Genomic DNA, 112,814 nt, shown 5'->3' on the forward strand with positions numbered 1-112,814 from the left:
CGACGCCTTGATTCCAGACGCAAGAGAAACATAAATCAAGTCCTGTGCAAATAAAACTGCCTCACAGAACTTTGATGAGCATTTTGAGCCGCGTAAAAGCCATTTCCGATAGTTATCTTCAGAGAGGATATGAAACTCTCATCTCCTCCACCCACCTCCTCCTCCGCCTCCTCCTCTTTGCACCGCAGCGTTTTCAGTCATCTATCTGACGCCTGGCAAGTAAAAGAAAAAATGTAAAAGCGCACACAAAGACAGAGAGAACAATGGATGTCTAGAGACGTCACCGCTGGACCTGTCATTAAGGGAGAATGAAAGATCACTAATGGCTTCTGCAATTAGGGACGGTTTGCCAGCCTAGTCGGTGCTCCACCGTGACTGGAGCAGATCGGAGAGGTCGCTTCACAACTATTATTCGTCTCCCTCTGGTTTTTCTTTTTTCGAAATGAAAATCGTTAAATATTTTATTAATGACTTCACAAATGATAAGAAGCCCTCATCTGACGTGCTGTCGCTGTTAATCGCCTTGACATGACCTCAGCGCTGTGCGCCGCTCATTACTTTTAATCTACAGTGTCTTTTTAATTCATCACGCCCCCGCACCTCAAGTCATACAAACACACACGCACACACACACACACACACACACACACACGCACACACACACACACACACACACACACACACACACACACACACACACACACACACACACACACACACACACACACACACACACACACACACACACACACACTATAAACGCTCACAGATAAACACTAAATAAGCCTACAGACAAGACACATGCAACAGAAGTTCACTTGCATGTTCAGCATTAACACGCAACACCACACATTGTTGAGATACACCTACGCAGCATTAGCAAATGGTGTCTTAATTCAACTCGGCAATGACGTATAGGTCATAGAGCTAGATGTTTGAAGATAAAATGTAATAATATTCATAATTCATCATAATCATAAATTAACCCTGCTGTGGGAGTCAGAATGCAGTCAGCTCTCCAAGGATAAGTCTTGACATGGATCTTCGCAAACAAGCTGTAGTGGGTAGCACTGTGAATCTAGCTTAACCCTGACCAACTAAACACTTTTTTAACATGCTAATGTAATATTCTTGAATATATTGAATTGTTGGTTTGGTGGTTTAATGTTCAGCGTCAAACTACCTTAATCAGCCAATCAGAATGTCTCACAATGATCCGCATTCCAAGATTCCGGTCTGAATGACATCCAGGAAGAGGGAAAAAGATGGAGGGAACGATAAATCTGAAAAAGAATGTGAGAGAAACTATGGAGAATGACAACATTAAGATATTGTGAGTGAAAAATTATGGAGCAATCCAGAAAATCTAAAGAGGGGAAGGGGGAAAAGACTGGGAGGATGAGAACATCTAAAAGAGAGTGAGAGAAAAATATGGAAATTGAGAAAACCTTAAGAGAAAACTATGGAGGGTACTACAACTTTGAAAGAGGAGAGACATCAAAAATGGAATGAAGAGGAAATCAAGAAAAGAGAATGAAAGAAAAGCTGGAGGATGAGGAAATGGAGACAAAGAAAAATGAGATAATTAGAAAATAGAGTGAAACAATGGGATAGAGGAACTAAATAGATTCAGTGAGAAAAAAAAACATAGTGTGAATAAAATCAAAGAAATAAAGTAAACCTGAATTAAATGTATTTTTAACAGGAAATATAATGCTGTTTAAATCTTTCAGAACTCATGTTCTCAACTTATCTGCCAATGGTGTTGAGGTTTTGGCCTCCTTTAAAACCAAGAGCCTTGTTGTAAATATTAACATTTTCTGCCAGAAGATGGTGCTGTTCTCAAAGTAATTCTTATTTGGTGTAGTTTTTAATTTCTGACGGGTTAACTGAATTGCTGCAACTTTATTCTTCATATTTGAGTTAATTATCGTTTTCAATTTGTCCATTAGAAATTATGAACAGAGAACTGATGACCAGAACATGTCTAATGTTTATGAACTGCCAACACTAATAAGGTTCAAAGCATGAAGGAATATTTATTTTCATAAATTCGTCGTTGCCAGTCGTAATATTTTCTCTGCAGTTCTTTTTTGTAATTCTCTCGTGCGTTTTAAGGAAAAACGGCGTAGGCATACAAACAAATGATCACAACAAACATATTCAGTTAAATCATTTCCAGAATGTATACACAATGAATTTACAAAGTGCTTATTTTTTTATACATAGAGAAATAGGACATTGAAAACATCCTAAAAAATTAGCTTGGCCCATTTTAACAGAAAAATAAATCCCTTAAATGAACCTCCCAATCCATCAGTAGGCCTATATTGGAACAGAACACATATATGGAACAGAACACATCCATTATAATTTTTTGTTGTTTTAACAGTTTTAACTTCACCGCAGACAAAAGGGACATTTCCTCTATGCTGAGTTCATTTATTAAATCGTGTAGATCCTTATTTAACGGACAATACAAAACGGAATATAACAGAAGAACCCTTGTCTCTCCCTTTTCCAGAATCTTCGAGACGTCTCTGGGCGGAAGACATAGGAGGTCAAAGAAACCTGGTCACATGATGCAGATGACCCACATTCCACCCTTCATCACAGGAGGTCCTCACTCATTCATCTAAACATCTCACATTCTAGCAAAAAATGAAAAAGTTGAATATTTACAGTTGTGGATGCCGGCGGCCATCTTGTGATGCGTTAACGCAGCCACAGCCAGTTAGCTAGAATGCTACCAGGCCGCCGCCGTAGTCAGACATACAGGACATATATGTGCCACTTCCCTTGAGGTTTCTGGGCGGCGTCTAGTCTAGTGGTAGCTGAACCCTGACGACGGCTCCCCGGCAGCGCCTGCAGCGCCCCTCCCGCCGCCGCCGCCGCCGTCGAGCCCCATCGAGCGGCGGTAGGCGGCCGACAGCCTGTAGAGGAGTGCGGGGGAGGGGCTTGTCTGGGCGTCGGCCTTCTGGGTCATGAGCATCTCAAAGAGGGTGCTGACCTCCGACAGCAGGGCCCCGCCCAGGGGGCCGTCCTTCTCCGGCGTCTTGCCGAAGGTGGAGAAGGAGGAGGCGGGGTCGAGCCCGCCCGGGGGCGTGTCAGGGGAGTCCGGGGCCGGCGGGGCGCCGGGGACGAACATGTTGTCATGGTAATCGGCAGAGAGGGGGAGCGAGAGGCGGGCCACCCAGGCAGGGTCCAGGTCAGCGAAGATGTCGTCTGGAGAGAGACAGAGACGAGGTCGAGGGATTTAGGCCCAATCCCATTTCTACCCCTTACCCCTTCCCCTTACCCCTTCAAAACAAGGGGGAGGGGGAAGGGGTAGAAATGGGATTGGGCCATAAACTCACAATAAGGAAGGAGAGAGCGATTGATTGAGGAAGAGAGCGAGAGACAAATTGTGAGAGAGAGACATTTGATTTTTACTCAAAATGAAAGAGGAAGTAGAGAGAGACGGACTAAGAGGATAGAGGTGAAGGAAAGGTGTGTCCGGGGGGTAGGAGGATGGAGGAGAAGCTGATAAAGAGAGAGAGACGAGACAGAGAGCGAGGGATGACACAGCAGAGGACCAGATGGTACGTGTACGTGGGCACTTGTAGCTGTGTGTTTATACGCCAACACTCACGTTGCACACACACGGTGGAGGTATTCCCGTCACCTTGCACGCGCGCAGGCAAACACACGCACAAACATATTCATGCACACCGGAACAAACACAACAATCTCTCGCGCATCCGTATGCAGGTAAACATGCTGATATGATCAAGTTGTGTACAGGAACAGGGATTCATCTCAATCTCCCTTCCCCTCCACCCCCCAACCGCTTCAACACTGGCAGAACAAGGTCAAGGCCCCGCTGAGAGCCGGCGATCATGGGGCTCTTTGGCGGGGAGCCAGACAGGAAGAGGAAACAGCAGAGGGACCTTTATCGGGCTGCCCCTGTCAACAAGTCCTTCCTCGTCTTCCCACTGTTTCCAGGAGCCGGGCGCGGAGGAGAGCGCTCGCCGCACGTGCACACCTGCCAGACCACGTGCACGCCCCGCCACACCACGTGCACACCCGCCACACCACGTGCACACACACCACACGTCGACTGTCTGCGACAGCCCCGCTCCGAGCACCGCCACAAACATCCCAGGCATTTCAGAACCTCAAAGACAGCCAGATGGATTTCAGAGTAGTGAAGAGGCAATGGACATAAAGTGAAAAGATGAACGCTTTAAGACTGAACAGAAATACGCACTCATCTTCTTCCAGAATTATCCGAAGGGCAAGAACAAGTATAATAATTCTGTCCCGGAGAACAGTGAAAGTTCAAATATGCGTAAAAAATACAACGTTTAACCATTAATTAAAAAGAGACCTTCGAGCCTTCAAAGAGCAGATTAGGTTTATGGCTAACGAAGGCCTACCTGTAGACCCTACCCTACCCTAGGCCTACCCTAACCCTAACCCTAACCCTGAACATTGGGGTATGAACCAAGAACATTAGACTGGCCGTCATACAAATCCCAACCACTAGGTCAACATCCCCCATCATGAATACGAAACAAAAAGAGAGTTTGATGCCTTTTGTTCATCGATAAGCAGCCTCTTTTGCGTTATAGGTGCCTGGGCCGGGGTTGAGAGCCAGCCAGATACGCCAGATGTGCGGTATCTCCCTGGAGGAGGGGCGCTGTGAGTGTTGTGGCGCTGCCAGCGTGTTTCTCCTCTCTGTGTCTCAGAGGTCTAAAGTGATTAGAGGGCGGCTCTCAGAGCTCCGGAGTCAAGCTCATCAGGCAGCCTTTCATCTCAACACGGCCACACAAAGCGCATTACAGCCTACACACACACACACACACACACACACACACACACACACACACACACACACACACACACACACACACACACACACACACACACACACACACACACACACACACACACACACACACACACACACACACAGCACACAAACACAGATCCAGATTCCAAAGTGGATAACAGCCTACAGACAAACACATACTTTCATGCACTTAACTGATACATATATGTCGATACAGATATCACACAGGGCATTACAGCCTTCTCATACACACATATGTATGTATGTATGTAACCTGTTTCTAACAGACCTGTTAGAGACAGGTTCCAGCCTCGCTGGATCAAAGCATCTCCCGACACCAGACACGTTGGAAAACTAGAACACCATGACAACTCACCCCGTCATCTACACTACTTTATCACTCTCTCTCACATACCCTCACCTTCGAGTCTCTCTCTATCCCGGTCTCCTTTTCACAAACACTCTCACCTCCCACCTCCCACATGGGCTCCATTTCCATCACACACTAACAGTTACCTTCCAGCCGACTCTGGTCTGTGACATGTATGTTTACTGTACATGTGTCCATCACGGTAACATGCGGGGATGTAGACGTGATAAAGCTACTGGGTCAAGTTATCATAGAGTAACTATAGTGGTTAGGAGAAGAGGAGAGAAAGATGAGAAGAGAATAGGAGAGACGGCTGAGTGGAGGGAAGAAAAGAGGATGAGAAACGATTGCTCTTCTCACAGATTCCTGTGACAGTCTAGTCTGCAGGGTCTGTACAGTGACAGTTAAACCTGCAGGTCAGAGGTGACTCACACATGACACACACATACACACACACACACACACTAACCAGCCACAAACACACCCATATATATATGTATACACACACACACACATACCAACCACACACACACACACACACACACCCATATATATACACACACAAACAAACACACACATATACACCAACCAACCACAAACACACCCATATATATATATGTATACACACACATACCAACCACACACACACACACACACACACATACCAACCACACACACACCCATATATATACACACACAAACAAACACACACATATACACCAACCAACCACAAACACACCCATATATTTTATATATATATATAAATAAACACACACACACACACACACACAAATCTAGCCACACATGAATACGTTTGTCTATATATTACCGCTGCACACACACATTTACCTCCACTCACACACACACACACACACACACACACACACACACACACACACACACACACACACACACACACACACACACACACACACACACACACACACACACACACACACACACACACACACACACGGCCTGCCCCCCCCCCACCCACACACAGCGCTCTGGTGTCTGTTGAGAGACGAGGGAACATGAGCCGGTCCCAGGCAGGGAGAGCAGAAAGCCCCCGTCCCTCGCCCAGGGTCTCTCGCCGCACAGCTTTTATCTCCCAACAAAGAACCGCCCTCGGTATGCCGCTCTCACCACAACAGCAGGAAACACACACACACAGCTACACACAGACACGCAACAACACAAAGGCAGAACATAAACGTGCATATCTCTACGTCCACATTTATATACACAAAGCCACATACATACATGTTACACAAAAGGACACATACGCATAACTACACAGGCACACATGTATATATACGTGTGTATATATACACGTGTATGCCTGTGTGTGGTGTGTTGTATTGTACCAGTAATGGTGTGTTGTGCAGTATCTAACAGTAATGGGGATAGTAAAGTGTTGTGTAGTATACCAGTAGTGTGAATGTGTGTAATATTGTACCAGCAGTGTGGATGTGTGAAGTGTTGTGTATATATCGTACCAGTGGTGTGGATATGTGTGGATGTGTGTGGTACTGTACCAGTCGTGTGGATGTGTGTAGGGGTGTGTGGTACTGTACCAGTAGTGTGGATGTGTGTAACATACCTGTAGTGTGGATGTGTGTAGGGGTGTGTGGTACATACCAGTAGTGTGGATGTGTGTAGGGGTGTGTGGTACATACCTGTAGTGTGGATGTGTGTAGGGGTGTGTGGTACATACCAGTAGTGTGGATGTGTGTGCAGGAGCCTTCCTCCTGGTCGGGGGAGTCCCTCCCGGCCTCCCAGTCCACGTCGCCGGCCTCGCTCTCCCCGTGCCCGCTGTCCTTGGTGCTCTGCCAGTCCTGGCAGTCCGGACCTCCGTATCTACGGCCAGACGAACACACAGGAAGAGCACTGAGCAACGCCCAGGGCCTCGTACAGCATCACCTCCAGGAGCAACGCCCAGGGCCTCATACAGCCCTACCTCCAGGAGCAACGCCCAGGGCCTCATACAGCATCACCTCCAGGAGCAACGCCCAGGGCCTCATACAGCATCACCTCCAGGAGCAACGCCCAGGGCCTCATACAGCATCACCTCCAGGAGCAACGCCCAGGGCCTCATACAGCCCTACCTCCAGGAGCAACGCCCAGGGCCTCATACAGCCCTACCTCCAGGAGCAACGCCCAGGGCCTCATACAGCATCACCTCCAGGAGCAACGCCCAGGGCCTCATACAGCATCACCTCCAGGAGCAACGCCCAGGGCCTCATACAGCCCTACCTCCAGGAGCAACGCCCAGGGCCTCATACAGCATCACCTCCAGGAGCAACGCCCAGGGCCTCATACAGCATCACCTCCAGGAGCAACGCCCAGGGCCTCATACAGCCCTACCTCCAGGAGCAACGCCCAGGGCCTCATACAGCATCACCTCCAGGAGCAACGCCCAGGGCCTCATACAGCATCACCTCCAGGAGCAACGCCCAGGGCCTCATACAGCCCTACCTCCAGGAGCAACGCCCAGGGCCTCATACAGCATCACCTCCAGGAGCAACGCCCAGGGCCTCATACAGCAGGGTTGTGGGGCTTGGATCTGTCTCTGAGACTCTGACTCTCTCTGACGCTCATGAACATGGGATATTTATTTAGTTTATTTCTGTTTAAAACGTAGGAACCAGAGAACGATTGAGGCACTTGTGTTAATAAAACAGTGCGGTGTATTGTAGCGTTTTGCTACCAGTGGTGTCGTTGTCGATACACACACACACACACGTCCCCAGGCTTGGTGGCAGGTTGTAACAAGAGGCTGCATGTGAGGTCACTAACAGGTGAAGGCAGGAGGTGACACATGTGTACGATTACCCCGAAGGGAGCCATGACTCAAGCCAAACCCCTGAACAGTCACACACACACACAAACACATACACACACTCACACACACACACACACACACACGCACGCACACACAAGCACAGACACACAGACACACAGAAATATGCACACACACACACACACACACACACACACACACACACACACACACACACACACACACACACACACACACACACACACACACACGCACAAACAAGCACAGACACACACACACACACACACACACACACACACACACACACACACACAGAAATACGCACACACAAACACATACACACACACGCACACACACAGACATACACAACCCAAAATGGAGACAGGAAGGCAAGCAAGACAGTATATGGAATTACAGTCAGCCGGGATATAATTAGAGTCAAATATGCATATTCAAACACACATACACAAACACTCCAAGATAGAGGAACAAAAACCGAACGGGCGCTGGCACAAACAAATCCAGGTACCAGGCACCACACACAGACATACACACTCACAAACACACTCACACGTGTGCTCGTCTTGGATTCATGTGGCTCATTTCCGCCGGGAGTTGAGCTACTTCCTGTTTGCAAAACAAACTTCACTCAGTTCCTCTGGCGTCACGAGTGTCTGTTGTGTTGTTTTGGTTTTTCTCGCCTGTCTTAATTGTCTTTGCAAGATGAGTCTTTCACCTGTGACTATTTTAATCCAACCGACGTTGCTTCTTGGCGTGGATCGTAGAGGGAGAGGAAGAGAGAGAGAGCGGGATGTAGGGAGAGAGAGAGGGCTGTCTGCCAGCGGTTTGTACTGAAGGTCAGGCTGTCAGAGAAACTTAGGTTTTGATCAGGAGAGCTAGGAAGGAGGAGAAGCAGCATTTAGTGAAAAGAAAAGATCAAGAAAGGAAGAAAGAAGGAAGCAAGGATGTGTTTTGCCACTATTCTTTGTTCCTCCTGGAGACAAACCTAGCAACACACAGCAACTGAAATGCCTGCCGGGCTATGGTGGGCATTTCAATTGCTGTATGTTGTTTGATTGGTATGATTGTTGGTTTGTGTATGGGCAAGAACTGTTGTGATGCAATGCGCCAGCTTAACTACAGGCAACAATTTAAATAATTGGTAACATTTAAGTAAATAACAATAATTCACATTTTCTCATCAAGAAAGCCTTTACAATCAACCCATTCATAATCAAGTAAGAATTATTATTAAATGTGTGCAGTTTAAAATTTGTGTTTTCTACATTTGACCAATGCATACTCAATGCTTCATATTATTTTATATTTTATGTTTTTTTCTTGTGTTGACGTTTACTTAAAGTGGAAATCTCAAATAGTTAATGTGAAAATGATATGTTAAATAATGTATCTATCACGAGGTATGAGAACACAATGCTGATCGAGCCTTTGTGCCCACTGATGAAAGCCCCTGCACTCGCAGTATTATGAATATTAGGAAGAGGGTGGGGCTGTCCGCATCGTTGGGATCTGTGAGAACAATTACCTCTTATAGCCGAAGGTGTCTCCGAAGAGGACAAAAGAACGCCACTTGCCCATGTTTGTAGTTTATTTCTTTGAATGAAGTTTGTTCGTTTACCTGCCGGCACGGTGAGAGTACTTGTTGCCACGGAAATTTGGCCTGGGCTGCAGCTGTCCTTGGTGGAGGAGGGAGAGGAGCTGGGAGATCTGCTGGGAGGAGGGGAAGAGGAGGGGCAGATGAGGAGGAGAGGAGGAGGAGGAGGAGAAGAGGAGGAGGAGAGGAGGAGAAGAGGAGAGGAGGAGGAGGAGGAGGAGGAGGAGGAGGAGGAGGAGGAGGAGGAGGAGAAGAGGAGAGGAGGAGGAGAGGAGGGGAGAGGAGGGGCAGATGAGGAGGAGAGGAGGAGGAGGAGGAGGAGGAGGAGGAGGAGGAGAGGAGAAGGAGAAGAGGAGGAGGAGAAGAGGAGGAGGAGAGGAGGGGCAGATGAGGAGGAGGAGAAGGAGAGGAGGGGCAGATGAGGAGGAGAGGAGGAGGAGGAGAGGAGGAGGAGGAGGAGAGGAGGAGGAGAAGAGGAGGAGGAGGAGAAGAGGAGGAGAGGAGAGGAGGAGGAGAAGAGGAGAGGAGAGGAGGAGGAGGAGGAGGAGAGGAGAAGGAGAAGAGGAGGAGGAGAAGAGGAGGAGAGGAGGAGGAGGAGGAGAGGAGGGGCAGATGAGGAGGAGGAGAGGAGGAGGGGAAGAGGAGGAGGAGGAGAGGAGAAGGAGAAGAGGAGGAGAGGAGAAGAGGAGGGGAGAGGAGGAGGAAGAGGAGGAGGAGGAGGAGAGGAGAAGGAGAAGAGGAGGGGAGAGGAGGAGGAGGAGGAGAAGAGGAGGAGGAGAGGAGGAGGAGGAGGAGGAGGAGAGGAGGGGCAGATGAGGAGGAGGAGAGGAGGAGGGGAGGAGGAGGAGGAGAGGAGGGGCAGATTGAGGAGGAGAGGAGGAGGAGGAGAGGAGAAGGAGAAGAGGAGGAGGAGGAGAAGAGGAGGAGAGGAGAGGAGGAGGAGGAGAAGAGGAGAGGAGAGGAGGAGGAGAGGAGGGGCAGATGAGGAGGAGAGGAGGAGGAGGAGGAGGAGGAGGAGAGGAGAAGGAGAAGAGGAGGAGGAGGAGAGGAGGGGCAGATGAGGAGGAGGAGAAGGAGAGGAGGGGCAGATGAGGAGGAGGAGAGGAGGAGGAGGAGGAGAGGAGAGGAGGAGGAGAAGAAGAGGAGGAGGAGAGGAGGGGCAGATTGAGGAGGAGAAGAGGAGGAGGAGAGGAGAGGAGGAGGAGAAGAGGAGGAGAAGAAGAGGAGGAGGAGAGGAGGGGCAGATTGAGGAGGAGAAGAGGAGGAGGAGAAGAGGAGGAGGAGAGGAGGGGCAGATGAGGAGGAGGAGAGGAGGAGGAGAAGAGGAGGAGAAGAGGAGGAGAGGAGGGGCAGATGAGGAGGAGAGGAGGAGGAGAAGAGGAGGAGAAGAGGAGGAGGAGAGGAGGTGCAGATGAGGAGGAGAGGAGGAGGAGGAGAGGAGGTGCAGATGAGGAGGAGAGGAGGAGGAGGAGAGGAGGAGAGGCGGAGAGGGGCAGGGGGGAGGTGGAGAGAGGAGGTAGGGAGGAGAGGAAAGGGGGGGAAAGGGGAGACAGGAAGGGAGAGGAGAATTTAAATACAAAAGTATTGATTAGAGGAAACATAAATAAATAGTTCTTTCAATTTTGGATCAATCCAGTTCAGTTCACTTCAAAACAATCCAAAGTATTCTATTTCCAACTTCGCTCAGTCCAAATCCACCCCTCCTCCTCCTCCCCCTGATTGACAGGCGTTGATTGATGGCTCCCCGGGAGCTTGAGTGATAAGACAGGTGGTTGGTTCTCCGGTGTGTGTCTGTTGACGTAATGCTCCGTTCAGCCTCACTCCGCCGCCCCCCTGCCGTGACGCCACACGACTGACAGACACTAATGGCCTCCACCACCTTTAATGTGCCAAACTAACCCCTCATGCCAACACCGCCTGTTTAAACAACCCCCCTTAAGTACCGAGCCACGGTGAACCTCCGAGCAAACCCCCATTAGGGTTGTTTAGATCATTAGTGTCAGCCAGAGTGAGTGTGTGTGTGTGTGTGTGTGTGTGTGTGTGTGTGTGTGTGTGTGTGTGTGTGTGTGTGTGTGTGTGTGTGTGCATACGTGTGTGTGAGTGTGTGTTTGTATGGGTGTGTCTGTGTGTGTGTGTGTGTCTACATGCACATATGTGTTTGTGCGTGCGCGTGCGTGTGGATGTGTATGTGTGTGTATGTGTGTGTGTGCGTGTTTGTGGGAACGTGTGTATGTATATTAGTGCGTTTGTGCGCACACACACATATACACACACACATATACATACGCATGTACATACGTCCATATGGAAATCTGGCCGTATGTACGTATGTGTGTGTGTGTGTGTGTGTGTGTGTGTGATTGTGTGTGTTCTGTGCTAACAGAGGCAGGTGTAGAGTCAATAACTACAGGGTGTCAGTGTGAGAACCGCGCGCTGCCGTGTCTCTCAGTCTTGTGGCCCGGCTGACGGGGGGGCGGGGGGGACGACGACCCATAATGCTTTGTGCTGACGGCGCTGGGCTGTCACCGCGCACGGCCAGCGAGACAGGAAGTATTGACCGGAGGGGAAGGCAGGAGAGTCAGGGGAAAGCAACGCACTGCGTGTGTGTCTGTGCCGTTTATTTGTGTGCGTGTGCGAGTGCGCGCGTGCATGTGCGTGCGTGTGTGTGTGTACTTTAGCTATGACAGGAAGGGGTTTGTGCGTAACAGGCTATTCTTTTCTGTTTCCTCTTGCTGAGGTGCTCAGGAAGACGGCCAAATGTGTGTGTGGGCTTATGTATTAATGTGTGTGTGTGTGTGTGTGTGTGTGTGTGTGTGTGTGTGTGTGTGTGTGTGTGTGTGTGTGTGTGTGTGTGTGTGTGTGTGTGTGTGTGTGTGTGTGTGTGTGTGTGTGTGTGTGTGTGTGTGCCTGTATATGCATACATGTGTATGTGGTTGTATATATGTATGTGGGCTCCATTCCAACTATTTGTTGGCCTCTTCCTCATGAGTCCCTAGAGAGGAACCTCCAGTCCTCCAGACATTCAGCCAACTGGGAGCTGGAGCTGAGTGGGGGGGGGGCTTGATTGCAGACAGGGTGAGAGTGAGATTGTGTGAGAGTAGTTGGGTGTGGGGGAGAGGGAGGGTGGAGGTGAGGTGGTGGTGGTGGTGGAGGGCGGTGCCTTCCTGGTCTCCTGATTGCCCTCACATGAGGCGGTTGACCCTGGGCCCTCTGAACGGGGGCCTGAAGGAGAGACGTGTGTTTGGTGTGGCCAGCCCCGGAGAGCCTATGCTCCTACTGGCTGTCTCTGGTAGATAGAGGATGAAGTGTCTATAGTCGGTTGAGCATTTGACTACTTATGTTGTGGCGAAAAAGGAGTGGTCGTTCGGTCCGTTGGTCTATCTCTGTCCCCATTATGACCCGATTAAATAAACTTCAAAAGGCATAAACTAAAGGACATGATTGAATCAATCATCAGTTTTTAATCAGCTTATTTTAGCTCTGGGAATAAAGGGTGTATATTTGTATGTGTGTGAGTGTGTGTGTGTGTGTGTGTGTGTGTGTGTGTGTGTGTGTGTGTGTGTGTGTGTGTGTGTGTGTGTGTGTGTGTGTGTGTGTGTGTGTGTGTGTGTGTGTGTGTGTGTGTGTTAGCAAACGTGTGTGTATGTGCATGTCCACATCTAATAGCAGGAGGAAGTGCTGCTCTCTGAGGAAGCTTTAGAAGAGTTTAGCTGTGCCTCTGTGTTAGCTTACACATCACAGCTCATCGTCTGACCGCTGTAGCCTCAACCCGATATCTGATCTTTGCAGGGATGGAGGATTACTCTCTGACACAAAAACACCTGAGTAAACTTACTGAACACACACACACACACACACACACACACACACACACACACACACACACACACAGAGACTAACAATATGTAACCATAAAACACATAATATAACACTACACGGTGTATCAGTACAGATAAGGTGTCCTACCTGGACCTCCGGCGAAGCGGCAGAGAGCTCGATGTTGTCCCCGAAGGCGGCCATGGAGAGGCGCACCAGGTTCCTGAGCATGCGCTGATGCTCCGCCTCCCGCCTCCCCCCGCCCTCGAGGGCCTTCGGCCGGCGCAGGGTCGCCGTGGAGCTAGAGCACGACGCCGGCCCCGCCCCCTCCTCCTCCTCGCCCTCCCCCGGCCCCGCCCCCTCCGAGCGCCCGGGGCGCCTCAGGGTGCCGCCGTGCGACAGCGAGGAGGTGGAGGAGGACGGGTTCCTGGCCCGCCGCAGCGTGCGGTACGGAGTGGCCGGCGTGCGGGGGAGGGTTCCGTCCAACTCGAAGCCTCCCGGTTTGCGGAGCGTTCGGGCGTAGGAGGAGGGCGGCGGGGAGGAGTCCGCGTTGAGGTAGGTCAGAGAGCGGAGGCTGGTGTTGTTGGCCGACGGCGCCATGCTGTACTGTCGCTCCGTCTGCGGCTCCTCGGGCGCCGCGGGGGCCGGGCCGAGGGGCTGGGCCTCGCCGTCGCCCTCCGACGGGTCGTCTTTTCGGCCCCGGATGACGGGAATCAGCTGGATGTCCGACTTCCTGATGTTCTTCTGCGGGCGACGCGGGTGGCGGGTGTAGGTTGACTCCGCCTCCCGACAGTTGTAGGCCCGGTTGTCCCGTTTCTCGGGGCGGCAGAACGTGGTCACCAGAGCGATGGCTAGCATTAGCAGGAGGCAGGTCGCCCCGAGGCAGATGGCGATCATCATGGTGAAGCTGAGTTGCCTGCGGTTGCCGGCCCCCGAGTTCCTGAGGTGGTCTTTCAGGTTGATGAAGCTCACCTCCAGGGTCGCCTTGGTTACCAATCCAGGAGTACCCATGTCTGACACGGCCACGCCCACTGTAAACGTCTTCCCAATCAGCTCGGTGGCATTGGTGGTGTTCACGAAGAGCTGGCCCGTGGTGTTATCCAGCCAGAATAATCCATCGGGATTTCCATCGGCAATGAGGAAAGCGAGATCACCATTTGGCCCAGAATCTGGATCTTCCGCCTTGAGGACTGTAGCCAGGAACCCTACCACCCCTTCTCTGGCTGGTGGACTGATGGGAGAGGTGGTGGAACCTTCAGCCCCTTCATCGCCAAGTTCGATCACAATCTCGCCCTTGTCTGCGTTAACAGGCACGCTTAAATACGCCACCCCGTTTATGGCCATGGGCTCTTTGATGATGGGGTAGTTGTCGTTGATGTCTTCGATGTCGATGTTGACCGTGGCAGTGCTGGTGAGCGGAGGATAGCCCTGGTCCACGGCCTCCACGATAAAGGAGTAGTGGGCCGAATCCTCGTAGTCCAGCGACTTCTGTACGCTGACCGTGCCACTGGTCCGGTGGACGGAGAAGTATGCCGTTGACGATCCCAGCTCGTTTGACTCCCGCATGGAGTAGGACACCCTTCCACTAAGCTCCATGTCGACATCATGGGCCTCCACTTGGAGGGCCATGTATCCAATCACGTTGTTCTCCTGGAAAGAGGCTCTGTAGACGGGTTGAGTGAAGACAGGCGGGTTGTCATTCTCATCCTGAACATTGACGGTGAGGTGTTTCACGCAAGACAGTCGCGGGTCTCCATGATCCTTGGCAAGGAGACTGATGTTATACTGCATGTGCTTCTCTCTATCGAGGCTGCCGTTGGTGACAATCATGTAGTTGTCCCCATGGATCTTTTTCAGATGGAAGGGCCCTGATCCTTCCTGGATGAAGGCATTTACTTTGCCGTTGTCCCCTGAATCAGCGTCGGACACCATCACCAAGGCCAGGAAGGTGTCCCGAGGTGCTCCCTCACGGACCGTCGCGACGGGGGAGTCCGGAGGAGTCCAAGTGATGTGAATTCTCGGTGCATTATCGTTGATGTCCATCAGCTTGATCTGAAGCTTACAGTGGGAAGGGATGGCGTTGGGTCCTCGATCACGAGCCTGTATGTCCACTTCAAAAGAACGCCTGGCCTCGTAGTCCAGGGGTCCTTTCAGGGTCACAGACCCGGTTTCTTGATCAACGTCAAAGAGCTTCTGCACCTCAGGCGGGGCGTGCTTGCTCAGGGAGTACTCGACCTCCCCGTTGGCCCCCTGGTCCGGATCTGTGGCCTTCACGTTGACCACGATGGTACCATGCACCGTGTTCTCGGCAAGCTCTACGACGGGTTTGCAGTCCTCAAAGACGGGGCTGTTGTCATTGGAGTCCAGTATATTAACTCGGACCCTTGTAGTCCCAGACCGGGGTGGGACGCCTTCATCCCAGGCCGTCAGGGTTAGCTCAAAGGTGGCCTGCGCCTCTCTGTCCAGCTCCTTAATGACCACCAACTCAGCTTGTTTGGAGCCGCCCGGCCCCACCCTCACCTCAAGGGCAAAGTGCTGATTGTCGGACAGCGAGTAGGTCTGGAGCCCGTTGGGGCCGGCGTCGGGGTCCACCGCCCTGTCCAGGGGGATCCTCATCTGGAGGCTGGCGGTCTCCGAGATCTCCACTTCCTGCAGTTCTTCAGAGAAGGCGGGGCTGTGGTCGTTCAGATCCATCACCTCCACACGCACTCGCAGGAAGTCCATGGCGCCACCCTTCTTGTACAGGACACTGAAGCCCAGCTCGCAGAGGTCCGCCCCGCGACACAGCCTCTCGCGGTCCAGCCAACTGAGGGTCGTCACCTCCCCGTCCCGGCCGCTGACGGAGAAGGGAAGGGCTTCCCCGTGCTCCACCACCTGGAAGTGGTCCATCGGACCGCTGAAGCCGCGCTGACGCAGGTCGTCCAGCAGCCGGCCCACCCGCGTGCCGGCCGGCTGCTCCTCCCACAACCGGTACAGGATGGTGGAGGTGGCCGGGTCGGACGGGGAGTGGGCCTCGGAACCAAGGCCCAGGGCCAGCAGCAGTAGAACCGGCAGCATGGCCGAACAAGAGGTCACGGCTCCGACGGTCCGAGAGCTATTCACACATCTCCGGGATCGACTTTGAAAATAAGATTTGAAAACTGTTACAAACTAAATTTAAATTAATCTTTTCATGATGTTTTAAAGCATGTCAAAACAATATAAACGTGTGTACACAAATGTCAGAATAGCAAATTAAGATCTAACTAAGTATCTTCTATTCAATCCCATCTCTCAAAATGAAAAGATAAACAAACAACAAAAAGTTACCTCTGTATTGGAAAGATATCCTTCAGTCCAACCCCACGGTGATTACACAGAACATATCATTAAGAGTCCCTCCCGCTCCGTCTCCACGCTCAACACAAGAGTTGGGATCTAACTGGGAAAGTTTGGAAGCTGGATTCCACGCCAGGCCGCCGCCCCCCCGGCCAATCAGAGCTCGGGAGGGGGAGCTGGAGTATGCAAATGATTAAAGTGTGTGTGTACCCTCCGTGGTGCAGAGCAGCGCGACCCGGGGAAACTGATCGGTTGCCCAGACAGTTCTGGAGTGTGTTTAAGGTTATATGATAGCCCCTGGCTGTCACTTTAGCAGTAGTCTGCCCCTCCCCCCCTCTCTCTCTCTCTCTCTCTCTCTCTCTCTCTCTCTCTCTCTCTCTCTCTCTCTCTCTCTCTCTCTCTCTCTCTCTCTCTCTCTCTCTCTCTCTCTCTCTCTCTCTCTCTCTCTCTCTCTCTCTCTCTCTCTCTCTCTCTCTCTCTCTCTCTCTCGAATAATCACAACCTAAATCATTCTAAATGACTGTTATTGTGTGAGGTGGAGACTTGGAATCGAACAGACGGGCGAGAGTGCAGCTGTGTGCCTATAATCATTATAGAACATGTATTTTACGATTGGACATTAGTACAAAGTGTTAGGCATCTTGTATTTGAAGTGAACTGTCTATAGATTTCTATGGTATATTTACATCTTTCTTGTCTCTCTCTCACACTATTCTTTCACTCTCGTTTTCGTGTTTCACCGCCCTCCTCTCTCAACTCTCTCTCTCCCTTTATCTTAAGCTTGCTCTCTCTCTCCTTCCCTTACTCTCAAGATCGCTCTCTCTGTCTTCTTCTTCCCTCACATGTGCTTTGATTTCCCCCCATTCTCTCAGCACCTCTGACTCTCTTTCTCTCTCTCTCTCAACCCTCTCTCTCTCTGACGCTCTCTCGAACTATCTCACTTTGACTTGTTCAGACTAGCAAATCAACGCCAGTTACACATGTCTAGTCTGTGAGAGATAACTCATTAGAACAAATGCAACACAAAAAATGAAATCTTTTTCTGGTGTAAATGTGATTTGCAAAACAACAAAGAATGACTGCACTTTGGTTAAAGTCACAATTATCCCTGTAAAAAACTAAATGCATCACTAAACTCTGAAGCTGAAACTTGATAGATGGAAAGGATTTACCCAGCATGCTTTGCAGCACCTGGAAATCACAACAAGGGAGATTTTCAAGCATATCGTATTCCTCCCCCCAGAGATTGTGTGTGTGTGTGTGTGTGTGTGTGTGTGTGTGTGTGTGTGTGTGTGTGTGTGTGTGTGTGTGTGTGTGTGTGTGTGTGTGTGTGTGTGTGTGTGTATCCTAATCTACTGTTTTCTATATTATACTCTCTGTTCTGACCTATTATTTATTCACTCTACTTTATCACATTGTAGACACTACTCGGCTCTTATATCTTATCGATTCTATAATTCATTCTATTTGGTCCATGCATCACTCTACTCTGATTAGTCATCGACTCAACCTCATTTGTATCACTCTCTTCCTTCTGGATAGCATTCCATCTCTGTTCTATCTCATCTCTGTCCAACTCTACCCCTGCCCCATCTCCTCTACTCGATTCTACTCTATGCCATTCTATTCTATATCATTCCAACCCGATGTAGCTCTATTCTTACAGGGTGTTTTCTGGGTGCGTTGAATATAGGACCAAGAGGAGGGGACTACTTAGTGGACTTAGGGCCTCAGTAATAGGAATTCTGCGACGGTGGTCCTGAATGTCTCCCCTTAACCTCCCCCAACGCCGACCCCCCAGCCCCCATCACCCCTCGGGAGATTTGTGTGGCTCACCGGGTCAACCAATAAGAGGAGGATATCACTTGGGTAAACACACGTCTCTCTCCCACATCCAGACCCCTGTCCACCGCACTATCTCTCCAGTGCTTTATGTCTCTGTGTGTGTCTGTGTGTGTCTGTGTGTGTGTGTGTGTGTGTGTGTCTGTGTGTCTGTGTGTGTGTGTGGTGACATTTTTGTTAGGATTTAAGACATTGTTAAGCCATAACACAGTTCTCAGACGTTAAACGTTAAAACAATAGACGTTAAGACATTAAGAAGTTGAAATGTTAGACAATAGAGTTGGAGACGTTATTGTGCACGATTTTTAAAGGCATGTGTTGTTGTGAGTGGTTTATTATTCGCATGCAATGAATTGAATGCAACGTTTTCAGTGGTTTGACAGCTGCAAGACAGGCACACACACACACACACAAACAAACAAACACAAACAGACAATGATGACGTTCTTTCCACTTGTAGGCGATACTCCACCTCTAGAGGTGTTTGTGTTTCAATTAGCCATTCATTTAGTTTACCGTCGGCTACTACGTTAGCATAAGAGACTCAAGAATGACATCTGCTCCTTGGTTTGTACCATTTGACTCCATCTAACAGTTTAAGCATATGGCATCTCTAACCTATTGGGCAGTAACCTAGAAACGGTGTGTGTGTGTGTGTGTGTGTGTGTGTGTGTGTGTGTGTGTGTGTGTGTGTTAGTGTCTTCAAGATAAAGAAGAATTTATCTTCTTTGTGATCTTTCAGCCTTAACACACACACACACACCCACACACACAAACTGCATCTGGCACTGTAACTCCTTTAATGTGGTAAAGGCTTTAATCCTGGCCTGATCAACTCTTTACTGCTGTGTGTGTGTGTGTGTGTGTGTGTGTGTGTGTGTGTGTGTGTGTGTGTGTGTGTGTGTGTGTGTGTGTGTGTGTGTGTGTGTGTGTGTGTGTGTGTGTGTGTGTGTGTGTGCCAATGTGTCTGGTATGCTTTAACCACCTGCATGATAAGCGTCTGGTTTTGTTGTTGTGACTGTGTGTGTGTGTGTGTGTGTGTGTGTGTGTGTGTGTGTGTGTGTGTGTGTGTGTTCGAGAGAGTTGGTGTTCGCGTGTGCATGCATTCTTGAGTACGTTGTGTTTGATTCGAAAGACAAGGAAAGGAAAGAGAAGGGAAAAAAACAAAACACATTTGCTATCCTAAAGAAATCAGCCAGTGTAAACAGCTTCTTGCCCACTGTTTCATGAGGTTACTGGTCGCCCAAACACCAGGACCCACTGTGAACAATAGTTCACAGTGGGTCTCATGGTGACTCCAGAGGCCGCAGGAAACAAGGCAGGGTTACTTGACGTCTTAGTGACTGACTGACTAACTGGCTGTTAGACTGATTCCATGACTGTCTGACGTACTGACCAACTGACAAACGGGTTGACTGAAACACTAACGAGCTGATTTGAGTGACTGTCTCACCTGGGATGACGGTTTAGGGGGCTGGTAAACAAGAAGCTGGCGTCCAACAGCCTGAATGCCTCACTGTCTGATTATAGCGAATATAGAGAGAAATAAACAATAACGCAATTGAGGGCGTATTGTTAAACACAGATGACTCCATCATTCCAAACCGGAGACAGAAGTGATACACAAGGGAATGATAGACACTCACACACAAGCACACGCACACGCACACACACACACACACACACGCACGCACACACACACTAACACAGAGATAACCGTTCTGGCATGAGAAAACAAGCCCGACCGAGCTTCAAATCTGATCACCTGAACAAAGAAGTGTATGTTGTTTGGTCGTTTTCCTACTGAAAGGAAAAGGATTGCTCGTAACAGAGACCAAACAATACCAAACAAATACAGAACCCTAATTTGCGTGTTTTTATCGGTAAACCAAGCTTTAGTAGGATTATATCAACCTATTACAGTGCAGTAATTTCTATTTTATTGAACTGTTTTTTAGCCAGGCCCATTGAGACCCCAAAATATATTTCCCAGAGCATAGTGGCCAACACAGGCAGAGGAGAGGGAATTTAGGATTTTTATTAGTGACGACAACTGAAAAGTGAGGAGGGCGCATACCAGGTCTGGGGTGGTGGCCCAGGTGTGTGCGCGTTTGCATGTGTGTGTGCGTGTGTAAAGCAGGCAAAGCAAAAGCCAACGCAAAAAGGAAGCCATATTTCCTGCAGCTGGGAGCAATAAGCAGGCTCTTGCTGCCTCTCTCCATCTCTCTCTCTCTCTCAGACTCTCTCTCTCCCCCACACACACCATCACTCAGCCACACACTCTGGTGAGGAAATGCTTTCCAGACAATATGAGGCCCCTGCGCCCACAGGAGTGGCGCGGTCCTGCAGGACCCCTGCCTCTCTTATCCTCTCTCTCTTCCTCCGTTCACCACACAATAACCCCCTCCCACTCCCCCTCTACAACACAAACACACACGTACGTTTTACTACTGTATCTTACTCAGTTCACAGACTACCAAGATCTCATAAAAGGGGACTAGTTTGTGTGTGCGTGATATTGTGTCCGTGTATTGTGTGTGCCTGTGTGTACCTGTGCAGGCATAAATATGTGTGTTGGCATACCCCTTATGCGTGTGTGTGTGTGTGTGTCTGTGTGTGTGTCTGTGTGTGTGTGTGGGTGAGTCAGGGTGGGAATGAGAGAGAGGAAAGCCTCAAGGCTGTTTCCTGTATAGACCCCTCATAAAACGTTCAGACCATTTTCAGTTTCTCATTGGGCTCAAAACATAATAGCAGCTGAAAAACCGCTGAAAAAGAGTTCAAACCAGCTGAAGAGTTTAAAGCTATTGTTATGGGCCAACTTAATGCTAGTATGCTAGTAATATTCAGACTTCTTAAATGATCTGTGTTATCATGTCCTTCGTTTGCCTTTCATGTAATACACTTTATTAAGTCTGTAAACGATAATGGAGCTGTTTTATAGACAAGCTGTTATTCAATAGATAAGAAGTTTCTGTTTGGGATTTGCCTGACCTTTAAATCCCCAAAATACCTACACAGCAGATGTATCCGAATATGTATGCTGTGTATGCTGTGTATGCTGTGTGTGTGTGTGTGTGTGTGTGTGTGTGTGTGAGACCCCACTGCCTCCATTCGGTTTGGTAGTAACCGCGTGGACGGTTAACATCAGCGTAGCGTGTGATGACAGCGGGAGCCGTGCTAAAAGCTATCATACACCCTGTGGCCCATTAGCCGCATGCACGGCCTCCCTCCAGACACACCGCCTCGACCGGGAAGGATGGAGAGTGTGTGTGTGTGTAGGTCACCATGGACATGATAACTGCACACACACACACACACACACACACACACACACACACAGAGTGAGAAATAAATGCTTTAACAGCAGCCTTTTGTCTCAGAGTCCATTATCCTGACTAAGCCTTCTAAAAGTGTGTTTGTCTCGGAATGGCCGGGGCCGACCGCGGACCTCCTGTCAACGCCGGACCGGCCAGCCGTGTCCAGCTCTAATCCTATTGGTGGAGGCGCCCCCGACAACAGGTGATGACACAGGTCAGTTGACACCCAATGGCTGCGCGGCCTGAACCGGTTCACCCCCTCTGCTCTATTGTCCTCTCACTGTGCCGTTTTGTTGAACACTAAGGTGTTTGTTGACATGGTGACCCCTAACCCCTCCCCCCGACCCCACCCCCCCCCAGCGCAGTCCTCATCCTCCTTTTCTTTAAATGTTTTAGCAGACTTCCCTTTCCTTCAGACCCCCCGTCCCTCTCCCTCCGCCCCCCCTGTACCTACGCATCCCTGCACACACTTCCTGTGACAGGAAACAGCTTGGCAAGCCAGGCCTGAGGATGTCCTGCATAGGAGAGGAGGTGAGGAGTGAGGGGGAGGAGAGGGGAGGAAGGGAGGGTCGAGGGGAGAGGAGAGAGCAAAGGAGACAAAACTAGGAAAGAATGGAGATGAGAAGTGCGAGCATAGGAGTTGAGGATTGAGGAGGTGAAGTAAGGAGAGGCGAGGAGGAGAGAATGAGGAGGAGCAGGAGCAGGGACAAGAAAGTGAGATATATAAGCCTGATTTAGGAACAGTGTTGCCACAGTTACCTTGAAAAAGTAATCCGATTACTGATTACTATTTAGTCCTTAAAATAGTAACTTAGCTACTTCACTGATTACTTGATTTTAAAAGTAACTAAGTTAGATTACAAGTTACTTTAGTTACATTTAGCTGCGACAACACCCCCTGCCGCCTCAAAATAAAAAGACAACCGGTTTTGCCAATACTAACTTTTTGCCCCCCCCCCTCCCCCCTGTCAACAATTGTTCTTCCCCCAGGTCAACAACTGGTCTCCCACCCCCCCCCCCCCCCAACAATTCTGCGCAGGGGGCTGGTAGGGGGAATTCGGGGGGGGCCATCAGTGCCTCTTGTATACAGGGCCCAGAATTTGGTGCTACGGTCCTGGGTGCACACACTGACACTCGGCTTTCAACCGCTTCCGCCAACATTTAATGTGTAGACAAAATATCACTGTGCGCTTTACGGGGCCGATCACCGGACGCATCTCCACACACACACACACACACACACACACACACACACACACACGCACGCACGCACGCACGCACGCACGCACGCACGCAGCACCGCGCGACTAAGTCCGCCGCTAATAACTGGTGGCGCTGCTCTGGAGAGTCAAGGTCGACACTCGCCTCTGATAGATGTGGGGTGTCTTTGGAGACTTACGCTTCCCACGCACACACACTCACACAAACAGACAGACAGACAGACACACACCACTCCATCGCTCTCAACGCCAATCAGTGATCCTATAAAAAAAAATTAAAATAGTAACGCACAGTGACTTTGATGAGTAACTTTAATCTGATTACTGGTTTGGAAATAGAAACGCGTCAGATTACTCGTTACTGAAAAAAGTGGTCCGAGGCATCACTCTTGAGGAAGCCCCACAAACACACACACACACAAAAAAACACAGACACACACACACTCCCTGACCTAGGACCAATACGGGTCGAATCACACAAAAACTAAAACAAACACCTAATGTACACATGTGCGCACACACAGAAAGTTAGGCTTGTCCTGTTGTTCTTCCTGGCTGTGACCTTTAAATCCCCATCTGGCTGCTTCAGATGTTTTACCCACACAAGCCAATGCATCTGGTATGCACACACACACACACACACACACCTGCATCTGGTGCACATACCCTCAGACCCACATTACCACAAAAATACTGTCAAAAGTCAAAAACACATCTGCCGTGTTTTCAAACTGCTCTCTGCTTTACACACACACACACACACACACACACACACACACACACACACACACACACACACACACACACACACACACACACACACACACACACTTCTTAGCCCATGCCCCAGTTATTTTGAGAGTTTGAGTTGGAGATTAATTTCCGTTCCTCTTTGTTCTCAACTTTTAAAAGGAAGTGCGTTGATGACAGAGCTCCGCCGCCGTCTCCGTAGACCTCGGCGTGGATAATTGGCAGAGGTGGGAAACTCCAGGTTCACAAATTACAGATCCTGCCCAGCTCCTGCGGTGAGCGGAGCTGATTTCACTAATGAGCTGCTCCTCCAGGTCGCGCTAATCAGCTAACACACAAGTTTAGCTGTCCAAAAGTACCGGCTAGGGTTTGTACCCTCAGAATCGACACTTTCCTCTGATGCTGATTGGTCCATTAGAGGACGACATTTGCTTACCTGCGTAGGGACGGGTCTCTGGTTTAGCCTCGGTTACTTAAAACACTGAGCTCCAGACCCGGAGGACCTCTGAACAGGTGTAGCAGAGGACAGAGCAGCGTTCATCAGCTCTCTGTGGTTCTAAATGCTTCCCGTCTCTTTCACTGGGTTTTTGCAAATTAGCGAGCCTCTGATAACGGCGGCAGGCCATTCTGTCTGTTGAGCTCCTCCTTCGTTAATTTAGTTTAGTTTTGGGAGGTGAGAGGAGTTTGAGTTCCTTCAAACGGTTCTGAAAAACGTTTGGTTCCCTAAACCAACCGTAGCACAAGACTTGGAAACCTCTCTAAAAGTGCCAAACCAATTTTTCTAAATTTCCAAAGTTTAGGCACACTTTGTGAAGTTAGCTTTGAATTTAAATGATTTACCTACACAATAAAGTTAAGAGGAAGGCTGGACGGGTTGAATCAATATACAGAAACGCTATTATTATGCAGCTCAGAGGGACGTTTCAAAAACGTTCTGACCCACTGCAGGCCCTAATATTTCATACATTACACACCTGACGCATCGCCCTCTGAGCCACAACCACGCCTAGTGACAAGAGAGAGAAGGCCTCCCGTCATGTACAACACTCCCTACCTCCCTTCCTGGTGTCTGTGAGTCAGATCCTGGAAAGGCGTGGAGCGCATCCTCTAACTCACCAGACGCAATAAACATCCTTCTGACAGACCGTGACAGGGCTGGGATTCTGATTCGCTCTGATTGGAAAGCGACTCCCCATGGGATGTATTCATGCCAATCAGAAGCAACAGTTGTGACATTTTGTTTTACCAGAGAAGGCACTGTGTCTGCTGTTTTAAGAGTTTAACCTAAGAGTTTAAATAAGTCGCATAGACTCTGTCGTAAATAAAACAAATATCGTTGATTTCTTTAGTGATGCAGACACGTCTAATGAAGCCCACCCAGCCGGATGCAGCAGACCACCAGTTGAAACCCCCTGACTTTAGTCCTCGAATGGAGCGCGGCTAACCAACGCACGCAAACCAAACAAGGCTAATTCTGTTACGCCTGGAAAGCAGCAGCCATTCCCCAGATAGCTTAAAACACAGCTTGAATTGAATTCTTGCTTTGCTATCTCGAGATGAGAAAGGAAGGAATGCGCTTCTTTAATTTAATTTTCTAGAAGGTTACATTTGCCTTTGCAGATGGAAGTAGCACAACGTTTCAGTGCCAGGTGAACGGAGAGGGGGGGGATTCTCCATATGAATGTCCTCTTTCAGGGCTCCATGGGAGTTGGTACCATGGCAGAGTAGAATCAATGGAATTTTTCCCTCAAATTATAAAAGTACATTTGATCACTAATGCAGAAAATAAAACAATTGTAATTTAAGAAAAAGGGCTTGAAGGTTTTTCGAATTAAGTACAGTTTTATGATGGATTAATAAATATTGATATTTGTGACAAACTAGTCGAATCTTATCCAATCAGAGTGGGAGAACAGGGGTACTGCAGAGGAAAGCCTTTAATGGTCTAAGCTCTCCGTTTGTCGGGCAGGTTGGGGGCCCACCACACCCCCTTACCCCCCGCGGGTCTCCTCTCCGAGGCCTGGCCACCCCCTTCCTCCACCTGGGCCTCACCATCGCCGTCCTTCAGCTTCACCATGGTCATCATGTCCAGCAGGACCTCCACAGACAGCTTCAACAGACGGTTCTCCTCCTTCAACCTCTGGATCCGTCTCTTCTGCTCCTTCCCAGCTCCGCTCTCCTCACCCACTCCTCCGCCTTCTCCTCTTCCCCTCACCCACCTCCCTTCCTGAAAGCTCAGGCCTAGGCCCCGCCCCAGCGAGAGAGTGGGAGGAGCCGGGGAGTCTAGACCGAGCTCTGCGTCACGACTGCAGCCGGCTAGGTAGTGGCGGGAGGACAGGGAGGTGGGGGCGCGGCACTGGGCAGGTCTGGGGTTGAAGGCTGAGGGGAAGGCAGAGGGGAAGGCAGAGGAAGCCATGCCCATGTTGACGAGGAGGCGCTGGAAGGGGGAACCCAGGCGGTATCTAGCTCCACGGGAAGTCATTGCGTAGCCGGCCGCTGGGACACATTAAGTCAAACACAAAAAAACGTCAAACTCAAGCTTGAGTCTAGACTTCTCAGACTAAAATGGCTGCCCAGTGTCGAGTCATTATTGAACACGAATTGTTGTTAATCCGTTTACATGTTTATTTTAAGAATAACTTTTTTATAAACTGATTAATTACCTCAAAATATTTGAGCCACTAAAATACGATTTCTATCGATCTTTTTAGTGGTGCGTTTGTTTGAATATTCCTCTCAGGCCCTGGGAATGCTGAACAATAACTGGGCTCTGATGGGTTGGCGCCAGGGACGCAGGAAGTGGGGTGCTCCGGGTGCTGCAGCACTCCCCTAGTGGACAACAGACGCAACTACAACACTTGAACTCAAGCAATGCCGCGGGTATTTTTTCTTTTTTTTTCGTCATCCGATTACATACAGCACCCAGCACCACGCTGCGCATACCCCCCCCCCCCCCCAACAATCGTTTGCACCCCCCCCCCCCCCCCCGCTCAACAATTCAGCAGTCAGCACCCCCCACTTCATATGACTTCCTGCGTCCCTGGTTGGCGCCCTCTAAGGGTTCAAATAAAATCCCAGCAATTCATACCCTTAGTCTCAACAAATCCGAAGCTATCCTAAATGTATCCAGATTCCATACAGATGTTTCGAACAACCCCACAGAAAAGTAACTTCGCTTAGCCTACCTTCTCTCTATGCGAGGAGAGTGGAGTTGACCCGTACTGTTGCTACGGCAACGGAGGCGAGCGACCTGACATTCCAACATGTCACGCGCTGGAACTTGAAACCGTTTCTAAAGAGGTGTCGTCGAACGTCTCGTCGTGCGTTCCCAATATCCATCGCACAGAAGAAAACCGGATTAAAGTACAGTTATGCTCGGGGCGCTTGGAAAAGGATTATGTCCTCTTTCCATAAATTACCGCCGATTGGAATAAACTAAGAGATATCTGTCAGATTATCTAGAGCTGAAACCAATGACGGGGAAAGAAAATGAATGCATGAATGGATTTGTAGGCTATTTAATTGTTTTCAATGACAAAACCATGTTAATATTAGACTAAATTTAAATCCACGGCCATACAACTGTTAAACAGAACTGTAAGAGATCCAAAGCATTTCGTTGTATGTGGTTAAACGTGGTTTAATGGCGCCACCTGGTGGAATGTTTAAAACCAGATAGCTAAACGTTGTTGGACAAATAAAAGAAATCGGTATGTATTTTTTGAACATTTATTCAACATAAAAAATAAAACTTTGCCCTTTTGATTTCTGTATTTTGTCTTTATTAACCCACTTTGTATGAACAAATAAGCCTCCAGAATTATTCTTGTTTCGGCCACTTGGCTTAGATTGATATTATTAATGTGACAACATTCTGTAAAGCATCCCCAAAAATAATTGGGGAGTTATTTTTTATCTTTACCTGTGGCTTTATCCGGTCAGTTTTCTACTGCGTCCAACCAATTCTCGCTCAAGGAGAAGTCTTGCTCTGAAATAAGGCTGATAAACAGGAGAGTTCTTGCTCTGAAGTTGTGGAAGTGGTTGCAGGAAGAGAACGGTGGAAACGTGAGCTGAAGAGTGGACTGCAGGCCTGAGTTCGATGTGTTGTTCCACTGAAAGCGTATTTTTGTGATATCCTAAAGATCTGTCTGAAGGACGGTTGAAATTGTAGGACACAATCATTTATTTATTTATTTATTATTATTATTATTTTTCCACAATGTCTTGTTTTTAAACGATTTATGATAACTTTATGCTCTGTAAGGTGACCTTGGGTGTCTTGAAAGGCGCCTCTAAATTAAATGTATTATTATTATTACATGGGTTGGAGATAGGACTGCTGGGATGGAAATGTTATGTTGGACTACAGAAAGCATAAGCTTAGCGTTATCTTAAATATTTGGGTAAACAAATGTTTGGATTGTGCAACAATAGCTACGGGTGAGGTTGAAGTCAAGGAAAAGATCTGAGTTGATGTGATCATGCGTCATGGGTCAGAGGTCAACGGGGGCGTGAGGAATCAGGCAGGAGGAGGCCAGGTCCACCAGGTCAACCCCGGCGTAGAGACGGCTGAGCGAGCCGAGCACCCCCAGAGAGGAGAAGCCGATCAGAGCCCACAGAACCTTGGCACCAAAATACAGAGGAGCCAGCCTAGAGAGACACAGGGGGACAGACAGGGAGAGAGGAAGGTAGAGACTGTGAAATAGGTAGACAGACAGGATTCAGACAGGTAGAGGATGTGAGACAGATAGGCGATGAGACAGGTCGACAGCAGACCGGTAGAGGATGTGAGACAGGTAGAGGCTTTGAAACAGGTGGACAGAATGGTATATGCTGCGAGTCAGTATATGCTGCTAGACAGTTAAAGCCTTTTACACAGTTCAACATAGAGGAGAGGCTGTGAGGGCAGGTGACAGATAAGCTTGGACCAACACAAACAGACATGCAAATCAGACCGACCGTTGCCGGGAGGACTGGCAGTAACCATTGAAGTAGCAGTAGCGGGAGTACAGGTACAGCAACCCGCACAACGTGGAAACACCTGTAACCAAAGACAAAACATTACGTAACCACAAACTTCCCTATTTTACTAGCGGGAGTGCAAAACTTTCCATCTCAATCAGATCTAATCCGTTTTTTTTTTACTTCATGGTAACCAGATCCTGATTCCCAGTGCTTTAAGCCTACACAACTCCATCTACTGGATGTAATGAACAGCATAAAGAATATCGTGAGTAGAGTACATGTCTGATGTACAAGGTCGACTAAGCGGTTAAAAAACATTTAAATTACTTAAATACATAAAATAGCTGCGTTAACTCCGCCCTCTCATGTGTGAGGTCATGTTGGTTGAACCCTGCCTAAGCAGTCTACCAGGTTCTCATCCATTCGAACACAGTGCTTCTCACTGGCGTTGGGTAGAAGGTGTTTTTTAGGATTTGATCCCAAAAGCTTAGAACTACCAAGTTCAAAACGATTGTGGGATCAATATGGAGCTCATATGGGTGGACACTGGGTGGACACTGGGTGAATGGAGGCCTTTTAGTTCAAACTGAACACGGCACCAGTCCTGTACCTTGATGGAAGAAGAGGCCTGAAGTCCACAGCAGCGTGATGAACATGGGGAAATACTCCGTGCAGTTGACTCTGAACTCAGAGGGATCAGGTGCAGTGAGACGAGGAGAAGAATAGGAGGATTAACACAGGGAAGAAACCCCCCAATTTCAGCAAAACGCCATGGAGAAGTATTAATCGAGTAGTATTACTACAAACTATATTAGAGTAGATCACAACATGTGGGAAAATACTGGAGCAGTACAACAAAATAAAAAGTACAAATACATACTATTAATAGTGTTATTACTAAATACTATTAATGGATTAGTATACTACATACTATTGATGGTATAGTAGTTAAAGAATCAGGATTATGACTATATATTTGCATTAAAAAACTATGAATAGTATTCTAAGATAAGGTAAGATAATAAATACACTGTTCTTCTATGAAGAGAAATCCGGTTGGCGTCATAAAATCTGTTAAATTTGAATGAACAAATAAATGCACAAGCATGTACAAAAACAGAACTGTTATGTCTAGAATATGGGGGTTAAACTGACTGCGCTCTGTGAAGTCGTTCAAACTCGGGAGGTCCAGAGGTAGAAGGAGGGGTCACGGAGTACTTTCTCCGAGCATAGACCACCTGCAGAGAGAAATAGACTACAAACGCACACACAAATCACGCACAACGCTTTTAATGGACATCAATGCAGGAATTATTGAATAAAGACAAACACCGCTTTTTAGTTTTATCTCTCACACACAAACACACACATCCAATTTGTTGTGGTTAACTATCCTATCTTAACTATCCTGTCATTTATATTGCATTAGATTATGGGTACATTTTCACACTACTTTCAGTCTATCACAGGAATAAAGTGGACCATCAACGATACACCTAACCCTATGAATCTTGTTGAGGTCTATCTGCCGTCACACCTGTTCAATCCAGGTGAGTCCTCGTTAGCTCGTTAGGAGAGGGTCTTACCTTGCTCCATCACAGCCAGCACTGACACCGCCCCAAGACCTACCAGGTGGTCCGTCATGCTTCCACCAGAGGAAGAGCACTTCTGCCCTCTCTCAGAACTTACTCATTCCTTTCTACACACAGCCGCTCAGCCGTAACCTGACGCATGCACTCCAAATGTGGGCGGACCTTATCTGACAGGTAGGAATGAAGAACTGTTTTGTCATTAGTTTATGCTGCAGAAGACCCTGATGTGCAGAAACATAGTTTGCCTTATAGGTAAATAAGGCAGAACTCTGCTAGTCCTGGGTAAACAAATAGCTGCTTTGTTAGGTTTGGAAAGAAACTGAATAGGGGTCGTCCTACTTCTTTTTTTAACCAAGTTTCCCAAACTTAAGTACTCCACCCTGATGTTATCTGGGCAGGATATCCTCGCATGGAATAAATAACTTGGGGAGAAAACTGCCATTTTCCGTTGTCCATAAGTGTTTTTTACTCATGTGGCAGAGTAATTTGAATAGAATATGTAATCTGAAGTACTTGGAAGTGCCAATGAAATGGACACTTTTGAGCCAACAGCTGGTTGTTCCACGTTACGTTGTAAGCTTGGAGAACATGACACCCAACTGGATTGCAGTCTGGATGAAGGCTCTATACAATAATTTAGCCAGCTGTCTTCGCAAGGCCAGCACTTGGGATCGTCTATGTGGGGTCACGGAGAGAAAATACAAGATGAAAGTCATTAGGCTTAAAACCCAAGGAGGCATTTAACCATCGCATGCCCAAACACACAACCTGGAGCATACATACATACACATCCGCCCCACGCACACCAAAGAAAGACAAGAGACCAAGACTCAATTTCTATAAACTATATTTACATAATACTCTTGTCTTACAGAGAACCATATAAAAAGTATAAAATACTTACAAAACTCGGCCACAATATATAAAAATAACCTCTATCTTCTCCAGAACATTAGGAAAGGCAACATACAAAAAAATAGACTTAGACATTTATACAGAACCAGATTCACCACAGCTCCGGACCCGAGCCCTCCTGGGCCGCCGCATTGGAGCTATCGGTTTGGAAGAATGAACACTACCAGCCCCAGATGTTAATTAACTAATTATTAAAATATACTACACAATAGTTAAGTGAAAATCAATACAATGCATATGTTTCTTATCGTATGAAACTCCATCACAGACAGTACAGTAACCTTTTTTTTAGACCCCTTTTTTCTTTATTCCGTGGGTCTTTTCAAACTTTGTCCCTGTGAGCAACTGCAGCTGGGCAACCCACCAATCAGGAACCACTTAGCTGGTTCGGAATACCGAAGCCAAGGTCAGTTTAGACAGTGAAAGGTAACTTTTTAATCACATCTTTAAAAATAAGATGGGACCAAACTTCTCTTTATATTCCATACACAGACAGTGATGTCTCACATACTGCAGCCTAATTCTATCTAGCCATCAATTTCCTGGGATCACAGTAAATTAATGGGATATACATATCCATTTAGGAATGTATTCCGAAAGTCACCTTGTATCTGATGAATTGCAGAATACATACAGCCTAATTGCATCACAAGTTGTTGGTGCAAAATGATTCCCTTGAAGCCGCAACAGGAAAGATGATTCATCAGGACACTTCCGTTCAAATGAAATTTCCCAAGTTGGAGCAATATGGATGAGACTGGTGGAGCAGGGAGTGGGGCTGATGACATCCTTATTTCTGTGATCAACTTAGTGTTAGCACTTTTCTAACCGTGAGAGAATTGGCAGTGGAATGACATCACGGTAAGCATCATCTCAGGGGGGGCAGTGATTGGACGCAGAGGCAGCGTGGCTCAGGCAGCAGAACAATGACCCCATTGTGTCGTGTTCCTGTCAGGAGAGCCGGTGCGGCATCAACCCAGATAATACTGGATATATTTACATCTGAGAAAACAGCCACACAGTGCTGTCTACGTGTGGGAGCAGTTTGGTTAAAGGTTGTGTATTGTTGAACAGTTAGTTGGTTGTAAGCAAGCCATGGATGGTGTATCCTCACTCCTAAACATCCTAAACTCTGGGCTGGCCTTGAGCCAGATACTTATCCCCTGCCATTTATTTTTATATTCCCCGTTATGCAGCTCTGACCTAGCCCTTCTTACAGAAACTACTCACAAAAGGCAACAACATGATTGGCAACAACAAGAAATCAATAGTGCCCATTGCAGATTGGTTCAATCTTCGCTCTTATCCCCCCTTTTTGAAAGATAACTGGCAATTCTTGGTATTCATTTGAGCCAATTAATTACACTGGGACTGCAGTGTCTCTTCGAAACAGTCGATAGAAACTGACGTCACGAGACATTTACTGCACCACCAAGGCACTTCCCAACCCCCTCGAGTCCCTGCGATGTTATTGGATGATAGTCATCATGGTAAGTGTGGATTAGTGTGGTTTCAGGTTAAACTTTCCAATTTTGGGAACTTTCGAGGATTTCGCAAGTTAGCAGAAATCTTAGATAGTCAAAACATTGAAATGTGTTCTAGCAAAAAATGGGCTCGTGGACCCATGGTACAGTTAGGCTATATGACTATGCTTTAACATCCCAATTAGCATGTTGTATGCCAACAAGCCCACAAAGAACCTAGATATTTTCTTTCGAAAATGCACTATAATTCTTATGCCACAGGGGAAACAACTCGAACTTATGGTTTTTCGAAAAAGAAAAGGTTGGAATCAAGATTGCTGCTCCCGTTACTTCCAAGAATCGAGGCGTTGACACCGGATAAGAACCTTCTCCAGGAGCTGCTTCAGCAGGTTTACTTGGCAGCAGCAATCACTCGGCAATCAAAAGACAGACACGTGCCGCGAGCCCCCGTCCTCTGTACAGTGTTGAGATTCAGCTGCTTGTGGCCAACCTGAAAGCCATTCACAATCCAACAAGGAGGAGGGACGGTCACCCTCCTCCTCCTCGGGAAGGGGGTCGCCTCCTCCCAGAGTCCCCCCCTCGCCCCACCACGCGAGTGTCTGCGCTCCCGAAGGCCAGAGGGGGGCTCAGGGGAGGGGGTCCGAGCAGTGCTGGCTGTTGAGGAGCTCGTCCAGGTCGTCCATCCACTCCTGGGTGCTCTGGCCCTTCAGCAGGGAGTCCACCAGGTCGCTCTCCCCCGGGAAGCTGGGCAGGCCGCCGCTGGTCGCCGCCGGGCCGTAGCCGAACGACAGCTGCTGCTGCTGCTGGTTCAGCGTCCGGGTGACCTGGTAACCCTGGTTACACTGCAGCGCCTGGCGCCCGCCGCCCTGGGGCTGTCCGAAGCCCCCCAGGTCGGGCAGCATGGGCTGGCCCTGGACGGCCTGCTGCTGAGGCTGCTGGCCGGCCATGTTGGCCTGCATCATCTGCTGCCCCAGGGGCCGGCCACCCGGGGGGGCCCCGAAGGGCGCCGCGCCCGACGGCATCTTGGCCCCGCGGGGCTGCTGCATCTGGAAGGGGATGGGGGGGCCGGAGAAGGCCGGCGCCAAGCCCCCGTTACTGGAGGCCGCCTGCTGCTGCTGCTGCTGCCAGCCCTGGCTCTGGACGCTTTGCAGGCCGCCGGCCATCGGGCCGCCGGCCATCGGGCCCCCCAGGCCGGCCGCCATGGCCCCGGGGAGCCGGGGGGAGGCCAGCTGCTGCTGCTGCTTGAGGAGGGCGGCGGGGGGCTGGCTCTTCAGGTGCAGCTGCTGCTGCGCCAGCAGGCTCTGCCTGTAGGCGGCGCTCATGGGCCCCAGCGGCTGTCTCTGAATGCTGCCCTGCTGCGAGGGGTGCATGTTCATACTGTTGTACAGCACCTGCTGCACGTCCAGGGCCCCGCCCCCACACGACGGCAGGCTGAGGTCGGCCGGGGGGGCGCCGGGGGGCGGGGCCACGCCTGCCCCGGGCCCGCCCCCCTGGCCCCCCAGGCCCATCCCCATCATGCCCTGGTTCTGAGGGAACATGCGCTGGGTCCCGGGGGCGGGGCCTCCCATGGCGCCAACGCCTCCCATTGGCTGAGAGGAAGCTGTGGAAAGAAAGGAGGCTGCGTCATCACAAACCCTCTCCCAGAACCCGCAAGTTCACCTTCCACCACCTCGTTCAGGGCCGCTGACACTGCACTGTTGGGCCCTGACCCTAACCTTCCACCACCTCGTTCAGGGCCGCTGACACTGCACTGTTTGGCCCTGACCCTAACCTTCCACCACCTCGTTCAGGGCCGCTGACGCTGCACTGTTGGGCCCTGACCCTAACCTTCCACCACCTCGTTCAGGGCCGCTGACACTGCACTGTTGGGCCCTGACCCTAACCTTCCACCACCTCGTTCAGGGCCGCTGACGCTGCACTGTTGGGCCCTGACCCTAACCTTCCACCACCTCGTTCAGGGCCGCTGACACTGCACTGTTGGGCCCTGACCCTAACCTTCCACCACCTCGTTCAGGGCCGCTGACACTGCACTGTTGGGCCCTGACCCTAACCTTCCACCACCTCGTTCAGGGCCGCTGACACTGCACTGTTGGGCCCTGACCCTAACCTTCCACCACCTCGTTCAGGGCCGCTGACGCTGCACTGTTGGGCCCTGACCCTAACCTTCCACCACCTCGTTCAGGGCCGCTGACGCTGCACTGTTGGGCCCTGACCCTAACCTTCCACCACCTCGTTCAGGGCCGCTGACGCTGCAGCTCCCTGGACAGCGGCTCTCGCTCCAGAGTCAAACGAACCCCCTTTACACAGAACCCGAGCCCACGCAAAGCAGACATTATCAGCGCCACGCGTACTCAAGGAAAAAAAACTCTGCTTCGATGACTGGCTCTGCTGCACGGCCCGTTCTCCGTTAGCGTCTACGCTAGCAGACTCTAGCGTCGGTATGCCATCACATAGAAATGGCAGACTTATGGATTCATCTCACTTTTATTAAATTGGTTGATACACTAAAATGGTACGGCCAAGTACAAGTATGCTACTGATAATCAATGAAACATGCAAAAATAACAAGCATGCTAGAAGTGCCGTTCCAATTATATTCTTTTTTGTTTGCATGGGAAAATATACAATTTGTGCCCTGTGGTGATTAATGAATAAGATGATCATTCAAAACATATTTTTTTATTTTGGTTAGTCTAGAGTCCAGGGGTCTCATTGATAACCGTTACGTACGCACAAAACGCGTCTGAAAGTGGCGTACGTCACTTTCCACGCCAAGGTTGTGATCTATAAAAAACAAACTTCCTCCGAACCATGCGTACGCATGGTTCGGAGGAAAAGGAGAATTGGTGACACAGATGGTGTGGTGGTGAACTGATGATGAACTGATCATCAGTTCACCACCACAGTCAGATGAACTTTCTTCAGTCAGATGAACTGACTGAAGAAATGTAGAGAGGAACAATTATGTTTTATCATCTTCATAAGTTTAATTTCAACCCGTATCATGCGTTAAATCTATGTAATCAGAATAATTTAAGTCAACTGCGTTATTTCTCAGTTATAACTCCAGAAACATCTCCTTAGAAAATAAATGAAAAAAAATTCTCTATATTTAATCCCGTCACTCCATATTCCTTATATTATTGTCTGTTCCTCTTGATGCCTTTCATGACAAATCAGGCATTAAAAAGGGGTTATGATCAAGAACATTTTACGTGGGTGATTACAAACTGATTATCCAAGGTGTTTTCGGTCGGTCTTATTACCGTAACGCTATAACTACAGCGGTGAGCCCCGTGCGTAATGCTGCACCATAGCACTGCTGGCACTGCTGGAGGACCATGCAAATGGCAGGATACGGAGGGAGAGGGTCTTCAGGGACCATAACGATTTATTGGTACATAAAAATATGTACCTTTATGTCCACTTCTTTTTTTAATCCTGGGACTGTGCGCTCCGTGCCACTGACAGAGTTCACTGCTGCAGCAACATGTTGCCACTCACTCTGTTTTTTTTGTTAGTGATCCCAATCCCGTGACCGCCGAACAAAACTACTTTTCGGGCCTCCACCTCACCCACACTTCAACCTCTGTGAAATTTCGCTTTTTTGCTTTTCTCAGTCCTTCTGCCAATGTTTCCGACAAGACATAATACTTGCATCTGATACTGTTTTATATGCAGATCACATTCATGAGGTCGTTTGCATTGACCATTTATGGTTAAAAAGGGGCGTGTACAGGGCGGAATTTGAAGCTGATTCAGCTGCGCACACTTGTAGGCACTCTGTGATTCATAAAGCAAAGATTGCTTAGAGGTGTTGTAACATAATTCACACATTCATACCAACAGGCCACATGTGCCCTTACCAATTAAAGAGTCTTCTTTCCCACGCTAAGGAGGGATCCAGAGCCTAGGGAGGCGTCCAGATCATAAAGGAGGCCATTCATCATGTGTCAATTCTAGAGATACGAGCGGTCAAGATGTTCGAGAGACCCAGATGCTCAGGGACACAAGAACAAGTGTAATTCCCGCACATAGCCACAAACAAAGTTGCAATGCCAACACATAGCCGCAAGGGACAGCATAAAGACACATACGGGTATCCAGGGGGCGGGAGTTCAGCACCATGCTTAGCCAATCAGAGCACATAACTGAGTCCACGCCTGCCCAGTAGATAAGTCACAACACATAGCCCAGGGGGCTAGAACGCTCCAGGTAACACATCTTCTGATGCCCTACTAAGTGTATCTCCAAGCGTGCCCATACAATTCCCCTCCTTTTGCTTCCTAGAGACTAGTCAAAAACATTACCAAATAAAGTGAGTTAAAGCGATCCTGAATCTGCAGACTTTTTTCCAAAAGAACGCGGCAATATGGTGACCCCGACGTGATTCTGAGGAAAGGCCAAGGACCGGGAGAGCTGCAGAGGCGAGCGACAGGCGTGGCTCACCATCCCTTCCCCAGGCGCCACAAAACAGGTTAGCAGAACCTATTGTCTTTAAGACTGAACCTGCATTAGGATTAGACTTAGAAATGTTAGGTGGAAGTGGTTGAAGCCAACATCACGCCGTGTACGCTTTGAAAAATCGCTGAGAGCCCTGAAGGAGATTGAATTAAAATAATATTTTTTGTATGACTAATGGAGGAAGCAAAGGGTCAGAATTGTATACATTTGTTAGAAGTTGAGGGACTCTATATAGTCTGGCTTCAACAAGGGGTCGAGGGACATTAAGTCTGGCTCCGCATAGATGTTAGAAGTCGAGGGACACTTGTGGTCCGGCTTAAAGGGCAACTTCACCCATTTCACATAAGCTTTGTATTTTTAGAACCCCCCGCATATTTTTGAATGGTCTAGCATCATTCCCTTATTTTCTGGAGAGACTGTAGAGATCCGTATCGATCTCCAACACTTCCTGTTTTTAATGACACAATATGACGATTTTTGCGTACAAGAAAATAGGAAGTGTAAGAGGGGATGATTCTCGTAAGACTACAACCACTAGTCCCACCCCCCTCTAGGGGGTGGGACCCACTGACGCTACAGACCTATTAGAGCAGTGCCAGTGGGTGGGACTTCACCAGCAGAAACTAACATCCACAGCGTCTGAAGCTAAGATAACAGAGGCTGTTAATAAAACTGAAGTACAATGGCAGAGGGTACTGGATCTGACATAGAAGATGGCTCCATGCAAAAGTTCACCATTTCGAAAGAAATACAAACGAGGACTACCGTATTTTCCGCACTATAAAGCACACCGGATTATAAGGCCCACCTTTAATGAATGGCCTATTTTAGAACTGTTTTCATGTATAGGGCGCACCGGATTATAAGGCGCATAGAATAGAAGATACTGCAGTCAAACGTTTGACTGGGGTTGCGCTATGCATCGACTAGACCGAGCTGTGCTAAAGGGAATGTCAACAAAACAGTCAGATAAAGTCAAACTTTATTAAGCGTTCTGACAACTCCGGTCACTCCCATGGTAACGATGTTCAAACGTTAATGTGCATATTAACAATATCTCATCAATATCTGATCAATATCAATATCTCTTAACAATAAGCTCACTTTTTCAGTTCATTCCCCGTCTATGAATCCCTCGAATTCTTGTGTGTCCGAATTGAACAGTTGGGCGAGTACGGCATCCAACATGCCCGGATCTCTCTCGTCATTATCCGAGTCAGTGTCGCTGCTGTTGCCTGGCAGTTCAGTGATTATTCCTGCCTTCATGAAAGCTTGGACCACAGTTGAGACTGTTATATCAGCCCAGGCATCCACGATCCATTGGCAGATAGTGGCGTAAGTCGCCTGGCGCTGTCTCCCCGTCTTGGTGACGTGTGTTCGCCTTCTTGGCCCCATCCACACAAAGCCGATTTTTTGGGTGAAACCGCATAAAAAAACGCTTTTGGTGGACACGGGCTACGGCCACACCAAACGCGTGTAGCGTGCCTAACTTGAAGCTTGATCAGTGTGTCACAAAAATGGTTCAACGCGCCTGTGGCTGCGCTGGATTTAGGAGTCCGAGGTAGGAAACCCAAACGCCGCCGTGTTTGGGTGCATGATAGAGTTTATATCGGGTTAGATTAAATAATCTCGGTTATAAATAACAATAATCGGGTTAAATAACTTCACATGGTGTGTCTGGTGTGTTTCCAGCATTCGTAGTGTTGATCAGCAGATAGTCCGCCAAGACGTTGAGGTTGCTTAGCAACCAGAGACGCTGTCCATGCAAGTGAATGGAGCGTTCCCTCTTCGTCATAACTATCAAACCAAACATCCTTCACATTCAACGAGCGAACATTATGAAATTAAAATGCACATTTCTCGCTAAAAATGTTTACATAAACGCATTTAATTGCGTAACTATGTTACTATTTCCACCCAGAATAAAGAAAGATGTCGGCCGTATGCTTCTGTGCAAGCGTCACTACTCTAGTGACGTTGGGTCAAGCTCCACGCTGATTTGTTCCATTAGTAGCTGGAACAAGGAGGTGTCCGATAGGCGGAGATGATCAGCGGGAGTGGCCGCCAGCGAAGCTGTGCATGGTGGGAGTTGTTGTCTTCAATCCACAAGCGCCAAAAAGTCACTTTCTGCCTTTTCTCGGTCAAGACTGCACCAAATTAGAATTTTATTTTATTATTCGACTACATATAGGACCCAATTTCAATACATATTCATGCCTCCACCGGTGAAATGCTCCTTTAAGGAGGACCGTGCGTGATAGAAGTCTGGCGGGTCCAGAGAAGATTCTCCTTGCAGTGAGAAGGCATCGGTTGGAATCTGACACAGCAACACTGCTATCCATGTGGTGCTACCCTGCTTCAATAACAAGGCTTTTTGTGTGAATAACCTCGCTATGTGCGCAACGTTCACTCGCTATGTAAAGCTATTTTGCTGTGGAGTTCTGTTGGTATTTTTCTGTGTGTGCGTTTAGAGGAGACAGAATGAGAGAGGTCCGTGTGTGTGAGAGGTGCACTGTAGCAGATAGAGGAGCAAGCCTCCTGGCTGCTAATGGAGTGCGGGTGTCTGACTTTATGATCTGTTCATATTAATTGTTAGTTTGTTAATCTTTGTGGGTACGAGAGAAGCTGTGTGTGAAGTCAGTGTGAATGACAGACAGCATGCACATGTCAATGTGCGTTTGTGTGAGAGGGAGCGAGAGATAAACAAGGAGGGCTAAAGTCGGAGGACGATCGAGAGGGACCACTTTCCCTCCTCTAGTCTGTTGGAGGGAGCGATAGACAGGGTGTTCTTCTGAGAGTGGACGGTTGCTTCAGAAACACGGACAGAGACTCCGTTTAGCTGTCAGGCCCCGAGATCTTTTAGTACCCGTCCCCCATAGTTGAAGTCCTCTACTCCAACTCGTGTTGCAGTTCCCCTCCCTTGAATCGTATGGAAGTTAGAACCTGTGAGGGTATTTTGGTGAGGCCTGACGAGGCCTGTACCAATTTCGGTGGTCAGCTTCGTAGTCTTGAAACTGTAGAAATCTGGAAAGGGGGAGCACCAGTAAAGTTATTTATAATAGTGAAAAGTTATTTGGGAACGGATGTGGCAAGATGGGATTGTGAATGCAGGGACAGAAGGATCTCTTTGTGTGTTTTTTTTTTTCTGAAGAAAGTAGTCCAATCCGTTGTCGCATTTAACTCACTTTATTTGTTAAAGTAGGCCTAACTGGTAACTATGGTAACTATGAAGCAAAAGAGAGGGAATTGTATCCAACACGTATTGAAAATAATATCGTGCACTACTTCGAGTCCCGGGCTTAGGCCCGGTCCTCTCGGCGGGGCTACCTATTAGTTCTGGCCTAAATCTGAACTCTGCGCTGGTTTCTATCAAGTGGGCGTGGCCTATGTGAAGTGGGCGTGGCCGGTGTGACATATTGCCGCCGCACTCCTCACCTGTCTAAAGGTGATGCCATCTGTGGCTGGAGTAGTTATTGCAGCTTGTGTGTTCGATCCTGCTTCCTAGTGGCTATGTGAAGGTAATGCAGCTTGTGTGTTCGATCCTGCTTCCTAGTGGCTATGTGAGGGTAATGCAGCTTGTGTGTTCGATCCTGCTTCCTAGTGGCTATGTGGGGGCAGCTTATGTGCTTAAAATTGTGTGAGATAGTTACTAGGCCTTGTTCCACGATAGGGAGTGGAGGATATTGCATTCCAGGCTTATCTGTTAACAGTCCTAGGTGCTGCTTGACCCTAAGGGGAGTGAGGAAGGGTGAGAGAGAGAGAACACATTTCACCCCCATTTGTCGACCTAAACCATTCAGGCAGTACAGAGAGACGCACTAACACACAGTACAGAGAAAGGATATAGAGAGTGTACTCTCCTAAAAGTAAAAGCATGTGGTGGCCATACGCCATAGAATACCACATATCCCAGGAATGCAGGTAGAGAGCTCTGTTGAGTTTTCAGGCTTTGATAAATTTGTAGTTCCCTGTCTGCCATGTTTGAAGTTCTTTGTAGTCTCTGTCCATAGGCTTCACCTAAACAACCCCTCTGCTGGCTTCACCTAAACAGCCCCTCTGCTGGCTTCACCTAAACAGCCCCTCTGCTGGCTTCACCTAAACAGCCCCTCAGCTGGTTTCACCTAAACAACCCCTCTGCTGGCTTCACCTAAACAGCCCCTCTGCTGGCTTCACCTAAACAGCCCCTCTGCTGGCTTCACCTAAACAGCCCCTCAGCTGGCTTCACCTAAACAACCCCTCTGCTGGCTTCACCTAAACAGCCCCTCTGCTGGCTTCACCTAAACAGCCCCTCTGCTGGTTTCACCTAAACAGCCCCTCTGCTGGCTTCACCTAAACAACCCCTCTGCTGGCTTCACCTAAACAACCCCTCTGCTGGCTTCACCTAAACAACCCCTCTGCTGGCTTCACCTAAACAACCCCTCTGCTGGCTTCACCTAAACAACCCCTCTGCTGGCTTCTCCCACACCCAGCCCCCGGAGCACGCGCGCTTCAAGGCGTTATGGCCGCACCCAACGTGGGAGAGAGACACGCAGAGAGAGAGAGAGAAGCCACATTCCACCCTTATCTGTTGACTTGCACCAAACAGCACCCCGTACTGAGGAGGGAGAGAGAGAGCGCGTTCTCCTGAGGGAGGGAGAGAGTCACAGGGAGACACGCAGTGGATATCCACATTATGGCCAATTGGTTTTTCTTTAGGTTTAGTTTTAGTTTTGTTTTTTGTCTTCTAGGACAACAGTTCACAGTTCAATCATTCATGATGAACATCGAAGTTCATGAGGAGGTTGTAAGGACAATAACGTTGATACTTTAATCGGACAACAGTGATGATAATCTAATGCAATTGGACCAAAGAAGGTGTTGCAATTAACCAAGTGATTATTATTATTTTCACACAGGAAAGAATATTTGAATAAATATGGATATGATAAAGATGAGAATAATAATTAGAAAATATATACATAAAATAAAACGTAATCTTGATAAACTGTACAAGTAGGACTACACCAATTGATGACAGGTGGATTAGCGCTACATCTGCTGGGAAGGGATCCTACATGCTCAGTTCTCAAGTTACATTCAGAAGTAATGGGTTTACCTTTCAAATGCCACTACTACCGCTTTGATAAAACTCCATTAGAGCAATTAGAAATAGAATCAAGAAAATATGTTTGACAACTAACTGCTATACATGAGTTTATATTCCCAAAAGGGAAACACAAAGTTCCAGGGCTGGTGGAGGAGCCAGATGCAGACACACCCGGAGCCGACCAACTCCCCAAGGACCAGACCCAGCCGAGCCCGGAGCCGACCAACTCCCCAAGGACCAGACCCAGCCGAGCCAGGAGCCGACCAACTCCCCAAGGACCAGACCCAGCCGAGCCAGGAGCCGACCAACTCCCCAAGGACCAGACCCAGCCGAGCCCGGAGCAACGGCCACATGAGGGAATCGAATAGCGGCAGGGTGTGAATCAGTCCTGTTTTGGTGGTCCACTATTAACAAAAATGTCGATCGGATCAATTCCATATACTACAATCAGCAATGGTTTGTCATCCTTGACAGGATGCTGTCAAGGGGCTATCAGAACAATTAGATGCCACTTCCCGGATGACCTTTCAGAATAGGCTATTATTGGATATGCTACTGGCGGAGAAAGGAGGGGTGTGCCAAATGATAGGAACCACATGTTGTACTTTCATCCCCAATAACAGCTCTGGATGGGTCGGTGGCCAGGGCGCTCGCCGGGTTACAGACCCTCAGAGTAGAGTTGGCAGAGAGCTCCGGCATTAATGACCTCTTCACAGGATGGATGGAGAGCCCAGTGAGCGATGAGCGCTTCAGGAGCACCAGGTGCCATCCAAGCTTACATGAGATCTAGTATGAACCGGTGAACACAGACGAGGACCACCAGAGGGGCCCGACCTGATCCGGCTGGACGGTTGGGAACACGTTCCTAGCTTCTGGTACGGGCGAGCTGACCACGGGACGCCCGGAGGGGGCTCACGTGTGATGTGCTAGTAACCTCTCTCCAACTACTACACCAAGGTCCAAGAACCCCTCACGCAATGCAGCGCACCAATACATGAAGATCACCTGACCCCTTCCCCCCTCCACCACCAACTACAGAGGTCACTTCTGACCCAACCCCCTTGGCCGTCACCCCAACACTGAAACACCCTTGCAAACACAATCACGTCTGAACCAGGCCCAAAAGACTGTCTCTGGCCTGGGGAGAGATGAGGCCAGAATCGACTTCATTCAGAACGGACACCAGCCTGGACCACTATCTGATGGGATTGATAGTGTGATAGGAGTTTTGTTTTTTTCCGGGTGACGTTGAGTGATTTTGTGCTACCTTCCGTAAAAGCAAACGGTGGAATAAATATCTGTGATAGGGGGCCATGGTCGGACATAATAGTCTGTGAACATATGCATGTTATGATTTTGTGATTATAAACAACCAATGGGGGGAGTGGATGGGACTCTACATGATGTTACATTTTTCTTCGTCGAGGTATTTGATGTGTTTTTTATTTTTATTTTTTAGTTAAACCTATGTGTGCCTTTTTAGATCTATGGTTGATGATTGCATGACCTATTATTCCATGTGACCCACCGGCCTGCCTGATTTGTGCGGGTTGGTTGGTGGTGTTGATGATTGTTGCATGGTAATGTAGCCATGAGATGTTTGTGATTCCTTCCTTTGCTTCCTAGAGACTAGTCCAAAACATTACCAAATAAAGTGACTTAAAGCGATCCTGATTCGGCAGACTTTTTCCAAGAGAACACGGCAGTGTGCGTACGCAGGGTTTTATAAGTCTGAATATTTTTTGGCGCACGCCAAACTTGGCTTTTGGGCATACGTACACTTTTAGTAACGATCCCACGCACAGTTTAATAAATCAGACCCCTGGCTCTTAGAAAGAACAAGAACAGTGTTTAGATTAGTTTAGATCAATGCGTCATCTTTGTTTAATCCCATGGAACTGAAATAAATAAATGAAAATATGAATAAATATACATTTATAAAATACAGCAATGATAAGAGAAGTCGCAACATTTCTGCCTATTGAAAGGACACTACATGCACAGGGCCTATGAGAATAAGGAGGGACAAGCTGTTGTGCGGACAATATTGAAGACATCGATAGCATCCGTGATAGTAGCTATTCTTAGCTGATCAAATATTTCAACATTGGTATATAAGCAGATACTATTCTGCCCCGTGTTGAAGGCTTGAAAAGCGAGGGCTCCGCGGTTCCAGGGGGGGGGGCTTGGGTAGAGGTGTTCCTGCGCTGTCTCCACAGAGACAACGCAGCGATATGATCATGAGCAGTTAACTTCTAACTGGAGAGAAAGTGAAATCCGCGAGCTGCTGATCATGTGAGAGAAGGTGATGCAGTCGTATTAAACAAAGACGTTAAAAGATGGTGCGATCTACGAGAGAGTCGCAGAGGAACTGTCCTAACAAGGCTTTTGTCTGGATAAAAAACAAGTGTAAATAGTTAATCGTGTTTGTAGCCTACACTCGGACGTGAACTTATTCTTGCATACGGGTGTCTGCATTCCTTAAAAACATTTTGGAGTATGCTAACTATTTTGAAGAGGTCTAGACTCGCCTTCTCCAGTGAACCAAGAAAGCCTGCGTCATGACGAACGAGGGATTTTTGATCAAACACTCAACTTCGCTATCGCACCAACGTGAACCGCTTGGTTGCGTATCCGAGCGTGTCGGCTCATAAGCATCTGTACCGTGTCCTGAGCACACCTCTCTGAAGTGTACCCAGGCCACGGAGTTGAACTGTACTTGAGTACGGATGGCGTGCTCAACCTAGCCCTACGATCTAGACTTTAGGGGGATCGGTACAGATGGCCTAGTGTGAGTGCGCCCCATGTCTGTTCTTCCTAATGTGGCTATGTGGGCTCTGGTCCATAAGAAGACCCTGGCTCCCAGCACCCCGACCCCGGCTCCCTGGTACCTGTGAAGGGGTTGACCTGCTGCTGGAAGGGGTTCTGCCCGGTGGTCTGCCCGGCCTGGTCCTGGTACTGGGGCGGTGGCCTGGTGAGGTGTCTCTGGAGCTGTTGGTCCTGCTGCTGTCGCTGTTTCTCCTAAAGCGGGACCAACGACAAGAGACAACTCAATGTTTAGGCAATATATCGAGTTGAAAATACTTTGATTTCGGGCCAAGGAAATAAAAAGTAAAATAAGCAATCATAAACCGTTACAAATAAATATTTACAAAATGAAAACCACAAATTTAAAGAAGCTGTCTTAACATTTGCTTTACCCGTTCAAAAAGTGGTGAGACGAAAACAGTATTTAATCTCACCCCTTCTCCCTAAAATATTGATCCATAATGGGTTATATGCAGTGTTGGGGCAGTTACTCAAAAAAGGTAATTAGTGACTTATTAAACGGACGGAAAAAACAGAAATTATTTTTAAACAGAACCTCAAAACCCATCTCTTTAAAAGAGCATTTAGCTAAACTTTCTTTGAGGTTCCCCCTTTTAATAGTTTTTTTTTCTCTGAAGCACTTTGAGATTCTTGAATATAAAGTGCATTATAAATAAAATGTATTATTATTATTATTATTATTATTACTAGTAACTTCTGTAAATAGTAATGAGAATACTTTACTAGTTGCAGCATTTGAAAAGTAACTTCCCTACTTACTACTTTACTTTCCCATTTCTTAATTTACTGTACATACATGGACAAACATCATAGCCCTATCATCACTTAGTGTTTATTGTATAAATCTATACAAAATATCATATAAACCATATGAAAGAACAATATCCCTTTCTGCACAAAGACATGCCTTACTGTAAAATCCACAAACAACAGGATAAAGTAGGCTATGGTGAGGTCAATCAGTAGCAACACACAAGTTTCAAAACACAGGCTTTAGGAAACATGAGAACGAAAATTAAGTGGTCAATGAAAAATATAAAAAGGTCACTTTATCACATACAATTAGAACAGAAATGCACTTAAGCGGCGGTGACACATGCCGTCACTGTATGTGGTCCAACTGCTGATGAACCGGATATATTTCGCAAGCTATGACGTCGTAAGTGTGTCTTCCTCTCACCCTCTTGCAGGCAAGAGCAAGTTTTAAAGTAATGCTGTCTATCCAGTGCACCGTCATTCCTAGTACCTTTTGTTGTTGGCGGACCAAATGTCTGCGGTGGTGCCACACATGATCCAGGAAGGACTCGATAACACTTGTTCAGCAGGTAATGGGAAAACGTTTTCCTGTCGGATGTTGGCTTGCTAGTCGCAGGTACTTTATCTAGTATTTTTCTAATTCTGGGCGATTCAATAGTCGACAGTGGAAGCATGTCTTCTACAATGAACCCGGCAACCAGCCTGTCTTTCTGTGTCACCTGCTTCTGCGCTCCAACACTTGAACACTCAAGCAGCTACGTCACTCAAATTGATCGCTATGGCAACGTGCCGAGGCAAGCAGGCACTGCAGACACACGGGTAGCACGCATGCGTGCACCACAACGGATCAGAACTTTACACGCAGGCAAACACGGGTTGGGTAATGCAGGAAAGTGTGTTACTATAGTCTAGTAAAGTAGTGTAGTTACCGATATTTTAAATGTAATGCGTTACTTTACTTCGTTACCCAAAAAAGTGACATTGTTACTTTGTAACACGTTCCCCCAACCCTGGTTGTATGCTTCCTTATGATATAAAGTTCCTTATCAAAAATAAACATTTGTTATCAATAGTTTAAATCATTACCAATTCCGTATTTTTCTAATATTGTCAATTTATATTTTAATATTGGTATTAACAATATATCCAATATATAATAAAACATTCAATATTATATAAATACCACCATATATATACAAATACATACATGCATACACATTATGTTAAACACGTCCTTCATCCATGTACCTAATTTCTTTATATTTCATTTTAAGCGGCAGTTATATCAACAGTATTATTGGGCAGTGTGCATAATGAAGCATCTCTTAAAAACGATTCATATTTTATTATTTTCTGTAACAGCGATGTCAGTGCCGCAACACCGCCGCAACACCGCCGCAACACCGCCGCAACACCGCCGCAACACCGCCGCAACACTCCTTCAGTGTTATAGCTCCCTCTATTGCACCGAGGGAGAACTGCTAAACACAGACCAGGTTCAACAGAAGAACGGGCTAAAGGTTGAATTCTAATTCTGCGTCACAGACCCTCCATGGGTCTGCACATGGGCAGCTGGGGCTCCACGGGACCAGCTGGGGCTACAGCGTCCACATGGCCTCCACCGCAACGCACGGGTCTCTAAGGAACACGTCACAGAGGACGTCACCACCGTGGTTTAGTGGCCCCGGCCCAGAAATGTGGGCAAAAGTATACATTTGCCCGCTTTGTCTTTTCTGATTCAGTTTCCCGTAATTAACAAAGCGATTAATTATGCTCGCATTGATGACCAACATGTGTCTAGACCAACCGTCTGTACTCTGCCTGTCAGACCAACATGTGTTTAGACCAACCGTCTGTACTCTGTCAGACCAACATGAGTCTAGACTAACCGTCTGTACTCTGTCAGACCAACATGAGTCTAGACTAACCGTCTGTACTCTGTCAGACCAACATGTGTCTAGACCAACCGTCTGTACTCTGTCAGACCAACATGAGTCTAGAGACTAACCGTCTGTACTCTGCCTGTCAGACCAACATGAGTCTAGACCAACCGTCTGTACTCTGCCTGTCAGACCAACATGAGTCTAGACTAACCGTCTGTACTCTGCCTGTCAGACCAACATGAGTCTAGACTAACCGTCTGTACTCTGCCTGTCAGACCAACATGAGTCTAGACCAACCGTCTGTACTCTGCCTGTCAGACCAACATGAGTCGAGACTAACCGTCTGTACTCTGTCAGACCAACATGTGTCTAGATCAACCGTCTGTACTCTGTCAGACCAACATGTGTCTAGACCAACCGTCTGTACTCTGTCAGACCAACATGTGTCTAGATCAACCGTCTGTACTCTGCCTGTCAGACCAACATGAGTCTAGACCAACCGTCTGTACTCTGTCAGACCAACATGAGTCTAGACCAACCGTCTGTACTCTGTCAGACCAACATGAGTCTAGACCAACCGTCTGTACTCTGCCTGTCAGACCAACACGAGTCTAGACCAACCGTCTGTACTCTGTCAGACCAACATGAGTCTAGAGTCTAGACTCATGTTGGTCTGACAGAGTACAGACGGTTGGTCTAGACTCTAGACCAACCGTCTGTACTCTGTCAGACCAACATGAGTCTAGACCAACCGTCTGTACTCTGCCTGTCAGACCAACATGAGTCTAGACCAACCGTCTGTACTCTACCTGTTCAGCCAGCAGTTGGCGCTGACCCAGCATGTACTGCTTCTGTTGCTCCATCATCTGCATCTGCTGCTGCTGGTGATGCTGCTGCTGTTGATGCTGCTGTTGTTGTTGTTGTTGTTTGAGAGCAGCAGCCACTGCAGCCTGGTTGCTCAGGTAGGATGCGTTGCCGTGGTTACCCGTCATGGCGTTGCCGCCGGTCGGCGTTGCCATGGTGCTGCCTCCCTGGAGGGTTGCCATGGCATTGGTGGGGCCGGGGCCGTGCGGAGCGGGGGGGTACGTGTTCTGGTCCTGCTGATGGTGGAAACACAGGTTGTAGTTTGCACATGCGGCCACCGGGGGGCAGAGGAGAACGGCAGCAGTTTGTGGATTCATTAAGGAAACTTTAATAGACCTTACACCAGGCAGCTGGCCGGAGGTCTGACGAGTATTATCACATGATACAGCAATTCATAAAAAGAAGAAGAATAGAGCCTCAGAATAACACTTGTGGAGCGCTGCATGCAGCCTTCACCTCTTAAACAGCAGGCCAGACCTTGCCATTATATTTGTACCATGAATAAAGTACAAAGAACTCGACTCATATTTGTTGTGTTAAGGCCCCCACACACCGAAGCTCAAGTGTCAAGGGCAGGCTTGAAGCACCTCTTCTTCCCTCCTGCCCCTAGGAGCACTTCCCCGCTGTAGACAGCGCTGAAGTGAAGGGGGGGTCGGTTTATTTCGCCTCTGCCTTACATTTATGATGCCGTTTTGTTCAGCTGATCTTTTAAATAAAGAAAAAGGGCTGAAAGTCAACCCACGAATGAACAGGCCTTCTAGTAACCCAACATACTAAAATACTAATGCCATGTGTATCTGCAGCAGCGTGTACTGTTAAACAGAACGCCTGGGGTGTCTCCGAGGAGGACAACCAGCGGCAGCTATATTTAAATAGAGAGAGGGGACAGGACGCCATCCCAGACAGACTCGTACACATGATGGGTGAGTGAGTGACGGACAGGCAGGAAGGCAGCGGAATAAAGGAGAGATGGAAAGGAACAAAACAAGAGAGACACTAAAAGCAAGAGATTGCCTGGCAAAGAAAGAGGGGGAAGAAGTTGCGTGAATGAAAGGCTGCTTTGTTACTCCTCCCCACCCCCCCCCTCCCCCCCAGCCCCCACCCCCCCCCCCCCTCCCCCCCACACACACACACACAAACACACACACCCAGCTGCCTGACCTAGAGAGACAACACAACACACTTCCCTGAGAGAGAGTGCGAGCGAGAGAGCGAGAGAGCGAGAGAGAGAGAGAGTGCGAGCGAGAGTGCGAGCGAGAGAGAGAGAGAGAGAGAGAGAGTGCGAGCGAGAGAGAGAGAGAGAGAGTGCGAGCGAGAGAGAGAGAGAGAGTGCGAGCGAGAGAGAGAGAGAGAGCGCGAGCGAGCCTGTGCCAAACATCCAGGGGCGTAGGAGGGGGGAGGGGGGGGCGAGCAGAACAGAAGCCCCCCCTCTCTGGCCGGGGCTGTAGACAGCAGCCAGAGGTCTGGGGCTCGCTAGTGATCCACGCTGGTCAACATCCCCCCATAAACACCCGCCACCACCACCACCCCCCCATCTCCTACGCCGTCGGGAGATGTAAATGCGTGTAATTATGAATAAAACGTCAATACTACTAAAACAGACATTATGCCAGTACAACATCAGGCTGACGCTCCTTTGTGATGATGCAGTCTTGGTACAATGGCAGTACACTTTATGGCAGTAGTAATGTTTTTGCTTCAACAAAATGTTTGGGTTTTATCCTTTGTTTTAACAAAGCCACTTGTAAGAGGAGATCTGCCGATTGCAGAAGAAAGACTGCATTTGTGCATTCCTTTGCGCACCTCTGAGTGTACGTGTTTGTGTACACACACGGGCCTCTGAACATGCTGCAGGCCCCGTTCTGCCCAACACCGCTACCAGAGCCCTGCTCCCCGAGGAACATGTAGCTTACGCCTGTGCACAAATCCAGTGATCCACAACACAGAAAAAGGGAACGCATAAAGAGAGAGAGAATCTGGGAGGAGAAAAGAGAGGAAGAGAGAAAGAGAGAAAGAGAAAGAGAGAAAGAGAGCGGAGCCTGGGGCTGTTCTGAAACCATCTCAAGCAACAGGAAAACAGAGCGAACAGACAAAGCAGCCTCATGTTTCAAAGGGCTCAGCCAGAGAGAGACATTCAGTACATCAGCAGCAGACTCGTGTCTCTGCGTCACGGTGTAGTTTGCCGTCGACGGGCTGGCCCCGAGGACACACCGAGGCACGAAGCACCACCCTACCTGTGCGTGGGGCAGGTGAGGCCGGAAGGGGGCCTTCTGCTTGGTCTGCTGCTGTCTGATGAAGGTCAGCAGAGCCGCCTTGTTCTGGGCGTTGGGGGCGCCCCCGGGCCCAGGCGGCCCGGAGCCCGCCGCCTCAAAGTGGGACAGGGGCTTGGTGTTGCTGTAGCTCAGCATGGCTGCCGCGGCCTGGGCACTGACCGTGGGGGGGTGGCTGAGAGGGCCCCCGGAGGACGGGTGGGTCAGCATGTTGGGGTGGCCGCCGGCCCCCTGCATGTAGCCCCCCGCCCCCGCCTTGGGAGAGCCCTTGTTGGGCTGCCCGGGCATCAGCAGCTGCTTGGGCGCGGTGGGGATGAAGTCGTTGGGGTACAGCGAGGGGCTACTAGGCTTGTCCATACCAAAGGCGCCCCCTAGTGGGCTCTGGGAAGGGTTGGCTGACTGGGGCCATGAGGGGGGGTGGGGGTGGAACTTGGGCTGCTGCTGCTGCTGTTGATGCTGCTGCTGTTGTTGATGCTGTTGTTGTTGTTGTTGTTGATGCTGTTGTTGTTGCTGTTGTTGATGCTGCTGCTGATGCTGCTGTTGATGCTGATGCTGCTTCTGCTGGAGTTGGTTCTGGAGGTGCTGGACTCTCTGCTGCTGGGCGGCCAGCTGCTGGAGCTGCTGGGCGGGGGAGAGGTCTTTGGGGACCTGGGCCCCGGGGGGGAGGAGCTGTCTGCTGGGGGGGGCCTGCTGGGGGAGGGCGGGGGAGGAGGCCACGGGCGAGCTGGTGGGGCGCGGGGGCGGGCCCGACGAGGTGGGCCTGGCGTGGGGGGGCCCCGTGCAGGCGTCCTGCTCGAAGGCGGCCGACGCCGGGGAGAACTCGGCCTTGACGCTGGCGAGGTCGGGGTGCATGAGGACGGGGTTCTGCTGGCCGGGGGCCCCCGAGGACCCCGCCGCGCAGCCGCCGGCCCCGGGGCCGGGCCGGGCCGGGGGCAGGTCGGGCGCGTCCTTCCGGTCCTCGAAGCCGTCGTTGAGGATGTCCTGGATGTCCTCGTAGGGCACCGAGCGGTTCAGCTCGTCCATCAGCTCCGTCCACTCCTGCTCGTTGAGGTTGAGGTCGGGGAAGAGGCTGTTGGTGGCGCCCCCTCCCGAGGGCAGCATGCAGGGCAGGATGTCGTCCGGCTCCTGCTTCATCTCCTTCAGGCGGAAGTCGTGGTGGTGGCGGTGCTGGTGGTGGTGGTGGTGGTGGTGGAGGTGGAGGTCCGCCGCCCGGGCGCCGTCGCCGGGGTCGCCGCCCGTGACGCGGTTGCCATTGGAAACCAGCGAGTCGGCTATCCTGAGCTTGGAGTCGAGGGGAGAGCGCGGCGCCAGGCTGCCGTTGGCCGCGCCGTTGTCCAGGCAGGCCTTCTTGGTGGGGGGGAAGCCCTCGCTGAAGCCGTTGGCGTGCTCTCGTCCCAGCGGCGAGCTAGCACTTTCCAGCTTCCTCTTCACCGTTTCCTGCAGCTGGAGAGCATAGGAACACTGGGTTACCACCACAACACTGCTGTAGTGCCGACCCCATCCAGCAGCTTCACAAGCCCATCTTATGTCAACATTAGGACCCCGTGGTTCCTTTGGTTTAAACTGTTTTAAATGTGGCCCAAAAATAACTGACTACCGTCCATTTGCTCTGGTTAGGAATCCATGAAATGTATGCCTAGTGCCTTTACAAAAAATGTAATAGATAAGTTTTAGATAAGCATTTTTGATGGATTTACAAAAAAAAATGTTTTTCATTTGATACAATGGATGTAAATGCCCAAGTTAACAATAGGCCAACTGCAAAATTATCAAATATCTTTTTATCCGAGAATGTGACATCGGAATGAGGGTAAACTGACACGAGACCAAACTGACAAGAATCCGTACAGGCAGGTTGGTGGGAGCGGAAGAGGTGCGGATGGGAAAACATGAGGAAGAACAGGGAATATGCGTTTGGTGATGATTGCAAAGCATATGCATATGCTTTATTTTTCTCCGTCCCTGAGACAGACGGAGAAAGAGAGACACTTGGAAGGTGTTTGCATTACCTTGAAATTAATGGCATCTAGCAGAACAGATTGTTCTAGCGAGTTTTCACTAGAATGATCACTTTATATTAGGGATCGACCGATACAGATTTTTTAGGGCCGATACGCCGATACTGATTTTCCTGGAAATCCAGAGTTCTTGCAAAAGCTCAATTTTAATTTGCTCAGCGAGTCACTCTGGGAACGAGCAATATACTCGTGTATATTCTGGACCTCCCCTGGCCCAGAACATTAACCAATCACATCGATGTATCAATATAGACGGGCCAAAAGCATTGCTGTTTTACCGACCGGATACGGCAAGAGTCTTATCTATTGGTTAGCTCCACTGGTCTGGATACGTCACCCCTTGTATTCTTCTGATTGGTCGTAGTGTTATCCAATGGGTGTTATCCAGGGATATTTTCAAATGCATGCTTGGTGCCGCGACTCGAGTTGGGCCATTTTCATTACTCGTTGCCAGACCCTACAGCTCTCTAGAGGTGGGTCTGGATTTCCAGGCTAAGCCTCCCTCAATTTACATCATAAAAATGACACAATGATGATAACAAATGGTACAATCATCAAAAAAAATTACATTCATTGAACTGTCTGTAAATCACGGCAAAAAAAAAAATATATATATATATATATATATATATATATCGGTCGATCACTACTTTATATCCACATAGAGAACGGATCGTCTTCCACAGCTGCACCGTAAGGTTTCTAAAGCAGTCCAGAACGAGCTCTAAAGGATGCGATTTCAATGAACAATCATATCGGCCATCTTACTTATAAGCTAGGATCTATGGCTCTACTGAATGATTAACTAAATCAAATGAATAGATCTATCAAGGAACCTCATCACTTGAATGCAGCACGATTCTGTCATAAACGATGACATAATCTTTGAAGTGCTGCCCGACTGAAAATTGTGGGAAACTATACGTTGTTTAACGCTGGTTAATTAGGCCTATTAAAAAGGCAGGGTCTTATTATTTATTTTTACACACACGCACGCACACACGCTTTCGTAATAGAAATGCATTTCTTATCTGAGAGAAATATATTAGTCTGCTATATATTAGTCTGCTATATATTGTTTAGCAGACTAATATTCCTGGTGCCAACTTAGAATTGCAGCAACGTCTAGTCGCGAACACCCCTACCCACTGCTAGATGCCACTAAACCTTAAACACTGCACCTTTCAACCAAGGCAGTGATGGAAAGAACAGATACAGAATGAGGAAGTGTCAGCCTTGAGCCAGAGAAAGTTTGTTAACATGGCTAGAGAGAGAAATGGAGAGAGAAATGGTGGCTCCGTTTTAACAATAGCTTCACTAAGTTATCTGGCAATTATTTCCGAGAATCCCTTAAACAAGCCCCTACACAGCTAAAAAACAAAGACAATAACCACCTGAAAACATAGGGGCTGATATGATTTCAACTACAGCAATTGGCAAATACAAGCCTGTGTTTTTGACCAAAGCCCACCAAACTAAACAGGGACTTGAGCCTCACTTCAGGTTGGGAGTTCAGGTGTGTACAATTTTAGTGAAAATGTGTTCAGAATCTGGAAATCCCAAAAGAAAACAAACAAAAACACACCTGGCTACTCGCTAGACCGCTTTAGACACCTGGCCTGTGACTCTTCCTCCCACAACAGCACTCTGTTGCAGAGCTCAAACAGTCTACTTAATAGAAGTATTATAGTGGCGGCTTAGGTTTTGGACAAACGAAAAGGCACCGGGCTTGGTCCTCTATGTCCACAGTCATCCTTGAGCGAGAAGCCATAAAGCATACCTGCGCCATAATAATGTATGGGAATTAATTCTAAGTTGCTTTGGAGGAAAATGACTGCTAAATCACTGAATACTGTGAATAGTATCTACATAGTCCTACCACCTCTAGCCAACTCATTTCCATCTGTATAGATGGTGATGAGGGGGTGCATGGGGGGGTGAGGGGCCCTCAACAAAAGAACGAGCAAGAGCAGTGCGTGAGTGAACACCATGGCTATAAATTAATAAAACGATACACACTACACAAAATAAGCCTGTGTTCAGGAAGTTAATGGGTCATGGGACTTGCAAAGTTCAGGCACTCCCTCTCTTGCCATTGGCCAAAATGTATTCACGCTTTAGTAATAGATCTTTATGACTTTCACTCTTGCATAACCAATAAGCAAACAGCGGCACTACATCCAACCACCACACAACCAGTCTTGTTGAGGCAGAATTCCTCAGAGAAAAATAGGGTTACTCAACAAACGCATGCAAACACTACAAAAAAGCCCTTAACTAGCTCATTAACGTGAATTGCTTCTACACTGATGGAGGCTTAGCTTTGAGCACTAATGAACAGTTCAATCCCAGAGCAACTACAACAATTCCGACCTAGACCACTTGCTAGCTTAACGAAGTTTAGACTTTGCTTGCCAACACGCAAAACATGTAAATGTTCTCATCCAACTCGACAACTATGTTAAGAACATTGAAAACAATAGGCAACATGGCAGATTTTAGACACCAAAAAGGTTCAGTACTATGAAGGGGCCGGGATACACCCATAGGACATTCACAAATGTGCAGAAAGTCAGACCTACTCCGGATAATCCCTGGCGTGGCTTTGATAACAAAAATGTGTGAATCAGCCAGAGTTTAACCAACCAGGCCCCTCGTGTAAAGTCAGAAGAATCTGAGAATTCAAAGTGAGCGCGTGGGCGTGTTGCTGACGTGAAGGAGTATCTGCGATATGTAACTCAAGCGCCCTTGAGTATGAGAAAGGCCTATTAGAAAATGCATTAACTACTTAATCATCAAATCCCGCCGGCGGGCAAGTTTTAGTTACACCACCCCTTCCCCCCCCAACATGCTGGGTCAATTTTCGGCATCATAAGGTGGAGTGATATAGTCATGCCATACGCCATTTGAAAGCTTAGAATCTCAGGAATGTCATCCAATGTCAACAATTTGGTGGAATAAATACGTTTAGCGAATAAAGATCAAATATATCCTAGTGTCTTAGGTCAAAATAGCCCCCCTCCCCCTCCCCCTCCCATGCTGCATTCAAACTTCATCATTGTGGATATCCATAGCAATGAGTTGATACTTCATGTTGGGTCTTGAAATGTTCATGAGTCCACAGAAATCGAATATCTATATTATTTTTACTCTAATTACATTGTGTATATGCACAAGCCATTTCATACAAAGCAGCCGAAAAATAGAAAACCAAAAACGCTGCAATGTTTTTTTGTAGAAAACTGCGATTTAGGGTTTGAATTCCGCTATTGTCTGATTCATGGAATCCACTGTGTTCGCCAGGGTCTCACTATTACGTAGAGCCCTCACACATGTCTGCGAGACCAATACTTCCTCGTGAACAAGCCTTACAAGCCAATGAGGCGATCGCTGTCAAAACGGGGCATCGGTCAGACGGGCGTCCGTCAGACGGGCGTCCGTCAGACGGGTGTCCGTCAGACTGCACACCGTCTGCAGCAGCGGCTGACACAAGCTTTTGGTTGGACTAGACGGATAATGAGTTGATGGAGTTAGCCAGGGTCCTACAATCAGCGTGGTTTTAGAGGTGTGTGTAACCTTTCCAGCACTGTGTCAGTACATGATACACTTATTCTGATACTGTTATACAATTCTACAGGTTCTCAGCTTTCCAAAGAGACCAAGCATGTGATTAGAGGGCATACTATGAAGGAGCAGTGCTCTCTAGAATAGGCGCAGTGCAAAAACTAAAAAATGGCCCGAAGACGAAGTGGTTAAGAGAATAACCGGAAAACTTGATTATCAACCAAGTAAAGAGAAACCTGTTTTTCATCTTCAAACTGTCATACAGCATGTAAAAGTATGTTATTTTATTTGAAGTACTTATTATAAGTTATCCTTTAAAATTGCATTGCAATGTTGCACTGAACAGATAGGAGTAAAGGCGGTTCTTAAATCCATTCTAGCAGCAGGCTGGGTAGCTCTGACCTCCATCATGAGCCCGGACCATTACACAGTTGAACCAGAACAAGTTTAGCTTAATCGGGCTTGGAAAGGAACCGGTAAAGGGATTGATCCTTTGTTTTAAAAATAAACCATTTAGCGCTGCATTACCAGTGAATAGCAAGCCCCTTCCATGCCAGCCAGCACCTCGGAGGAGGAGGAGACCCCAGAGAGCCAGGTTCAACCGGTAACGGAAGCCTCTTGTAGTTTGTATTAACTCAGTGGTTGCTTCTTGACTGCGGACTGCTCCCCTTTCTTAAGGTTTGGGTTGGATCATCAGTGCCTGTCATCAAGAGCCACATGCAGGTCAGAGTTGGCTGGTCTCTGTTTTGATGTGGTTAATACTAGTAATATTCATGGTTTCGTTATAGCCGATGCTTTTTCCAACAAAAAGGTAATTGAATGAGATGCACGTCACTAATGAGCCAGTAGAGATATGCATCTTGCTCCAGGATTCCTACACATTGTTCTGCAGCTCAGCACATTGAGGACCCTTCCACTAGATTATCCTGCCCCAACTTTCATGTCCCATTTATGCCCAGCTAGGTGCCCCAGACACTCTTATCCTCTTTTTATAAAAGTTATCATTTAAAAACCATTTGCTCCCGCCTCCCGCTTGGAAGACTAATGGTTAATAGATAACAATGATTATTACACCCATATCAACCAGATGAGTCAACTCATTATTTGCTCAACTAAACCGAGAATCTTTTTTGGGGGTAAATCTACTGAATGCGTACTAGAGGTCAAAAATCAATAATAACCTATAAGTTAAAGTTATTTACTAAGTTACTGCCTTAGTAAATTCACACTGAAGTGGCAAGAGCGAAACATAATTTCTCTGATGGAATAAAGGAAGCAAGGGGATTACACTTCACTGTTCTTTAGACGCTATTATCCAAAGCAATACAGTGACCACGCTTCATTAATGAGAAGGTAGGGGTTAGGAATCTCACTGAAAGATGCCACTGATAGCGTGTGGACATTGGGGTTCCAACACAGAACTTTTCAGCTACGATTCAAAGATATTTCCCTCACTAATAGAGAGCATGTCCCCGTGGGGGTCGTAAGGACGAGGGACAATGTTTGGCAGTTTTCGGTTGGTTTTGGTGGTTTCTAGATTGTCGATGACCACATTATTGTGTGTGTGAACCATCTGGTGAGAACCCTTTCTTATTCAACCTAAACTCAACTCACCAAACACTCAAGACGTCAAACTCCATCCAGATACTTTGGTGCTTGATAAATATTACATCATATACCAGGAAAATACTGTGTACCCATTTGTTTTATTTCCAATAATATATGCAGGCAAATAACACTTATTTGAGAGTGAAAACAACAGGACTTGCAATGATTATTATCAGTTTAAGTGCTTTGATTGCAGGAAAGCAGGGGGCTGCTTAACATTTACAAACTACAATTAAGAAGAAACCCCTCGTCCTGCATAATGAAGCCAACATAGGCAAAGCAAGTTCAATTGATAATTGTAGAAACTGCAACTTTGGCAAGAACAAGGCAACAGGTCCACACACACACACACACACACACACACACACACACACACACACACACACACACACACACACACACACACACACACACACACACACACACACACACACACACACACACACACACACACACACACACACACACACACACACACACACACACAGGGCTTCTCAGGGAACCCCGCCCCAGGTGTCTTTGAGGATCACTGAGGGTGAGGGCTTCCTGCTCAAGGATGCTTAGCGGGAGGCTTCAGACACTGGAGGTAAACCCTGAGCGTTCCGGCTGGAGTCCGACACCCTTGCAACTACACGTCTTCCACATGTGCTACAGCACTTCGTCACTGCTACAGGTACAGTGTCACCCATTGTCCTCTACAGACCAAATCCCTGGGTTGATAGTGTCTGAACACTACAATCAGTGACAAGTTTGAACAGTTAAATAAAGACTTGCATAGTGAAGGATTGAATGTATTGACGGACAGCTTGACAACATATGATGGCAGGCCTGCAGACACCTCAAAAGCTCAGTCTCTAACGCTATGCCTCGAGCTAAGTGTTGGGCAGGGGGCAGGGCTGTGTAGTGGCTTAAGTGGCAAGGCACTGGCTGGGTTGAATGCCCGATACTTGAGCAAAGTGCCGGGCCATTAGTTGCTCCTTAAAATCATGTATGAATAGACTTTTCCAATCGCCTTAAAATGAATTTCAAAACTTAAAAAACTATGAAGACTGCAAAATCAGGCCATGGGTGTAATGGTGAATGTGTTTTGACCTGCAGCACAAAAAGGTAATGGGTTATTTGCCCCAATATCTGCAATCTACCTATAGGCATCATTGAGCATGATGTCCCTCATGTTGCTTTCTACCTGTCGTCACTGCAAATCACTTTGGATTAACTCTATAGCTTAAGAATAATAGACCAAAGAGAGTGCAATGGACAGATCCAGAAAATTGTGTTGTGCCGTTGTTAGACTTGTGTGTGTGTGTGTGTGTGTGTGTGTGTGTGTGTGTGTGTGTGTGTGTGTGTGTGTGTGTGTGTGTGTGTGTGTGTGTGTGTGTGTGTGTGTGTGTGTGTGTGTGTGTGTGTGTGTGTGTGTGCGTGCGCATCACATGCTGCAGTCCTACCTGCTGACTCCAACAAGAGATCAAAGCACATACCCACAAGCCATTCTACCATTTCGCTGACATGCTCTGAAGAGTGGGTCTATGCATCAAGGTTTCCATTTGATTAAAATTCAAAAACACTTATCAAATACACCCAAGCCGATAACACGAGAACTATTTGAATTCTGGAGCACGTTAAAATAGCATACGAGGCTCTCAGCCTAGAGTGCGTTGGTGGTGACAGAGCTCCTCTATACTAACATACAGCATGACAACACTAGAGTCATGTGATATCTCTCCTACAACCACCCCCCCCCGCCCCCCCAGAAGACGCATGGCTACGAAAAAACTCTCCCTCTGTCTGGAGCTGCACAACTACCATACACTGGCTTCATAGTGACTCGCACGTTCAATCGCACTGAGCAACAACCTGGCACTGCACGGCCTCTCTCTCCATCTATATTTATAAAGTCATTAATGGCAGCTCTTCAAGGATGATGTCCCTGAAGCTCTCATTCATAGATACCAGTAACCTTGGATGTATTTAAATTATATCGACCACCAGTAGTATGTTTACATGTTCACTTACCGCTATTAGTGTGCTATTCCTGCTTTGCTCCCCTGGCGTTCCACCGTCCCCCAGGTCGGAGTTGCTGCCCACGGTCCCCGGCCCCCTCTGTACCGCCTGCTCACTGCTTTGCGGGGGCTGCCTGTGCTTATTCGATCGCTTGGCCTTGGTCTGCAGGCATCGCTGGTGCAGGGCGAACGTCTGCTGTCGTTCCAGCTCCAGTCTCTCCAGCGCCGTGTTCTCATAGCGGTTCTCGCAGCCGTTGTGGTGCCGCCGAAAGAGCTCGATTCGCCGGCGTAAGCGCTCCATCACCGCGCTGTGCCGCGGTGCAACATAATCCGACATCATCAATACAGATTGTTGAAAACTCCCGGCTCAGGATTCGTGCATAAAATGCTGAATTTGCCTCTTTTCAGTATGGGCGTCTACACCCCCTCGCCCTTTACAAAGAATCTTCTGCTGGCTTCATAGAGTAAACCTTTGTCTTGCTAATGGCCTTTAGTCACGAGAGAAGTTACCAGCCACGAAGGAAAATGCAAATCGCTAGAGCAATTCCAGCTCCCGTTTTGACATATCAATTACTATGAATCACATTTTTTATAACTTATATGAGGAGCAGCTATAGCCCTTCTCTGGAGTGCCGTTTGCAGACACCGTGCAACCCCAGAGCCTTTTACAAAACCCCCCTCAACAAACATCTAAATCCCGCAGACATAGTACAACCGATCAAATGTACAGGTATCCAAACAATCTAACCCAGGCCAATATTTCAGTCCACTTTCCAATGCACTTATTTAATACAGTTCCATTATTCCACCCAATCAATGGGCGCAAGGCTAGCCTATTATGCTAACACATTCCTCCACTTAAAAATCCAAAGTTGGGACTGAGTGTGGAAAAAGTCCGAACTTTTACATATCGACAAAGTTCAGTCCTTTTAAGCTACACCATATAATTTGACCCGATTCTACCACCGACTCGTCCACGATAAAGAATCGTGTCAAGTGACCCATGTATGGACCCTTGTCCTAAAGTTTATGTTTTGCTATAGTATTAGCTAAAACATCAAGCCAGGCTAGTTAGCTTGTTTGTTAGCCAGCCCTAGCTCGGGAGACTGATTGGCTCCTTCCAATCACAAACTTGACAGGGTTAAAACTAACCGAGAAATACCAAAAATACACAAACAACAAATGTCAACTTTTCAAACACAACCGAGCTGATAATACTCTATCTAACTCTCTCCATGGTAGCGCGACTTACTGTGGATCAAATGTTCTGGTCAGGCGTTTCTATGGCATCTGTTCTACTGCAAACAGCTGATCCTCCTTCCAAGTAGCTACAACTGGCTAGCTCAGTCACTAGCTAGCGTATCGCTAACCCCTGTGTATCAATGGCTAGCGGGGCTAAGCTGCACTGCAAGCTAAGTAGCCTAGCTAGCCAACCGCTACCCCCGTATGACTGGCTAGCCGGGCAAGCTAAACAGCTAAGCGGGCTCGATGCACTGCAAGCTACGGATATCTATAACTTTAGCCGGGCTAGCTAAATAGCCAGCTTGACAGCGTTTAGACAAAGCATGATGCCCAGGCTTCAGAGTTATTTCTTTAACAATTTAGTCCACGTCGATAACCCACGACCCAAGTCTGAATCAGACCACCGATGTCCACAAAAAGAAGAAAAGTATCCGTGGAAAACCCGCCGTTGAAACTCTTTCTCTGTGTGCTGTTTCTATTGTTTTCCAGTGGACAGGCAGGTCTCCGGCGCCATTTTGGGGCAAATATTTTTTTTTACCACCTCCTCCAGGAGTCATGTCGCTGTCCCCACCTTATTAGTGAGCGACAACACAGGCAATAAAATATAGAACGTTGGTTACATTTCTGCAATTCATTTGCTTGCAATACACAGCATAGATTCAGATGACAGATCATAGCGTATGATCTACCTGAGTTGGCTCCCACACTGGATCGATCTCTAAATTGTATTTGAAACAACTTGACAATGGTCATTTCTGAAAAGTTTTAACCTGTACAGAATTGTTATTATATTTCGTCGTTTTCAACTTTTAATAAACTTTTCTTGAACCGATTGTCCCCAAATTAACAGCTAAACATAATACCAACAATTTATATATTTTTTATGAATGTTGCCATATCATTTTCCTAGAACATTCTTTACAGGATTTGTAACCAAAGAACAGGACATCATCTGGATGCGTCATTTTATTCTATACAAGGTTGCAGCATTGTAAAATATTCTACCACCATAGGTAATTCGATGGAAAAAAGTATAATCTGAATGTCCAGGGTAAGCCTATATTATATATATATATATATATATATATATATATATATATATATATATATATATATATATATATATATATATATATATATATATACTAACTTCAGTTAGCTACTCTGAATTTCATGATGTTAGTGGCAAATACCTGAAGTTAATCTCATATAATGCTTGGTAGAGCACTTTATGGGACATTTGTGTGTCAGATTAACCTTAAAGTAGTTTGTAGAGTATGTTTTGTTCCAGAATTTCAGTTTGAATTGGTCTGAATAAGTGGATGATAGTGGAAGTGAATCTTAGAAACCCAGGAGGTCCATCAAGTTGTCTGGCTTATGAAGTGTTTATAGTCTTTGCCAGACAACTATCAACATAAGATACAGATAAGATAAGATATACTTTATTCATCTCAGCAGAGAAATGTAGGTGTTCCAGCAGCCAGCATACATACACAACACAAGACAACAAAACACAACACTTGTATACATACATATCCCACCTAAACAAAACCATGCACCCACAATACCTAGTCTAGGATAGAAAAAGTGGAATGGATGGTCCATGTGCAGAAGTAGAAGTAGCTGTTACTCAGAGATAACGGTACAAAATGTTTGCAAATATACAGGTGTGCAAATAAACAGGTGTGTCATAAACAGGTGCAAAACAAAACAAAAAAACAACAACATATATATATATATAAGCATATTTAAGTATAAGTTTGATATATATAAGCAGCGCAAGCTAAAGTTTAAATGAATATCCTTCTGTTCTTACTACAAAGGGGAGTTATTATAAAGTGCAATTGCAGTAGGTAAAAAGTATTCTTAAATCTGTCCTTTCTGCAGTTTAGCTGTCGTAGCCTCCCACTAAAAACACTTGTTTGTTCACTCACTAGATTGTGCAAAGGATGTTATCGTCCATAATTCTCTCCATCACCACCTCCAGGGACACGACAGCAGGCCCAGCACAGAGCCAGCCCTCCTAATCAGCTTGTTAAGCTCTTTAGAGGCACAAGCCCTGATGCCGCTGCCCCAACTGATGGCCGCTAAGAAAACGGCACGAGCCACAACAGACTGATAAAACATACATAACATTTTGCTACACACCTTAAAAGACCTAAGCTTCCTCAGGAAGTAGAGTTTGCTCTGACCCTTCTACAGCCTCCGTTTGTTGCTTCGAGTCCAGTTTATTGATCATGTGCACACCCTATTTACTCTCTACCACCTGCACTTTAACCCCAAGGATAGAGACGGTGCTTAGCTCAGGCCTGGCCCTCCTGAAGTCCACCACCATTTCCTTGGTCTTTGTTACATTTAAAACAAGGTGGTTTTCCCCGCTCCATGCAACCCAGTTATCCACCAGCTGCCTGTCTTCTGTCTCATCTCCACCACTGATGCACCCCACTACCGCAGCATTGTAAATGACAAGCCTCAGAGTTACACTGGAAGTCTGAGATGTATCGTGAGAAGAGGAGAGGGGACAGCACCTGTGGAGAGGGGACATCCTCACAGTGCTTCCCGACTTGTCTAGGTAGGAGGGGGCTCTATGGAGTAGGTAGATGATGGCGTCCTCAACCCCCATCCTTGGGCGGTATGCAAACTGCAATGGGTCCAGATAGCTGGTCACCTGTGGAGTCAGGTGGGCCAAGACCAGCCTCTCCAGTGCCTTTATGATGTGTGATGTTAGGGCAACTGGTCTGTAGCCATTGAGGACGGAGGGAGGGGGTTTCTTGGGGACTGGGACAAGGCAGGATGTTTTCCACAGCCATGGCACCCTCCCCTGGCTGAGGCTGAGGGTGAAAAGATGCTGTAGAATGCCACGTAGTTGACCTGCGCAGGCTTTCAGAACCCTGGGGCTGATGCCATCTGGACCTGCTGCCTTGTTCTGGCCTAATCTCTCAAGCTGCATTCTCACCTGGCTGCTGGAAACAGACAGACAGGTCAGAGAAGTGGGGTAGTGATGGGTCTTGGTGGGGGTCAGAACATGTCGGGGGGGCAGTAGGTGATGTCTCAGTAACCTGCAGGGGGGGGGGGGGGGGGGGGCTATCAGAGGCCGGGGAGGTAGCCAAAGTAACTGGTCCCATCAAGCTGGATGTCACCCTTGTATAGTTGACACAGCAGTCTGTGTGTCTGTACTTCAGGCCTAAAATGATGTCATTCAGGATTAATACTTTTCTTTGAATCTACATGGTGATTAAAAATAAAGTAATTCAGGTCACTAAGCAGCAGTGGCTAGGCCCCCTGTCATCCTGAAGGATGACAAAATGACATTTGGGAATGAACACAGAACCTTCAACGACACTCCGACCAATACACTATCCTAGATTGGCTGGCACTTACAATGACTGTCAACAGACAAAATGCAAATGTCCATTATTTTGAGGTCATATTATATTCTTAATTCCTGAATTGGAATTTTTACCATGATCATTTTTCATCTATTAAGAGCTTCAGATCTCTTTTATAGTCCTCAAATGTTCTTCACTGATAATACAGCCCACAAGAAGAAGACCTCAACCAGGCCACACCTGGTCCCATTGTGTTCACCACTCTGTCAGCAGGCTGATGGTAACCCCAAGGGCCCTTGAGTAAAAAAAAATGCATTCAATGTTTTCAAAGAGAACCCATTTATTTGTCTATTTAGTACGATTTGTACGCTTTGAGAGTGCAATGATTTGGATAACAATCGTAGTCATAATGGGTTGATCATGATTATGTAGGAGTTTGAAAAGTTTTTGCTAAACACAATTATCATTTAATTATACATTTTAGTCCTCAAGGGCATATCGCAAACTGTGTGTGTGTACTACATATTCAGTTATGAGAGACATGGCGCCAAAAATTGTCATTAGATCTTTTATTGATCGTTACAGTTGGGGAGTGGGTTTGGACAGAAGCTGTCCTGGTACCACACAGCTCCTCTGGATCACAGTATCTCCCTTCAAAGCCATCATTCAGCTCGTTCCTGTAAATCATCTACTTCTCTATCATGTACACGGAACAAGAAGAAATCAGGCTTGCTGACAAGTTAAGAGTTAAAAAATAAAAAAAACCAACACATAATTAAAGCAGAGTTAGACAGCGCACTGTTCAGTCCAGACTTCTGCGATCTAGGCAGCCGATACCAAAAATTACTAAATTTAAACTAGATTTAGTTGTCGCAACAAAGTGAGAAAAAAAAAAGAGGAAAACATCTCGTGCCAAACACATCCTCAGAATGTTCATCGTTCACATCTTCTGGATGTTACTTCGGACATTCTTGTTCTCAGACGTCCAACACAAGGCTGCCCGGGGGAGGTGGGATGTTGGATGGACATAGAGGTCTGGTTTACAGTGAAAACCAACTGGCTGCGTTTACCCTTTGAGATTATCCAACATCTTTGACGTCTCCCGACATTAAGAAAAACATAAAAATAAAAAAAAGCTCCCATTTCGCCTTTCCTTGAAGCAGAATCTAAACCAAGTGTTCCTGATTGTAGAGTAAAACCATTTGTTGCCATGAGAAATGACGTGACCAAGTAGGTAGCAGCTACCGGTGAGCTTGTGACCTGCGTCAGTCTATTCCTTACATGACATGATCCAAGATGTTCTTCTCATGCCTGCTCACCATCATGAAACACTGCATCAGCAGTCTGAACTCACCGTGGATCGACCAATAGGCACATGGCTTGATGGTGAAAAGTGTGAAGGGAGCCAATCCGGGTCTAGCTACTTAGCACATCATATAAATACATCAGAAAGCTCACATATACAGGACTAGATTTGAGCTCATCAAATTGTCTCCAAGTATTACCATGGAAGTACCCAACTGGATTTTGCAATCGGACCTCAAAATGGACTCAAAGTGGTCGGCAGCAGCAGACAGCTCAGAGGGTGTGAGTCAATGTGTTATCTATGGTTCCTTCACAAGTGCCAAATCTTTCGAAACATGGGGCAAATAAACACAAAACGCTTGAACTCTGAGCTCACTTGTGAACAGCTCACAAGTGAGTCTTAGTCTAAAACACAAGGAACATTTCATAACTTCAGATAAGCAATCCTATTTTTTTAGTGCCTCATTTAATATGGGGTAAACTGGACAGAATAGAAGTAGTCTCCCTGGTCTGCTTAAGAGTAAGGAGGCCGGTTGACAAATCAGGTTGTGCATGTTTTAAGGTGTGTGTGTGGGGCTGTCTGTTGCTGCATAATATTTGTGCTCCAAGATGAGCTGAGTCACCAGAAGAGACAACGGCATGTGTGGGTGAAGCCAGTGCTCCATTTCATAAGCATGACTCAGCGTTGAGGAACCCAGGATTGACTCCCTGCAACGACAACCCAAAGCTCCTGCCAGCGACGTCACATCACACATACGATTAGCGCCCTCTAGTGGACCAATCACCCGGCTGACTGACTGGCAGCGTCTGGAACCTGAACACACTGCTCTTCTACAAAAGTTACTCAACAAACTACTACAACCGGTTAGTACATAGACTAGAGGAAGAAAGAAAAAAATCTCAATGGAGTTAACACTTAGAAAATCAAAATCAAAAGCCATGCACAGTATTTTTATATAAAAAAAAAATAAAGAAAAAAAGAAAAAAAGAAAATAAATGTATGAACCAAACAGAATGAACCTCATCCACTTCCTCTCAAGCCTTGACCTTGGTGGGGCTGGGAACATTGGCCCTCACCACCGCATACAAAACACAAATGGACACACACAGGGTCATGCAGGGGGTGAGATGTTTAGCATCCCCTAAACACAAGGAATCCACTGATATTACAACATTAACAAACATGAAGGCGCTTTTCCGTGACCAGTGTCTGTGCTACATAGAGCCCATCTCACTTTGAACAAACACAGAACCCGAGAAACAGCAGATCAAAGAGCGAGAGATGAAAAGCTTGACAGAGGGGGAGGGAGAGAGAGATAAGGGTTGGGGAGATGTGTTTTTCTAATTTACAAGCTCTCGTGTTTCCCATTAACAACTTGAACAAGGGCTGCCGATTGGAGCCGATGAGCAGAGGCTACAGAGTTGACAGGTGATCTAGCTTATAAGTTAAATAGCAGCCCAGCTAGTAGGCTAACCGTATCAGGGCTAATCAAACGCCGCTGGCGTTGTGGGGAGCGATCGACATGGCCAGCGCCGGTTTGCATCTGCTCACATGATTCGGAATGGTGCAGGAAGTTTTAGGAGTTATCCTTTCCAGGAAAAAAAATAAAAAACTACCAAAGTATCCTTGAGCTACATGGTTAATCGGTCTTCATCAAAATGGAATCATCATCATCATCATCTTCAGTATCAGATGTCCGCGGCAAAAATCGTGGTGGCGTGTTTTGATGAAAGACGGCGCCACTGCTTTCATGGGTTGCATTTGATCTACTCCAACTCAGATGAGGGAGGGAGGGGGGGAGGGAGGGGGAGAGGGGGTTAGAGTGGAAGCAGAGGAGAGGATGGAAGACGGGGCGGGGGGGACAGAAGGGCAGAGCTCTGACAGCCGGATCATTCCTTCCTGACTCTCCTGTTCCTGGGAGATCTTCTGAGGACATCATCCTCCAGCGTCTAGACAAACGACACACACAGGTGGGGAGTTAGCGGGCTGTACACACACACACACACACAATAACCATCAGCCCCTCCATACAGAGGAGCGTGCTGGCCTTTCTATGAAGCGAGTCACTCCTACCTCAGCTGAGGCATCGTTCTCGTCCTGCGCTTCCTCCTCCTCCTCCTCTTCTCCTTTCTCTGCAGGGCTGTCCTCTGCGTCACTTTTCTTATCTGCTGCTACGAGACAAGAGGACACCATCAATGGACAGCAGGTGCACACACAACGCACCACGATACACATTCCCAGTCCCCGGCCTTCCAACAAACACAACTCTCTCTGCATCACGGGGGGGGGGGGGGGGCATCCGAGGAGGTGCCCTGACCCATGACCTCACCTTGATCACATGCACCTACAAAGGTCACGAGTCTCTTCTAGAGGAAAGCGTCACGCTGAATGACCAAGCAGTGGTACGACAGTACCGCGAGAGAGGCGAGGAGATGGAGACCAACCTGGAGCGCTCTCCTGTTGCTCCTTGGGGGCGACCGCCGCCGCCGCCTCCTCCTCCTCCTCTTCCTCTTCCTCCGCCGCCGCCGCCGCCTCCTCCTCCTCCTTCACGTCCGGCTGGGGCTCGTCCGTCTTCTTGTACTCGGCCGCTTCAGGGGACTTCTTCTGTTGGGACCGGGAGAGACACCGCGTTGAGACCCAACGTACCCCCCCGGAGTTCACACACATCTACTGGAGGTGGTAGGTCAGGGAGGGGACGACAGAACTGGAGGTTCACAGATCCCCTCCCGTGCTTCCATGTATACCATGTCATTCTGTTTTTGACTGTCCTGCTAACTGACGATGTGTCCACTGCTGTGCGTTTCTGGATCCCGCCCCCCTGCTAGCATGAGGAGGAACTGCAGTGTAGGAGTGAGACATCTAGGTTCAGACGATGCTAAGCTAATCCTCCAACCCCACCTCCAATAGTAGTCCCAGGTGACCCCGTTAGTGAGGTAGATGAGATGCATATCATAGAAGCACTTTAAAGAGGGCATCTTAATAAAATAAAGTATTACCACCATTAGAAAAACATACTAAATCTTGGAATCCCCGAGGGGAGCGTCCACCCAGATTAATGACAACAGTCCACCCAGATTAACTGTTGGGTCATTAATCTGATTTTGCAATGGCTTCAACATCACGCCTGGTGCTAAAGTACAGCCCCTTTAAAGTTTAAACCAGACAACTTGATCACTACGAAAGAGCATTGGGACTAGGGTTGCCGCGGTGTGGACATTTTCACACCGAGTAATACGCTCGTGTCAACACCGGTATTACCGGTATAAACTTTGAAACTATAGGTCAACCGCCATCTTCTCCGCCAACTCTCCTCTCACACTCGGTGACAGCGGCTGGCAGCGCGCCAATTCTCGGCGTCTTATAACGTTCTATATATATATAATAGTATAATAACATTTTATATATCATAATATCACGGCCAACAGCTCTGTGTGCCTCCGGATGGCCGTAGCGCGGGGAGCTCACGTAGGGATTGGGCTTCCCGGGGTTTGTTTACCGGCGTTGCTATGGTTACCGGTCTTGTAAGGAAGCACGTCAATTCTCGGCGCGACAATTCTCCCGCAGAGCAGAACTGCGGCCTATTCTACACATTTAAATTTTCTTAATTATATTATTCATTTTTACTGAATTTGTTTTTTATTACTGAAAAAAAATATAATAAAAAATTGGTGTTGCCGGTGTGCAACACAGAGTAATCGGTGTTGGCCTCAACACCGGTAATACCGTATACCGCGGCAACCCTAATTGGGACCCAGAGAGAATAAACGCCAAGCACACAAGCACACTTAAGGCCACGATATACTTTGAAATTGGCATGCGACAAAGCCCAATACAGCCGCTGTGATTTACGGGGTTGTTTCATGACGCGAGTCTCGGTGAGGCGAGACTCAATCATTCACAGGATATTGTTGACCGCCGTGTATTGGGAAACGTGCAAAATGATGCACTTATTGGGCTCTGTAGCAAGTACCCCGCAACCAAGGCACTTCCAATAGGTAAAGAACCTGCCCCTTTGGTCCTCAAACATGCCAATGTCTCTTCACTTGTTCGGTTTGAATATCGGGGCCTTGAGCGTAGAGGGCGACTCGGCCACGAGGACAGACCGGGGCTAGGGGGGTCTAGGGGTGTGGGGGGGGTTCGGTACGCCATGATTCACCGCGGTGGATGCAGGGGCGGGCTGGCAGGCTCCCTTTAGCTCCTCCTGTAAGCCCCTGAGGCTGAACTCAGTCCCAGCTCTGTCTGTTGAACTCTGTGGACGGCCGGGGCGACCCGGGGACGGCAGGTCACTTCTCAGTAACACTCTGGGCCCACACGGGGGCGTGCTCGCGTTATTGAAGGTAGCTGTAATAGAACCAACTCACGAGCACCTTACTTTTCAAAACGGTACCACGCAACAGAAACCCAAAGTCTCAACTCTGTGTTTGTCAAATGATAACGATTTGAATAGTCTAATTTCATGTGTGGGTGGCTGACCGTTTTTCTTGTTGCGTTTCCACTGTGTAGAGGCCAAAACCTTCAGCGCTACCAAACTGGTGCTTCACGTGAAGGTTCAGTCCCTTTAGCATCCGTTGAGGAAGTATGCTTCTCCCCGCTGACACGTTTTCCGTTGTGCTCCGGTGTGCGCCGGGTTTCGGTTGTGGGGGTGGCTAGTTTCCAGTTGTGCGCTGTGCTGCGTGTGTCTATCTGCTGTGCGTGCGTGCGTGCTGTGCGTTGTCTGACCTTGCCGGTGCAGCAGAACACGACGATGAGCACCAGGGGCAGGGCGACCGTGAGGACGTAGACGACCCAGAGCCAGGGACGCTCCTCAGCCGCCGTCAGCATCTGTGTGGCCAGGCCGGGCTGGGGGGAGACAGAGAGGTTATCGTACCAGCACCCAGGTCCACCGGTGGAGGCACTTCGTAGGCAGCACAAAAGGCCCATTTACTTTTAGACGGGGGTCCTTTTCATAACGAGTACAACAACACAAGCAATGCCTTCAATTTTGATTCCTTGTGTTTCTCGTAGATACCTCGTCCACATGGTTCAGCATGTTGTGCCTCAAACACTGATTTAATTCGGGATAAGAGGTATTGTATCTTTATGCCGATAAGAAGGTCATAAGGTGCAGAGAGAGCGTCTAACAGTCTTCCCATTGCTGTGGAAACGGCACTCGCCCCCAGAACCTTCTCTGGCAACATCCATGACCGTCCCCCACAGGGGGATTCAAAGCCCGGGTGGCCTCGTTAGGTCTACCAGAGACTCTGGCCCCCTGGGGTCTTTAGTGTACTGTTGCTACAAAACAAACTCCAAAGCACTGGCAAGACTCAAGACCTAAAATGCAGGTGTGCATAAAGACCTTTTTTCAATTGAGTATGAATATGGGGATCAAAAGGATTGGTAGTCTGTTGGCTCAATGCTACACAAGCAGACTAGAGACCCGACCAGTCAGTGATCCTGGAACGACCATGAGGACAAGTCAGTCCAAGAAATAATGATGGCGGGATGGTGAGAGAAGTGACGGGGACACAGAACGAGGGATGGAGGAGGGACAGAAGAAGACCAGGAAGCATGACTTTAGCTTCCCTGGGATCAACCGAGACGGGTCCAGGCCCCACCCACCTCGGCAGCGCCCTCTGCGGCCTTCTTCAGCCCCCAGCCGTCCGTGGCCCACCTATCGGCCGTGTGGCGCTCGTTAGTGATGAAGAAGTTGTCGAAGAAGATGTCTGAGGACATGGACCAGAGCTCCAGGCCCACGGCGCTGAAGGGGCTCATGCGGAACGGATGCAGGTCCTCGAAGAAGTCCGGGTTGGCCACCTTACGGGGCTTCCACACGCCCTGAGGGAGGGAGGAGAACAGGGTGCTCTGTTGAGGTTGGTTCTAAACACACACACACACACACACACACACACACACACACACACACACACACACACACACACACACACACACACACACACACACACACACACACACACACACACACACACACACACACACACACACACCCACACACCCCCCCCCCCCCCCCCCCCTGACATGAGAATGCTATGGCTTTGGTTATTTGCTCATTTTCTCGTCCCGAGTTGGGGTGACCCCTCAGAACACTGCAGGGCGGGGACGGCCTACCTGGTAGTTGGGGTTGTCGATCATGGCCGGCTTCCACTTGCCCTTGTAGCTGGGGTTGTCGACATTGGGCCTCTGCCACGCGCCACACCCTGGGGCCGCCTCGCAGGCCGGGTTGGGCACCTGTGGAGCCTCCCACTCCCCGTCCATGTCCTCGTCCCTGGAGGAGAACCAGGGGGGAACCAGGGGGGTCACTAGGGGCTACTGGGCCCTGGGGGGTGGGCGTCCACCACCACCACCAGGAGGCTTTGACCTGACGCGACATGCAGTGAATTCTTATCTTGAACATGTCCTTAAGGCAGAAAGGGGTTAAGTATCCTGTTCAAGGATGCGTGCCCGTGAACTATGGCCATCGGGCTTTCAACCCGTTCTGGTTCACCCCATTGCACCATCGTGGACCCCATGTGTCCGCACATTTATGCGTTGTGGTTTTCCTTTGCTAAACTTACTCAGATTGACCAAAAAAGATACATGTAATAATATGAATGATTGACCAAAATGAATAGAGTGCCCTTTGGTTTATGTTATACTACAACAATTATTGCATAAAGAGTGCGCTTTCATTTGTATTATATAAAAAAGAAAATGGCGGAAACGGTCAATAAAAAAAAAGAAGCATAAAGGTATACGCATACGTAATGACTTCTAGAGGCCCGAGCCAACCCCCAGAACTTCTCCCAGACACCTGTACATTCATCATGGGGGTCCGTACCAGTCTTCGGGTTTGACCGCTTCGGGGTCACTGATGTAGTCAGGCTCGCCGTCCAGCCAGCCGTCGGGCTTCACAGCAGCCTCATCGGGGATCTGAGCAGGTGCATCCTCATCCCTACGCGCACACACACACACACACACACACACACACACACACACGCGCACACACACACACACACACACACACACACACACACACACACAACCCCCCTCCCCACACACACACACACACACACACACACACACACACACACACACACACACACACACACACACACACACACACACACACACACACACACACACAACCCCCCTCCCCACACACACACACACACACACACACACACACACACACACACACACACACACACACACACACACACACACACACACACACACACACACACACACACACACACACACACACACACACACGCACACACACACACACAGCAGCAGTAACCGGTTAGGCGGACAGAGACCACAGCATACATCATGAAGCACACGGGTAATTGGAGTAGTTAAAACAATAATAATGGTAGTGCTACACCAACTAGTAAACAGCCAGATAATGTTAGATTTATCTTCGTTCCCACTGCCTTCTGATGAAAAGCGCCCCAATGTTCCCCCTTCGTTAACAACATGGTCCCAGGGCTGTGGCCGACCCGTCTACACTGACCAGTCCTCGGGTTTGACGGCGGCGGGGTCCTGGATCTTGGGCATCTCGTCCCAGTCCTCCGGCTTGCTGTCCTCGGGGTCTTCGATCTCGGCGGCGGGGTTCACAGCGGGGGTCATGTCCGTGAGCAGGTTTCCACTGTTGACCACAGTCTGGTCCACCAGCACCTCAAAGCTGTTGTCAGGGTTCAGCACTAGGGGGCCACAGAGAGACCAGACGGGTCAAGCAGGGCAACTCCAGCAGCATAGAGCAAGCATTGGTTTCCTAGCGTAGATCTCACATTTAAATGAGCTACCATGGAGCGTGTGCGTTATCGAGCATGTACCATGTGCATTACTGGGCATGAGCATCTTCCAGCCTGTGCATTACCCATCATGTATGTAGCATGTCCATAACCTAGAATGTAGCACGTGTATTATCTAGCATGTGCGTTATCGAGCATGTAACATGGGCATTACCTTTCATGTGCCTTAGCTAGCATGGGGCCTGTGCATTACCTAGCATTGGTATCACCTAGCATTGGCATTACCTAGCGTGTAGAGGTGGGTCTTCTTGTCGGTGTAGTACGTCCGCAGGTCGGCGTCTGGTTTCTTGGCGTGTTTCTCCTCATACTCGCCCGTCTTTGGGTTCTTGTGACGGAAGATGAGGTGCAGCTTGTAGTCCTCGCCACACTTGTCCGGTCCGAACATGATGGTGTACGGGGTCTTGTCCACAAACTGGTCCTAGAGAGCAAAAGGCACACAGGTTTAACACTCAAGATGAAGTACTAGACACCTTAAATGCACAGCAAGTATTTTTGCTTGTATACGTGTGCGTGCGTGTGTGTACACGTCGAGTCTGACAGTAATTATGTATGGATGCGCGTCTGTGAATTTGCACGTACCGCTGGTTATGGGCCTGATTGTATCCGAGCTCTGAACATATATTTGTATGCGTGTCTGCATGTGTATATTTATGTGTGCCTCTGTGAGTGTGTAAGTGTATGCGTATGAGCCTATATTGGTACGTGTGGTCTTACCAGGTCGAGGTCTGGGGTCTGAGTCAGCAGCTTAATGTAGGCTCCACCACAGTCAATACCAGTCTGGAAATTGACCTCGTACCTTCAGAGACAGAGAGAGGAAAAAAGAGAGAGAGAGAGAGAGAGAGAGACAGAGAGACAGAGAGACAGAGAGACAGAGAGACAGAGAGACAGAGAGAGAGAGAGAGAGAGAGAGACTAATGAAAAAAGACTATAAAACACTAAGACCTCCGACATAAACACACAATGAGACTATTTTTAAATAAACTGATTGTCAACCGTCTAAATCGTGTGAATGAAAGGAGTGATGACAGGACTCACTGGAGGATGAGCGGCTTGCTGTCGAAGATGAAGGGGCGGAGGAGCTGGGCGGAGATGGCGTGGTGCTTGGCCCGGGACTTCAGAACCAGGCCCTTGTCTCCGGGGAGCTTGCTGTCCTTCATGTCCTCCACAGACCATTGACCTGGAAACCACAGCGTGGACGCTGGTGTTAACATAGTGACGTGGACAGCTCACTCCACAGAACCCCCGGCATGGCTTCACTGGACGCTACATGGCGTTCCTCCAGAGGGTCGTCTCTAGATATGCCTGTGGTCTTGCGGTAAGCTTACATATATTGAGCCGATAATACGAGGCAATAACTATATGCATACATTTTAATTAATGGGTATGAATCTAGGACAATTACCATGACACCGCACCACGACAATTCTGCCAAGTTATTTTTTAATTTCTCCTTCAGGACGTTTGCCTGGTCAAGCACCTTGTGCTATATAAATCAAGGTTGATGAACGATTGACGCTCCATGACCTACCGTCATACTTGGCGATGTCCTCATCAATGTCCTCCTTCTTGGCTTTGGACAGCACCCAGCTGTGAACCAATCAGAGACAACGACACTTCATAAAGACACATGGTTATGGTCCAAGTGATCAGCATAAAAGCACTGCAAGCTAAAACTGAGAGCCTATGCTTTCTGACGTATCCGTGTGGTTTTGAAACATTATATTGACCAAAACAAGAAGTTGTCCCAGCCGTTATCTACAACCATAACTCGACCTAAGACAGAAGCAAGTAAGAAAAGGGGAACATCATTTGAACCACATCTGATAAATGTGGAAGAGTAGGACACTGGTTCCTAATACACTGTTTTGAAAGCTTTTGAAGGACAGCAATTAAAGACTGCATTATAATTTTAAACTCAGAATCACTCACACGGTTTGTGTCAAGGTTCATTTGTGACTGAATGTTACAAATAACATAAATTGTTGTTAATTGCACAGTATTTGTATGTAATTTAGCAGAAATGCCACACAACTGTAACAACCCAGGGATTACTCTTGGAGATCTCTTGGTAAGGATGCCCATAGTGAAATGGAGGTTATAGGATTAGACTGAGTTTTTACAGGACCAATCCTGCGCATCCTAATCAAAGATCAGAGGGGAAAGCGGCTCGGTACAAGTGTCCCAAAGATCAACAAATTCATTTAATATTCAGATGCCGTTGTGTGTCTGGCACCATCAATTATCAGCAAATCAAACACTCCCTGACTGCTATTGATGTTTTCACAGCAAGAGTTGAATCCCCTCGTCAATGGAGAGGTTTGTTACAAATACACTATCGACCGTCTGGGAAAAAATCACTACGGCTCTTTGATTCCATTTTAGAAAAACAACGGCCCCAGATTAATAATAAAAACACTTTCAAATTAAGATAATTTAAATCAGGGATAATGTTTAGAGTGATATTCTGGGTTTGTTTTATCAATGAGTTTGTTTTTTTTGTGACCAGATGAGAATGTCCCATTGATCCATTGTTATTATAGCTGTGTGTGAACCCTTCACGATCTCCCCCACCCCCGCCCCAAACACACACCCCTGAGATAATAATCAACAGATGTGTCGCTGACACACTAACCAAACAGATCCATTTATTTCATCATGAATTTGAAAACACTATCTAGTTAAAATAAATGGAAATCTAAACTACATCCAGACCCGTCATGGTAGGCAGTTTACCTGCCGGTAAATCCCAGGCGGTCAGACTGGTTGTAATACATCATATTTAATCTGTATGGAGGCCAGTAGCGGTCAGCGAGCCACAGGGTGCAACGGCTTCAGTGGGTGCTCACCTGTCTAGGGTGCCCCGGTCGAATGACTCCGCAAAGAAGTGCTCTCCCATTGGCTCGGGTGCTTTGTAGGTCACCTAGACGACGTAACGCAGGAAGAGACATTCAGAGGGGATGCTGGGTCACTGGTACACTGGGGAGAGCGATGTAATGGTTAACCGGCTGAAACCATTAAGGTCCTGGGTGAGATATCATTAGGGTAAACAGGAAGAAATGGTCATTTCTCTCAATGTCTTTATTCATATGTGTTTGGGCTGGAATAATTCAACAGTGATATTAAACAGAACCAGCAAACACCACACTGGATCCTTGGTCCATTTCTATCATGTTCAAATTGGTAACGGCATGCTAAGAAGGATGTTCTTACCATCAGTCTTATAGTTTAGCATTAACAGGACCATAAGCTTTATTTTGTTTTCTTTAGATTAAGAGAGGAGAGTCATACTTTAGGAATGACCGGGGCTGCAGGCTCCGCCTCCTTGGCTGCCACCTCTTCCTCCTCTTCGTCTCCGGCGATGCCCAGGTCCAGGTCGTCCTCGACGTCCATCTCGTCTCCCATGATGTCCTCTACCAGGTCCTCCTCGCTGGGCCCCTGGGCTTGGCTCAGGCTGATCAGGGCCAGGGCCAGAACGGCAACAACACACAGCCTCAACGTCTGCGCCATGGTCTGGAGGAAGAGATGGATCATGGCTCATTAAGTCATTGCGCTCTTAGTTCTCCAAAGATAGATTTTTGAGCATCATGTTGGAGAACACCTGATTAGATGGAAAGCTGAAACCGGGAATCCTATCAGAGTCAGAACGCAATTCCCTTTAATAATACCATCTGGATCAACTATGAATGCTTCTAGTCTAGAGGAAACATTAACAGGGAGCTTTGGGTTTTCAGCTGACTGAGTGGGGCTCAGCGAGATTTGTATCACTACATCCGCCTGCTCGATGTTACTGGTGGAGGCCATGCTGCATCTCTTCCCAAACACATTATGCATTAAGCACCAGTGCAGACTCCATGGTGGGCAATGATGTGGCCAAGAGAGATTGTAAGTCTTTTAAGCGAACAAGAGAAAAAAAATCACTCCGGGCAATATTGGAGACCAAGAAAGATTTGAGCGCATCACATTTTGAAATAACGAGAGGATATTTGTTTTTTGCACACATGAAAAGGAAAAGATTATAACTATATTAAAGCAATAACCAAGCAAGCATTTATGTTGGCTAGGAAACCCAGGGAATTACTGCACAGTTCAGATAATTCATTTTAAACAGCATCATATTATTGCTGTGAATGGCCAAAAGATCTATGGCAATATCCAGACAGATTCATTGATAACAATATTGATTTAATGTTCTGCTCAGCTCGAAAAACGGACAAGCAGGTCATGTTTTTGTGTGATTGTGTGAGGACAGGTTGGAGGGGGAGAACTCACGGGGTATTCTGTTGGGATTCTCATTAACATGATAATGAACTGTGGAGATGGGAGCTGTATCGATTCATAGTTGGATGGATTTTAAGCTACTTGGATGGGATAACCCAAGAAGGAGACCGTCTTACCTCCCATCTATGAAGAAATGCCATTTACATTTCAAAAAAGTAATTTTTATTACTTTTTTTTATGTATAATTTCTATGTCCATGTGTTTATATTTTGTACTTTTGTTTTATATTTGTACCTCATTTGCAATCCTTTCTATGTCTATCTGTTTATATTTTGTACTTATGTTATATATTTGTACCTCATTTGCAATTCATGATATTTCATATCTTTTGAAGAGCCATTTTGACATGAACAATCTTCCCCCAAGGATTAATAAGGTAGACCGAATCCCTTGCACCAACAACCCACAAGGAGGTAACACCCGTTTAACCCGTGTGGAGATTTATTCCTTTCATTGCAGACCAGGCCTACCCACATGCCTGTTTAGTGCACCCCCACCCCTCCATCACTGCTTCCTATACAGCTGGCAGAGCTAGAGGGTTGCCCTGGCGCCCGTTGCCTTGGGGGCAGCAGAAGACCCTCAGGATGAGCCGGTTAGCGCCCTGCGCCCCTAATGAGATTAGCCCCTATGGAATTAACATTCGAGCACACCGAGTTCAGTCCATTCAGCCACCTCCTAAACACTATGGCCATAGAGGAGGGAGGTTACTCATTACACAAACACACATCAACACACAAACCTTAAAAAAGCACAGATTGTGACGCAGTCGCCAAATTTCCGCGGTGTACTGAACTACTAAGAAAATCACCCCGGGACTGTCCCACAAAAGACTCCGCCTCTTGACAGCCAACAAGCCAGCACATCTTGCGTCTTCCGTCCAACTTAACACTCACGTGTTAGCCTGCCACACATATCACACGGAGATCGCTGCCAGGTTAATGAGCTTAGCAACATGAGATTAACATGCCTGGCTAGCCCAACAGGCAGAGGGATCACGGCTGATATATACCTCAGCCTTCTAATAACAGCACCAACCTGCACTTATCTTGGAAAAGCCAAACGCTGCAATAATAAATCCTTTCAATCTGTCAGTGCCATCATGTCATATTCCTCCCACACATCTCATTGCTCTCATCCCGACAGTAGTGTCACGGTACAGAGTTGTGGCTGCGAGGGTGCTACCCCCACCTGGATCAAGCAAATGTGCATCAACTCAGCCAATATATACTGCATATCCTTCAACCGCAAAGGATTCGTTTGTTCGTGGGTCTGTTGGAGGTCCGTATGACTCAAGTGGGGCGTAAAAGAGATAAGCCACTAGCAAATCATTGATTTGGTTGTCAATTTAAATGGATAACCCAAACCCCACGGGAGAGCGTGGTTAGCTAGTCTTTATTATCTCCCTTGAGGCTCTAGGTTTGTTCTTAGCCCAAGCCCATCTCCCGGGAGGGAACACTCCGGGTCTGGTTGCTTGTCGTTCTCTTGGAACAGGACAATCCCGATTTATCCAGTATGTTAACACAGGCAGAACACACCAACTTAATGAGACAGCCACCCTAAACTGGTTTCAAACAATATGCTATGCTCGCAAATGCCCTTTGGTAGGTGTCATTATCACCACCTATAGGTCCTCACGTATAAACTCTTCTGGCAACTATCCCGGTTGGCAACACCACCACAACATGGCCCTGAAGAAAAGAAGGCCACCTAATCTTATCTCAGCCTCTTTGGGCTGTAAAACACCAACTGTCAGGGCTAGCATTAGTTAGCTTGCCAATGTGTGGGACGGCTCTGCCCAAACTGGACCTCCGGGTCATGGCTGCACACAGCAATTGAGTTCCAAGATACCAATATCTTTCAACAAGGTCATTAAAGCTAGGCTAGTAAATCGGGGGAACCAGCTAGAGTAAGCTAGATTTTAAGTATCCAATTAAATCAACCACCCCTCAAGTTGAAGCCTCTCTACAAGGCCACACTCCCCAAAACAAGTGAATAGCTAGCTTAAGCAATAAGTCTGCCTAGCCAAGTGGAGGACTCCAGTCTTGCGCAATGAGAGCAGGCGCAGAATAAGCAAGAAGCCGGAGAGGTAGGTAGATGGACGAGGCAGGTAGGCCATCAAATAATTTCCTTCAGGCTGGGTGAAATGATTGGACATCCACCGATTATTTTTGGGCAGAGCATTTAATTTGTTGATTGCCATCAAAGTTTCAGGAGAATTACACCAAATCAGACAAAAGCTTCTAAAATAAATTGCCTACCCTATCTTTGACCGACTGACGGTTAAGGATGTAAATTGAGTGCAGAGGGGAATATTTTCAAACAGGGGGATGGGTGCATTGCAAGCAAGAAAGCTTGATTGGGGGAGGGGGATGGGGTGTCTAAAATAACAAGTAACATCCAAAACCCAGCACTACAAATAGGAAAAGCAAAAAGAACTTCTGTATCTTCCTTCTTCCCAGAATGCATGCTGTGTTTAGGGGAAAGGCAGGCATGGGAGCATGGGGATTACACCACCACTCCCTTCATTCTTGACAGGGTCACATGTATTCATGTGCAGATTGGGAGGTGAAACCAGCCCAGTCTTCAGGCAGGGAAACTGTCAAAATTGCGAGCTTTTTTCTTATGCACCAACGAGGCTCCAGGCTGTAACAGACAATATGCCATAATATTCCCAGTCTCAAACCCTCACACAATTATCTCTAAAAACAGCCTCAGGAAAACATGTGAAATACTCAAGGGTTGTTATAGTCATCCATCAGATCATTTATGAGAATAGCGAAGTGACAGGGTACATATTCTCCAACCGTCACGTTGAAGTAGCATTACTACAGAATCTGTAACACATTTGTGTCAACAAATTATTGAAAGTAACAATTTAAACACTAGTTAACCATACAGATTCATGAGAAGCTGCTCCTGGAGACAAGTTGTCGTCATCAATAAAAAAAATCCTCATTCACCTTAGCACGGGGAAAGGTCGTTGGAGCCAATCAACCGACTCCCCTTTTCGGCCCCCACAATGTTGTACTAGTAAATAAACAAACCAGTGTGTAAAAACTGGTCTGACGACTACTGATAGCCCCTGTAATACCCGTTCGGAACTGTAAGTGCAACTTTCTGGAGAATGTTCCAGAAAGATCCAATCCAAAACGGTAGGTCCGATCCCGTAGGTCCAAATATAGGCCAAACTAGCTAACAGCGTACAATGGCTAATTTATTAAGAAATTAGGGTCCCAGTGATGACCGGACCATTCATTTGCATGATGAGCAAGTTAAGCTTGCAAGAGGATTTGTTGAAGGATCTGCACCCTACCCACACATTCTGGAGATCATTTAGTTCAGACGACTTGTAATATCCAGCAGCCTATCACTGACAGCCACTCTATTCCTGCATTCATAGTGTCCTTCGACCCGAGGAACCCAGATTGACAACCGATATTTTGCACAAGTTAGCTATTCCACGGTGGCTAACCATTACCATTCAGCTATATCTTACCTGCTTAACTATCCATTTTTCCCAACGTTTGTGAGAGCGGCCCTCAAAACTACAAAATGTTATTTCATTCAAACCTTAAGACCACACATCACATGACAAAAAAAAATGTAATTGTCTACGTTGCAAGTCAACATTTCCTTCGTAATTAACTAAACGTTAGCTAACATTACAGTTAGCCTTGCAGCCCGAGAGAACAACCTGGCTTTTAAATAACAACCACGATGAGCAACCCATTGTGTACTGCAAGTAGGATCAATCACAATGGTTTAATGGACGGATATTGAATAAAAGTATGTTAAAAGTGACATTTGTATGTCATTACGTACCTCCTGCTCTGTGATGTGACTACCTGGAACTACAGCGGGATCACGTGTGGATTTGGGTCAGTCGTTGCACAGCCAAAGCACCGCCTCTCTGTTTTTGATTGGTCCAGCGCACCGTATTCTTGATGGATTGTGTAAATTGTCAGCGTTTCATTGGACGTGCCAAATGTTCATCTGAATAAATTGTGCCCGCCCACTATCTGCACCTCGTGGACGGAGGTGATTCGTCGAGCTGGAAAAAGGAAACGCATGCTGATTGGCTGGAGTATGAATGAAGAAATGAGGATGTGCCCTGATGGTGATTTAAACGTTATGTTATACAGCTTTATACTAATCTAAAAATAAAAACAAACTGACTAGGTTATATTGTTAATTCTGTTTTGCATCCCATACACGGGGACCTTATTAAAAAATGAATACGCCTTCCAATTCATTTTGTATGATCCCGTAGCCCAAATGTTAAAAATTTGCTGTATTTCTATATTGTGTTGACGGCAATATAGTTTCGGTCCCTCTGTGAGTATATATATAAATTTTGCAAATACCCTAGGAGCTTACACGTTGTTAAAGAACTACAGGGGATTGCCTCGTGGTTCAAAGACCCATGGAATGTCCCCTACTATGCCAATGCACCTCACGTTGATTATCCCAAATCCCATTCAATCGAACACGGATATAAATCATTATATTATTGATAATTATTTAACATTGTAGGCTATAGGCATATTTTTTTTAACGATAGGCCTAACTTATAATGTAATATCTAATTAAACACTTTAAATGCGCAGACTTATTTATTGTGACCAACTTTTGATCTCCCAAACTGAATCTCTAAGCCTACCTAGATATATTGGCCATTTTAGTTCATCACCTAAAGATGAGTAGAAGATGCTGGCAAAAATAAACCTGCCTGAAAGCTCAATGGGATAAGTGAATGGATTTATGTCCTAATCAATTGGTTCCATTCCAAATTACTTGTAGGCCTGTCTGAAACTGGCCCCCAAAAGTCCTTAAAATTACATCATTTAGCATTGATATTTTACTTGCACGAATCCATAAAAAGATAAACCATATCATTTTAAATCTCTGGCTTTATTACAATTCACAGATTGGATAGAAGTTAACATAATCAATTATAGTTTATCTAAAGGATACAAAATACAACACAGGAAGATAATAGCAAGGCATTCCAGTGCATCTCCCAAGAAAAAAGGTGAGTGGATGGTTCCTGATACCAACAGTCTGCTGAGTTGTGGATGGAGATGGACCACTGGTACACAACGTCTCTGAGAGACGCAGTCCTACCGCGTACATGTCCTTCTACTTCATACTGTTAGACCCACTAATGCTGTGTAGTAAAAGTAACGTCCAAATGGATAGCACAAGCCACCAGACCGTTGCGTCAAACCTTTCAAACCTTCAGTAACTCAAGGTCTGAAAATGTGTGTTTCGATGCTGGTCTGCTCAGTATAAACCAATAGTTTCAGAGATATCTCATTTGATAAAAAAACGACCCATACTGTTTGAATATAGGGCGTCTGTTTCTTCAGACTCGTGTGTAGGTCAGGCTTAGACCCTTCAGTAATACACCTCAAGTGTGTGAAATACGGATACAAATAAATGAGATCTTGGTAGACCCCATCTGGTAGAATAGAGTGGAGCAGAGCACATTAGAGATGAATAGAGCCGAGGAGAGGGGCGAGGTGAGCAATAGAGTAGAGACCATTCGAGTAGAGGAAGGGGCAGTAGAAGAGAGAGCAATAGAGCAGAGACATTCGAGTATAGAGGGAAGAGGAGAGGTCAGGAGGGAGTGGAAAGAGGACATGGGATCGAGCGTACCGTTTCGCCCTACAGTCAATACATGTCCTACATCAGTTGACGCGGTAAGATGTGTGATTCAATCATTTCCGGCTGGATTTTTTCCATTTGCTACTCGTTGACAAGAAACAGATGGAGGAAGAGACGCTAACCGGAGGCTTTCTACTCCTTTATCAGTTCTGTTTGTCTCCCCCCCATCTGTCTCCTTCACTCTACAGCACGCTGCACATCTGGTACCAACCCACACTGGGCCTCCTTATGTCACATTAAGGCAAATCACTACAGCCTACCCACTGTTGGCAAACATGGCCGAGAGGAATTCCAACCAACGACTTCTAACAAGGCTTCACAAACACCTGTCTACTGCGGTACGTTATTGATTTTTTTATATTTAAAATTCAGACATTTGTGCACGTTCTCGGCTAAGTTTGTCTCTCCATACCACCCCAGCTCATTGTCCTTATATATACATATTGACACACTCTGAGAGATTGTTCAGGTGACCGTGACCATTTATATGCATATTTCCAAATACGTGGTTATTACTTGAATATACTGGTGGGATAATGTCGAGTAGAATGATCCAGACAGGTCTTTTTTTCCCACCCAATGAAAAGGGTGAGTAAGGACAGTGAAGATGCAAAAACATCTTTGATTTCCAAGCAGTGACTTCAATGTTAAAGCATTATCAAAAATGGCGGGGCTATCTCATCCCAGGCCGCTTGACAATTAAACCAGTGTTTTCAACGCACAACTTATGTACACATAAATACAGATTTGTACTAAATACAGAGTCTTAAGAATCATCTTTGTGTGTACTGTGTCTTCCATTTCCCAGGCGCGTCACGAGAAGAGCCCCTTCTCAATAATAATAACGTTTCGTCCTCTTCCTCTGCCAGGATTTTCATAGATCGAGGCAGAGCCGAAAACCAGCCAGCAGGGTGTGCTATTGCACCACCGGCGAGGGCACTCGGTCGGCGGAGTCCCGGGAGGGTCCAAGCTCCTCTCAAGGCTTCCGTTCTGCTCGGCTGCTGAACGGTCAGTGGCTGTTTGAGGTATTGCTAAGGAAGAGGGGATAGCGGAAGGGTGTCTGGGGATGGGGGAGATCGGCTGGGGTTGGCGACGGTAGGAGTTCACTCTGCTTTCCTGATGAAGATCTGCAAAATAACCCCGTCAACACATGTAACGATTATTGTCATTATAGAAGCAATATTGATTCAATATCATACTTGATGACTTACAGTGATGTGTTGATCATTGAGACATCATAACAATGTATTGCTCATTATAGGAGACAAAAATCACATCTAGTCCAACATGACGTTTTACCCTTTCACAGTGTCTCACCTCACTAAGGATGACCCACACTGGGGAGTCCGTCAGCACCGTGAGGCGGAATGCCTCCAAGGGCCCAAAGCTGGGGTCTACCTCCCCTTCGGCGATCCCGTTCTGGAACATTCCTGAGAACACAGGAGAAACCAGTGTTAAGAACAAGTTGGTGCAGTGGAAGTTTGGCAGTTTGGAGTGCAAATTACAGTGAAGGAAAAGCACAAAGAATATAAGTATCCGTTTGTTCTACAGGACAATAGATTTTTCAAAAAATCACAAACATCCATACACATAAAATACAATGTACAATATGGCCACCAGCAGTCATTTGATGATTTTTTTTACACAATCTCATCGCCTGTGTAACTCACTATGTAGTGGATGGAAGTGTTGTGGATTCAAACCCCATCAAATGAGCCATGTTCAAGTCCCTATTGCACTACGAGTAGTTACAGAACATAGGATGGTCTGGAGCAAGACGTGAATATTCCTAAGTTCCTAGTTCTTTGCGTCTCCTTATTGATCGAGTCAAATCCATCGTCATTAATCGAGCTCAGTTCAGAATCTTTCTAAAATAGCCTGAACATGGAGTTAGAAGATAGTTAGCCCTGTAGGTGCTCGAATGCAACCGTTTGAGGCTGAAAACGAGAAGGACAATCAAACATAAACAGCGCATCCTGCGACATCGTCATAGCAGTTTGCCCCAAATATGATCTCTGTTGGAGATGGTTTCTTTTTTGATGCAAGTACGTGGACTTCATATACCAAGGGAAATGTGATGTCCCCCCCCCCCCACACCAATCTTTCTCCTCTTCTCTGTGAGGTGAGGTGAAGACACTTTAACTAAAGCGAAGCTGACACTGCCAAACACCGGGGAACCTCTCCAAAACGACACCAACACCGGGCTAGTGAAATGGATTGATTGTCTCTGAGAGCGTGGCAGTTTCAGGTTACCATCGATCGGGTCCAATCGTCTTGCAATATTGATGAACAGGTTAGAGGCCCCGCGGTGAATGACACCGTGAGCTCTGGCTCCAAGAGGGACGAGAGAGGGAGAGGGAAGGTGAGGAGAGACTGGTTGCCAGGACAGAACTCTGTGAGCAACACAGGTGTGACGACATTCATCACAGTGCTATGCATGCTTCTCGGCGGACGCCTTTATTCAAATGAACTCACGGCCCCGTTCCATACATCCTCAGCATGGGTGGGCCCCAGGGAGAATCAAACCCTTAACCCCGGTAGTGTTTATGTCAATGCTCGGCCAGTTGAGCAGGACCCCTATGACCAGAAATACTACCGGGGTTCCTCATCAAAAAATATCTATTCCACATCCAGAAAGAGTGATATGGACTAACGGGGCAAAGCCAAATCAAAAAATAGTGGAGGGAATGTGTTTCAATGTGTGAATTGGCAACGTGTCCTCGTTGTGTAACAGAATAATTCTAGCGTAACCAAATGAGGTTACAATGGTTCACACATTCAATGTGAGCACTGTTCAGAGCTTCATAAGCCAGGAACACACAGCCAAAATATATACTGACAATTTCAACACAGACAATGTATCCAGCAGTCGCAATAATTCCTATGCCAGTGACATGGTCGTTTGGCTCAATACGACCAAACTCGATTCATATCCCCCTAGTATCCTTGGCAGGAGAATAGTGTAGTTGCTAAGGTGTTCAACTCCCAGCTGAAAGGTACCGTGTAGGATATCCAGTTTCCACAGTCTACCTGCAGGAATCCTTGAGCAAGGCCTGAGCCCTACCTGCTCTGTAATGATGGAAAGTATCTGAGTTCACTCCGAAGATTATACTAAGGCAGGAGCTGAGGGTTAAATCAGGTTGGGTTTCTTTCGAGACTTCATGCAGTTTGACAGCTCTGAGGATCTGCAACATCTGGGATCACTGGTGCTCAACATCTGGCTGCGGACTGCTCACACAATCCCAAAATTAAAAACCTACACGTCTCTTAAGAACAATGCAGTCTGCGTGAAGCTCTTGAGAGGACTACTAATGGCTAAAGGCTAAAAGGCTTGACCGTGCAGGACTTGATGGCAACAGCCCACACCCTCTGGACTGGCTGCTTGGGGGAGTTTACAACTTATCGATGGAAGTAGTTAAAAACAGGAGATGAAATTCAATGAGGCTGTCTATACTCACTGAAAGTCGAAAAGGCACTACACTAATCGCTATTTTGTTAAGATTAAATGAAGGTCAACTCATACCGCGCCCCCCTGCAACGTTCCTTCAAGCCCCCTTCCCACAACCCTCTTCCCGCCACATATCGCATCCAATTCAAAGGGGATGGGAGTCGATGGCGATCGCCATTCATTGTGTCTGGCGGGGCCAGGCTGCAAGTCCTGACCAATTCATTAAAGCAATTGTGCAGGTGCTTGCATGTGTGTGTGTGTGTGTGTGTGTGTGTGTGTGTGTGTGTGTGTGTGTGTGTGTGTGTGTGTGTGTGTGTGTGTGTGTGTGTGTGTGTGTGTGTGTGTGTGTGTGTGTGTGTGTGTGTGAGTGAGTGAGTGAGTGAGAGAGAAATAAAGAAAGACCCAATGTCTGGTTCTCTGAATGGAAGCATTTGACCTGGAACAATGTGATATGTTATGTACAATCTATGTGTAAAGGAACAACAGAGAGAGAGTTCTGTAGAAGCCAAACTAATTGGTGGAGAAAAACAAAAGCAGAGGAATGTGGGCTGCATACTCTGACCCCAAAAAACCATGACATCACTGCTAGTATGCTACAGGCTACGGCTAGCTTGCATATGACATCACTGCTAGTATGCTACAGGCTACGGCTAGCTTGCATATGCTAACGGCTGCATTATAACAAGTGGGAGAGTAGGAGGAGGAGGCGAAGGGGGTATTGTTTATAGATATACACAGTGATATGACTGGACTCTGGCTGGTCTGCTATTGGTCCTCTCCTCCCTGCACCATGTGTGTGTGTGCCAGTACGTGCAGGTCAAATACATGAAAGAGTTTCTGCTCTGTTGACCTACAGGTCGTAACAACAGCATGACTCACCGATACAGATGAAGCCGTCTTCTGTTCTATGGTACCTTGGACTCTTCTCTGTCCCCTCCCTTAAGGCCTCCTTCTCCCCTTGGATGTTCTGATGGAAGAACACACAAACATTAATGCAAGACACCCACCTTGAATATAATCCGGCTATTCAACGCAGGGGTTATAGTTGATCCTTTTTAAAAATAGCCCTGCTGGGAACCCCAACCCCAACCCCTTCTCCCTCTCCCTTCTCCCTCTCCGTCTCCCTCTCCCTCTCCGTCTCCCTTCTCCCTCTCCCTCCCTCCCCCCTCTCCCTTCTCCCCTCTCCCTCTCCCTCTCCCTCTCCGTCCCCCCTCTCTCTTCTCCCTTCTCCCTTCTCCCCTCTCCCTCTCCCTCCTCCCTCTCCCTCTCCCTTCTCCCTCTCCTTCTCCCTCTCCCTCTCCCTTCTCCCTCTCCCTTCTCCCTCTCCCTCTCCAGTTCCGGTCCAGTTCTCTGGACACAGGACCCTGGTCTTACGATGCACCGGGTCTCACTCAGTCCCAGCATTACCCGGCTTCTCCAGTGACCACATGAGCTTGCATTTCACTTCTCTGTCTGACATGCAAATCCCTGTCAACAACACCTGGCTTACAGGGCTAAAGGCCTAGGTCCAGTTTCACGCATCGAGTTCAAAAGCGAAACCTGTCTGTGTTTGTGTGATACTCACATCAAATGGCAGCACCTCCACCGACGTGTTGTAGAGTTTGTCTCCCGGATGTTCAATATTCCCACTCCGAAAGAAATATCTGGCAGAGGAAGTGAGAAATAACGAGAGAAAAAGAGAGACAGCCGGAGTGAGTGACATATAGAGTTCACCGCAGGCCCAACGGCCCACAGAACCCTATTCCCTGACTGCTCGAGTTGAATCATGATGTCATTGTCATGTTTTAATTAAATCATACAAATTAGCCTTGGACTTGGGGCTCATGAGGAAGAAGAAGGGGAGGAGTGACGAGAAAGAGAGAGAGCGCTTGAGAGGGCTAGAGAGAGAGCGAGAGAGAGAGACAGTGGCGTACAGAGAGAGACAGAGAGAGAGGCCATTGGTCCCATTTCCTGGTAGCTCAGCCAAACTAGGTCAACCATTCTGCTGATTCAGCAGTTTCAATGTAAACTAATATAATTCCCCAAAATACACACACAGACACACTCGGTACACACGCTACAAAAAACATGGTACACAGCCCCACACACACACACACACACACACACACACACACACACACACACACACACACACACACACACACACACACACACACACACACACACACACACACACACACACACCCCCGACCCATTACCCACTTCTCGATGCGGACGGGGGTGAAGAAGCGCATGCGGATGAAGTCCCCGGCCACAGGGGTGAAGGCCCAGAAGAAGTCCTCTCCCAGGTAGGCCTTCTCCAGGGTGAAGTGCTGGTAGGTCTTCAGGCTGGTGGTCACCTCCGCCAGCGGGTTAGCGTGGCCTTTGTGGAGGGTCTGCTTCCCAAAGTCCTTGTCCTGGAACCAGGTTGAGGGTCAGGGTGAAGGGTCAAGGTGAAGGGTCAGGGTGAAGGGTCAAGGTGAAGGGTCAGGGTGAAGGGTCAAGGTGAAGGGTCAGGGTGAGGGTCAGGGTGAGGGTCAGGTTGAGGGTCAGGGTGAAGGGTCAAGGTGAAGGGTCAGGGTGAGGGTCAGGGTGAGGGTCAGGGTGAGGGTCAGGGTGAGGGTCAGGGTGAGGGTCAGGGTGAGGGTCAGGTTGAGGGTCAGGGTGAAGGGTCAGGGTGAGGGTCAGGGTGAGGGTCAGGGTGTGGAGGAGGGCGAGCCGGAGAGCAGGTTTTAAGATGACTTGAACTACGTGATGCATTTTGTTGTTGTTGATATTGAGTGGTTCTGCTTCGGAAACAAAACGGGGGACAGGATATCCTAACGGCGGGAGCGTTTGATGCTCAGGTTTTGGGTCTGTGACCCGATGGCTGCGGTCTACCTGGATTCCTTGGCTAGAAGGCCCTATCCCTACCTGCTCCTCATGACATGACACATTGAGTTGCTCTGAATAAAAGCGTCTGCAGAGTGACAAAATAGCAAGAATCTACAGCTTTCTTGTCTTTCTATGGACTGGCTCCTGGAGCAGTGGAACCGCTCAGTGTACTTAGCTAGTGCGGTACCCGGGGTTCAATCCCATCCACAAAGTGCTGAGCAGGGGTTCAGAGAGATCGATACTTAATTGATGGGGTCTTGCGGTGCGGGTCGGCGTGGCGATAGCTCTTAACACAGAGAACAGAGGCATTAAGCTGACAGCCTCTGGTCGCACACTGCTGGACGGACTTCTGATGGGAATCAGATGAAACCCCGTACCGGCTGAGAAGAACACATGCCTTGCAGTTTGGAAACTTTACTTAATACACTACTTCTCTTGAGGCGGTAGAGACGAACCCAGGACTATTCCTGTCTTCTTTCAACAAAACCTGCAAGCTCCCCCACTACATATCGACGTCTCATCGAAAACGTTGTCAATACATTGTTGAAATGATAGACTCGAATATGCAGACAAAACCACAACTAGCAAGACGTCTTCAGCACACAAAAATACTTAAAATCTTCTGCAGCGGAAAGCAATGCCGGCTGAGATGATGGTTAGTGTACTGTGACTGCCTCTATATACTGTGTGTACTGTATACACACTTCGTCCCTAGGAGCTGCCTAATTCAATCATTGTATTAGCAGTAAACACTGTAAAGTACAGTGTTTACTGCTAATCACCAGTAGCTTGAAGACATTAGTATACTTTTTGTAATGATTATTGGTGACTTATAACATCAACACATGAAGGTTTGATTGGGGAAGGACAGTGTAGAGGATGGAGTGTGAAAAGAGCTGGGTTTTGGTTACACACACACACACACACACACACACACACACACACACACACACACACACACACACACACACACACACACACACACACACACACACACACACACACACACACACACACACAGGTGTACCTTGAGTTTCTGGATCTTCCCAGCGAGGGAGGAATGGGTGCCTACGTGCTGGAACAGAGATGGTTTGAACCGAATCCTCAGGTTGGCCTTCTGTCTGTCACAATGTTTCTGTTAGAGAGAGCGAGAGGTGAGAGAGAGAGAGAGGTGATGGTTTGGGAGTATAATTAGTTGTATTGTATATATTTTACATGAAATAGTATTTGGGCCTAGAGGGTAAGTGAGAAGGGAAGGAATATGTCGATTGTACAGTTCATAAATTGTAGAGTGTGTTTTGTAACTAAGTCTCAGGCCTACTTGAGTATAGTGTGTGGGAACAAGAGCACACTACAACATAACAGCGGTGAAAGCATAACAAATGATAAAACAGAATATAAAACAGCACAGCTTGAATACATCATTTAGTAGCGGCATCAACTCTACTCTATTTTTAAAGAGGACGACCACACCAAGAGTGCACAACAATGACAGCATGTTAAGTATGTTAATCCTTTCTGCTGTCTAGTCACCAAAAAGTCTAATGAAAACCGAGACAGTACATAAAGCTCTAGTAAACTGTATTGTGATTCCTTGGTACTCGTAAATTGTCTTTCTAAAGCGGTCAGCATACTTCAGAAGAAACTTCAGATACAAATAAATCACACCCTCCTTGCTCTTCCTGATAATCACACACAATGTTTGCATTGCTGTCATCCGCATCTCGCCAAACGGATTTTCGGCATGAGGTTTGCTGAACGCTTTAGGTGGGATATTATCGAAAGCTTTGTTTTTTTCTCTCTGTGATATGATGTGGCTGTTGCTAGGAGACCATGGAGCTATAGGAGCAGTGTTGCTTCACATCCTTCAATGAGTGTCACCTGCTATTTCTAACTTCCGATAAACTTCTGACAGCGCCAGAGCTTTATAAATCTGAAAACATCGCCTTCATACCTTTCAAGGTAAGGTAGAAGGGTGGGGGTTGGATCACATGTGCACATCTGAAGGTGACTGGCACTATGCAGAATTTCAAGTTGGGGGGGAAACTCACCGCGTCCTTCTCTGGATTGCACACCTTGACCCACATGATGTGATCCAGCAGCCAATCGATGGGCTTGTCTTTGTAGAACATTAACATGAACTCCACGATGAGCGACAGGTCTATCGACTTGAACATCTTACCTGGGGAAAGAGGAGATACAGATTCAGATTGAGAAGTGTTTGGACTGCGCTGTGGTGGCTGTCACCATCTTTGTTTCCACTGTGAGTTCAACGGAAAGTTTCCACCACAGCGCGTGCTGGTTTGACCTTCCGCTGGCGGTCATATTAAACCCTGTGGTAGCAGCACAGTGCTGGCTGTAAACAACGTTTAAAAACCCCTGCAGACAGAACGGGCCATCTGTTTAAATTGAGCCGAAAAAACGTAGGCATACTCCATTAGTACGCTTGTGGGTTTACTGGGCCGTTCCTAGTGTCTAAAGGAACTAAATGTTGGGTTAACTGGAAGGGCTGGGATTAAAATGGGACTATTTCATGAAAGGTTTCCCAGATGAAGGAGGACAACCAAAGCACAGAGCCCTCAGGCTTCACCGCTCGATCGGGTTCAGTTCAAAGATGTATTGATATTACAAACATTGCACGCGCGCACACAGACACACACACACACACACACACACACACACACACACACACACACACACACGCACGCTCATACACACACACACAAGCTCATACACATGAACACATACACACACAAACATTTGTTAATTTGACAGCCCTCATTTTTATACAATCTCTGCCCTCTCTCCGGGAGCAATGAAACATGACTATTACGTATTGCCTTATTCTACTACATTAGGTTTGATCGATAAATCCCTGTTAGATATTTAATTGCTGGGAGAAAAACTAACAATAAGTGAAGCAGAAACACAGCCATCTAATCCCGGGCTGATAACTCACTCTGATCCGCGCTGCCTTAAAAGCTCAGTAACTGGCAGCTGCCCAGACAAAAACCCCACTGCCCTGAAAAATTCCTTTCTACCCTGATATCTACCCCCCCCACTCTGACAAATACCCCACTACTCTGAAATCCCCCCCCTCCACTCTGACAAATACCCCACTACTCTGAACTCCCCCCCCCTCCCACCCTGACCCTCTCCCCTGAACTATAGTACAATAGAAGCTATGCTGGGCCTCGAGGTATTTGCTTCTCGCCTAACCACAGTGGTTCAGACTTACAGGGTTCTACGTTGACGGTGTGATATGTGACAGACGGTGTTATCCCTTGATAGATGGTTCCTCCAATCGCCTGCCAATAAACCTGCCCCTCTCCAAACAGTTTTGAAGGATGGCTTCCCAGATGGCTCTGTATAGCAAACCAGCTGGCGCATCAGCTTCTGACAAAAAAAACCTGAAACAATACCCCTATACCTTCATATCTACCCTGAATAAATACCTTCATATCTGCCCGTCTACCCAGAAAGAATACCCCCATACCTCCATATCTACCCCTCTACCCTTAAGAATAAACCCCATCATCCTATCGGAGACTCCTGAAACAACTTGTTTGTTTTCAACTACTTTGAAAACAGAGCTCTCTACTATTGACCCCTCTTTCCTGACAAATATACAGCTGATATATATCTTTATATTATTGTATTTATCTAACTTCCTCCCAGGTATTCAGGGTCGGATCGTTGAATATGATTAGTGGACAGTTTCCATGGAAGCATTCCTTGGATGTCTCCTCTAATGAGGGTCTTCTCCGAGACTGCTATGGTAGATCCAGAGAGCGAGAGATAGAGAGAGGTAGAAGAAGATGGGGGAGAGAGAGCGAGAGAATTTCTTGCACGATGGGTTTACTCAAAAACCTAAGAGTGGAGAAGCAAAAGGTCTTGGGAAAGAAAGTGATGCTGTGTATTTTATGCGTGTGAAAATGAGTAAGGCAGACAGATGGGTACATATAAGAGAGAGAGAGAGAGAGAGAGAGAGAGAGAGAGAGAGAGAGAGAGAGAGAGAGAGAGAGAGAGAGAGAGAGAGAGAGAGAGAGAGAGAGAGAGACTATGGAGTGGGGGTTTTCTATGAGAATCTGTCTCAGGAAAACGAAAGAGAGTGAAACGAAAAAGAACATAAAGCGATAATACTCTATTCTCATCCATCTCATCCATATCTAATGCATGTCTTACTTGCATTCATTATTCATATGATGATTTGTTTACATTGTCTTCACTTCACACTGATGTAAGGAAGAGTGATAATTGAATATTGTTGGTTATTTTTCGTGGCTTGGATTGTGTGTACTTATTAACTCATTATGATGACTAGTTAAGATATATAATATATCTCCACATGATGGGTTGAATATTAAAGAGAAGAAGAAAGAACTGGGGAGAGAACGTAAGTCAGATATTTGAACAACATGCACTATCTGACATTAGCAGATAAGCGGATGAATAGCGGCCTGTGTCTCTTCTGAACGTTCCTGTAGAGCTGCCTTCTGACCAAACCGACAGCCCTCACTACCCTTGTTCCCACGAGGTTTGAGGGTTCCCATAAGACTTTAGAATCTCGACCAAACACGCGTCTAAATCCTCTAAATCCTAGATCTCACGTGGTACAAAGGCATTGTGGCAAACACGAATCTGCACGTGCACAGGTAAGCACACACACACAGACACATACATATAGGCACACAAACACACACATGCTTGTTGAAATGACATGGTAAAAGTAGTACTAATCAGACAGTCCAATACTCTGGATACTCGTGTATATGTAGGTACATGTTCAAGATCGCACAAAAATACATTGGAGAAAACTATTATTATTCACACAAAAGAAAATACATACTGCCAAAGCTTTTTTGCCCACAAAACAAAACTTGAATACACACACAAACAAACCCAGGAAAAGGAAAAACCAAAACACACACAGACAAGTTTAAGTTAGTCACAAGACCACACACACACCTCCTCTCGATGAACATATAGTGTGTGAGTGTATGGCTGAGCTGGTTTCACGGGCTAATGAGCCCAGGAGCCACGATTCTGGGTCTCATGATGAGCTGATGGCTTAACAAGGGTGTGTGTGTGTGTGTGTGTGTGTGTGTGTGTGTGTGTGTGTGTGTGTGTGTGTGTGCAGTGGTGTAGTCTATTTTATTGTAGTGGGTATACTGTGATGATTCCCTCCCAGCCTCGTACAAACCCGTCCCACCGGTACGTGTAGGCTACGTGTGTGGTGCTTATGGGGTGTCGCACCACACTCACCAACGCAGGGGTCTACAACCCGCTGATTTAAGAGTATAACGATTATCAACAATCATGGAAAGCTGAGTAGGTTCATCAGTTTTAATAACAGTATGAACAAATAGAACACAAAAATGAAAAGTTGTCCTTTGTATATCTATAGTAGCAATAGCACATGCTAAACAAGGACAAAATCTACTCAAAATAATTTAATGAACTGTTTACAACCATGGCTAACCAGTGCATGAGAAGGAGATGACAGGAGACTAATGTTTCACGCTTTCAATTGCTCTAATTTGAGCTCTTACTGTTGTTATCTAACATACCATACAGTAATTGAATTGTGTAAAAGTGTGAAATTACTGCACCTTAAAAATGACCATGAATTAGCTATACTCTCATTTGCATAGTGATTAACATTATGAATTTCAATTGTGTATACCAACTGTATGTTGGCTGACATTTAGCTAACTTTTTTTCCCTCCACTCTAACCAAGGATGCCTGTTTTTAAATTCCCTAGCCTGACACCCAGTCTGAAAGGCTGGCCAGGGGGTTCTCATCTAAAAGTAACAAGGAGATATAAAGTGGGATTAAAACATTGTCTTCTGTTGACTACTTATTATGTGGTTTACACATTAATATGGGAGTACTGGACACACACACACACACACACACACACACGCGCGCGAGAAGGAGGGGCCGCTTCGCGCTTCGTAATAACAGAGACAGGGCACAACGCGAGCCGAGCGCGCAGGGGGAATTTTATGAATGGTGAATGTAGGAGATAACTTCCCCTGCTTAAAGTATTTTATTGCAGTTATACCCGACCGGTATTTGCGAAAAATAAACACAGAAGTGAAAGATCTGTCACAAGACGATTGATACGTATCCGTGCACATTTTTAAGTGGGTATACGCAAATCCTGGAGCGTTCCTAGTGGGTATACGGCGTATACCTGCGTATCACGTAGACTACACCACTGTGTGTGTGTGTGTGTGTGTGTGTGTGTGTGTGTGTGTGTGTGTGTGTGTGTGTGTGTGTTCTAGTCAGAACGAGTGTGTGTTTCTTATACACAACAATTTACTAGTTGACCTATAACAACAGTCAGAAAGAAATATCACACACACACACACACACACACACACCAAGAGAACGATAATCTGGAAGCGTAACCGGTCCCAGCCCAAGAGCAGGGACTGGTTTGTGTTCACGCTGAGACCCAGACGAGGGGTTCAGAGACTGGTGTGTGTTCACGCTGAGACCCGGACGAGGGGTTCAGAGACTGGTGTGTGTGTTCACGCTGACACCCAGACGAGGGGTTCAGAGACTGGGGTGTGTTCACGCTGAGACCCAGACGAGGGGTCCAGAGACTGGTGTGTGTTCACGCTGAGACCCAGACGAGGGGTTCAGAGACTGGTGTGTGTTCACGCTGAGACCCAGACGAGGGGTTCAGAGACTGGTGTGTGTTCACGCTGGTTCTGTTTGTTTTTGCTTGACCTTGGCTCTCAGGCCCTAGTATATCCATGTGTATCTCTTGTGTTCCTCCTAACGGGGGAGAGCTCCTTTGTGTCACCTGTGTCCTCGAAGTATCTCTTGTGTGTTAAATTAATGTGGCTCTCCCATTCTTGAGGATGACTGGTGCATTGTCTGAGTGTCCACCATCTGCCTGGCTGAGAAATGGGGCCTTCGGCTCCGGCCTTAACCTGACTATATATTATCATGTTTGTGTTCGTTGGGTTAGAGCAAGAGTTGACTATATTGTAATGTGTCTGCCATGTGATGTGCTCATCAGGCTAGGGTAGGAGTTAGCTATATTTATAATGTACATGTGATGTACTCAGCAGGTTATTTTGCCCAACACACCCAACCGGCTCCCCGCAGCTGCCAGGCCTGGCCCCTGTGTGCTGTCGAAGCCAGTTCCACCCGAGGCCACCACCACATCCACCACCATCCCCAGCCCCACCATCAACCCAGGCCAGGCAGACACGGAGAACCTCGTCCAGATCAACGAGGACATGAGAGATTCACCACACTACCCGTGTGGTGAATCCCTCTGAGTCGGGTCTCGGCCGATTGCCAGAGACCGTCCCGATGTGGTGCGGATGGTGACTCGGCGCACAAAGCTGCTTAGTTTTACTTTGCGGGACTGAAGAACATCTTGCCCTAAGGCAGGGGCACAGACGTCAGCAGAGTAAAATGTTAAAATACATTGCTATGGTTATTTCGGTTGCTTAATCTAATTGGTTTCAGTTTCCGGTTCAGAAGGTTATCTGCAGTCACTAGAGCGATAGGCTGTTTGCTTATTAGCAACTCAAAAGTTATAACTTGGGGAAAAATACATTCATTACTTATTCAGCTCTTATATTTTTTACACTCTAGGAATGTCTAATTCTCTTAATACACCTTTCGGTAGACCGAATTCTAATCTCTTTTCAGAAGTTGCTGAGAACAAGAATAATCCATGTTCTTGTTGCACATCAGCTAGCCGGGTTTCCCCCATGGCTGCTCGTCCACTGAATGGATAAAAGCAATCGATTGGTATAGAGTATAATTGGAGAGCAAGGTCAAACAGAAGGGCTGGCACATTAATTAATTGGTGGATTAAGTTCACTAAAGGTGGCCTTTTGAGTCACTGAACCAGCCAGTCTGCAGTTAAGAATCAGCAGAGTTAACATAGTTAACATTTGTAATTCAGCAAGTTCTAGATATCAATGGATGTCGCCAAAGTAGCCCATCGGATGGAACCCCGCTGCCAAACCATTCTCACAACTCAAAACTTAATGCAGTTTACATATATTTGGCTATTATTTAGTTATTTAGGATACATTTTTATCCAAAGCACCTACAGGGAATTCTGATAAAGGTGTTGTGTATTGAGGCTTGATGTATTGGTTATTCTCCTCTTGTGGCTTAGCGACATGCTAAGCTAGGTGTGTTGGTTAACCTTGTATTTTGGATAGGCTACATGCTAAGCTAGGTATGTTAGTTAACCTTGTCGCGTTGATGGTTACATGCTAAACTGGGTGGGTTGGCTAACCTTGTCGTGTTGCTGCTAAGCTAGGTGCTTTGGTTTACATTGTCTCAAGGCTAGGCTACATGCTAGGCTATGTGTAATGGTTATCCTATTATATGCTACATGCTAATCTAGCTGTGTTGGTGATCCTTATCTAGCTTGTGGCTAGGCTACATGCTATGCTAGGTGAGTTGGTTAGCCTTGGCATTTGGGTGAAGAAACAACCCCGGATAGCGGCATGGTTATCCTCATTAAAGGGGTTAGGTGCGTTGCTCTCACCGATGAAGCCCAGCTGGGAGAACTCCAGGATCATCCAGTCCTCCAGGGGCTGCTGGAGGGCAAAGTTCTTCATGGTGGTGAAGTAGTTGGGCCGGGCCACGATGTCATCCTCCAGCTGGGAGGGAGAACCACAGAAGGAGATGGGAGGGGGGGTGGGAGGGGAGGAGAGGAGGGGAGGGGAGGAGAGGAGAGGAGAGGGGAGGTGGGGAGGGGAGGGGAGGGGAGGGGAGGTGGGGAGAGGAGGGGAGGGGAGGGGAGGAGAGGAGAGGGGAGGTGGGGAGAGGAGAAGGGGGTGGGGAGAGGAGAAGGGAGGGGAAGGGAGGGGAGGGGAGGGGAGGAGAGGGGAGGAGAGGAGGGGAGGGGGGAGGGGGGAGGGGAGGAGAGGGGAGGAGGGAGGAGAGGGGAGTTGGGGAGAGGAGGGAGGGGGGGTGGGAGGGGAGGGAGGGAGGGGGGGTAGGAGGGGAGGAGAGGAGGGGAGGAGAGGAGAGGAGGGGAAGGGGGGAGGGGGGAGGGGAGGGGAGGGGAGGAGAGGAGAGGAAGGGAGGGGAGGGGAGGGAGGGGAGGGGAGGGGAGGAGAGGAGAGGAGGGGAGGTGGGGAGAGGAGGGAGGGGAGGGGAGGGGAGGGGGGGAGGGGAGGGGAGGGGAGGGGAGGTGGGGAGAGGAGGGGAGGGGGGGGGGAGAGGAGAGGAGGGGAGGGGAGGTGGGGAGAGGAGGGGAGGGGAGGGGGGGGGGAGAGGAGAGGAGAGGAGGGGAGGTGGGGAGAGGAGGGAGGGGAGGGGAGGTGGGGAGAGGAGGGAAGGGGGGAGGGGAGGGGAGGGGGGGAGAGGAGAGGAGGGGAGGAGAGGAGGGGAGGGGGGAGGGGGGAGGGGAGGAGAGGGGAGGAGAGGAGAGGGGAGGGGGGAGGGGAGGGGAGGGTACGTAAGGAGTGAAGAGAGGAGGAATTAGGATGAGGGAAGAGGAGAGCATATAACAACAGAGGAGGGTAGAGAAGAGGAGGGAGGAGAGAAGGATGCAGTAGGAGAGAACCAGAGAAATGAAGAGCAGAGGAGAGGAGACGAGGGAACCAGTGAAAACGTACTCAAGATATATTGGCCTCTTTAATAAATGTCTGTAAGTGTGTGTGAACAAGGGTGTGTATTAGGTGTGTGACAATGCAATACATCTGCTTTTAACCCTAATTAGACACTAGTAGTTGTAATTTGCAGCGGTGGGGTTGTGTGATTGCCAACATATGGTCCAAACTGCTCCGTAATTGAACCCCTATTGGGCAGTAAATACCATTCAGAGTGGAAGGCGATTTAAAGTGAAGCCATAATGGTTCTTCCTATTAGTGCGACTGTAGGCTGCAATCTGGGGTAAATAAAATTACAGCCAAGCTAATGAAGTAATGCAGATATTAGATCGCTGTGTGGCAGGACCGACGGCAGGAACAGAGAAAAGAAACAGAGGGAACACAAGAACTGGAATATGTGTGTGTGTGTGTGTGTGTGTGTGTGTGTGTGTGTGTGTGTGTGTGTGTGTGTGTGTGTGTGTGTGTGTGTGTGTGTGTGTGTGTGTGTGTGTGTGTGTGTGTGTGTGTGTGTGTGTGTTCACCTCTATATATCAGTCTGGGTATGTGTGCGTGACAGTCTTATGCTGTTATATATATGTGAGCGTGTGTGAGTGAGAGTGAGAGTGAGAGAGAGAAAGGTGTTGTCAGAGAGTGTCAGATGTGTGTGGAGTGTGTTTGCTAGTGCTTGTCTGTTCTCTAGTCAGTGCTCTTGTTACCCTTAGCAACAACATCTCAAGCCAGACCAAGATAACCCCTACATCTGCCGACCTCGGCGGCATGAGACTGCCAGCATTTTCACCAACTTCCTGTGTCCTCATGGAGACACAGGAAGTAGATCCACACGCAGGCTTCATAGAGCCCAGGTGTCTATCCACTTCCTCTCACTTAGAGGACTCCGCCTGGCAGTCATTACCATGTCCCACCCCAATCAGCATCCGCTCCTACAGGAACTAAGACATCTCCGTCCCGGGTCGGATGCGACCGCGATGTCAAAAGAGAATCCGACTCTATGTTCCTGTCAGAGGCAGGGAGAGCTGCTTCACAACGCCTCAGAGAGCCCGGTTAGCTACGTTAGGAAAGCACTGCGTTGGAGCCCGCTTTCCCCCCCGCCTATCGGTTCAGTACACGGGGTGCATGGACCTGATATCCCCATCAGAGCCGCTTATTGTGGAATAATATCAGCACTGTAAGCAGCTGTCCCATTGGCTGAGGTGACAGAAGCCAGCAGAAGTGAGTACTTTTATCCCCTCCCAAAACACACAATAGGTTAAGGACTTTAAATGATAATGAAAATATTCAGGCAACAAGATAAACTTCTCCCCCACAGATGGTGGAAATAGTATGCAGTATAGTATGCAGTATATGGAGCCTGACATTACCAACCAACTGCGTATTTGTCTACAACATCTCATTTCGTGTCTGATTTGCTGAGCATCGTTATCAACGACCACACGCCAAAAAAAAACCTCCGGATGTAATTGGATAGACCTACAACCAATCAGAGGCCCGAAACGTGTGAAACATGAAGAGTCCTCAAACTGGCCCCATATATTAGATAAACAGTTGTGATTGGCCCGACCGCAGGCCAGGTCTGCTGGATACCTGTCTGAGCAGGTGGGGAGCACGGGGCAGACGCATACACCAGAGCCAATAAAACAGGAGCTTCCAGGTTTGAGTGGATTCCGGACTACAGGGGTATAGAGGTAAGCGCTTGGCGTTCTTATAGTTGTGGATTGTTTGGTCGTAGGGCCTGTGGGGTGGGGGGTCTACCTGCACATAGTATGTTCCTTTGGTCTGGGCGTACATCATGAGGAAGCAGTAGTCCAGGTTCTGCTTGGTCCGCCATCTGTTGGAACGGGAGCGGGAGCAGAGAAAAGAATCACTCAGCAGAGCCTAATACGATTTCCCTGAACGCCATTATCCAGCGTGTTACGACATTCAAGTGCATATTTCTTAGCGTGGGAGGACTCCCCCCTGTGGGAATCAAACCCTTAACCCTTGCAAGTTTAACGCCATGCTCTTAACGGTATGGTTTGACCAGTTCAGCAGTTCAGGTTGGTTCAAGTGCAAGCTTTCTGCTCAGAAGCACGGAAATGGAAGACATACAAACGCTCAATGATTCACTCACCCAAGCAGACACTAAGCACACACATCACCCCAAACAAAAGTCACTAATAAGGCTCGCTCACACACACACACACACACACACACACACACACACACACACACACACACACACACACACACACACACACACACACACACACACACACACACACACACACACACACACACACACACACACACACACACCAACATGTGTTTTGGAACCAGGCTGTGCCAGTTCACAGAGCTTACAGCTCTGATTGAGTTTAACAGAACCAGATCGTTACCACACAGTCATATAAACACCAAGTGTTTTAATAAAAGTCCCTGTGTTTCACAGCTTCCTTTACACAGCCATGGAAATAATTGTTGGACTCTTCAGAGTGTGTGTGTTGGACACACACACACACTCTGAATTGCGCGAGCTTGTTAGTAGCAGCGCATGCTGACACGCTCACACATTGATCAGAAAAAGCATTTCAGATAATAATTGGGTTGACAAATTGATTAGCTGAGCAGTTGGAGACAAACGTGTGTGCCATCCACACACTCCTACCCAAACAGACTCACACACACACACACACAGACACACACAGACAGACACAGACACAGACACTCACACACGCACGTCTCAAAAAGCAACCAGGGCAGACTCATCTCTTGAATGATATCTTGGTTTCTGAACCAATCAAATGACAGGCCTCAGGCCTCAATCTAAAAACAGGATTCCCAATTACTCGCAAATGCTCACATGATCTCCCTGTTTAACCTAGGGATACATCTATTTCCGAAATAAATATTGAAATCTTTTCAAATTGATCTCCTATAGAGTGATCACTGACAACTAACAGAGCGAGGGAACACGACCGGAGACAAAATAAAACTAGGTTGACGAAGACTCAATATGAGTTGCAGAGGGAAGACCAGGTTAGCATCCTTCTCGCGAGCGACACCAATTCAAGGGAAAGAGACCACCTCTGTCTCTCCCTCAACCCATATTTTCTCTCGGTAAAGGCTGCTACTTTGTCTCTGAAAGTCTCCTGTCAGTCTGCGTGTTTGTGGAGATTAGACAACACAGAAGGTAATCTCTAGTTCTCACAACAGGAGTCCAACATCATCGTCGTCTTCCTCTGGAACCTACTGAAAGCCACAAGAGCCCAATTCAATCTATGTGTGGACATACAGTGCTGTACAAACAGCCAGGGGACAGGGGGGGATGTGGTCTGAAGCCAAGAGCAAACACAATGTTCAATATGTACTGGAGGATTAATGGGGACAGTGGAGCTGAAAGACAGCTAGTGGGAGGGTGTGATGTCTCACACAGCCGGGGTGGCGGCGTGTGTTGACTCTCTCTACGCACTTATTGACCAAGACCTAATCCGTCAGACAAACACCCCACCTTAGCATTCACCATTATGCAAACGTGTTAACGGGGAGAGGAGAGGAGGAGAAAGGTGAGTGGAATAGAAGGAGACAGGGGAGGAGGCGAAGGAAGAGGAGGGCGAAGAAAGAACATGAGGAGGAGGAGGAGGAGGAGGAGGTGAAATTCTCCTCAACTCTTGTATATTCTCTGCGCCTATTGCACGGAAAATGGAGAGGGTTCATCTCCTTACAATGCAGTAAATTGGACTTTGAAGCGCTATTAACTGCGACGCGTCAATAACCCACTATTGGGCCCCCCAAAGAAAGTACCCGAAGTAAAAGCATTTTATTAGAAATACAATTAAAACAAAACAACCTCTGTACATGCTTCAGTCCCTCGGCTTTAATACAATGTTTTGCATTCTGGTCCCAAGCGGAAACTCAACTGCAACTAAGCTAATGGCGCCGCGGTGAGCTAACAGCATCACAGCAAGCAGCTAACCACTTCCCGGCAAAGGTGGAACTGTATTTCTGTTGTGTCGAGTTGCTGTGGGTCTTTACGTGCGTTGATGGTTCCGGCGCAACAACATGATTCTGAGAGTAGGCAGAAATAGATCCATGGGAAGCTGCTCGTCTTATCGATCAAAAGGTATCCCGGAGAATGGATCACGTAGGTGCACATCCGCTGTGGGGATGTGGAGACCCACGGCGTCGCTATAGCGGCTAACAGAGAACTCTAACCAGGCTGCGAGCCAGCAGAGCCAAAGCAAACTAGCTCCATCCACACAAACATCTGGACATCATGTGCACTATATTTGGCTCGCAAAATACTCTAGTCTGGCCGACAGGAGAGGGAGGATCAGAAGAAAAGCTTGGTGTTTTTATGAGATGATCAAGGGCTATGTCAAATAAGAAAAATAGCCCATCGTTGATTATTTTTTGGAAGTTATAGTCCTTTAAAGGGTTGTTATCTGAGGAATAGGACTGCCCATTAGTGACTAATTGATTAAATGGCGGGATTAAGTACATATAAATAGACATTAGTGTATAATGTATATTAATATGTAAATAAATAGACACTAATTGATTTAAGCGGTTGATTGTGTTCTAACATATCAGTGGTTTTGTGAACAAGACCCAAATCTTCAGAGGATTGAAACGCACACACACACACACACACACACACACACACACACACACACACACACACTGAACAGCAGGGGACCGCTGGTTGGTATGCAGGATAAAAACCCAGAGGACCTAATTGAGGCCCAATGTGTCGCCCACTGAGACGGAACGTGAGGCCAGTGACCATGGTAACAGAGGCTGAGAGAGAGAGATTCTCAATTTTAATGAAACTACTTTTAATAACTCTGACTGGAACTTTTGAGATTGTGCATGCAGCGGGACAAGAGGCACCTGCACACGCACACGCACACACACACACCCTCTTGCACAGCTGCAAGGGAAGGCTGGTGTGGATTTCATCAGCCCATGCTCTCAACCTCTGGCTGCGTTCCACACACCGCCGATAGAGCAGGTTAGAAATGTGGTTATGATGGAGCCCGCTCTCCCTCTCAGAGTCGCCCTTTCATCTGACTTTTGATTTGTGATTGCTCTCTGTCTGTCCGTCTCCGATTCAAGCTCTTAAAATGATTGTTCTTTCCCAAATGATTCTCTCTCTCTCTCTCTCTCTCTCTCTCTCTCTCTCTCTCTCTCTCTCTCTCTCTCTCTCTCTCTCTCTCACTCTCTCTCTCTCTGAAGAGTCAGAGGGAAAGTGAGCAGAGGATGATGGGAAGAAGGAGGAAGAGTGTGGATATGAAAGGGAGAGGAAGAGTGGGGAGAAGATTTGGGAGAGAACGAGGAAGAGGTAGAAGGTAATCTGGGAGAGGAAGAATGAGGGGGAGAGGAGGAGGGAGAGGAGGACGAGTAAGGGAGAGGAAGAAGAGTTATGAAGAGGAAAACGAGGGAGAGGAGGAGGAGGAAGGGAGAGGAGGAGGAGGAAGGGAGAGGAGGAGGAGGAGGGAGGTGCAGAGGAGAGGTAGTAAAGCGAGTAAGATACGGACGCTGTCGTATCGATCGGCTTCAGCTGTGATTCCGCAGCGTCTCCCCTGGCTCTAAGCTTCCACACCCGTGTCCTTTTTAACAAGCGTCCCTGTCCCCGGCCCCTGTCTGGCACTCGACGTGGGATTCATGGCAATAAAGCCTAATTCATGCTTCTGTGTCCAATAGCCCCCCGTGTGTACACCAATAGTCTCTACCTTACCGGCTACTGCTACTCCATGCAGAAGTTTAAGTATAATCAACCTCAGTGATGACTAAGGTTAATAATGGATTCTAAACTGATGGCGAGATGAACGCTTGATTCCTCAGTGGACCCTCTGAGCACCCAGAAATGAATTTGCCTGAAATGAGATGAAACAGATGTTCTTTAAAGGTGACATATTATGCCACCAGGTGTGAGTGTGATTAGCCGTTTTGAAAGAAAAACCGTCAAACATCTAGGTGGACACGGAAAATCACGCTCACACTTGGTGGTATAAAATGTCACCTTTAAAACATCCATATTGCTTTACACTGAGGAGAAAAGGGGAGGCAAGGAAATTAACACAAAATAAGGGGGGGGGGGAATGTGCCAGAGTGAGAAGACAGAAAGAGCAAGGGCACCTTTTTAGGAAATGTGTTTTTATATAGTAGGATGCATTATACAGTAATATCATCAGCCATTCTCCCATCACACTACCCCTTTCTCCATCTCTGCTGCACGCTCCATCCCTTCACATCCCCTCACACATCTTCCATGCAACTCTCCCTGTTCTCTATTTATTATCACACACACACACACACACACACACACACACACACACACACACACACACACACACACACACACACACACACACACACACACACACACACACACACACACACACACACACACACACACACTTGGCAATTGGCTGTGGTTCAAGGGTCAAGCATCTTCCATAAATCTTCATTCGAGAGGCGAGGAGCGATACAGAGGAGAGGAGAGGAGAAATAATGCAAGAAGAAAATCAAAGTAAGGAGAGAAGAGAGGAGTAAAGGTGTGAGGAGAGGGGGGAGAGAGAAGAGATGAGAATAAAAGACGAGAGGAGAAAAGGAGTAAAGGAGGGAGAAGGTGTGAGGAGAGGGGGAGAGAGATGACATCGAATAAAAGAGGAGAGAAGAGAGGAGTAGAGGTGTCAGAGGAGGGAGAAGGTTTTAGGAGAGGGGGAGAGAGAGAGGAGACGAGAATAAAAGAAGAGAGGAGAGAACACGCACACATCAATTCCATTATTAATTTCATCACCAACTCTTTCATCTCCCTTCAACGTCATTCCTTCCTCTCTCCTTCCCCCATTTTGTTTTTCTACCGAAACCACATGCATCATCTTCAGCATTGTTCCATAATGAGGACTAAACCTCTTCCTCTATTAACACACTCCATTAATCCCCCTCTTCTCATTATCTAATTCTCTAGTTCTGGTCTTTTCTCTCCATACCTCCTTCTGATTATCCTTTCTCTCCCTCTCGCTCTCTTTATCTCTGATGAAACACTGAATGTTTTTTCAGACTGCTGTGAACATCCCCGGTCTTATTTGCTACATCTCATCTGCTCCTCTATCCACTAGACTCCTCTCCTCCTCGATCCTTCACTCATCTCCTCTCTCCTTCAATCCCCTCCCCTCCCTTGCCTCCACTCCTTCCCTTTCCTCCCCTCCTTTCTCCTCCCCCTTTCACCAACTCCTTCCCTCCTCTCTTCCTCCCCCCTGCCCTCCACTCTGTTCTCTCCTCAGCTGATTTTTGCGCCGACAAAAGGCTCATCATAAACAGTAGCATCCCTGCAGAGACCAATAAGCCCACCATGCGTCCTGCCTCAATATCCGTCTTGTCCGCTAACAAATGAAATGCCATTTCCCCTGCACACACACACACACACGCGTGCGTGTGCGTGTGTGTGTGTATGTGTGTGTGTGTGCACATGTTTGTTAGAGAGACAGAAAGATAGTGAAGGCAGAGGCCTATATTTACAATCATTCAGCAGTGGATAGCTAGCACATACAGCTTGTGTTGTCCTCATGAATTAGACACACAACCCCCCCACACACACACACACACACACACACACACACACACACACACACACACACACACACACACACACACACACACACACACACACACACACACACACACACACACACACACTAATAGAGAGAAACGAGTTGAGGAGGAGGATGATGTAGGATATTAATGAGAGATATGTAACAGGCCTGTTGAGATTGAGGAGCCAAGGAGATATCAGAACGTTCTGAACGGACAACGAACAAACAGCCATCTGGTAGCCAGAATAGATGACCAAGGTAGGACTTGAGAGGTGAGAGGAGGAGGGGAGAGAGGACAGGGGAGAGGGGAGAGGAGGAGACAGGAGGAGGGGAGAGGAGGAGACAGGAGGAGAGGAGGAGAGGAGGAGACAGGAGGAGAGGAGGAGAGGAGGAGACAGGAGGAGAGAGGGGAGAGGAGTAGACAGGAGGAGGGGAGAGGGGAGAGGAGGAAAGTAGGAGACAGGAGAGGAGGAAACAAGAGGAGGGGATGGAGGAGAGGAGAAGACAGGAGGAGGAGAGAGGAGGAGGGAAGAGAAACGAGGGGTGGGGGGTGGAGTGATGAAGCGGCCGAGAGGGGACAAGAGAGGGGAGAGGAGACAAGAGAGAGGAGAGGAGACAAGAGAGAGGAGAAGGTAGATAACATTTGTCCTAGCTAGATGCTGCATTAAACAAAAGCACATCAGCCAGCAGTACACACACACACACACACACACACACACACACACACACACACACACACACACACACACACACACACACACACACACACAGCAGTGTAAATAAATAAACAGAACTGTGTTGTTCTGATATGTGATGATGACAGCATGCCAGTTGAGGAAACACACACACACACATACACACACCAATATATATAGGTGCAATCCACTACACAACCCAAAAGCACACGCAATACATGTAAAAAACACAGTAGCACACACACAAACGCACATACAGTAGCACACACACAGTAGCACACACAGTCTAACACACAGGCCTACCGGACTCTCTCTTTAGGATCTCCGAAGGACTCCTTGAGGCGGGAGAAGTCTGGGTAGAAGTGGATCGATGGAGAGATGACTTCCAGTAGACCAGCCTGGATCTCCACTGGAAAACTACACACAGACACAGACAGACACACACACACATAAACAGCCTAGAAGCTCACTCAGTATTTGCTCAGTTCAGTTCTTGGGGGGGGGGGGGGGGGGGGGCTGGGTGTGTATGTTTGTATGTGGGTGTGTGCGTGAGTGCATGTGTGTGTGTATCAGATACAACTATCCTCTGGTGGCAATACTGGGCTGAGCATGAAGAGGCGTCCCCCTATCTTTTCTGTTTCCTGCCGTTTCTGTGCTCATTTTTTAATGATGAATTATGACCTCCTCTGCCGTTGGTAGGCAGAACGTACATTGCTGGACAAGTAAAGATAGTTTCATTCACATTCAACCACAATAGAGGGACATTCAAATGGAAGTGCAAAAGGCGTACAAATATACAACTGGGGTGATCAAAGGCCTTAAAGGCAAACATCAAAGACAACAGACAGAAGACAGAACTGAGAGAGTTGGCATCCCGTCGTACTCACAGGCGCTTGAGGTTTTCAGCAACGCTGATAGCATACTGCTGGTCCGACTGCAACACAGACACACAAAGACACACACACACAAATCACAGTGGGTCAGAGAATGATGTCCTACAATGCATAAATATCTAATTTGCATACACTCACACACACACACACACATGCCACACACACACACAAGCACACACGCACCCACGCACGCATGCACACACACACACATGCACACACACGCACGCACATACACAAACACATCTGGTCACAAACAATCAGGCCTGATTCAGAGCAGCTGTTTGGACGTCGTCAGGTTACACTCTGTTGTGAAGAGACAGATGACATCATGATGTGTTCAGTCCTATTCCAAGCCCACCACCAGTGCTCCAATCCCTGCTCCACAACACTCACTCAGCAGCCAATCGGTGGCCCTGAAAGGACTCCGGGGAAGAAGGCTGTCCCACAGAATTAGTTGAAGGTTGGGCTAAATGAGTTGGTGTTTTGTTTCTTGTTACAGCCTTCCTTTGATGCTATTGTGGGTAACAGCTGTGTCAGGTTCAACACACAAGGAGAATGCATATATTTTTACTGATGGGGCTGACCTCGTAACCCTCCCGACGGCAGAAGACTTTTACTATTACAATTAACAATTAATAGACTGATCATTCCTAATTGGTTCTGCTCACAAAGAGACTGAGACAAACTCTGGATGGACTTGTCTGAAAGCTTTTGATTAACTTGCAAGTTAGAAATAAAGTTTCTAATAAAAAATGCCTCTTTGAGCTCATAAAGTCACTTTGGGTCAGCCTCAAACAGCCCTGGTCTACACCCAGTGCCCACCAGTACACGACTGGAGTTGTACTGGGCAACTCTCAGTGTGCACCAGTAGAAGACGGTTGTTGAACCCGGCAACTCCCAGCTGCCACCAGTAAAAGGTTATGGTTGTACTGGGAAGCTCCCATTGCCCACCAATAGAATAAAGAAGTCGTACTAAATAGCTCAGAGTGTCGGGGAAACAGCTTGGGTCTGAGGTATGAAGGTATTATTGTAGCAAAAGTCTTTAGCACCTGTAACTGCAGAATTTGAATGCGTACACTAAAGTCACAGTAAATTTGAAGTCGTATATATTTATTTTGCATGTGTACTCTAAAGTCACAAATGTGTAACAGTACATTTGTAGTCGTAAAAAAAATATAAATATTTTTTATACCATTGTAAACACAAAATAGGGTCTACGAGTACGCTAATCTGTGTTACAGGTGCACAAATCCTTTTGCTACAATTATTGCAGCGCAGTTGGTGCAAAACACATTCGCACACCCGTGTTTCATAATCTGAGAACATGCCCAAAAGGTGTGCATTCGTAAACCCAAATTTGAACAAATGCATCAGAAGTTGCACATCTGTGAACGCTATGTTAATTCAGCATTTTAATGAGCGAGCACAAAACCATTTTACAACTGCTCGAATCTGCTCCTGCAAGTCTCAGCTGTGGGGTTTTTTGCAGGTTGTTTTGCAACACCCCTAGGTGGTAAATGTGTAGCAAAAGTATTCGTATCCGTAGATGACAGAGCGTCCGTGAGCGGGACAAAATAGTCCCGCCCATAATTTCCTAATCCAATGAAAATCGCCGGCAGGGATGCATTTCTCAAATTACAGTGACGGCTGGTGGTGATTTTGGGTGGGTGGGCTAAAGAATGCATTACATTTATCAAAACTTCACAAGGTGACGCCATGAGGTCACCTTTATATCTCTGTTCATAACTTTCATATAATGTGAATGATTTTTAAACAAGATTAAGGTGTAGAGAAAGGCTTTTCTTTATTTGAAGCACAATTATAAATAAAAAGAAAAATAAGGTGTTTAAAGTGCTTCACTGAGCTGAAATTGAACATTTCGAACTAAACCATTAAGCAAAATAAAACTTTTTTTGTGCTTAAAGTATTACACAATTAAAATGTTGACTGGTCTCCCTTTGCGCAAAATGCGGCTGTAGACGATCACACACTCTTTGGTAGAGACGTCTGTGTCGCCGTCAATCATGAAGGACATGTAGGCCTATGTGGCGTTTCCGACGTCCGCAGCTGTCTTTTGCTTTAAGGTGTCGCCCATTAGGCCTACTGCAATGAATTGTGCACATGCCATCTCATTGCTATAGGCCTACGTCGGGTTGATGTTTAATCCATTTCTCTTCATGAGAATAATTTCGGATTTAAATTGAGAATGGCAACTCCTCTTTGGCAATGTTGTATGCAACATTAAATGAGATCATTTCCGATTCCTTAGAGAACCTTATTGTTACTGCCTGTCGCTGAAATGCAGCTTGGAGAGGGGCCACTATCTCTACACACTTGTCACGTCATGTTGGGTTATTTAGACAGCTTTTTAAATGTTTCGATACGAAACGTAGTTGACCCGCTTACAAATGCACTATTACCGGCCATATTCTGACCGCACTCCTGACAGTAAATCTGTACATCGTTTGGTTGATGTGTCCCCAATCTTTTCACTTCCAATTTTTCCTCCAAAGACATTAAAGAAAACCGATTAGAAAGTAAATAATCCACTTCATTCATTTTCATGCTAACGCCCGCCATACTGCACTTGCGCTACTGTGCTGTGATTAGTCGAAGGACACTGTACTGTAGCTACTGTGCTAGGTCAGCCTTTGGGCTAAACTAATTTAGCCCAAATGGGAAGCATATGAAGGGGGCGTGTCAGGGCACCTGTCAATCAAACGTCAATGGAAGCTTACGCTACTGCGCTTGGGCTGAATACATTTAGCCCATTCACAGGAAAAAAAACGAAGATATATATATCCTGGGTTTTTCTGTCACTTTTTGGTGCTGTTGCTCCTTTAGGTTCTACCAAAATTTAAAACAATATGTTCTAAGTTTTTAATAATATTTTTTTTATTTTCACTGTAAGAGGGCTTAGCCCTGTTAGCCCATTTATACCAGCCGTCCCTGACTGGGACCCATCGCGTGCCAGCCATGGAGCTATAAAGATCGCAGCATTCTTAGCGCGGTACGTTTCTTTCTGGAGAAGTGAAGAGGGCGTCTTACTGAACGGAGGTGGGTATCCTACATTATGTAAAATGAAATGACTTAGTTCAAGGGAATTCTCCCCAAAGTATTGCATTAACATTTCTGAATTTATGTTATGGCGACCATTAAAATACATTCAAGGACATTTGCGGCATGTTAATGAAATACTTTGGGGGGAATTCACTTGAACTAAGTCATTTCATTTAACATAATGTAGGATACCCATCTCCGTTCAGTAGGACGCCCTCTTCACTTCTCCAGAAATAAACGTATCCCGTGCTGAGTATGCTGCGATCTTTATAGCTCCATGGCTGGCACGGGGTGGGTCCCAGACAGTGTAATTTGAGAAATGCATCCCTGCCGGCGATTTTCATTGGATTAGGAAATTATGGGCGGGACTATTTTGTCCCGCTCACGGACGCTCTGTCATCTACGGATACGAATACTTTTGCTACACATTTACCACCTAGGGGTGTTGCAAAACAACCTGCAAAAAACCCCACAGCTGAGACTTGCAGGAGCAGATTCGAGCAGTTGTAAAATGGTTTTGTGCTCGCTCATTAAAATGCTGAATTAACATAGCGTTCACAGATGTGCAACTTCTGATGCATTTGTTCAAATTTGGGTTTACGAATGCACACCTTTTGGGCATGTTCTCAGATTATGAAACACGGGTGTGCGAATGTGTTTTGCACCAACTGCGCTGCAATAATTGTAGCAAAAGGATTTGTGCACCTGTAACACAGATTAGCGTACTCGTAGACCCTATTTTGTGTTTACAATGGTATAAAAAATATTTATATTTTTTTTACGACTACAAATGTACTGTTACACATTTGTGACTTTAGAGTACACATGCAAAATAAATATATACGACTTCAAATTTACTGTGACTTTAGTGTACGCATTCAAAT

General features: G+C 47.4%; 6 protein-coding genes and 2 long non-coding RNA genes across 17 annotated transcripts; 1 reads left to right on the plus strand and 7 right to left on the minus strand.

The window, feature by feature from the left end:
• Positions 1–2,014: 2,014 nt before the first annotated feature.
• pcdh12 (protocadherin 12) lies at positions 2,015–17,032 on the minus strand. 4 transcript variants are annotated; one of them, XM_060063819.1, is made up of 5 exons: positions 16,748–17,020; positions 13,589–16,556; positions 9,647–9,735; positions 6,922–7,064; positions 2,015–3,225 (listed from the first exon to the last, which is right to left on the minus strand). In XM_060063819.1, the coding sequence occupies exons 2-5, from the start codon at positions 16,493–16,495 to the stop codon at positions 2,825–2,827; spliced, it is 3,540 nt and encodes a 1,179-aa protein (XP_059919802.1). In that variant the 5' UTR covers positions 16,496–16,556; positions 16,748–17,020; the 3' UTR covers positions 2,015–2,824. The 4 variants fall into 4 exon arrangements, with proteins under 4 accessions (XP_059919802.1, XP_059919800.1, XP_059919804.1 ...); XM_060063817.1 differs by having other exon boundaries at positions 9,647–9,738; positions 16,748–17,015; XM_060063821.1 differs by lacking the exons at positions 2,015–3,225; positions 6,922–7,064 and adding an exon at positions 8,412–8,903 and having other exon boundaries at positions 16,748–17,032.
• An 8,772-nt stretch (positions 17,033–25,804) lies between these two features.
• LOC132466570 (protein chibby homolog 1-like) lies at positions 25,805–27,498 on the minus strand. 2 transcript variants are annotated; one of them, XM_060063825.1, is made up of 2 exons: positions 27,071–27,498; positions 25,805–26,381 (listed from the first exon to the last, which is right to left on the minus strand). In XM_060063825.1, the coding sequence occupies exon 2, from the start codon at positions 26,365–26,367 to the stop codon at positions 25,831–25,833; it is 537 nt and encodes a 178-aa protein (XP_059919808.1). In that variant the 5' UTR covers positions 26,368–26,381; positions 27,071–27,498; the 3' UTR covers positions 25,805–25,830. The 2 variants fall into 2 exon arrangements, with proteins under 2 accessions (XP_059919808.1, XP_059919809.1); XM_060063826.1 differs by lacking the exon at positions 27,071–27,498 and adding an exon at positions 26,549–26,641.
• A 560-nt stretch (positions 27,499–28,058) lies between these two features.
• On the minus strand, positions 28,059–30,642 carry ltc4s (leukotriene C4 synthase). The gene is made up of 5 exons (XM_060063828.1): positions 30,437–30,642; positions 30,006–30,105; positions 29,461–29,531; positions 28,845–28,926; positions 28,059–28,535 (listed from the first exon to the last, which is right to left on the minus strand). The coding sequence occupies exons 1-5, from the start codon at positions 30,492–30,494 to the stop codon at positions 28,379–28,381; spliced, it is 468 nt and encodes a 155-aa protein (XP_059919811.1). The 5' UTR covers positions 30,495–30,642; the 3' UTR covers positions 28,059–28,378.
• Positions 30,643–31,272: 630 nt separating this feature from the next.
• On the minus strand, positions 31,273–62,317 carry maml1 (mastermind-like transcriptional coactivator 1). 3 transcript variants are annotated; one of them, XM_060063824.1, is made up of 6 exons: positions 61,436–62,317; positions 60,197–60,491; positions 50,958–52,436; positions 48,669–48,959; positions 45,283–45,412; positions 31,273–34,441 (listed from the first exon to the last, which is right to left on the minus strand). In XM_060063824.1, the coding sequence occupies exons 2-6, from the start codon at positions 60,482–60,484 to the stop codon at positions 33,468–33,470; spliced, it is 3,162 nt and encodes a 1,053-aa protein (XP_059919807.1). In that variant the 5' UTR covers positions 60,485–60,491; positions 61,436–62,317; the 3' UTR covers positions 31,273–33,467. The 3 variants fall into 3 exon arrangements, with proteins under 3 accessions (XP_059919807.1, XP_059919806.1, XP_059919805.1); XM_060063823.1 differs by having other exon boundaries at positions 48,669–48,956; positions 60,197–62,297; XM_060063822.1 differs by having other exon boundaries at positions 60,197–62,297.
• Positions 36,173–42,308, minus strand: LOC132466572 (uncharacterized). The gene is made up of 4 exons (XR_009527890.1): positions 42,111–42,308; positions 41,739–42,025; positions 39,555–41,322; positions 36,173–37,632 (listed from the first exon to the last, which is right to left on the minus strand). It is a non-coding gene; the product is annotated as an uncharacterized LOC132466572 (long non-coding RNA).
• Positions 62,318–65,308: 2,991 nt separating the features above from the next.
• Positions 65,309–82,078, minus strand: canx (calnexin). Of its 3 annotated transcripts, XM_060063830.1 has the most exons (15): positions 81,954–82,078; positions 77,142–77,363; positions 76,700–76,773; positions 75,382–75,440; positions 74,889–75,030; positions 74,568–74,649; positions 74,079–74,271; positions 73,553–73,742; positions 72,875–72,988; positions 72,166–72,322; positions 71,659–71,874; positions 70,780–70,899; positions 68,505–68,664; positions 68,134–68,231; positions 65,309–68,009 (listed from the first exon to the last, which is right to left on the minus strand). In XM_060063830.1, exons 2-15 carry the CDS (start codon positions 77,358–77,360, stop codon positions 67,950–67,952), a joined length of 1,884 nt encoding a protein of 627 aa, XP_059919813.1. In that variant the 5' UTR covers positions 77,361–77,363; positions 81,954–82,078; the 3' UTR covers positions 65,309–67,949. The 3 variants fall into 3 exon arrangements, with proteins under 3 accessions (XP_059919813.1, XP_059919812.1, XP_059919814.1); XM_060063829.1 differs by lacking the exon at positions 81,954–82,078 and having other exon boundaries at positions 68,134–68,228; XM_060063831.1 differs by lacking the exons at positions 72,875–72,988; positions 81,954–82,078.
• Positions 82,079–83,514: 1,436 nt separating this feature from the next.
• Positions 83,515–84,443, plus strand: LOC132466575 (uncharacterized). Its single transcript, XR_009527891.1, has 2 exons — positions 83,515–83,665; positions 83,715–84,443. It is a non-coding gene; the product is annotated as an uncharacterized LOC132466575 (long non-coding RNA).
• Positions 84,258–109,861, minus strand: mgat4b (alpha-1,3-mannosyl-glycoprotein 4-beta-N-acetylglucosaminyltransferase B). Of its 2 annotated transcripts, XM_060063834.1 has the most exons (11): positions 108,865–109,861; positions 108,281–108,394; positions 101,458–101,533; positions 98,637–98,751; positions 92,151–92,281; positions 91,127–91,234; positions 89,449–89,642; positions 88,811–88,889; positions 88,126–88,213; positions 85,116–85,228; positions 84,258–84,925 (listed from the first exon to the last, which is right to left on the minus strand). In XM_060063834.1, the coding sequence occupies exons 3-11, from the start codon at positions 101,494–101,496 to the stop codon at positions 84,902–84,904; spliced, it is 891 nt and encodes a 296-aa protein (XP_059919817.1). In that variant the 5' UTR covers positions 101,497–101,533; positions 108,281–108,394; positions 108,865–109,861; the 3' UTR covers positions 84,258–84,901. The 2 variants fall into 2 exon arrangements, with proteins under 2 accessions (XP_059919817.1, XP_059919816.1); XM_060063833.1 differs by lacking the exons at positions 108,281–108,394; positions 108,865–109,861 and adding an exon at positions 103,717–103,859.
• Between the last annotated feature and the right edge of the window lie 2,953 nt (positions 109,862–112,814).

This window comes from Gadus macrocephalus, chromosome 10 (genome assembly GCF_031168955.1).
Source record: "Gadus macrocephalus chromosome 10, ASM3116895v1".
In the NCBI taxonomy this organism is placed as follows: Eukaryota; Metazoa; Chordata; class Actinopteri; order Gadiformes; family Gadidae; genus Gadus; species Gadus macrocephalus.

Excerpts from the sequence above, each read along its gene's own strand:
- pcdh12 (XM_060063817.1), bottom strand. The coding sequence starts at position 16,495 with ATGCTGCCGGTTCTACTGCTGCTGGCCCTGGGCCTTGGTTCCGAGGCC. Across the intron at positions 7,065-9,646 it reads TACTCTCACCGTGCCGGCAG|ATACGGAGGTCCGGACTGCC; the intron begins GTAAACGAACAA and ends GTCTGGCCGTAG. Across the intron at positions 3,226-6,921 it reads CACACACATCCACACTACTG|ACGACATCTTCGCTGACCTG; the intron begins GTATGTACCACA and ends GTCTCTCTCCAG.
- LOC132466570 (XM_060063825.1), bottom strand. The coding sequence starts at position 26,367 with ATGACTTCCCGTGGAGCTAGATACCGCCTGGGTTCCCCCTTCCAGCGC.
- ltc4s (XM_060063828.1), bottom strand. The coding sequence starts at position 30,494 with ATGACGGACCACCTGGTAGGTCTTGGGGCGGTGTCAGTGCTGGCTGTG. Across the intron at positions 29,532-30,005 it reads GAACGACTTCACAGAGCGCA|AGTCAACTGCACGGAGTATT; the intron begins GTCAGTTTAACC and ends CTCTGAGTTCAG. Across the intron at positions 28,927-29,460 it reads AGGCCTCTTCTTCCATCAAG|GTGTTTCCACGTTGTGCGGG; the intron begins GTACAGGACTGG and ends CTTTGGTTACAG.
- maml1 (XM_060063822.1), bottom strand. The coding sequence starts at position 60,523 with ATGATGTCGGATTATGTTGCACCGCGGCACAGCGCGGTGATGGAGCGC. Across the intron at positions 45,413-48,668 it reads GCCAACTGCTGGCTGAACAG|GAGAAACAGCGACAGCAGCA; the intron begins GTAGAGTACAGA and ends GTCCCGCTTTAG. Across the intron at positions 34,442-45,282 it reads GCAGGTCAACCCCTTCACAG|CTTCCTCTCAGCCAATGGGA; the intron begins GTACCAGGGAGC and ends TTCTTTCCACAG.
- canx (XM_060063830.1), bottom strand. The coding sequence starts at position 77,360 with ATGGCGCAGACGTTGAGGCTGTGTGTTGTTGCCGTTCTGGCCCTGGCC. Across the intron at positions 76,774-77,141 it reads CAGCCCCGGTCATTCCTAAA|GTGACCTACAAAGCACCCGA; the intron begins GTATGACTCTCC and ends TACGTCGTCTAG. Across the intron at positions 68,665-70,779 it reads TGTTCTGCTGCACCGGCAAG|AAGAAGTCCCCTGAAGCGGC; the intron begins GTCAGACAACGC and ends CGGTCCCAACAG.
- mgat4b (XM_060063833.1), bottom strand. The coding sequence starts at position 103,775 with ATGGATCTATTTCTGCCTACTCTCAGAATCATGTTGTTGCGCCGGAAC. Across the intron at positions 101,534-103,716 it reads CGCCGGAACCATCAACGCAC|ATGGCGGACCAAGCAGAACC; the intron begins GTAAAGACCCAC and ends CCGTTCCAACAG. Across the intron at positions 84,926-85,115 it reads TGTGGGTCATCCTTAGTGAG|ATCTTCATCAGGAAAGCAGA; the intron begins GTGAGACACTGT and ends GTTATTTTGCAG.